The 125,307-nt window shown below is 44.5% G+C and overlaps 2 protein-coding genes across 6 annotated transcripts; one reads left to right on the top strand and one right to left on the bottom strand.

Moving 5' to 3' along the window:
• The first annotated feature begins 13,213 nt into the window (after positions 1-13,213).
• On the top strand, positions 13,214-88,267 carry NRAP (nebulin related anchoring protein). Of its 3 annotated transcripts, XM_055352175.2 has the most exons (42): positions 13,220-13,444; positions 13,809-13,903; positions 14,490-14,577; positions 19,655-19,759; positions 23,113-23,217; positions 24,200-24,304; positions 25,332-25,436; positions 26,694-26,801; positions 27,098-27,202; positions 30,060-30,164; positions 31,153-31,269; positions 34,047-34,151; positions 35,613-35,720; positions 36,752-36,856; positions 42,867-42,965; positions 43,889-43,993; positions 45,112-45,219; positions 45,470-45,571; positions 47,294-47,491; positions 48,058-48,162; positions 50,934-51,032; positions 52,154-52,258; positions 53,446-53,553; positions 54,902-55,213; positions 56,387-56,491; positions 59,548-59,646; positions 61,285-61,389; positions 62,155-62,262; positions 62,805-62,918; positions 64,670-64,867; positions 66,538-66,642; positions 68,607-68,705; positions 70,815-70,919; positions 71,228-71,335; positions 72,176-72,487; positions 79,035-79,139; positions 79,922-80,020; positions 81,365-81,469; positions 84,792-84,899; positions 86,204-86,515; positions 87,297-87,428; positions 88,015-88,267. In XM_055352175.2, exons 1-42 carry the CDS (start codon positions 13,373-13,375, stop codon positions 88,120-88,122), a joined length of 5,196 nt encoding a protein of 1,731 aa, XP_055208150.1. In that variant the 5' UTR covers positions 13,220-13,372; the 3' UTR covers positions 88,123-88,267. The 3 variants fall into 3 exon arrangements, with proteins under 3 accessions (XP_004050161.1, XP_055208150.1, XP_018890821.1); XM_004050113.4 differs by lacking the exon at positions 34,047-34,151 and having other exon boundaries at positions 13,214-13,444; positions 88,018-88,267; XM_019035276.4 differs by lacking the exon at positions 34,047-34,151.
• Positions 87,488-124,105, bottom strand: HABP2 (hyaluronan binding protein 2). Of its 3 annotated transcripts, XM_019035279.3 has the most exons (14): positions 123,963-124,105; positions 109,634-109,670; positions 102,731-102,847; positions 101,128-101,235; positions 99,864-99,980; positions 98,960-99,079; positions 98,307-98,478; positions 96,414-96,511; positions 94,973-95,228; positions 93,745-93,887; positions 92,817-92,951; positions 91,158-91,303; positions 88,726-88,891; positions 88,349-88,452 (listed from the first exon to the last, which is right to left on the bottom strand). In XM_019035279.3, exons 1-13 carry the CDS (start codon positions 124,029-124,031, stop codon positions 88,727-88,729), a joined length of 1,683 nt encoding a protein of 560 aa, XP_018890824.3. In that variant the 5' UTR covers positions 124,032-124,105; the 3' UTR covers positions 88,349-88,452; position 88,726. The 3 variants fall into 3 exon arrangements, with proteins under 3 accessions (XP_018890823.3, XP_004050163.3, XP_018890824.3); XM_019035278.3 differs by lacking the exon at positions 88,726-88,891 and having other exon boundaries at positions 87,488-88,452; positions 123,963-124,103; XM_004050115.4 differs by having other exon boundaries at positions 88,226-88,891; positions 123,963-124,104.
• Positions 124,106-125,307: the final 1,202 nt, after the last annotated feature.

The following is a 125,307-nucleotide window of genomic DNA, read 5'->3' as shown; positions in this document are numbered from 1 at the left end:
TATTCCATGGTGTATATGTGCCACATTTTCTTAATCCAGTCTATCATTGTTGGACATTTGGCTTGGTTCCAAGTCTTTGCTATTGTGAATAGTGCCGCAATAAACATACGTGTGCATGTGTCTTTATAGCAGAATGATTTATAATCCTTTGGGTATATACCCAGTAATGGGATGGCTGGGTCAAATGGTATTTCTAGTTCTAGATCTCTGAGGAATCGCCACACTGACTTCCACAATGGTTGAACTAGTTTACAGTCCCACCAACAGTGTAAAAGTGTTCCTATTTCTCCACATCCTCTCCAGCACCTGTTGTTTCCTGACTTTTTAATGATTGCCATTCTAACTGGTGTGAGATGGTATCTCATTGTGGTTTTGATTTGCATTTCTCTGATGGCCAGTGATGATGAGCATTTTTTCATGTGTCTTTTGGCTGCATAAATGTCTTCTTTTGAGAGGTGTCTGTTCATATCCTTCAGCCACTTTTTGATGGGGTTGTTTTTTTCTTGTAAATTTGTTTGAGTTCTTTGTAGATTCTGGATATTAGCCCTTTGTCAGATGAGTAGATTGCAAACATTTTCTCCCATTCTGTAGGTTGCCTGTTAACTCTGATGGTAGTTTCTTTTGCTGTGCAGAAGTTCTTTAGTTTAATTAGATCCCATTTGTCAATTTTGGCTTTTGTTGCCATTTCTTTTGGTGTTTTAGACACGAAGTCCTTGCCCATGTCTATGTCCTGAATGGTATTGCCTGGGTTTTCTTCTATGGTTTTTATGGTTTTAGGTTTAACATTTAAGTCTTTAATCCACCTTGAATTAATTTTTGTATAAGGTGTAAGGAAGGGATCCAGTTTCAGCTTTCTACATATGGCTAGCCAGTTTTCCCAGCACCATTTATTAAATAGGGAATCATTTCCCCATTTCTTGTTTTTGTCAGGTTTGTCAAAGATCAGATGGTTGTAGATATGCGGCATTATTTCTGAGGTCTCTGTTCTGTTCCATTGGTCTATATCTCTGTTTTGGTACCAGTACCATGCTGTTTTGGTTACTGTAGCCTTGTAGTATAGTTTGAAGTCAGGTAGCGTGATGCCTTCAGCTTTGTTCTTTTGGCTTAGGATTGACTTGGCAATGCGGGGTCTTTTTTGGTTCCATATGAACTTTAAAGTAGTTTTTTCCAATTCTGTGAAGAAAGTCATTGGTAGCTTGCTGGGGATGGCATTGAATCTATAAATTACCTTGGGCAGTATGGCCATTTTCACAATATTGATTCTTCCTACCCATGAGCATGGAATGTTCTTCCATTTGTTTGTATCCTCTTTTATTTGATTGAGCAGTGGTTGGCAGTTCTCCTTGAAGAGGTCCTTCACGTCCCTTGTAAGTTGGATTCCTAAGTATTTTATTCTCTTTGAAGCAATTGTGAATGGGAGTTCACTCATGATTTGGCTCTGTGTTTGTCTGTTATTGGTGTATAAGAATGCTTGTGATTTTTGCACATTGGTTTTGTATCCTGAGACTTTGCTGACATTGCCTATTAGCTTAAGGAGATTTTGGGCTGAGACGATGGGGTTTTCTAGATATACAATCATGTCATCTGCAAACAGGGACAATTTGACTTCCTCTTTTCCTAATTGAATACCCTTTATTTCCTTCTCCTGCCTGATTGCCCTGGCCAGAACTTCCAACACTGTGTTGAATAGGAGTGGTGAGAGAGGGCATCCCTGTCTTGTGCCAGTTTGCAAAGGGAATGCTTCCAGTTTTTGCCCATTCAGTATGATATTGGCTGTGGGTTTGTCATAGATAGCTCTTATAATTTTGAGATACATCCCATCAGTACCTAATTTATTGAGAGTTTTTAGCATGAAGCGTTGTTGAATTTTGTCAAAGGCCTTTTCTGCATCTATTGAAATAATCATGGTTTTTGTCATTGGTTCTGTTTATATGCTGGATTACGTTTACTGATTTGCGTATGTTGAACCAGCCTTGCATCCCAGGGATGAAGCTCACTTGATCATGGTGGATAAGCTTTTTGATGTGATGCTGGATTCAGTTTGCCAGTATTTTATTGAGGATTTTTGCATCAATATTCATCAGAGATATTGGTCTAAAATTCTCTTTTTTTGTGTGTCTCTGCCAGGCTTTGGTATCAGGATGATGCTGACCTCATAAAATGAGTTAGGGAGTATTCCCTCTTTTTCTACTGATTGGAATAGTTTCAGAAGGAATGGTACCAGTTCCTCCTTGTACCTCCGGTAGAATTCGGCTGTGAATCCGTCTGGTCCTGGACTTTTTTTGGTTGGTAAGCTGTTAATTATTGCCTCAATTTCAGAGCCTGTTATTGGTCTATTCAGAGATTCAACTTCTTCCTGGTTTAGTCTTGGGAGGGTGTATGTGTTGAGGAATTTATCCATTTCTTCTAGATTTTCTAATTTATTTGCGTAGAGGTGTTTATAGTATTCTCTGATGGTAGTTTGTATTTCTGTGGGATTGGTGGTGATACCCCCTTTATCATTTTTTATTGTGTCTATTTGATTCTTCTTTCTTTTCTTCTTTATTGGTCTTGCTAGCGGTCTATCAATTTTATTGATCTTTTCAAAAAACCAGCTCCTGGATTCATTGATTTTTTGAAGGGTTTTTTTTTGTGTCTCTATTTCCTTCAGTTCTGCTCTGATCTTAGTTATTTCTTGCCTTCTGCTAGCTTTTGAATGTGTTTGCTCTTGCTTCTCTAGTTCTTTTAATTGTGATGTTAGGGTGTCAATTTTAGATCTTTCCTGCTTTCTTTTGTGGGCATTTAGTGCTATAAATTTCCCTCTACACACTGCTTTGAATGTGTCCCAGAGATTCTGGTATGTTGTGTCTTTGTTCTCATTGGTTTCAAAGAATATCTTTATTTCTGCCTTCATTTTGTTATGTACCCAGTAGTTGTTCAGGCACAGGTTGTTCAGTTTCCATGTAGTTGAGCAGTTTTGAGTGAGTTCCTTAATCCTGAATTCTAGTTTGATTGCACTGTGGTCTGAGAGACAGTTTGTTGTAATTTCTGTTCTTTTACATTTGCTGAGGAGTGCTTTACTTCCAACTATGTGGTCAATTTTGGAATAAGTGCGGTGTGGTGCTGAGAAGAGTGTATATTCTGTTGATTTGGGGTGGAGAGTTCCGTAGCTATGTATTAGGTTCGCTTGGTGCAGAGCTGAGTTCAATTCCTGGATATCCTTGTTAACTTTCTGTCTCGTTGATCTGTCTAATATTGACAGTGGGGTGTTAAAGTCTCCCATTATTATTGTGTGGGAGTCTAAGTCTCTTTGTAGGTCTCTAAGGACTTGCTTTATGAATCTGGGTGCTCCTGTATTGGGTGCATATATATTTAGGATAGTTAGCTCCTCTAGTTGAATTGAACCCTTTACCATTATGTAATGGCCTTCTTTGTCTCTTTTGATCTTTGTTGGTTTAAAGTCTGTTTTATCAGAGACTAGGATTGCAACCCCTGCCTTTTTTTATTTTCCATTTGCTTGGTAGATCTTCCTCCATCCCTTTATTTTGAGCCTATGTGTGTCTCTGCATGTGAGATGGGTTTCCTGAATACAGCACACTGATGGGTCTTGACTCTTTGTCCAATTTGCCAGTCTGTGTCTTTTAATTGGAGCATTTAGCCCATTTACATTTAAGGTTAATATTGTTATGTGTGAATTTGATCCTGCCATTATGATGTTAGCTGGTTATTTTGCTCGTTAATTGATGTAGTTTCTTCCTAGCCTTGATGGTCTTTACAGTTTGGCATGTTTTTGCAGTGGCTGGTACCGGTTGTTCCTTTCCATGTTTAGTGCTTCCTTCAGGAGCTCTTTTAGGGCAGGCCTGGTGGTGACAAAATCTCTCAGCATTTGCTTGTCTGTAAAGGATTTTATTTCTCCTTCACTTACGAAGCTTAGTTTGGCTGGATATGAAATTCTGGGTTGAAAATTCTTTTCTTTAAGAATGTTGAATATTGGCCCCCACTCTCTTCTGGCTTGCAGAGTTTCTGCCAAGAGATCAGCTGTTAGTCTGATGGGCTTCCCTTTGTGGGTAACATGACCTTTCTCTCTGGCTGCCCTTAACATTTTTTCCTTCATTTCAACTTTGGTGAATCTGACAATTATGTGTCTTGGAGTTGCTCTTCTCAAGGAGTATCTTTGTGGCGTTCTCTGTATTTCCTGAATTTGAATGTTGGCCTGCCTTGCTAGATTGGGGAAGTTCTCCTGGATAATATCCTGCAGAGTGTTTTCCAACTTGGTTCCATTCTCCCCGTCACTTTCAGGTACACCAATCAGACATAGATTTGGTCTTTTCACATAGTCCCATATTTCTTGGAGGCTTTGTTCATTTCTTTTTATTCTTTTTTCTCTAAACTTCTCTTCTCACTTCATTTCATTCATTTGATCTTCCATCACTGATACCCTTTCTCCAGTTGATCGAATCGGCTCCTGAGGCTTGTGCATTCATCACGTAGTTCTTGTGCTGTGGTTTTCAGCTCCATCAGGTCCTTTAAGGACTTCTCTGCATTGGTTATTCCAGTTAGCCATTTGTCAAATTTTTTTTCAAGGTTTTTAACTTCTTTGCCTTGGATTCGAACTTCCTCCTTTAGCTCGGAGTAGTTTGATCGTCTGAAGCCTTCTTCTCTCAACTTGTCAAAGTCATTCTCCGTCCAGCTTTGTTCCATTGCTGGTGAGGAGCTGTGTTCCTTTGGAGAAGGAGAGGCGCTCTGATTTTTAGAGTTTCCAGTTTTTCTGTTCTGTTTCTTCCCCATCTTTGTGGTTTTATCTACCTTTGGTCTTTGATGATGGTGACATACAGATGGGGTTTTGGTGTGGATGTCCTTTCTGTTTGTTAGTTTTCCTTCTAACAGTCAGGACCCTCAGCTGCATGTCTGTTGGAGTTTGCTGGAGGTCCACTCCAGACCCTGTTTCCCTGGGTATCAGCAGCGGAGGCTGCAGAACAGCAGATATTGGTGAGCAGCAAATGTTGCTGCCTGATCGTTCCTCTGGAAGTTTTGTCTCAGAGGAGTACCCGGCCGTGTGAGTTGTCAGTCTGCCCCTACTGGGGGGTGCCTCCCAGTTAGGCTACTTGGGGGTCAGGGACCCACTTGAGGAGGCAGTCTGTCCGTTCTCAGATCTCCAGCTGTGTGCTGGGAGAACCACTACTCTATTCAAAGCTGTCAGACAGGGACATGTAAGTCTGCAGGGGATTCTGCTGTGTTTTATTTGGCTCCTCAGAAGCATGTGATTTTTGCTCTGCTTTTTGCCCCTTAAAGCATGTGACCTACTCCCTGTTCATACACCCCCTCCCCTTTTGAAATCCTTAATAAAAACTTGCTGGTTTTGTGGCTCAGGTGGGCATCACAATCCTACAAATATATGATGTCACCTCTGGCGGCCCAGCTGTAAAATTCCTCTTTGTACTCTTTCTCTTTATTTCAGACCAGCTGACACTTAGGGAAAATAGAAAGAACCTATGTTGAAATATTGGGGGTGGGTTCCCCTTATACTTATTGTGGGCTGGCACAAGAAATTCCAAAGTTACTGCTCTAAGGCTGGATTATCACAGTATCAACAAGAGGGAAATACAGAAGGGAAGAAACCATTGTGAACTTTTCCCTCTGTAATAATTGTACTGACACTTTGCATCCAAATGATGTTTTCTTCTAAATGTACCTCCTTTGTCTCTCCAGCCTTGGACCATGCCATTGTTTTATGTTTCCTTTCTATATTCACATGATTATAGCATGAACCTTCCCCCTTATTCCAGAAAAGTCCCCCAGCTTCCCCTATTGGGATGGTTTCCAAAGGGGCTCATAGGTGCTCTTGGGCCAGCCCCTCCGAATCTTCCCTCCAGCCCTCCCCTCTGGTTGCTGGTGAATTCCCCATCCACACCCTGCTGGGCATAGCACCCCTGAGGGGTGCCACCAGTGATTGCTTCTCCAATTCTCCACTAGATAGCTCAGGCCAGGCTATGACTTTATACAGGACTCCATGAAGGACATTGCAAGATTAACAGAAATGCCATTCTCACCACCCACAGGCCAAACCCAAACCCTGGCCCCTGCTGAGGTCCCAGCAGGCTTTTGCCAGGTGGAGAGAGTAGGAAGCTCAGGGCCCACGAGGAATTCCCTTCTTCCCTGGAAGAAGGAATTCATGTTGTACATGTTATTGAATGATTGCCTCACAACTTCAAATCCACCCTTTTTGTCTGTTCTGTGAAAATTGAACTGGGCCCTTTAAGTAGTTTTCCCTTGCCTGTGGCCTCATGTTAAGCTTGGTGGGTAAAGGGCATTGGAGATTCATTATAAGATGGAAAGAGTTTTGCTTCCTCGTTCTGGCATGTCTGGTGTGCTCCTTCAGAGGGCATGGCTTCTCAGCACCAGGTTCTTGGAATGTACCTGGTAGCCAGAACACACAGCAGCCGTCAGCTTCCCCTGGCACCTGCTTCAGGTGGTTTTGTAGAGAGTGCCTCTGTTACCAGTGGAGGGTCTTGACTAGGAGTTGTCCAGGGTCTTGGTGTTTTGAACAAAGAATTGGACAAAATGCATAAACAAAGGAATGAAAGAATGAAGCAACGAAAGAACAGATTTATGAAATGAAAGTATACTCCACAGAGTGGGAGCTGGCTGGAGCAAGTGGCTCAAGAGCACTGGCTACAAAATCTTCTGGGGTCTAAAGTACCCTCTAGAGGTTTCCCATTGGTTACTCAGTTACACCCTATGCACATGAAGACTTAGCCCCCAACCAGTCTGACTGGTTGCAGTAAGGACACAGATACAGAGGGAAGACCATGGGAGGATACAGAGAGAAGTGGCCATCTACAAGCAGAGAGAGGTCTCCGAAGAAATCAACCCTGCTGATATCGTGATCTTGGATTTCTAGCCCCTGGAACTGTGAGAAAATGAATTTCTGTTGTTTAAGCCACTAAGCTTGTGGCACTTTGTTATGGCAGCCCTAGCAAACTAACACATATGTTATTTGCAAGGATATCTGCTATTGCTAGAGTTTTCAGAGTTCTCTTTACTTCTTACTAGCCAACCTCTTGATGTTTCAACTCGCTGTTACAGTTTATAATTTGTTATACAGTTGAGCCTCCATATCCCCAGGTTCTGGATCTGAGGATTCAACCAACTGCAGATCAAATATACTTAAAAAAAAAAGCAAAAAATAACAATACAATAATACAAATGATATAAATAAAAAAATACAGGGAAACAGCTACTTACATATAGCATTTACATTGTATTAGGTACTTTAAGTAATCTAGAGATGATTTAATGCATATGGGAGATTATATGTAGGTTATATACAAATACTATGCCATTTTATATAAGGAACTTGAGCATGCATGGATTTTGGTATCCTCAGGGGCCCTGGAACCAATACCCCCATGGATACTGAGGGATGCCTGTGTTAATTCAGCTTACTGTATGGTTTCTCTCTCCTGAGTGGACCCGGATGGATACCACTCAAGCCTGCCTCATTTCTGATTCTGTTGCCTTCAGCAGTGTGACTATCCATTTCTTTTTCTTTTTTTTTTCTTTTTTCTTTTTTTTTGGAGATGGAGTCTTGCTCTGTCACCCAGGCTGGAGTGCAGTGGCATGATCTTGGCTCACTGCAACCTCTGCCTCCTGGGTTCCCACCATTCTCCTGCCTCGGCCTCCTGAGTAGCTGGGACTACAGGCACCTGCCACCACGCCCGGCTACTTTTTTGTATTTTTAGTAGAGACGGGGTTTCATTGTTTCAGCCGGGATGGTCTCGATCTCAATCTCCTGACCTTGTGATCCGCCCACCTCGGCCTCCCAAAGTGCTGGGATTACAGGTGTGAGCCACCATGCCCGGCCGACTACCCATTTCTTGATGCAGAGGGGAACTTCCACCCCACCCACAGAGTGTGTCATTGTCTCCTGGCCCAGGAAAAGGTAACCACAGCAGTTGAATATTATTATTCACACCTGAATAAGATTCTACTGCAATCAAAGCCCAGGCCATATAGGGCTGAACTGATTCCTAATCCTTTCCTCTGCCTTCCTCTCCACTCCCTCTCCCCAAGAGCATCAGACACGGTTGCTCCTGATGCCCTGTGATTGCCAACTACCAGCTGCAGGTCACCTGTGGTCTGTTTTTGTACAGCTCACAAGCTAAGAATGGTTTTTACATTTTTAAAGGGTCGTAAAAAAAAGAAGAATAAGAAAAAGATGATGCAACAGAGATTGACTGTATATGGCCTGCAAAGCCTAAAATATTTACAGTCTGACTTTTTACGGAAAAGTTTGTGGGTCCCTATCTTACACCAAATGACACAATCCCATCTTCAAAGCAAACAATGACTGTGATGGTTAATATTAGGTGTCAACTTGATTGAATTGATGGATGCCTAGATGGCTGATGAAGCATTGTTCCTGGATGTGTCTGTGAGGGTGCTGCCAGAGGAGACTGACATTTAAGTTGATGGTCTGAGAGAGGAAGACCCACCCTCAATGTGGGTCGGCACCATCCAATGGGCTGCCAGCTTGGCTAGAACAAAGCAGGTGGAAGAAAGGGGATAAGCTTGTCTGCTGAGTCTTCTCCCTCTTTCTCTCTTCCCATGCTTTTTAGCACACTAGGCTTCTTCTCCTCCTGCCCTTGGACATCAGACTCCAGGTTCTTCAGCCTTTGGACTCTGGGACTTGCACCAGTGACCTCCCAGGGGCTCAGACTGAGGGCTGCATTGTCAGCTTCCCTGGTTTTGGGGCTTTCAGACTTGGACTGAGCCAAGCTACTGGCTTTTCCCTTTTCCCAACTTGCGGCCTATCGTGGGACTTTGCCTTGTAATTGTGTGAAGCAATTCTCCCTAATAATCTCATATATATATATATATATATATATATATACACGTATATGTCCCCTATTGGTTCTGTCCCTCTGAAGAACCCTGACTAATATATAACTTTAAACCAGAGTGGTTTCAAGCCAGATTTAAGTTTGAGGAGATGTAGAATTTCTCTAATTTTCCTGGACAGAGTACAGTTTCTATAAACCAACAGATCACTTGCTCAACCTCTCAGAATGAAGCTTGGGCATTAGGTAACCTCACCAATATTTAGGTTTCCCTAGGGTGGTAAGAGCTCCTTGCCTAATTAAGGTCACCACCATCTAGTGCTCAGGCCTTAATGACTGCCACAAAAGAACTTCAGTCTGAGGTCGCTGACCCCCCCATCAGCCAGGGCCCTTGGGACTTTACCCCAGGAGAATACCCCCAATAACTTCTCCCAGGGCACTTGGAAGCCCCCAAGGTTGGGGTGAGGGTGGTGGGCAAGGGCAGGTCTGACCTGAGAAAGCATGAGAGCTCAAGACAAGGCCCTGCTTCCTGAATTCTCCACCCCAAGTGTGTCGACGCAGCATTGTACAGTGCAGAGGAGTGGACGGATGGAACAGGGTTGACACCATTGGCCTGAAAGAGCAGGACAGTGAGAGTTCATGGTGCATCTCATATAAGTACTTTCCCTTACCCTGTCCACTGCCAGTTTCCTTGAGTGACCCACTCTGGGGGTACCTGGTATCACATCCCCTCCGCTCACCAGTGTTATCTCCATGCACGTCACCAGGCCCTCCTTACATGCCCACAGCAGTGGCCCTCCACTTCCCTGCCTCTGGGCTTTCTTCAAACTGCCTAAGTCCATTATGCTTGTGGAGAGAGGTCTCCCCTAAAGGTATAGGGGAGTTAATGACCCTGACAGTTGCCCTCAACCAATGGGGGATGAGAGTTGAGTGGATGTGTCCCAGCCACCATCCTTCAGTGGGACCATTCTGAGGCACATTCTACACAAATCTTCAGAGTGTCCCCAGCAAGATTGTGCTCCAGCTGCCCACAGTGGTATAATATCTAGTTTAGAATATGCTCTTTATTGACTCTTCTCTTTTCCCTGGCTCATTTGCCTTAAACCCTCACTCCTGCCTCATGGGACTACCTCCCAAATAACTTCCCTGTTATTTGTTATGTCCTTGCTGAGGGGGGCAACCTAAATTAAAACAGGAACAAACCCCCAGCATGGGAGGAACACCTTCCGTCTAATCTGAGTGACAGTGACAGAATGAAGGGTCAGCAGCTGTCCCTTGATTTCACATCTCTTATCATTTTTCTGTAGTTTCAAAACCAGTCCATATGCACAGCCCTGGAGGGCCCTGGAAATGGTGCAGAGTTAGAAAGGATTACCTCATATCCTGGATGACTCAATCCAAGTCCAAAAAGACCTCAACCACCTAAAGCAAGGCGACCACCATCAACAGGATGAAATTGAAAAGAGGTAAATAAGGAGGACTACATTTAACTTTCAAAAGGAAACCACTTGCCCACATACTGAACATAAAAGTCATTAATGTGAAACAAAAAGCTCCCTATGAGTCAAGACTTAAAAAAAGCCAGAGCAATGTGGGGTGGTGTGGGCCGAAGTTCCCAGATCAAGGCTCCGCAAGGCTCTGCAAGATCAGGCTCCAGCTCACCACCACCAAGCCCAAGTCCAGGACTCTGCTGAGAGCCCAGTGCATCAGACACCTGGAAGGGCTGCTTTAGATTCACTCAGCCTCACCTTCCGTAGGGCCTTTGCCTACTTGAGCAGGCTCAGCCTCGGTAGTGGCCACTGTCTCTAGGAGGGCTCTGGCCATCTTCACGTGGGCACAACCGACAGTGTCTTTGGGCTTCTGCTGCCCTTGGTGTTTTCCTGTTGATACTGAGGTGCGAGATGCCATGGGACTCCCTGTGTACATACACAGCATGGACATTAACGGCCAATGGGGCAAACCTTTCACCAATGGGAGACAGGGCCCTTCCTTCCTCTGGTAGATGTTCCTGAGTAGCGGTTGTTTATATGGCCCCTTGGAAGATGGTCAAGCCATTCAATACACTTTATACCAGCTGGTGGCCCCCTTGAGAACAACCCTAATACCAACTGTTCCCTGCCCTGCATTTCCTGCCTTCTAACTCTTGCTCCCTGGATTATACTTTGGAATAAAGTCCTTGCATATAAGCCTTTGACACAGGTTCTGTTTTCTGGAGAACCCAGGCTAAGACTGATGTTGTCTGAACCAACTCCTAAGGCCAAAGGAATGTGGTGTGCTCACTGGCTTGGCTTGGACGGCCTGCTGTAATCCCTGCGTCAAGTGGGAGGGGCTTAGGCCAAGGAGCAGGAGGGGCTATACATAACATGAGAAGGGTGGTGTGAACCAACCAAGACTCGACTACGCAGTGAAGGCTGTGTTTGTCTTGCCCCAGAAATGAGTGTTTACTTCTAGTTCCTTAAACTATCCCATTTCTAGTTCTATGGGGTTGTTTCTCCTAGCAATTTCTGATGTCTAATAAATCAGAAGTGATGGTACAAATCCAGTTTAGCATCTTGCATTTTGTAATTCTTGTGTTCACAAATGTGACCAACCCGTTGTAACGGCTACAGATTGCAATCACAAGCTTAGGCAGAGAAGGAACGTTGCAAGCTTCTTTTTTAAGTGAAATCCTCCCGATTCCTCAGCCCTCCGGACTGGGGTACAGTTCATTTCAGTGATTATTGGAGCTTCCACCCCACCCACTAAGTAAGGCTTGAGAAGCCTGGTTCAGAGCAAAACAATCGGGGAACGCTGCAGGTCTTTGTGCTGTGCCCGTTGCTGTTCTCATTTGCAGGCTGTTGGCAGCCCTCCTGCCCAATCACGTTTCAGTGTGGGAGTCTTTGCTGAGCCTGGAGTCCCTGCTTTGAGTCCCCTCCCCATGCTGAGAGAGCCCTAGCCCCATGTGGGAAAACCTGAGACTTCATCTTCCCCTTATACTCATGTGGACTTGAACGCTACTCTTCTTCATTGGCTTTAGAACTTCTTCCTACCCCCTGGCTATCTCAGCACAACCCCAAAATACTACTGATCTTACTCCACCCTACCTGGGGACACCAACCTAACCTCAGAACATTTAGGGCCAAGGTCACAAATTGGTAACCTGCTGGCCAAATACTGCCCATGACTCTGTTATATTGTTTTATATACAAAAAGGGGAATTTCATTTGTCAATGCAGACTTCTGGTGTGCTCAGAATATTTGGAAAATATTCCAGAAAAATCAGAATATTTGGCAACCTGGAATGTTGATTCTTTCATGATGACAGTTGGCTGGGACTGAGGAGCAGTTGCCTGCTTCAGATGGGATGAGTGCTCATCTATTTGGAAAAGTTCCTACCATTATCTAGACTTCATACCTGGCCTCTATAGGCATTTTGGTGTGAGTATTAAATTTATTTCATTAATCCAATAAATCTTTATTAAGCACCTTTTATTGGCAGAACTTGTTCTAGGCATGGGGGATATAGAAGTGGCAAAAAGGACCAAAGATCCTGTTTAGATAGAACTCATATTTTGATGGGAGAGACACAATTTTTAAAAATAGAAACATTAACGTGTAATATGTCCAGCTGTGATTACCACTATGAAGACCATCAAGCAGGCTAAGAGTAATGGAAGATAATGAGATAGGAGTGGGGACAGATGAGGTGCCATTTTGTATCAGGTATTTCTATAAGGTGATAAGGTGACATTTCAGCAGAGACTGAAGGCAATGAGAGGCTTCCCAAAGCCAGGAAGAGAGATTCTGTCTTGATATCACGTCTTTTAAGGCCTGTGAGGCAAGGGAACAAGCACAAAGGCCTTCTTGGAACATTCTAGAATAAAATACAGAGGTCAAAACACCAATAGTTCTCATTTGTTTTTAGTTTTGCGTTCCAGTAGAAGCTAAACACAAACTAACACCTTATTAAGTTTTTAGTTTAACTGTTGTAAATGCTTTGGGTAGGTAAAGTTAAAATTCAAGTGTGATATTTATCCATTTAAAGGAGTGAATCAATCCTATTTTATTTTCTATATTTTTGGGAGCTGGCCTTTCTGCTTTAGTCATAGGACGCATAGAGCAAGCTTTTCTAATTTGATTGTTGGATGACGGTGTAGCATCTTCCTTTAGGTTCTTTTCTTGGGTCATGATCACAGCTAGTGCTAAACCACTCCATGCTGCCTGATCATACACCAGGATTTGGTTATCCACATAAACATGATGCTGTTGTGAGTTCATTTTTCTATTTAGAGAAGCACGTCAGCTAGAAATACTTCCACCTTATTTCCCAGACACATGCGTGCTGAGTGAGTGGCCAAAATAGCCCCTTGAGTAAGTGGCAGCTTTAAAAACCATCCAACTGCTGACTTCAAACTAGAAGGTCAGCAAAGGAAAGTGGAAGTTGGATTCTGAAAGATCGAGGTGCCCACAGGAATTTTATGGTCGTCGGATTTTGAAGACTTGAACTAGACTGGGGGTTCTCCTTGCATTTCTTGCCTGTTGCCTATCTTTGTCCTCTCTCTTCCGACTTCGAGATGAATGTGCAGCCCTGTTCTAGGTGTGGGTATGGGGTTTATCCTGCCGAGAAGATCAGCTGTATAGATCAGGTCAGTAGACATTTCTTAGCTTTTGTGAATAATAACAAACACAGGAAATTGACCTTCTCACATATGGACATAGGTAAATATGGAGATTTAATTTTCAGTTAAATTGTTTTGAACCACAAGAAAAAGTTATATTTTCTCACCTTTATTTAGTTCTACACATTTCTATTTCTTCTATGTTGTCTCAAAAAAAAAAAGTTATCCATTTATTTAACTGTGAGTGTTGTTATAGCTGTGTGTATGGATTTTAATTTTTTTTTAATCAGCATTTTATCCTCGAAGTTCATTTTTTTACCCTAAAATATATAAGAACCTTGAGTCTGGGGGGAAAAGGGTAATTGCTACATCTTCTCTATATGATCTCTAGATATGGCATAAAGCCTGTTTTCACTGTGAAGTTTGCAAGATGATGCTGTCTGTTAATAACTTTGTGAGTCACCAGAAAAAGCCGTACTGTCACGCGTAAGTGTTTGATGCTCCCACCACTACCTCTTGAGTTTTATTTGTTTTTCAACAAGGAGCCAACTAAATGTTCAAATCATGTAACCCGGGGTTAAATCCAAGAAATATCTTCTCCCAAAGTGTTTGCTTGTATCCTGTCATTAAAGAGACCTAAGGTGGGATTTTATGCAATGGACACAAAACTTCAAATTTCTTCCAAGTAAAAGATCAAATATATCCACTATAACCTCATGTCAAATTATTAAATACTGTGCAGAACAATATAATGGCCATAAATATGCATATAGAGCTTTGAAATATTTTCTTTTAAATAATTTCAGAATCTTTTTTTACTTTCTTCAGAAAGTTTTCAAGTCATCATTTCCAGTTAAATTTAGGTTTACAGTTATATATGTTGATTTTATTTGATTTGCTTCTTTTTTCTGTAAGATGCATTGCCTGGAAAATCATGAACTTAATTTTTAAGTTTTATATTTATTGATTTTTAAAAAATAACTGTTATTATTTAAAAATAATTTTAAGAATAGTCCCTCAATCATTTGGATAAAGTACATTTCTAATTTTGATTTATACCTATTTGTTGTAGCCATAACCCTAAGAACAACACCTTCACCAGCGTCTATCACACTCCATTAAACCTAAATGTGAGGACATTTCCAGAGGCCATCAGTGGGGTAAGTTATTTAATTTTCAATGGGATGCAGGGTATGGAGAATGGTTGGTTACTGGGTAGAAACATGCAAATAGATAGAAGGAATATATTCTAGCCAGGCACAGTGGCTCACACCTACAATCCCGACACTTTGGGAGGCCAAAGCGGGCAGATGGTTTGAGCTTGGGAGTTAGAGACTAGCCTGGGCAACATAGTGAGACCATGTCTTTATTTCTTAAAAAATTAAATAAATAAAAGAAGGAACATGTTGTAATGTCCTACAGCAGAGTGGGATGACCACAATTAACAACAATGTATCATATATTTCAAAATAGCTAGAATAGAAATGATAAATACTCGAGCTAATAAACACCCTAAATGCCCTGACTTGATCATTACACATTCTAATATGTAACAAAATATATGTACTCCATAAATATGTGCAAATATTATATATCGATTAACGATGCTAGGCACATGTTAAGTTTTTAAGTGTCTCTGTCTGCATGTGAACCTGCCCATTTCCTCCACATACGCATGTAAAGTGCATATGAGTAACAAATGTGACTGTTTGTTCTCCCACAATATTAGGAGCCAATATACAGGATAATCTAGATTGAATAATTGAGGTCCTTGATTTCAGTATAATCTTTGTGTCTTGACCAGCTCAAGACTGTTTCATAAAATGATGACAGTTTATAGAGTAGGCTCTGCATATACTAGGTGCTTAATACATAAAACAATGCTTACATAGTTGGAACATATTACAAGGATCTTGACTTTTCCCTGTGACATTCTGGTACATAAAATTAAAACCTTTAGTTTCACACTGTTAAGTCTCTCTGAATTCAGTCATTACTTATGATTATTGGCAGCCTGTTTTCCCCTTGGGGTGAGGATAAGTCAAAGATGTTTTCCTTTGGAAAGGAAGTTTAGTTTAGGACGTGTGGGGTTGAGATGGGGAGGTAAACATGGAGGCCACATTGCCAAATCCAACCTCTTGAAAATCTAATAGTGGAGTTTTGTCAAATAACCAGTTATTGATGGAACTCTTGCACCTATTAAAATGATGAATCATTGAGCTTCTATAACCCATGCCCACAAGAAGTTGCTCTGTGGGATGAAGTTTTAGTGGCTTTCTAAAATTAGAAAATTACCCATGAGGTGAAAGACTCTCTAGTGATCCCTCTTTACCCAAGATTCCCTTCCTAATGTTGCTCCACCTCAAACTGACTCCCTTCCCTGCCCAGCTGTCCTCCTCCCAAAAAACTGTGTGTGAGATAGAGGTAGTGACCTTGCTGTGTGGCTCTCTACACATGCTGCCAAGATACCTTATTTTCACTAAGTGCTTGGAACTAATTGTGAATTTATTATTTCTTTTATTTAACAAGCATATATAGCATTTACTGTAGAAGCACTTAATTCATTTAACATACACCACAACTCAATGAAGTTGATACTACTATTATCCCATTTTACGGTGAGGAAACAGAGGCTCAAATTGTTGCTCAGACATCATTGCTTCCTAGGGATTCACAAGTCTTATGAATTCACAAGTAATCCTAGGTTACTGAGAAGCCTAATTCTTTTAGGACTTTGTTTTCATCTCTTGGTGTCTGAGAGCAGCTACATGAAATTACAATAAATATTGAATCTAGCTCTTACTTAAACAGAGTGCTGAACACTCTGCTAAGTTCTTTATATTATCTCATGTGTTCTTGACAAGAACCTTCTGTAATATTATCGTGTTATAGTTGAGGAAACTGAAGCTCAGAGAGGTTAAGTAACCTGCCTAGTTTACCCAGCTTGTTGGGCACAAATCCAGATCTGTTTAACTTTAGGATATTTATTAGTGGCTCTCTTTCATATATACCCGAGGGTGGCAAACTCTCCAGAAGACAAAAAGCACTTGTTCATGTTTTCAAATATCCATATGTTTCTGCAGTTGTGTAGTGAGGATTTGACACATAAAACATGAGGAGATGTACTTTACCTCAGAATACTGTTTGCATTTATTACAGTGTCTACAGAAAGATCCATAATGTCTGTATTTTTCCTCTAACTGAGCCACAGCAGGCATGTCTCCACCTTATAATCACACAACAGGTCACACACTATTTTCCTTTTTTTGAGGTGGGAGTGGACTCACTTTATTTTAACTGTGTATGACAGGCCCAACCTGGAGCAAGGCTAGGATTGTTGCTGGTTCTATTTCCAGCCACAGACAGTGATGTGAGCTTCCCAGGAAGCCTGCGTGTGTGTATTTGTTTGCGTCTATGTGACAGCGTATATGTGTGTATATATATGTGTGTGTGCATCCGGAGAGTGTGTATATGTGTGTATGTAGGTGTGAATGTGTGTGCACACACATCTATATGTGTGTATGTGATGTGTGTGCATGAGTATGTGTGTGCACATGTTCATGTGTATTGTGTGCATGTATTTGGTGTGTATGTGTTTATGCATATGTATGTATATGTACATGCATGTGGGATATGTATATGCATATGTGGTATGTATATATGTGTATATAGTGAGTGTATATATGTATGTATGGTGTTTATGTATGTATGTATGTATATATGTGTATGTGGTGTGTGTGTGTGTGTGTGTGTATGTGTGTGTGTTGTCTACTGAGATCACTTTCTCCTTCTTGCCCACCAGGGACAAAGTAAAATGAACAACCATATCCCTTACAGGGCCCAGCTCTTACAACTGCCCTAGGGTGTGTTATGAATTACCTTTTCACCTCCTTGTGACCTCTGGGAGACTTTGACAATTGAATAAAAAACAAATTCATTGTGAAAGTGCTAAAATCAAAAAAGGAAAGAGATTTTTCAGAGATGGTGATGAAGGAGAAAAGTAGAGATTTTAAGCTGGCATTCAAAGCAGATTTGCAGGTTTTTGTCTCCTAAATGTCACCCTTTGAAAAATAAATAAATACTTGCAAAGACAGAATTTCCTGTTTAGTAGGTGTGAATGGAATTTTTAGAAAAATAAAACATCTAGGGTTTTCTTCTATTCAGAGAATCAAATTTAGCCCTTCATGCTTCCTTACCCCACTGGTAAGATTTATGGCATTTTTTCCTCTTTCTGTTTCCTTGGTGTAATCCTGAATCTCACGAAAGGTCCCTGGGGGAGGCAAACCCTCCCCAGTGGTAGATTTGCACTGGGGAAGGAGGACAGCAAATATAACTTTCTAGAAGTGGACAGAATATCTATTTTGGTCTTTTGGTCCTGTGTTTCTGATTCCTAAAGTACATTGTTCTCAAGGAGGGCAGTTCCCCCCAACCCCTACCTGGGGGACATTTGTTAATGTCTGGGGACATATTGATTGTCGTGACTGGTGTTGATGGGGTATTATTGCATCTGGTGGGTGGAGACCTGGGATGCTCTTAAACATCTTGCTATGCTCGAGCCAGTACTCCACAACAAATAATTAACTGGCCCAAAATATTGGTAGTATTATTTGTAGGTAAAAACAAAAAACGAACAAACAAACAAAGCCCACTTTAAGTTTATGTAATGTTCATTTAATTGTTTCTTAAAAATACAAGGAAAAAGCATGTAAAGATCTCTCAGTGTATATATTTAAAAATATACGCATCAAGTAGCGTTAAGCAGTAGCAACCCTGGAAAGTCAATATCAGAACGTGCCCTTGATAGGGAACAAGAATCCTTTGGGTTTAAACTTTTCTCTGAGCTTGTTTTCTTATTATGTTTAAAATTAAGAATTTAAACTTCAGCTTGTAAAAATTTCAGATTTCTTTCTTTCTTTTTTTTTTTTTTGAGACAGGGTCTCACTCTGTTGCCCAGGCTGGAGTGCAGTGGTGTGATGTCGGCTCACTGCAACCTCTGCCTCCTGGGTTCAAGTGATTATCATATCTCAACCTCCTGAGTAGTTGGGACTACAGACGTGCACCACCATGCTCAGCTAATTTTTTCTATTTTTAGTAGAGATGGGGTTTCACTGTGTTGGCCAGGCTGGTCTCAAACTCCTGACCTCAAGTGATCCGCCTGCCTTGGCCTCCCAAAGTGCTGGGAGTGCAGGCGTGGAGGTACTGCGCCCGGCCAAAATTGCCGATTTCTGGGCCTCACTTCCTACCTAATAAATTTTGATATCTTAGTTTGGACCTAAGACCTTCTGATGTTTTTTCTTTTATAATTAGTCCTTTTTACATTTAAGAAATCTTTGTCTACCTCAAGGTTATGAAGATGTTACTGAGAGGTCAGTTTTCCCCCGATTAATCTATACATTCAGGGCAGTCCAATTCAAAATCCTGGTTTTTTTTTTTGTGGAAATGGACAGACTGATTCTGAACGAATATAAAAACACAAAGCTTCTAAAATAGCCAAGAAATCTTGAAGAACAAATTTGAAGGACTCACCAGATTTCAAGACTTACTCTATAAAAGCAGACTTACTCTATTAACTCAGCATAGAATTGGCACAAGAAGAGAGAAATAGACCAGTGGACTCCAACACAAGGTCCAGAAATAGGGCTGCACGTATATGGTCACTTGACTTACAAGAAAGGCATCACTGCAATTTAACATAGCAAGAATGATCTTTTCATAAACAGTACTGTAGTAATTAGGTATTTATATAGAAAAAAATGAACCTTGACCCTTATCTATACATAAAAATTAACTCAAGGTGTATTATAAATCAGGATGTTAAAGGTAAAATTGTGAGGCATAAGAAGAATATCTTCATAAAATTGAGGAGCCAGCATTTTAACAAGCTCCCTGGGTGATGGTTACATGATTAAAATTAAGAACCAGTACTCTAATGCCCAATATTTTCTGAGGTTACTCTAATTTGTATTGTGTGGTAGGTTTATAAAGACTTTATCTCAGTCACTTTAATTGCACTGCTTCAAAGAGCTTCACACACAGCAGGTGCTCTATATGTGCCACCTGGTTGGAGGTGCAGGTTAAACCACAGGGAGACTGACAGCACAGTGTGCCTTGCAGCACAGTGAAGATGCTTTGCAGTTGAGACTTAGCAAAATCCCCCAGTTTTAGCTAGGAATTGTTTGTCTATGTTTTTCTCTCTTTTCTGATGGAAACATTACTGACAACATCTTCCTTGTGCAGATCCGTGACCAAGAAGATGGTGAACAGTTTAAATCAGTTTTTCATTGGGACATGAAATCCAAGGATAAGGAAGGTGCACCTAACAGGCAGCCACTGGCAAATGAGGTGAGAGACAAGTGATAAGTGGGTTTAGAAAAAGAAAGAATGACATACTATGTCAATTGAGTGTATTATTATTATTACTTCTAGAGAAAACCAAGTAGGTTTCCTTTCACCCAGTTTGTAATTCCAGCTGTCTGTGGAAGACCTCAATCAGCATGTCCTAACATCACCTGAACTCTATCTGCCCCAGACCAGGTTCATTGTCTTCCCCTTCCAACCACTGTATTTCTATCACCCATGTTTGAAACCAAGGCTACCCTGTCTTTCTCTGACACTTCACTCAGCTCCACCCTTTTCTCTCCACTCTCCCCGTTCTGATCTACATCATTTTCTGCCTGGACCTTTACGAGGCCTCCCAAGGTGGCTGCTTTCCCTCCTCTAGGCTGGCCTCTCTCCAGCCTGTTGTACTCACATGGGTCAGGAGGCTCCCAGCTTCCTAGGTGTCCCTGACTTACTCTTCCCACCTCCCCTGTCTGTTGACAGACTCATCATTTCAGAATTCCTTTGCCATTTATTTTATTTACACACATAATATACACATACGAATTTGTATTATTCTTATTATAAAAAAAAAATCCAAACAGTACAAAGCTAACCCTTTATCCACCACCTCCAATTCCAGTTTTCTTTGTAGAAGTACCCACTCTCGTCAATCTTGTGGGTAGCATCCTTCCAGACTTTTCTCTATTGATTTGCAAATAAACTATATCTTTCTAGAATTTACATTTGGACATGCTTACTACCATTTATTGAAGGATCTTAAATGAGTTATTTAACCATTCTTTACTTCAACTTTCTCATCTGTAAGGTGAACTTCAAACACTTCCTAACATAATGATATTGTGATGATCAAAAGATCTTAGAACAGTGGTAGGCACAATAAATATCAGCTAGTATTATTTGTTATTGAAAATTATATATGTATATATGTTATATAAACCCAAAAGTATCTGAGACAGGTCTCAATCCATTTCGAAAGTTTATTTTGCCAAGGTTAAGGACACACCCACGACAGCCTCAGGAGGTCCTGACAACCTGTGCCAGAGGTGGTCAGAGTACAGCTTGCTTTTATACATTTTAGGGAGACATGAGACATCAGTCAGTACATGTGAGGTGTACATTGGTTCCATCTGGAAAGGCAGGACACCTCGAAGTGGGGGCTTTCGGGTTATAGGTAGATTTAAAGTTTTTGATTGGCAATTGATTTAAAGAGTTATTAACTAAAGACCTGAAATCAGTAGAAAGAAATGTCTGGATTACAATAAGGGGTTGTGGAGACCAAAGTTTTATCATGCAGATGAAGCCTCCAAGCAGCAGGTTTCAGAGAGAATAGATTGTAAGTATTTCTTATCAGACTTAAAGTATGTGTTGGTGTTAATACTGGTCGGTAGGCTTTTCCTGAATTCCGAAAGGGAGGCGGGTATAATGAGACATGTTCGACCTCCCCCTTTCCATCATGGCCTGAACCAGTTTTGCAGGTTAACTTTCGAATGTCCTTGGCTGAGAGGAGGGATCTGTTCAGATAGTTAGGGGGCTTAGAATTTTATTTTTGGTTTACAGTATATTTCTATTAAAATGTATACTTTTTTCATGAAACAATATGCATTGTTGTGAAGTGTGTATTTTTCACTCAACAAATATCTTGGAAATATTTCTACATCAGCAGGAGCATCCTTTTAAGCTATCGTGAATGGGTGTATCATAGGTGCACCATTAAGTATGGATGTACAAGGCCAGGTGCCATGGCTCACGCCTGTAATCCTAGCACTTTGGGAGGCCAAGGTGGGTGGATCACCTGAGGTCAGGAGTTCGAGACTAGCCTGGCCAACATGGCCCATCTCTACTAAAAATATAAAAATTAGCCAGGCATGGTGGTACGTGCCTGTAATCCCAGCTTCTCGGGAGGCTGAGGCAGGAGAATTGCTTGAACCCAGGAGGCGGAGGTTGCAGTGAGCTGAGATAGTGCCACTGCACTCCATCCTAGGTGACAGAGCAAGACTCTGTCTCAAGGGAAAAGAAAAAAAAGAATGGATGTACAATACCATACTATCCTATTGATAGACAGGATTATTCCAAAATTTTTTTTCTATTGCAAAGTTGCAAGGAACACTCTTGTTCAAGACCTCTTTTGTATGCAAGTGAGTGTTTTTCTAGACTAGATAATGAAAAAACAAAGTTGCTAGATCAAAGGGTATGTCCCTTTTAAATTTTAATGGAGGCTCAAATTGCATTCTAAAATAGCTGTACATTTTATACTCCCAAAGGCAGTGTGTGAGAATGCCTGTTTCCCAACATTCTAACCAGCACTTGGTATTGTCAGATAAGTGTTTGGACAATCTGCATCTTGTTTCAATTTAGATGTCCCTGATTGCTAGTCAGGTTGAGTATAATTTCACACATGAATAATCTGTCTTTCCAGATCTCCAAAGGCTGGCTCTATCCAACCTGTCCAACTTGCCCCCCTTCAGCCCACCTGGCTCCCCATCTCTTTCCCTTGGGTCCAATCAAACCCAGCTCCTCATGGTCCTAATTACTGAGCCCATCACTGCCTTCATGCTTTTATTCATGGCAGCCTACCTTCCTGGAATTTATTCAACAAATAATTATTGAGTCTATGAGTTGCTACACACTGTTCCAAGCTTTTGGGATGCATTAGTAAACCAGACACGAAAATCCCTGCCTTCATGGAACGGACCTTCTAGAGTGGATGCCATTCTTTCTCCCTTGGCCTCTACTAATTGCCCTCAGCCCTGGAGGTACAGCTCAAATTCTATCTTCCTGCCGCATATGGGACCCATCTCTTACAGACTGCTTTTTAAAGATTCTTATTGTACTTATCACTCAGACAATACACTTAAACACATAACTGTTTTCTAATTGCTATTTATTTCATGTTAGTTTTATCTCCCAAGGTGGTAGGTCATGAGTATCTTAAAAGAGAAACTTTGCCTTTCCTTTTTTTTTTTTTTTTTTTGCTTTTATTGCCATTGTCAGTTGTCAAGCACATAACAGGTAGTAGGTTTTTGACATTTGTCTGAATAATGTTGATTAATCTCAGATTACCTGTCCACAGTGATTTCCCCTCCTCCTCACCCAATCTTGATGCAATGGTGTGCAAGAAAATGTTGTTACATTTAAAATTTTCCTGTAACATAAGTGGTTCTCAGAAAGTTCAATTATTTAGAATCTTAGGTCATTTTCTAGCCTGAAATAAATGAACATTTCAGTTAGCTGAGGCCCAGGATTTACCAATAGGAGTTTATAATGTTTAAGAATATCTTCTTTTGACAATGTATGTAAGTGTTGCTGGGAGTCTGGGGCATGTGTTTGTATCCCTTCGTGTGCTTCCTTTGTAGAGAGCCTATTGGACTGGATATGGGGAAGGGAATGCTTGGTGCCCAGGAGCTCTGCCAGACCCTGAAATTGTAAGGATGGTTGAGGCTCGAAAGTCTCTTGGTGAGGTAAGCACCCTAGAAATTGCTTTAGGAATTGGTTTAGCAATTACTTAGCAATTAGTTTGACTGTTCCTTGACTTTTACAATTGTGGTAGACAGAATGATGCTATCATCCCCAAAGATACCCATGTCCTAATCCCTGAAACCAGGAGGGTCAGAGTCAGAGGAAAGGTGATATGGCGACAGAAGCAGAGGCCAAATCCATGTAGGGCAGGAACTAGAAATGTGGGGGCCTCTAGAAGCTGGAAAAGGCAGAGAAACAGATTATGCTCTAGAACCTCCAGAAGGAACCATCTCTGATGGCCCATTTTAAAGTACTGACCTCCAAAATCGTAAGAGATCTTAGCAGGCTTTCACATAGGGAAGACAGTTTTAGCCCAGACTGTGGAAATCCTCAGTCATTTGCACAGGTTACGCTCTAGGTAACTAGGTCCCTCCTGGTTACCTCTAGGTACACTTACCCTTTGAAGAATCTATTTTGGAAAACACTGTTAGTCCTCATGACTTTTCCTTTAGAAAATGGAAAGAAAATGCTAGAAACACAAATGCTAAGGTGATAAGTCTCATTAGGAAAGCTAATCATCAGAGATATTCAAAAAGTCAGAAGGAAAGAAAAAGAGACATTTTACTTCCAATACTGTAGTACTCTTGCTAGCAGACGAGTTACAGGAAAGTCACCCACGTATTAATTAATAGCTGTGGTACCTACAGGCCTTAGAGCCAAAGGGCAGCCCTTGAGTTGTGCCAGGTCCCCATATTTTGATATGAACATTGAAGAGGAGCCGCTTTGACATGGGAAATATGAGTTCTTCAGTGCTGATGGTTTTATTCAAATGGTCAATTATAAGCCATTTTTAAATTTATTACAGGTGATTGAAATATTTCCCAAGAACTTTATGAATCTAGTTTCATTGGTTTTATTGCAGTTTTCTTAGTTGTCATTCAATATCATCTCAGTTCTCATGCTGACATTGGTTCTGACCAACAGGAATATACAGAAGACTATGAGCAACCCAGGGGCAAGGGGAGCTTTCCAGCCATGATCACACCTGCTTATCAAAGGGCCAAGAAAGCCAACCAGCTGGCCAGCCAAGTGAGTGTCTGGGTGCTTTTTCACCATTGATTATGCTAATTTTTGTCATTAATGAGCCCCCGTGATTTAGGGAAAAAACAGTAAGAGAGTGCTTTGGGGAAGTAGGTACCATTAATGTCATATTACAGAGAAAACTGTGTTCTTACTTTTCCCCGTCAAGTATTCTCTGTGCTGTGATTGGACCATGTCTATAAAATACAGAGAAGAATGTGTAGTTCACCCAAAGTCTGGACCACATGATTTCTTGAGTTTGCTTTAGCACTGAATACATTATTATTTTTCATTTTTATTTTTATTTTATTTATTTATTTTTATTTTTATTTTATTTTTATTTTTATTCTTGGCTCACTGCAACCTCCGCCTCCTGGGTTCAAGTGATTCTCCTGCCTCAGCCTCCCGAGTAGCTGGACTACAGGCACGTGCCACCACACCCAGCTAATTTTTTTGTATTTTTAGTAGTAGAGATGGGGTTTCACCATGTTGGCCAGGATGGTCTCAATCTCTTGACCTTGTGATCCACCCAACTTGGCCTCCCAAAGTGCTGGGATTACTCAGGTGAGCCACCACAGCCAGCCGAAGACACTAATTTTTAACTGGATGTCAGGTTCACCGGAAGAGTAGCAAAGTTTATTTGTTAAAAGCTCAGATTTTGGAGCCAGAATGTTGAAATTTGAATCCTGGCTCTATCCGTTAGTGCTATGTGACCATGGACAAATTACTTAATTTCTCTCTTCCTTGGCTTCTCGTTTGTAAAGTGAGGAAAACATTAGTCCTGCCAAATGTGATTGTTATGGAGATTAAGCAAGTTAATATTTGTTGGAGTGTGGCAGTCCCTGGCACACTCCTGGACTTAGCACATTGGCATAGATGCTTTTTGAGGAGGAGCCCATGAAACAAGCCACAGAAGACTTGCCACAGGTTTGCATTGAGTGTAGCCTGATGGTGCAGCTTTAGGAGAGCCACAGGGAGAGGTCACTGAGGAGGCTGTGAGGTGGGTGCGCCCTTGACTCTACTGTCTTCTCATCAGGTGGAGTATAAGAGAGGGCATGATGAACGCATCTCCAGGTTCTCCACGGTGGCGGATACTCCTGAGCTGCTACGGAGCAAGGCTGGGGCACAGCTTCAAAGTGATGTAAGAAAGGAGGGAAGCCAGTCCATCACTGATGGACATTTGGGTTGATTCCTCATCTTTGCTCTTGTGAATAGTGCTGCAATGAACATACATGTGCATGTATCTCTATAATAGAATGATAAAAAGGAACAAGATCATGTCCTTTGCAGGGACACGGATGGAGCTGGAGGCCATTATCCTCAGCAGACTAATACAGGAACAGAAAACCAAACACCCCATGTTCTTACTTATAAGTGGGAGCTGAGCAATGAGAACACATGGACACAGGGAGGGGAACAACACACACTGGGGCCCACAGTGGGGAGCTGAGGGGAGGGACAGCATCAGGATAAATAGCTAATGCATGCCGGGCTTAATACCTAGGTGATGGGCTGATACATAGAGCAAACCACCATGGCACACATTTACCTATGTAACAAACCTGCACGTCCTGCATATGTATTCTGGAACTTAAATTAAATTAAATTAATAAAAAAGAGAGAGAAATGAGGAAGGCCAAGATGTAGTGGTTTGCACTTAAGATCCCTCATTCTTTCCTTGCTTGGAGGTGGAGGGAGGGAGAATGTATGAGACATTTTAGCCCTGCATGGGTAACAAGAAGAAATTCCTGAGGTCAAGGATGGTTGGGCTTGATAAGTCAGTTAGCAGAGACCTTGCAAAAACACTTCTTTAAAGAGAAAACTTTAGATTGGATTAGTACCAAATTGGATGTATCTGAGTTATCTGAGAGAAATCTCTCTTGCCACTACAAATTACAGAACATAATTTCTAAACAACTTTTACCACTTGCCTTTACATAATCCAAATGTTCCACAGCATAATAAGATCAAGAACTTAGTGTTGTTCTGAATGGGACATTGAAGCACAAATCCAGCTTCTGCTTCATACATGGTTTCCTCTTGCCTTAGCCTCAATCTGGGGTTGAGAAGACTCTTGTGTCTCCCAAACGTGGCTGACAACTCCTTGAGGGCTGAAGACTTATTACTCTGCCCAGGCCCAGTGCCTAGCCTGCACCAGATGCTTAGCAAGCATGTGTTGAACTCCACATTGGGTGTCTCCATGTGCCGGGCACTGTGCTGGGTATTGGGAATAAGAAGATGACTAAGATGCACATGGCCCATCAAACTGTAAGCCAATTATATGCCTTGTGAGCTATGACAGGAGATGGGCAGGATGTCATGGAACCCTTAGCAGAGCATCTCACTAAGATCATCTGATAAACATGGGGCATGTGATTCACATGTTTTTTCATTTCAGGTGAGATACACAGAGGACTATGAACAACAAAGAGGGAAAGGCAGTTTCCCTGCGATGATCACACCCGCCTATCAGATAGCCAAAAGAGCCAATGAGCTGGCAAGTGATGTAAGTGTCCTTGACAATGTGGTCATGTTAGGGAGAAAGAGGAATGTGAACCTGGGTCTGAGGAGTCCAACTTCCTGTTGACTTTTGCATTTACCCTGAAGCCAGGGAGTAGTTTTCCTTCATAGTTTTAAGTCAATTTTACCAATGACAAGGACCTGGCACTTTTATGTCTGAGACATACCTACTCCCTAGATCCAAGCAGAAAAAGAACATTCCATTAAGACATTCACTTTTACTCTTTTGGCTCCTGTGCATGGGAGTCAAATTCACCGAGTTTGTCATTTGCCTTAAAACAGGTGAGGTACCATCAACAATATCAAAAAGAAATGAGGGGAATGGCTGGTCCAGCCATTGGAGCTGAGGGCATCTTGACAAGGGAATGTGCAGACCAATATGGCCAGGTATGTGACAAAATGATCTCCTGACCTGCTCTTTTCCATGTTTGGCCCATTCTAGGCTGTGACACAGCTATGACCATTTAATCAGGGGTGGGGCTGTGGTTTATCTTTACCTTATTTATGAAAGGTAGATTTTCCAAGATAGAAAGTAGTGGACAAACAATTGCACGGGGCTCAACTTGACCCACTTAGGAAAACAGATTGAGGCACTTTCTTTCTTTAAATTAATAAATGACTTATACCAATATGGTGGCTTGGCCAAGAAGAAAGCATTCCTATCTGTCCATTGAAGAACAGTCGCTACGACTAAGATTGGCTAAGCTTAGGTGGTCTCTATCATAAGCAACATAGAGATCAAAATGCATCTTGAAAAATATTGAGCATTTCACTGAGTAGTGGGGCTCATTTTCTTAGAAAGTGAATTTTTTTATCTAGGTTGGTAGATAAATCAGTATGCCAGAGAATGCAAACCCTTTTTCCAATTTCACTTCTCAGATGAACTACATCTTGACAGGGAGTAAAAAAAGATTAAGATGACAATCACAAGCTAATTATTATTTGCACATCCCTCTGTCTTTTCTGGTACTAGCCAGGTGTTGTAGGGTAGAAAGGAAGCATTATTGTTCACAGTTGCAAGTGAAGAACATTGGAAGAGCAAGTGTGTGTATTGGAAGAATACATTCCATGGGTTTAAGTGATTTTTATTCATAATTGGACAGTTGTTTGAATTATTTGTCAGTAAGCAGACTCTCTACAACATATATGATTTAGAAAACCACAATGAATTTGTTTCTCTTCTTTAGAAAGACACATTGCCATAGTTAGGCATATGCTCATGTGAGTCTTAGGATGTGTGTGAAGGTCAGTTGGGACTCCTTTGAAAATGTCTGCCAGAGCAAAAATGCTTGGTTTTGAATTTAAAAGGCCATTTAATCAAATTCTCTAAGTTAATTAAGTGGTCTTTTAGTGCTTTAAACCAGTGAAAAATGTTTTTACTGGTTTTGTATTTTAAATATATTGTTTGGAAAGCTCAGGACAACTTTTAAAAATCAGCTTAAAAAATATATGGCTTCTATATTTGGCAAAAAGTATTTTGTCCTGTATTTGGCCAATCCTATCTACCAGTAGTTATAAGACACATGTATCATTTCATATGTGTACCTAGACATGTCTGTAGGTACAGATGAAATGTAACTTCATAGTATCATAGCTGGTTCTTGATTAGTAGGACGATTTGATTGAAGTTTTCAGTCCTGAAAATAACAAATGCAAGAATCAAAGTGAGTGTTGTTTGATAGCACCTTCAGCAGCTGTTGAGAGGACTCAGTCTAGCATGGCATTTCACTGTTGTGATTTAGCATGACTCGCCAGGGCATGAGGAGGAGGGAGCGAGAGAGAAGCCAGCAGGCAGATAACTATAAATATCTGTAGTGCCTTAAATGCCAACCAATTCATTCTTCTTTTTAACAAGTAACTAGACTTGTTAAAAGGATTTTACCATGTAATTAACAGGATTAGGTGTCTTGAAAAAAGATTAACACTTACAACATACATATATATATAGAGAGAGAGAGAGAGAGAGAGAGAGAGAGAAACTAAAATAAAGTTACAAACACAAAACTATAGGGCAGAATGGACAAAGCCATAGAGCAGATTACCAAAGAATTTGAGAACCTTTTAAAAAAACTTAACCTTTTTTTACTTATTATATTTAGCCAGAACCTTCCGGCAGCCAGGCAAAAAGGAGAACTCGGGCTAAATGGTTTTCATTGTTGGATAAAGGGGAACCTGGACTTTCTAATCTGACCCAACTATTTTATTTTAGAAAATGTGTGTGCCACAGTCAAAGCCCTGGTGCTGGAGCTGGGCAGGCCCCTGGCTTGGAGGAGGCCACAGAGAGATGGAGTCGTGAGCCTAATGGGGGCACCATATGGGCTGTTTCAGATTTATGCAAAAAGTACAGTGAAAACACAGAGGACTCTGCCTGGGGCAGGTCCAGGGGTGAAGGAGGACTCAGGGACTTCTACAAGGAGACTGTCTCTAAGCTGGGTCTTAAAGTACATCTGGCTGCCAGGGAGGGGTTATCCGTCATGTGATGACAGTGTCATGAAAGAGAAGGTTTTCCTTTCTGGGAGTGGATGGATGGTGTGGGGAAGATAAAAGAAAGGATTAAGACAAAGATTATAATCCTTAGTCTGAAATATACATTTAGTCCCATTTCAGATAATCTTATGGTAATTTGAAGTTTTTCCTCCCATATTACAAACATTGTATAATACTCCTTTTCTGGTTACATGACACATACCATTGGGGACGGCAGTTCTAACCGGGGGAGACAGTACCACCGGGGGAGACAGTACCACCGGGGGAGGCAGTACCACCGGGGGAGACAGTACCACCGGGGGAGGCAGTACCACCGGGGGAGGCAGTACCACCGGGGGAGACAGTACCACAGGGGGAGGTCTCTACATAGATCTGCCACTGGATGTGAGTAAGGTAGTGTTCGAGACCTACTGGAAGACAAAGGACTTCCCTGGTTGTCAGTTAAAAAGTGAATATTTCATAACATATGGGCCTGGGAGAGTGGTAGAGTGTCTGATTTATCCAGTGGAAATAAGGATGATGATCATGATATCAGTTGCCATTATTTAGTGCTGACTATGTGCTGGGCACCAGTAAGTGGGCCTGACTCCAGGGTCTGCCATCTTAAAAGGAATGTTTAGACTACCACATGGACATCACTGAAATACCCAAGGTGGATGAACCTCTGTGAGAAGAGGCTCTATGAGTGACCATTGCTGAATCCCACCCATCTGGGGAGGGAAGCATTACTCACTGAAGTTTTTGACGCACCCGGCAGGGTTACCCGGAGGAGTATGAGGAGCACAGGGGAAAGGGCAGCTTCCCAGCTATGATCACTCCAGCATATCAGAACGCCAAGAAAGCTCACGAACTCGCTAGTGACGTAAGTACCATGTAGGTGTGACCACAGAGCCAGAGGCAGAGAAGTGAGACTTTGAAGGCTGTGCTTACTGAAACCTACACACAGATACATTTATTATAGCTGAGCCAAAGTAGAATGTTAGCCCTCAACTCCCATCCAAATTTATGATGCCTGCTTTGGCCCCATTTGTCTGCTTCCAAGGAGATGGACACGGACAACCAGCGTAGCTCGCTTGAGGCCATTGAAGCAAGTACAGAGGCTGGCCAGCCAGAGTGGGGTGTTAAGAGAGTTTTGCCAAATGGCCCAATTAGAAATTGAGTAATTTAGGGGAAGAGCTGATTAAAATAAGTCATATGATTATCAAATTGGGTGTAACCCGGTGATGAAATGATTTTTATTGGCAGAATGTTAGCCTGCTGGCAGTCCTTGAAAGGCAGGCTATAATTAAACTTGGAAAAGTGATGTGCTCACTGCAGATCTTAGCATGCCAACTGGAACTTGGTCTCATCAGAACCTAGCATTCATTTCACGCCCCTTGCCATTTTCTTTTTCTTTCCTTTTCCTTCACTATCTTTTCTTTCCTTTACCAAAGAACTATTCACCTATTACCCATTGACCCATAACAGCACCATCTTTGCCTGAGGAAGGAAGTTAAAAGACATTACTCTGCCCCTCATTAGCAGGGAAATGATGTTTAAACCAAGGGCAGAATGGGTTTGGACTGACAACTTTTGTTATGATTATTTTAAGACTTTTTTTTCCCATGCAGAATTAGAGTATGAAGTGTAAAAAGTGTGGAAAGGGCCAGGAAAATTTTAATAACAAAAAAGGACAAAGTAGTTTATAGATTTAATGAAGAGAAAAGGCCATGTGAATTTTTTTTCTTTCAGAAAATTGTATTAAGTAAATGTTGACATTAAGTCCAGGATAACTTTGGAGTAATTCCCCTCCCAGAGCATGGAAACATCAACTCCAGCCCCGTTTTGTGTGTGTGTTTTTTTTTTTTCAGATAAAATACAGGCAGGACTTCAATAAGATGAAAGGCGCTGCACATTATCACTCGCTTCCAGCTCAAGACAACTTGGTTCTCAAACGGGCTCAGAGCGTAAACAAACTCGTGAGTGAGGTGCGTATGGGGGAAGAGTCACACCCATGAGCATCACCTCTTTTATCTCCTATAGTCAGTGAATGAGGTGACCCTATAATAAAAAGCTCTGGTTAAAAGTGTGACACCCGCCAGGTGCGGTGGCTCACACCTGTGATCCCAGCACTTTGGGAGGCCGAGGCAGGCAGATCACCTGAGGTTGGGAGTTCAGATCAGCCTGACTAACATGGAGAAACCCCGTCTCTACTAAAAATACAAAATTAGCTGGGTATGGTGGCGCATGACTGTAATCCCAGTCATGGGATTACAACTCCCGAGAATTGCTTGAACTCGGGAGGCGGAGGTCGCGGTGAGCCGAGATAGTGCTATTGCACTCCAGCCTGGACAACAAAAGCGAAACTCCATCTCAAAACAAACAAACAAACAAACAAAAAGGTGACACCACCTATTCTACCCATTGGTTACTGGTTTCAAAGAACAGATATGCGGTAAAATGCAATTTACAAGAGAGCCTAGAATCAAACCAATTACATCTTTCTCTGGTGGTTCAGAAGTTACTTCCTAAATCCTCCCAGGGCTGTCAATATTCAAAAGTGCCAGGCAACAGGCTTCTAGTTGCCAGAAAGAGTACTGGAGGATCCATCTTTTTAAACAAATCAAACATCTGAAAGATGTTTCAAATGTCAAACCCCTCTCGTTCTCTTATTACTGAAGTCTGAGTTCTGAGAAGCTGTGTATTCCATGTGAATTTCCCTTACCTTACATGCTGCACTGGCTGCCTGAGGGGTGTGTTTTGTTTGGCTTGCCCACCGTTTAAGATGTTTTTATTGTGAGGACTGTTTGGCAAGGAAATATCCCCTGTAGAACCTCATATCCTTCTCACGCCCTAGTGTGTTCTTCACGGCATTTTCCCTCATTTGCATTTCTTATCTGGACTCTGAAGGCATTTGACTTGGCAGCCTCTGGCAACAGGAACAATTATGGCAATTCAAAGCATTCACATAACAAGTTATCTGCAACTCACAAACAGATATGCAAATATCCAAAAATATTTTCCGTCTCTAACCTCTAAAAGCCGGTCCTTTACCCTAAACTGTTAGTTAACCCGTGATCCTCTAACTTGGGGCTGCTCTGAGTCACCAGCAGTGATATTTTCCCAAGCCTCATCAGGAGCCTCAGATACTTTGAAGTGGTAGACGACTGTTGAGGCTTTGGAATCTGCATTTTAAACAACTGTTCCAGATGATTCTGGTACTCTAGACCAGAGGTCAACACACTACAACCTCAGTGACAAATCCAGCCCACTGCCTGCTTTTTTAATAAGTTTTATTTGAACACATTCATATCACATTTGTTTCTGGATTATCTGTGGCTGCTTTGGAGCTACAAGTGCAGAGTTGAGTATGATAATTGACAAAGAATTTGTAGCCTGCCAAACCTAAAATATTTACTGTCTGGTCATTTACAGAAAAAGTTTGCTGGCCTTTGCTCTCACTCACAGAACACTAGACCTAGATGGGACCTTTTCCACCATTAGGCTATCACTTTGTCATACGCCTGGAAAAGTAAAGTATCTAATTCTGGGTGGTAGAGACTTTTAGGGACAGAGCTGGATCCATACCACTGGGAGTGCAGTTCTACCACCCAGGAATAACACTGTTAACATTTTGGCCTTTTTAATTTTTTTTTTTTTGAGAGGGAGTTTCACTCTTGTTGGCCAGGCTGGAGTGCAATGGCGCAGTCTCAGCTCACCGCAACCTCCGCCTCCCACGTCAAGCGATTCCCCTTCCTCAGCCTCCTGAGTAGCTGGGATTACAGGCACCCACTACCATGCCCAGCTAATTTTTTGTATTTTTGGTAGAGACGGGGTTTCACCGTGCTGGCCAGGCTGGTCTTGAACTCCCATTTTAGCCTCTTTCTATATGAATATACTGTAACTGAAGGGATGAATATAAAAATGTATTTATAGAATTAGAATTAGACATACCCCCACCATATAGTTTTATAAGATATGATAACAAACTGTGGGATATTTCCTTTGGTAAAGAAGTTGCAAGGGAACCTTCCATTTCTTTATGTCCTTATGTTTAGTCAGTAAGACAAACCAGCCATCTATTGGTGGTAGTTGGCCTTAACTGCCTCATGCTAATTACCTGAGGTGACTTGGAGTCTATTTAATAAATGTAGCCTCACATCCTACATCCCGGCACCCAGGAGAGCTCAAATAGCCAACTGATTTTAAATTAGAAGATACTCTGCATCTGAGTGGTCTTATTTATTATACTGCTTATAAAGTAACTTTCCTCGTTGAATTGCATTGAAGTATACCTATAAAGATGTGCATACATCATAAATGTATAGTGGGAAGGATTTCCTTAAGTGGGACACACCTGTGTGACTAGCAATCAGATCAAGAAACAGAATACGACCAGACATCCTCCTAAGACATTTCCATTACGGGAAATATGATTTATCCCCCTAATGCATTTCCCCTCAAGAGTAACTACCTGAGTTGTAAAACCAGTTTTGCCATTTTTTGAGTTATGAAATCTTATAGTATTTGTTCTTGAAAGCGACTATATGCTTTTAATTTTCTGAATGAAACCAATTATTTGCTATTTATTATGATTCGTTTTTATAAAGGAAAATATGTCCTGCTAACTTAGCATATTCTATGCTTGATATGTTAAAATCTTGGGTTGAAAGTTTTCTAAAAATATCCTAGTCAAGTCCTGGGACATTTTCAAGAGTGACTTCGGATTTGGTTCTATTGTGTGTCTGGTGTTTTGATTTCCAAGGTGGAGTATAAGAAGGATCTGGAAAGTAGTAGAGGTCACAGTATCAACTACTGTGAAACACCTCAATTCAGGAACGTGAGCAAGATCTCAAAATTTACCAGTGATGTGAGTTGTTAACGCTAAGCTTTTGTTTGGGCACTGTTGGTGAGCTTAGTCTTTAGGTCTCCTAAGAGGGACAGTCTATGGGAATGGATCTATGTGTCTTGGAGAAGCATGGCCTTTTAGGCATAAATGACTGGGTTTTGGTTAAGGTTGCCTGCTGGGATTGGTCCTCATAGTGTTCAATTCTGTCACATCCCCAATCTTGACCCTGAGTCCTCTGGGCGGTACCTGTCCTCTCCATCCCCTTGCTTCCCTTGTGTGCAGCACAGTGCCCAGCTCGTAGTGATGAATGCTGGTGAGGGGGCCTGGCTGAGCATGTGACGTCCCCTCTCAATGTGACTTTGTGCTTCTGAGTTAATATGACCTCATTTCACCCTCAGAGTCACCTGGAGAGACAGATGTTATTTCCCTATCTTACAGATGAACAGATATGTACTAGAGGGGCATTCGCAAATTTGGAGATTCTCAGAGCAGGTCTGAAGATGTATCCTCATGGACATCAAAGACCTATACTAGATAGTATGCTTTACTTTTGCTTAGTTGCACATAATAGTAGAATTTAAAATTGCAAGGGACTGTGTAAGGCACAGTGAGGAATTTATTTTGCATAAATGTAGTGGTTTAAGAGCCAACATACCTTTTGTCACAGTTATTAATAGCAAAGTGGCCAATTTTGGGCAGTTGTTTAAGCTCCCTGAGCCACTCTGCCCAACTCTAAAATGGGGATGATAATAGTTCCTTCCCCCTCAGAGAGCACTTGTGAAGATTAACTCAGATAAGTAGAATCATGTCTGATATATAGTCATAAGTAGTATTCTGTTTAAATACTAGCAGTACCGAGAAATGCAATGGCCTCCCAGGTTAGGTGATTTTAATACCCCAAATTTCCTATTTATGACCTCTTGTCATCCTGTTTTGGTCTTCTTTTTATTTGATAAGTGGCATTTGGCACATAACATAATTATTTCACATAGTCGCACTAGTGACCAACTTTTACACCACAGAATTTGGCAAAGCTCAGGTTTTATCCTTCATATATTTAGAAATGGAGGTAATGGCATGCAGTGATTTGTACCAGCCTCAGCATGGGGCTTTGCATGTGACGTCCGCATAGTCAGTGCCTGCCACCGTCTCATGGTAAATTTTCACATTGGAAAAATCTGGTAAATTTAAAACTAAAAATGTAAAAACAAACACAGAAAGTCAAGTCTGTTTTGTGCTGTCTATGCTCATCTGATCCCATGTTTCCTTGTCTTCCTGTCTTACTCCAACTTCTTGTGCAGGGTTGAAATTTATGTTATTAAAAAAAAGTTTGCCTCATTTTTTATTCCGTGATACATTGACTATTTAAATGGGTTATATTTAATCATTTATGCCTTGGATTTAATGCATTAAGATGAGTAGTTTATCTTCAACTACTTGCGAAGGGAATGCTTTGGTTGAAAACTTTGCGTTTCCATGTAGAATAAATATAAAGAAAACTACCAGAACCACATGAGAGGCCGCTATGAAGGAGTTGGTATGGACAGACGCACTCTGCATGCTATGAAAGTTGGCAGCCTGGCAAGCAACGTGAGTCCTTTTATGCCAGGGCCTGTCGGGATGGAGTGGGGCAGGGCATGAAGAATTCAGCCAATTCTTTTTAAATTCCCCTTAAAAAAATCTGTCTTCTATTTTAAAGACTGTGTAAAGACTGACCCAAAAGGGTTTCTGAATGTTAGCGGATACAACCAAGGCTAGGCAAGATCCCTGAAAATTTTCAAAGGCTTCAATTTGTTTATCTTAGCTTTCTCTAATTTGAAGAGTACTTCAGTCTATTATAATGAATCCAGTGTGGTTAACACTTTCAATTTCTGAGAGAAAAAGAGAAATGAATAATTATGATTCTTATTCCAAATTCCCCAGGGTTCCAAAGCTTTTGTGATTTATTCGGAGTTGGTTGGTTGGTAAGCTGGTTTGTTCCTTCATTCATTTTTTTGATCATTGTATTCATTGAAAACCTACTGTGGCCTGGCACTGGTCAGGGTAGTGGGATAACAGAGTAGATCAAGTCCTTGTTTTCCCCTGTAGCATATACTCTATTAATCTCTCTTTAGCTTCGTCAATCCAGTTTATAGATTTACAAATGCCAGATTGTAAATCTTGGAGGTAAAGGACACTTAAAGGAAACTGATTTCATTATTAAAACATACAAATGTCGGATTTTCTCTGCTTAAGAATGTCAATTTGATCTTTAGAAAAAAAATTAAATACTCTGAAGACTCTTCACCTTTCCATCTATTTTCTTGGGGTTAGCCAAGCAGCTCTTCCATTGCCTATCCATGTGAAAATGCTTCTTTTCAACAAAAATGACAAGCAGCTTCATAATTAATAAGAAATATAAAGTAAATGTGCTACAGATGGAAGTTAACTAATTTTGGACTAATTAAGAGGAATTCAGATTCATTAAAGACAAAAGTGTGAACATAATTTAATTTTCCTTGAAGGTGATGAAACTGAATTCGTTTCTGGGTATTTAAAAAATATTTCTTATGGCATTCAAACAAAGCCAAAAGAAAGTAGAAATTGATTTCTCCATTCTTCTTCTTTTCTTTGTGTTTTAGGTTGCCTACAAAGCTGATTATAAACATGATATTGTCGACTACAACTACCCAGCCACTCTCACGCCTTCCTATCAAACAACAATGAAACTGGTGCCCTTGAAAGATGTAAGTTCTTTTCCAACAGCTCTTTCTGCTTCGTCACTTGTCACTTCCTTCCTGAGGAGTGATTTGTAGGTAGCAAGATGGAAAGAAACATGACACAACAGTTCATAGGAGGTTGAAGGGATTGAGGAAAGGGAAATCCTTTTCTATTTTCCACTAGGAAGTTCATTTATGCATGTTTGCACACCCTTAGATTTTCAATGTGAACTAGGGACAATTCTAGTTTTGTCTTGAAAATAACCTGAAGTTCAGTTTTTCCTCTTAGAATTCAATGAGCTTTGCCTGCTGGGCACATTTCAAATGCTTGTTCCTTAGCAAGGATGATTTGTTTTCTTTCTTTAAAAAAAGGTTTGTTATGTAGTATGTTAAGAGTTGAAGGAAGTAAAATAAAATGTCTACATACAAGTTGAGAGGAAGTGGTACTATTGACTCCATTTTTTCTCAGGAGCACATGGAAAAGTATATGTATCCCTTAATTATTACAGCAGCGATTTTATTTCTGGTTTGGCTTGTTCCAAGCAAAATGTGTACAATCAATTAAATTTCTTGTTTCCTGATTACAAGAATTTTACTACACGTTTATTATAGAAAATTTAGAAAATATGGAAAAGTGCAAAGAAAAAGATAAAAGTCACCTACTAGCTTAAAAAGTACTTAAGGTGGCTTAGAAGAAAGGTTGTATTGTGGTTGCCAGCGAAGGTTATCTCCAATCAATCAATAATTTAACAAATAATTCAGCGTATATTTATGAATGTCAAGTGCTACTTTCCTTTGCTTTCCTTTGGGATCAGTACAACTTCAGAAATTGATTGAGGTTTTGCTACTGGTAGATAAGTCTCTGAATCTGTCTCTCTCTCTCTTGCTCAGAGTTGGGGAAGTAGGATTCAGTTGGGTATCTCCAGTGTCCAACCCAGTGCCCAGACATCAGAGGACAATCATTGGCAAATGATATTTATTGAATGAAAGGGGCTTTCCAAATGTGTAATAAAACAGGAGGTAGGAAGCAGAGGAATTGATCAGGGGCCTAAACTTTGCTTCTCTTTTTCTCAGGAAGTTTGGTTGGATTGACTTGACTTACTCATTTCACAAAGTTAAACTTGACCACTACCAAAGCTGCATTTTTTTTTTTGCTATATACATTACCTGTGAAACTTGCAGATCAAAGGCACCTTATTAAAATTTGAATATGTGCTTTTGCAGTAGGATTCTATAAATCATGCCTAATAAGTAGCACAAAAAATGCAAGATGTACTTCCATTATGACATGACTTGCTACTACATTTATCTAGATAAGACTCTGAGTCAAACCAGGCACTTGGAAGCCCACCCGGGGAAGTCTGATACAGACTTAAACCAGACTGAATTAGAAATATTAATTGAGTTTAGAGGTGGGTTCACTGGCAGCCCATGAGCCACATTTGCACTACGGAAGTGCTTTTTTTGGCTACACAGTGGATTTTGTTGTTGTTGTTGTTGTTGTTTTAATTGAACCAACATGTGGAAGTTCTGATTTTAGACAAAAACTAATACGCTCACCTTTTCTTGAAAACTCTGAGACATTCTGCCCTAGTTCCTGCAAGGCAGCAATTGTCTTGGACTGGGTGGTGACTGCTCTCTGTTGCTGTACCTCCTTTAGCTTACCTTCCTGGTTCTGATGTGAATTTGAGTTTATTACCCATAATGTAGGGATTTTAGTAATCAGGAAGTTTGGAGAATCCATTTACAAGAACAATTGTGGTCTCTCTGTCTGGTAATCTTAAAGGTGGTGAAATAGCCATGAAATTAAATAAGCAAGCATGGGTTCTTAATTTGAGAGCCCATTAAAATCTATCTTAATTTAGATAGATTTTATAAACACTAATAGAATTAAAATGAGACTCTATCTTTAGCAAAAAGAAAAAAAAACCTTCAAAATGTAGACTGAAGCAATGGCCAAGCATTTGTGCTGTTGCAAAGATGTGGTTAATCATGGAGACTTTTAATTATGTCCCACAGAGTAAAGTAATTGTGCTCAGTAACATACTTAATGCAGAATTATCAGGAAGAAATATGCCATTTAAAAATATAGTTTTTGTGACATTTTATCATGCATAATTCTGAATTCTAATAGACTCTATTATGAGATAATAATTTTGCCTTCTGAATTAATGCATTAGGAAGTCACTGTACTTTAATCTAATTAATAGTTGACATTGAAATGACTTTATATTTCCTAATTTTCTCTACACACCCCATGTCCAAAACTCAGAACATGCAAAAACTTTTCTCCTTGAATCATTAACTAAAAAGCACAAAATGATTTTTTTTTTTTGAGATGGAGTTTCACTCTTGTTGCTCAAGCTGGAGTGTAATGGTGCGATCTCGGCTCATGGCAACCTCTGCCTCCTGGGTTCAAGCAATTCTCCTGCCTCAGCCTCCCACGTAGCTGGGATTACAGGCATGCGCCACCACACTGCCTAATTTTGTATTTTTAGTAGAGACGGTGTTTCTCCATGTTGGTCAGGCTGGTCTCAAACTCCTGACCTCAGGTGATCCGCCTGCCTCGGCCTCCCAAAGTGCTGGGGTTACAGGCGTGAGCCACCACACCCAGCCTAATGATGTTTTTTAATCTCCAAATCCAACAAAACACTCCACGGCCCATTGTCAGGAGCACTTCGTTATTTCTAGGTCCTGTTCTAGAAGTTCACTTGTAAGTCATTTGTTTGTTTCTGGAATGCATTTCCCTGTCTAAACAATGCTAACTCTGGCTGAGGGGAACCCCTTGCCCATCTGTAATATAACAAATAATCGCTCTAAGCACACTAGCTTTGGCAAACCAGGTTTATAGAGTATAGGTATAGAGCCACCTTGCGAGGCAGACTCCTGGGATTTGAATCATAGCTCTGATACTTACTGCCTGGATGACCTGGAGCAAGCCACTTTCAGTCTCTGTGCCTCAGTTTCTACATTGTAAGGTAGGGATAATAATAGTGCCTAACCATAGGGTGGTGGGAAGGATTAAATGAGTTAACATGCATGATGTACTTGGAATGGTGCTGGGTGCATAGTAAGTACCATGTGTTAGTCATAATTATGATAAGCTGGTGTTAGGACAGGCAAAAATGAAATGAATACAAGACCCAGACTCAGAAAGACATGGAGTATACAAGTTAGTAGCCAGTGGGCCAAAGTGGCTATTAGACCTATTTCTCTTGGGTCACTGGATTTTTTTTTTTTTTTTTTTTTTGAGATGAAGTCTTGCTCTGTCACCCAGGCTGGAGTGCAGTGGCATGATCTTGGCTCACCGCATCCTCCACCTCCCACATTTAAGTGATTCTCCTGCTTCAGCGTCCCGAGTATCTCGGGTTACAGGCGCGAGCCACCACGCCTGGCTAATTTTTGTATTTTTAGTAGAGACAAGGTTTCACTGTGTTGGTGAGGCTGGTCTTGAACTCCCTACCTCGTGATCCTCCTGCCTCGGCCTCCCAAAGTGCTGAGATTACAGGCATGAGCCACTGCCCCTGGCCCGGGTCGCTGGATTTTTAAAATATTGAGCTATTTGTTAGCATTTAAAAATTGCAAGATTTTGCATCATAATATGGATTTCTGGTTTCTTTGGAATAACTGGAAAATCTGGCTTCTGTACGCCCTATTTGTTGCATCACAACAATCTCCTAGAGCTGGGCAGCAGCTGCCTCTCTTTGCTATAGTCCTCTCGACTCCTTACTTCCCCAACAGTAAGGCCAAGCATTGGACTTGTACCCAGCTAGTGGTCTATCTGGCTCCCAGAGACATTTGTGACTTTTGGGTTGCAAAGACTCCTTGAGGTGGGCTGTCATCTCAGGGAGGTGGCCATAGGAGTTAGCAGCAGATAGGAGGAAGACAGAAGAGCAAAGACATCAGGCTGTAGTCTAGACAGACAGGAAATGATAGAACAGTACAAGAGTGGCCAAGGTGTGGGCCCTTGGAGAGGGCAGAGCCAGCTGCCAGAGGAGGCTGGCCAAGGCCATAGGTGAGGTCCAGGCAGAGATATCAGTAGATAGTGGTGACGCAGAAAAGGGGTGTTGTTCTTAGACAAAACCCAGGCCTGAAGAAGTTGCCACACTGTGTGGCATTCTGGGTGGGGCCTTTGGCCTTGGGCAAGAAAAGAGAGACATGAAGTCTGTGAATGAGGTGTTCAATGGTGATCCTGTCGCTTTGAGCCAAGCCGGGGGGAGCTCAGCTGGCAACAGGCCCAATCTGGAGCCCGTGGGCACAGAGATTCAGATGTCCAGAAGCACTGGGTCAATTTGGGATCCTGGGAGTGAGGACCCATCTGAGATATCTATGTGGGCAGGGAATGTCTGAGTTTGCTCACTCTGCAGAGTAGGAACCCCAAGACAGTTTGTTGAAGAAATAAATGGATGGGCAGGTGGATGAATGAAAGGAACCAGTGAGCATAAGGGAGGGAGAGCAGGGTTAGGGATGAGTTTACTTCTTCCTCTTTTACCTGGATTTCAGATAACCTTGGTTAAATTCTAAAAGAGGGCCAGGTGTGGTGGCTCACGCCTGTAATCCCAGCACTTTAGGAGGCTGAGGTGGGAGGATCCCTTGAGGCCAAGGGTTCCAGACCAGCCTGGCCAACACGGGGAAACCCTGTCTCTACTAAAAATACAAAAATTAGCCAGGCATAGTGGCGCACACCTGTAGTTCCAGCTACCAGGGAGGCTGAGGCACGAGAATCACCTGAACCCAGGAGGAGGAGGTTGCAGTGAGCTGAGATCGTGCCACTGCATTCCCACCTAGGTGACATAGTGAAACTCTGTCTCTAAATAACAAATAAATCAAAATAAACTGTGAAAGAGGTTATCTGCTATCCACAACCTCTCTCTCTTTTCTTTATCCTAGCTTTACTTCTACCTGCATAGGTTTCTGGGGCTCTCACTCAGCTCACCTTAGCGCCTCACCCCTTATCGCCTACTATCCAGCCTCAAACCTGTTCCTTTACTTCACTGCCCAAGTTCCCATTCCCTCTGCAGTGGATCTTGGTCAGGTGTGTTTGGAGAAAAATAAGATGATTGGATGCATATATTCTTGTGTGCAAATGGCTAATAATTCTTAATATTCGAAAGGGCAATTTGTATTTTCAAAGGGGAAAATTCCTAGTCCTTGATGTCTTGAGGTGGGAACCAGGCAGTCAATGCATCCAGCTGCACTGACGATTCTGCCTCCTCCTCTTTTGAACCTGCATCTTCTACGAAAGTGCTAAGCTTAGGGCAATGTCCTTGGGGACTCTGGCAAGGTGGAAGTGAGGGCCAGGCAGGGGCTGGTGTATGGGGTGGGGACATGTTAGGGCCACCTACAAGGAGTTGCTGATGCTCCATTGTCTCCCACTTGAAGATGCGTGTATAACTTGGTTGGACTTTTTGTTTCTCTTTCATTTTACTTTTTTTAACACCTCTTTTTTGGTGAAGTATAAGACGTATATAGGAAAGTATACTATGTGTGGATATACTGCTTTAATTATTTATAAAATGACCTCAGGCATATATTTTCATTGGGAATGAGCCCTAGGCACAGAATTGTTGGGACATAGGATATGTGTATGTGCCCAAATGCCGTACTGTTTTCCAAAGTGGTTGTACCAATCTGCACTTCTGCTAGCACCGCTGTGAGAGTTTTCATAAGTCCTCATCCTTTGCCAACACTTTGTGTTACCAGCAGTTTTAACTTTGGCTCTTCAGGTGGTGTGCAGGGGTATCTTGTGGTTTCGGTATGCCTTTCTCTCATTAATAGTGTGGCTGAGCATCTTTCTGTATGTTCACTGGCCAGTTAGTTCACCTCTTTTATGAGTTGCCTGTTAGGTGTCTCACTCTCCAATGTACTGTTTTTCTATCTATGGGCTTGGAGTGTCTGTCAGTATCCAGCTGGAATATTGGACTCTTTTTCTACGTAGCCATTTGAGAATTGCCACTTTATTGGGCTTGGGAGAGGGAGCTAAGCAAATCTTTGAGAAAAGAGCAAATGACATCTTTTTGTGCCTGTTTTTACCTAGGCCAATTATAGGCAGAGCATTGACAAGTTGAAGTACAGCTCGGTGACTGACACTCCACAGATCGTTCAAGCCAAAATCAATGCCCAGCAGCTGAGTCATGTAAGTAACTGTCCCTGCCCAGCTGGATGTGGGGGTCTTGAAATTGCTGCTTTGAGGCCTCTGGACATCTGACCTCCAAGGATTTGACTTTCATAAATTGTGACACATGTCTTATTACAGCCAGAAAATGACCCCCACTTCTTTTAAACTTTTTATTATGGAAAATTTTGAATACATGCAAAAGTAGAGAGCATAGCATAATGAATCCCTATGTACCTGTCACCCATCTTCAACAGCCATCAACTCATGGCCACCCTGCTTCATCTATATGCCTGTCCAATTCTCCTCTTCCATATTATTTTGAAGCCAATTTCAAGTATTGTATAATGTAATCTGTAAATATTTCAGTATGAATCTCTAAAAGGTAAAAAAGAAAAAACATATTTATATAATTTTAACATGTCACATCAAAAATCTAACAATAATTCTTAGTATCACCAATCATCCAAAGTTCAAGTTTAATTTCTGGTCAAGACTGCTTCTCGGATGATGCCGTATTCATCCAACAGGAGTCACATATCTGGTTGGCTGTCTTTTGTGTGTGTGATTTAAGATGGCTTTTTGTCATTGTGGGCAGGCATTTGATAATTACCCTGCCTATAACAAGATATTCAGCACTGCAGCAAATGATTTTTAAAAAGTTCAGTATTCTCAAGTGCGTGTAAGGGGAGTTGGTGAAGCAGTCACAGGGAATTCTTTTGCAAACTCACAACTTCGAGTGTGCCTTTGAGTTTCTTTAGCTTTCATTTGACACCTTCAGTTCATTAATTTAAAACATTCACAAAAAGTGCAGGCTGCCTTGTAAAATGCCTTTTCTGGAAACTCCTTCTCAACTATGGGTCTAAGGGGGAAAGAGCTATGGGTCCCTAAAGTTCTCTTTCTGCCTATATAAAAACCCTACAGATTTATTTTAAATCCAACAGGTGAATTACCGTGCTGACTATGAGAAAAATAAGTTGAATTACACATTGCCCCAGGATGTTCCTCAGCTGGTGAAGGCCAAAACCAATGCCAAACTCTTCAGTGAGGTAAGAGAGCAACGTGGGGAGACGGTGGAGGGGGCTATAGAGCGACGTGAAAACGAAGATAACAGGATGGTCCAGCAAGTGGGAAGTGTCTGTCCCTGAGAAAGGCTCATCAGAGGCATCCATCAAGTTGTAACTTTGAATTTTGCTATGTCATGGCACGTGGTAGTTTACTAGTGATAAATTGGTCATAGCCATTTATTCCCATTATATGAGCAAGTGTACAATCTATGTGTGAACACACACACACACACCCCTACATGCTCATCCTCATCACCCTAGTGAACTGGTGATTTGCTGTGTAGAGGAAATTTAAGTTTTAAGAAGATCAATCTGCATCATCAGATTCTCCCTGGAGTCACAAGTGGGCTATGAATTGGCTTCTAACTCTAGATGGAATTTTGGGGGCAGGAGAAGAAAATAAAAGGAACTAACATTGTTTAAATGCCTGTTCTATCCTGGGGCAGGCACTGTATATGTGGAATTATCATAAGTCCTAGGAGGTATTGTAGGGACACAGTTGGTGGCACGGGCTTTGGTGTCAGAGAGACCTAGGTTCAGATGTTGGCATTGCCATTTTTTAAATTTATGTAACCGTAGGTGAGCTCTTTAATTTCTCTGAGCCTCACAGGCCTAATGTGAAGATTTGTGGTTAATGAGTAGAAATCATTTAGGAAAAGGCCAATAAACAGTAGTTATTGCCAGGGCAATGTCAATACCCCACATTTATGTTACGCTTCACCAGTTTAAGATCTCTTTACATATATTCTATCCAATTTATTCTCCAGCAATCCTGAGAAAGAGAATATGATACACTCTTTGCAAATAGGAGATTGAGGCCCCAAGAGGTTATTGGCCAAGGTCACATGATCAGAAAACAACAGAGCAAGGAGCAACACATGGGGCTTCTCTTTGTCCTATTCCATTACCACTGGCCTGCACAGCTCTACAGAGAAGGAATCAATTAACTGTGTTAATAATTACTGTTATCATTTTGATAACAACAGCCGAGCCTCTGGTCTGTAAATAGAGGAAAAATCCAACTTTGCTTTAAAAAAATCTTTGACGTTTGGCAGGAATATGGGTAGCAACTCCTATTCACTTGTGGTTTTGTTTGTCAGGTTAAGTATAAAGAAGGCTGGGAGAAGACAAAGGGGAAAGGATTTGAGATGAAGCTGGATGCCATGTCTCTGCTGGCCGCCAAAGCCTCTGGGGAGCTTGCTAGCAATGTAGGTTTCCTCTCATTAACTCAGGAATGCATAAGAAATGGTTCCAATAAAATGTCAGTGGTCCTGCCGAAAAAAATAATGACTCTTAACATTGTAAATAAACATTGCAATACTTTAATCTTCTACTGGATTTGTGAAAGACTGGGAGGTGTTTTTTCAGAATTGTTCCCCTTGCACTTGTTAAAACCAGAGCCCCTTAGACGGCAAAGTTTCTCTCTCACTCACAGTAGGCCTTCTTCTTTCTCTCAAGATTAAATATAAAGAAGAATATGAAAAGACAAAAGGCAAAGCCATGGGAACAGCCGACTCTAGGCTTCTGCACTCCCTGCAGATTGCTAAGATGAGCAGTGAGGTAAACTCTTTTCTAACCCCTAGCCTCTCACTTACAGTCGTGTTATTTTAAAAGTTTTTCCTGGGCCTACTTCACCTGGGACTGTAACCTTTTTACTGACTTCTACCTGCAACTCCTTTCTTTCCTGGCTTGCATAAGAAGTTTGTTTGGTTTATTTATTTTGCCAAAGCATACTATTTTTTTTAAATAGATAAGGAGTGTGGCCCTAAGGGTGACAGCATCTGCTGATCAAGGTACAAAGGTGTTCAGTTGCATTTTTTCATGTCACAAATGTTTGCCAAGTGACTACTATGGGCAAGACACTGTACGAGACCCTGGGGCTATAAGAATGAACAGCACATAATAAGTTTCTCCCTCATGGACCAAAAGCGTCCTGCTTATTGTGGCGCTGTCCTGGTCCTGTGGTTACAACACTTATGGTATTCAAATATTTAGCAAGCCGGGGCCTCCCAGGCTCCAGCCAATCGGAATGACGATGCTTGTAAACAACTGTAATAGCTGGAGAGGAACCTTGGTAAATGTCATTTACCAAGAGGCTTTGGGAAAGGAGAGTTCTGCTAGAAGAGACAGACCCAGTTTCTAATCAAGTCTTCCCTGCTGATGCTGAATAGGGAAAAAGACACAAAAGATTGCCTGCTCCAAGCTGTGAGGCCAACTTATGCTGCTCTGATGGTACAGTTGGATGTAATTATCCAATGAGTCATTAAATAGCCATAGCTTGAATACAAAAGAGAGTTGGCATCTGGGTCGCCATTTTGGATGTGTCTACAGAACAAGCCGAATGAAGTGCATAGTCATAAGGCATAAAGAGGCATTGAGAATTTGGCTTCAGTTTAGACAGAACATATTGGTGTTTCATATTTGCAGTTGGAGCAGCTGGGGGTCAAAAAGACTGTGTCTTTCCCAAAGCCATATGGTACTCAGCAGTAGTGGTAGAGGGGTATCAAATTAGAGCCTAGAACTCTTATTACCTGGCACCACACTCCTTCTACTATAGCACACTATCTTCTCCCATCAGCACCACCATCGTCACCACTATCACCATCACCTTCACCATCACCATGGTCATCACCACCACACCATAATTACCACCACCATTGTCATCACCATCATCAATCACCATCATTGCTGCCATCATCACCATCATCACTACCATCACCACCACCACTATCACTACCATCGTCATCACCACCGAACCACCATTGTTATTGTCATGAGAATATTTATCAAGAGTTTGCTATGTGACAGTCCCTGTACTAAGCATGTTTCAGCTATTATTCATTTACTTATCACAACAGTCTCCCAGAGGGAAACAAGTCCTTAGAGAGGTGATATAACTTTCCAGAGGTCACCCTGCTGTTAGAGGGCAGATCAGGTTTGAACTCAGGCTTGTCTGGCTCTGCAGCCCAGGCTTCTTTGTTCTATCTCTTAAAGCATCTATGAGAATTGGGAATAGAGTTTTCTCCTGGAGCAGCCAGGTGAAAAGGTTTAGCATTGGCAAGAGACAGTCCTCCCAGAAACAAAGTAGTGTGGAACCTCAGCTCCCTCATGATGCTGCCTTTCAGAGCCAGGACTTGGGCCTTTCTGACAGAAGGGTGGCAGTGCCCAGAGTGCCGATTCTCCTGCTCCCAAAAGCCTGGAAATCTTTCCTGCATTTTCACATCACTCCTGCAAAGGGTGGGCTTCAACTAACAAAACAGGCCTTGTTTTGGTATATTCAAGGTTGAATATAAGAAAGGCTTTGAAGAGAGTAAGACCCGGTTTCACCTGCCCATGGATATGGTAAACATCAGGCATGCTAAGAAGGCCCAAGCTCTCGCCAGTGACCTGGACTACAGGAAGAAACTGCATGAATACACCGTGCTGCCTGAAGATATGAAGACTCAGTGGGCCAAGAAGGCCTATGGGCTCCAGAGCGAGGTGAGCCCACACAATGTCAGTTCTCTTCATGCATCTCTTGCAGTTGGACATGCTTTCAGAGTGATTGCAAACCTGTGCATGAGTCTATTACATAACTTGGAAGACTAGGAAGAACTGCAGGAAATGTAACGGGGGGCCAGAAAGGGCAGATGGGGAGGTAGAGATATAGTTGACACAATGGAGACTGGAGGGCTCACAGCTAATGCTAAAGTCAAGATGTGTTGGTGATGGGGATGAGCCAAGGAGAAGAAAATGTTTAAAATGGTAAATAAATCTTGGAAATTTAGCAGGTTGGCAAAAAAAAGGCCCTTGGTCAACAAATATGAGAAACACTCTTTTTGCTAAGGTCGCGGTGTCTCAGCAGTAAGGTAGAGCATGCTACTCTTGTTACAAGGTGGGCCCAGTGGCTGTACCTCCCAAGTGGAGATCTGCCTGACCATAAAGGAGCAGGGAGCAGTTCTTCTAGGAAGGCAAATGCAGGATCAAGATCTTCCTAACTCTCCCATCAACTTTGTCCTGTCTCTATCCATGCGCCCAGTGAGAGCTTTGTGGTTTTTCTTTTGTAGCTGCAGTACAAGGCTGACCTGGCATGGATGAAGGGAGTTGGGTGGCTGACAGAGGGGAGTCTCAACTTGGAACAAGCCAAGAAGGCTGGACAGCTGGTCAGCGAGGTAACCTGCACTGGGGCCTCTGGCCTCCAGTAGTCCTCAGCCCCTGACACATGCAGGGTGATCTTTGCCTCTAATTCCCTTTCTCTACCCTCAGATTTATTTTGGGTGTGATTCAAAGTGGGAGTACTTCATTTCACACCTGTAGCACATTCTCAGCTAACTTTCCACACCCTTAAACTTCCTGAGATGGTGTCATTAAAGAAGCCTACTGATTTACTTTAAGTAGCAGTTACATCCAAAGAATAATTTGGTTTAGAAAGGTGTAATATGTAGCACCTGGGAAAACAGCACTTCTTAGGTGAGCAGCGTGTGATTCCTTTTGAATCAGAAAGTCCAGTATTTGGAGGATACCGTTTTCATTATGCCTGTGCCTTAAATTCACTGCAGATTTCAGACAAGTCACTTAACCTTCCTGATCCTCTTTCCCTCATATAAAAATGAAGAGGTTGGCCTGTAATCCCACTACTTTAGGAGGCCTAGGTGGGCAGATCACGAGGTCAGGAGATCGAAACCATCCTGGCTAACACGGTGAAACCCCGTCTCTACTAAAAGCACAAAAAAATCAGCCAGGTGTGGTGGCACGTGCCTGTAATCCCAGCTACTCAGGAGGCTGAGGCAGGAGAATTGCTTGAACCTGGGAGGCAGAGGTTGCAGTGAACCGAGATGGTGCCACTGCACTCCAGCCTGGGCGACAGATCAATACTCTGTCTCAGAAAAAATAAATAAAATAAAATAAAAATGAAGAGGTTGGATCAGATACTCTCCCAGGTCCCTGCAGCTCTAAGCCTTTGCCTCTCTTTACACCATAGAAAGCTGGCAATGGCAGCAGGCAGAGGAGGACGTTTGAAGGACATTTCATTTGGAAGTGTCACTATTTCAGGAACTTTGTTTGGAATCTTCCAAGAGGATTCTTGTTTCACGGCCAAGAATGCTGAGTCGGCATATCTCTTGCAAATGATAATAATGGTGATAATAATAGCTGCCATTTAAGGGCTGATAATCATTATTGAATCACCACTTTGGGCGTATTATATACATACTGTCATATATAGGTTGCCACAGTCCTCTGTGATTAGATGGTATGATTAGCCTATTAATATTCCCATTTTACAGATAAAGAAAGTGAGATTTAAGTTACACTTTAAGTAAGTAGAAGAGCTGGGATCTGTACCCAGTGTGTTTGATCTGGTGCCCCAGCTCTTGACCATGAGACAGTATTATATCTCAAAAGCATATCTTGTAATTTACTCTTATATTTCCACTGTACTCACCCTCCTCTGAGACAGAGACATATTTAGGATTAGAATATAGAATGAGGTAGAGAGAAAAGCATAAACCTTTAGGGCTTTCATTATCTAGCTTCTTGGAGACCAACTAAAGTCCAGGTGGAGCAATCAGAGCCCCATCTGTCTTGGACAGGGGTGTAGAAGAGGGAAGAGAATGCAGCCAGTTGGTCCTTGAGATTCAGGAATGTCAGTTTCTATCTCATTTCCTGTATTACCTACTAATTTTTAAGCTCCTCCAAGGCCAGGAGGATATCACTTCCTTCACCTTTTTTATGTTCCTTCTGTGCTCCGTACGGAGTAGTTTCTTGACTGCTCAGGAAGTACTTGTGATTTGACCAATGCATAGTCTGGGATAACTAGGAATTTCCAACAATGGCAGGGTAATGTGACTCCCTTCAGTTATGTGGTGAAGGAGTTTTCCCATTCAACACAGTGGAACTGGGGAGGAAAATTAGAAGTCTGTTTGGAATGTTTTCTCTAGAACTTTTTTCCCCTAAAGGCAGAAAATTTGGAGTTTCCAGTGTTCCAATCACTGTGTTGGGTTCAGTTGGTTGCTATAACCCTCTTGCTGATGGCATGGGGAGTTTTGCCAGAACCAGGCTGTGAGCTCATCTCTGATCTCTCTGCCATGTGAAGCTTTTGCTTCCACATGCCATTTTCAGTGGCCACCTTTCCCAGCAGCTTTGGCAGTTTCAATGGAAAAGCCAGAGGAGCTAATCTTCAGGAAAGACAAGAAGTCCCAGAGGGGGGACAGAATTAGCACATTAAAAATTTGCCAATTAATTTGTGGCTGTGAGATGGGGACACTATGAGGACAAGACGTCAGTGATCTGGAAAATCAGAAACTGTGAAGGCGAATCTCACCTGACCGCAGGCTTCTGTCTGTGGCTCTGTGTCTCCTTCCTTAAATCTGCTGCTTTCTGGACAATCGTGATAACACCATGACAATGGCTATGTCCTAACACTGTCCCAGGGACCTGACTCACAGGTAAAACATGGTGATGAAGCCTCTGCTCCCCACTAGACTGAAGTAGCTTCTACTGTTGTCCCCATTGTACACTCCAAGCAAGGGTGGCTCAGGTTGGATTGAGTGATGTGCCGGAGGTAATGAAGCTGGAAGGATGTACAGGCAAGATTTGAACCTCAGTCTTCATCATTGTAAAGTCCAAGTTTCCTCCACCTCACCTTCCTATGTCAGGTCTATATTTATAAAATGTATACCTCCCCAGGGCACACGGTGAAATACAGGGTTACTGAGGAAGAAAATTACATTTCCCATTCAGTAATAGCAACTAAATCAAGTTCACTGGAACAGGCTGTCTCAGGGCTGTGTGGTTCTGTTCAAGCTGCAGGACCAACTAGAACATTCCTCCCAAGGAAATGCTTGGACCACAGAAAGAATGTGTGTGTGTGCGTGGGCACATGTGTAGGGTGGTAGGGGCAACCCAATCCTAATGCTGTGGGGTCCCTTTCCTTTGGAAACAGAAAAACTACCGGCAGAGGGTCGATGAGCTGAAGTTCACCAGCGTGACCGACAGCTCCCAGATGGAGCACGCCAAGAAGAGCCAGGAGCTACAGAGCGGGGTGAGTCCTGGTCTGCCCTTTCTCCACCAAGCTGCTGTGTCATGGGCCTGGGGGACCTCCAGGGACAACAGCAGGTGCCGCCCAGGCACAATCCAGAAACCAAAGAGCCTTCCCTTTAAATAGGCTGGACCCAGCTTTCCCCAGGCTTCCAGGCTGTTTCTGGAACTGGACACCAGGCCCCTTGCTTCATCCACCACCATCTCCCCCGATTTTATTAGGGATAGATGCAGGGCTGACTTTATTCCTTTTCAGCTTCCAGTATTCTCTAGTTCCTTTTTTCTTCTGACTCCTATCTCTCATCAAAGACTCTAATTCTGGAGCCAGGAGAGAATTATCTTGGGGGAAGAAAACATTTGCGTTTGGGGTGTGTGCAGGTCACACCCACATGAGCGTATTTATGGGGCCAGAACAAAGAAGCACCACACACATTACTTACAGATTAGTTCTCTACACCAAGGAGGACCATAGTTGCTGCAATCTGTCCAGGACTTTCCTAGCTTTCCTTCCTAAAGGTCCAGGTAAGATATACCTGCCAGAAAAGATACTATCAACATAACTCAGAGTCAGCAGAAAGCCACTGTCAGGAAACTCAAGTTGGGGGTGGAGGGGAAGCAAAGAGAGAAAGAGAAGAGTGATAAGTTTGCCATGGAGAAGATGTCCACGCATGCTCACTTTCCTGGTGTCAGTACCCGTGAATGGATTAAGGTTGATTATGGAGGGGCAGGAGGCAGAGCATGCTTCTTATTTTTCCCACCTGGGGAGTCTGTACTAATCTGAACCCCCTGGTGGGGTATTTTTATGGCCACAGACAGTGTAAATAGCAACAGCTTGCAGAGGTTGATACCATCCCAAAGGAAAGGTGTGAAAAAGAGAAACCTTGGAGGGGTTTTCAGGTTGGCTCCCTGCCGCATTTTTCTCCCAGCTCCTCCCCACTGCTTCTCCTTCTCTCATCATCTCTCCTTGACTGTATCCTGCCACTCAGAGTCTGATCTGGTGGGTTTTGTAATGGACTTCCTGTGCAAGTCAGAGAAGTGCCAACCAGACAGAGACACCATGAGGGATGCCACCCTGCCCACCTCGCCCTTGCCACCTGCTCCTGACTCAGTGCTCTTTCCCAACAGGTGGCCTATAAGGCAGGAAATGAGCAGTCTGTCCATCAGTATACCATCAGCAAAGACGAGCCTCTCTTCCTGCAGGCCCGAGCCAATGCTGCAAATCTCAGCGAGGTACAGAGAGAATGAGTGGGCAGCAAGAACTCTGCTCCCCTTTGTGTATAGCCACCTGGTAAACCAAGCCCACCAGCCATGGCATAGTGTCTGTATCAACTGAGGTTACATACATCTGGTTGTTGTAAAAACAGCTCACCCAGCAGATCTGGCTCCTGATCAGTGTTTTAGGGGGAGAGGAGGACAGCTTTCATAGGAATGAGCTAGTGGAGGACTTGAGCTGCTGACTGTATCCTGGGGTTGGAGGTAGGGGTTATTCTAGGTGCCAGAGTTGAAACAGCATAATCGTGGTAGAGGGGAGTAAGAGCTCAGACGTTTGCTCCAAATGGTCTGGGTTTGATCCTCGGTTGCCACTTACTAGGTGTGTGACCTTGGGCAAATTCTTTGTTTCCAGGTGTTCCATTGGTAAAATGATAACAATATTAGTCCAGTCCTTACTGGGTTGTCATGAGGTTTCAGTGAGTCTCTATACATCAAGCACTCAGAGGCAAGTGCACAGTGGTAGCTGTTAGTCATGAAAGCATCCATAGTTCCCACTTCCCCTTCTCTGTATCTTCTGGGGAAAGTGTTTTCTTGGCTCTCCCTGCTTAGCTCCCAGGTCTTTGGATTCCTCAACTGAGAAATAGATGGGGAGGAGAATTGGGAGGAGAAACAGAGGTTAAATTCATTCACATGCAGAAAGGAAAAGGAGGCTTCCAGAAGAAAGATCTTGACATTTGGAGATAGGAGCAGGAGAGAGAACAGGAGGCGCAAGGAAAAGATCCAGGTGGACTAGAGGCTGGGGGAAGGCGGGAGGAAAGAGAAAGAGGTGCAGCTGGAGCCGCTGCTGGCAGGGTGGGGTGCGTGGACAGAGATGGAGAATAGACTTTTCAGAAATGTCGCTGTGTTGTGCGATGTTATCCTGCCTTTGGCATGTTTTTGAGACTTCCAAGAAAACTCCTAGTATTTGTTAAGGCTTCTGGAGTTTAATTTCTGCTTTTTTTGATTGAAGCCCTATGTGTTAAGAGGCCTTAAGGCAGGAAGAAGGCCTGGCTGTATTCAGACTACATGGTTTCTGTGGCTCTCAGAGAAGGACGTAATAATCAGTATTGCTTTCCTAGAATCGTCATTAGAATCTAGAGAAATGCTCTCACGTGAGAACCCTCTCACATGAAAACCCATTCACCTTCTCTCCTAAATCCCCTTAGAAACTGTATAAGAGCAGCTGGGAAAACCAGAAAGCAAAAGGGTTTGAGCTGCGTCTTGACTCCTTGACCTTCCTGGCAGCCAAAGCCAAGAGGGACCTGGCTAGCGAGGTGAGTCTGTCCCCACCTTGTACAAGAGACCGCAGAATCCTGCCTTTTTATACCTGGGAGATTCTCTGAGTGTCTGGGCAGGTTCTTAATCTCTCTGAATCTCAGGATTCTTATCTGTAAAATGGAGATGATAGCAATCACCTTGCAATGAGATAATCACATCCGTGCCTATCTATTTAATAACTGCTTGCCACACACTGATTTTCAGTAAGTGATGACTTAATATTTGTAGTAGTAGCAAGAGTAAGAATCCAGATTTCTCACTTTACAGATAAATTGATGCCCAGAGACATTCCATGACTTTCTAAAGACGTTGTGGTCTGTTAATGGTTAATACAGGCTCTGGTGTCAGATAGACCTTGTACAAAATCCCACCTCTGTCATCCATTAGCATTGTTACTTCAGGCAGATTGTTTAAACCTTAAAAATTTCAGTTAATTTGCTGGTAAATTGGTAATTGCAAAATAATGACAACGAAATGGAATGAACTGACGTACATGAAGTGTTGTACAGCCTAATGCAATCTGTTAGGAGTTGGATGTGAGAGAAGGAGCTTGAGCCAGGATGTATGTCAAACTCTGCTTCCTTCATCGAGAAAGTCTTGCTTCAAAAAAAGATCAGCTGAACCAAAAACAACTGGCTTGGTGATGTGGTTGTTTTACATTCTGACATAAGCTCTTTATCTTGTTCTTAGTTGGTAACATTTTACAAATCGGCACTGGTCTGTGGACGCACTTGAGTTACACAGGCTTGTCCTGTGCTTGGTTTATACCAAGTGTTCGATAAGTGGTGGCAGATATTGATACCGTTGTTGTTGTCAGAGCTGAGAGTAGAACCGGAATCTACCACTGGCCAGAGCAATGATAATGTTGAAAATCATGCCCCACACTGGTGCCTTCTGACAGTTTTCACAGCTTTTTCATATTTATTCTTGCTTCTGGTCCTTGTTACTCTTGACCTAGTGTTATTTTTCAAACAATGTGCTCCTTTTTGCCCCTCATGCTCCCCCAAATATGTATGTACTCCAGTTATCTTTTAATTTGAGTTCCTTTCATAAGCAGCAGTTGTAGTTTGGCTATTCTGTATGCTTTTCATTTCACGGCTACTTTTATTTATAACCCTGAGTTTTCTGGCAGCTGAGGTGAAAAGGGAAATAATAGGTAATACTATTTTCTTTCACTGATGAAAGAAAATGTATCGGATGCTCAAAAAGGCAAACTTTCATATGATTCTAATTCTAATAGGATTCTGTCCAATGGCTTTGTTTTAGCTCTCATGCATGGAGTCTGAAGCCTAACAATTCCTTTAGGAGATTCTAATGTATCCCTGCTCTATTCCCCTTATTTAGGTGAAGTACAAGGAGGATTATGAGAGATCCAGAGGGAAGCTCATTGGGGCAAAAGATGTACAGGGAGATTCGCAAATGAGCCACTCACTGCAAATGTCCAAGCTGCAGAGTGAGCTGGAGTACAAGAAGGGATTTGAGGACACCAAATCCCAATGCCACGTCTCCCTGGACATGGTCCACCTCGTGCATGCCCGCAAAGCTCAGCATTTAGCCACAGACATAGGCTACAAGACAGCGGAACATCACTTTACGGCTTTGCCCACAGACATGAAGGTGGAATGGGCCAAGAAGGCTTATGGCTTACAGAGTGATGTAAGCTCTGTGTGAGTGTGTGCACTTGTGTGTGTATGTGTGTGTTGTGTGTGTGCTAGTGCAAGTGTTTCCCTAAGCCATTCAATGCAACAATTTATGCTATGGGACACCTGTTTCTGGATCCCTAAGTGGCAACACTTTACTTTGCTAGTGGTTTAACTTTTATTCAAACTAGACTGATTTTAGATTCTGTACTAACACACAGAAGAAATCATAGAGTTACTTTTTCCTTCTTGGAATTCTGGACTACATATGTTTTCCAGGTTTCTTTTTATTGCCAGGGGGGAGGTATCTTTGTGTCATTCCTAGTGGTGGCCTGCTAGGGGAGAGCATAGCTGATAACTCACCCCGACTTTGATAGTCCCCATTTTTGGAATGGGTGGGTTGCTAATTTTCAATAACCCTTTCCCTGTCCTCCTTATCCTCCCCTCCCAGTTCTACTTTCTGTCTTCAGGTAACTCTTGCACAAGAATGGGGGTGAACTGAAAAGGCAGGTCAGCTGTAGCCAGACTGTCACACAGGAAGGTTTTGTGTGTGTGTGTGTGTGTGTGTGTGTGTGTGTGTGTAGACACACCCTTCCTGGTAGAGCTGTTTCATGATAGATGGTGATATACTAGTTTTAGAGAAGTGTCCATTTAAATGACTTTCCATTAAAACTACTCATTCAATGGCAACTAAAGAAATGAGAAGAAATACACCCTGCCCCCCACTGAGGTGGCTAGGAAGGAATTGGCACTGTGGGAAGCCTCCGCTGCCTTGTGAAATTCCCTCAAATAGCGCCCGCCTGGGTTCTGTTGTGAATTCTCATTTTCTTGTCCCCCGTGTGTCATTTTAAACAAGAAAACTGGTCATGCAGACAATGAGGACGTGCTTCTTTCCGAGTAGACTCGTCCGTAATGAGGGGCAAGGTTGGTTTGGCCCCTCCTGCGTCACCCCCAATAGTGTTGGATGGGGCCTAAAGCCACTGTCCCAAGGGATGGCTCCAATTAAAGGGGAAATTAATTGACTTTTGGGAGCCCTACCTGTGACTGTGCAGAAATGCATAAGACAAAAGTGGCATCTAATTTGACTCAGCTGGCACCAAGCCTGTGTTGGGAGCCGCTAATAGCCCTTTAAATGTCTGTGCACCAACAATGGCCTGCTTTTTTTTTTTTTTTCTTTCTCCTTTGTCAGAACCAATACAGGGCAGATGTGAAGTGGATGAAAGGCACGGGCTGGGTCGCCACCGGGTCATTAAATGTGGAGCAGGCGAAGAAGGCAGGAGAACTCATTAGCGAGGTGAGATTTCCTGACAGCCTGTAACAGGCCTGGCTGCATTAGGCGTGCGGCGTCTCTGTATAAAATTAAAATAATTTCCACTCAAAAGGCAAAGAAAAAGGCAAAGCCACATGAAAGACCTCAAAACCCAGACTAGGGCTGGTAATTAGAGGGAAACCACATACGAAACACACACCAGTAGGGGCCCTGGCAAAAACAAAGTGGGTGACAAATGATATTATGAATAATAATGACAATCAAACAGAGCTCAATTGCTACCCACCAACTTACCTTTTTAATGAAGCAACACAGGAGAGATGATGAAAAGATACATTTATGGCACCCAAAAAGCCCTTTGGTGACTTTAGGCACATTTTCTTCCTCTCCCTTTCTGCCACAGAGTCAACAGTTTTTGAATATTCACGTGGTGGCCACCATGTGACATGGTTCTTTTTTGAGGGAGGGTCTCACTTCAGTTTACTCAGTTCTGCCTACTTATAGCCACCTTGGCTGGACCCTACAGCACCACTGCTTGCGAAAAGAGTCGTTTCTTCATATTTCAGGACAGTGTCAATGAGCAGCTCTTTCTGAGTTTCTCAACTTCGGCACTACTGACGTTTTGATTTTTCTTTGTCGTGGGGTTATCCTGTGCCCCGCAGGATGTTTAGCAGGACGTCCTACAAGGATGTCAGTAGTGCCCTCTGTGACAACCAAAAATGGATCGAGACATTGCCGAAAGCCCCCCAGGAAGCAGAATTGTCCCTGGTGGAGAGGCACAGGACAAGGCTCCCAGGAGGCTGGACACCATCAGACCACTCACACCCGTGCTCTTTATGTTTGCTTGCAGGGAGACTTGATCAGAAGACAAGTGAGCATTTGCCTAGTTGTCTTCAGAGTAGGCCTGGTCTTTCTGGACTTTTCTGGGTGGGGAGGGGACCATATTGGCCATAGTCCCACAGGATGTTAGCTTTGGCAATGAGCCTCCTGGATTTTTTTTTTTTTTTTTTTTTTTGAGGAGGTTTTCTTTCTGAACCTATAGTTAAAATAGAAAGATACCCTTGTTGGTTTTTCAAACACACCTGTCCAGCATTAGTATTTTCCCATGGAACGGCATTCTCACTACCTGGCACAATGCAGAGTTGACTTCAAAAAGTGGCCTTATGCTGATCAGCCTGATTTTTAGGGACCTTGGTCAACACTCAAGGCTCAGAAGACCCTGGGAACTCCATGGGGATAGCACTGCTATAATTTGTTCATTCTAGTTCAGGAGAGGCCCTCTGGGAGGATAAATGTGAAGAACTCACAGGAATAAACATTTAGGTTTGAGGATTCATGATCCCAGACTCTCAATATTGGGCTCACTCATAAAAGGAAATAAAGACTAAAGACCATATTTGCATAATTTAGACTTCAGTGCGATTTCCTTCGTGTGTCTTAATCTGGCAGCCAAGGGATCTTCAGGGGACCACGTATCACACAGTTGTTAGTTAGCCACCTCGTTTTGCATGCTTTCTCAACAAATTTGCTTATCCTCTTTGATGGGCTTGTCTCATACTAGTCCTCAAACTTTAGTAAGTAAGGCAAGACATCTTTCAGCAACTTTTCCCCCCATCTCATGTTAGGCTGTCACATTTACAAGTTACTGTCGAATTGGGCCACCTTCTTTTATTTTACTTATTTATTTTTGAGACGGAGTCTTGTTCTGTTAACCAGGCTGGAGTGCAGTGGAGTGATCTTGGCTTACTGCAACCTCCGCCTCCTGGGTTCAAGCGATTCTCCTACCTCAGCCTCTTGAGTAGCTGAGATTACAGGCACCCACCACCACACCCAGCTAATTCTTGTATTTTTAGTAGAGACGGGGTTTCACCATGTTGCCCAGGCTGGTCTCGAACTCCTGATTTCAGGTGATTCGCCCTCCTCAGCCTCCCAAAGTGCTGAGCTACAGGCGTGAGCCACTGCACTCGGCCTGGGCCACCTTCTTAATTCCAGAGAGAATGCCCGGCACTGTTGAAAGAGCCACAAATGCACACGCACACGTACGATCCAAAGCAGAGGTCAGAAGCCTTTTCTGTGAAGGACCAGATAGTAAATAGTTTTAGCTTTGTAGGTCATATGGCCTCTGTCACAACTAGCTGGAAAATGGCCATAGGCAGCACGTAAGTGAATGAGCATGGCCATGTTCCAATAAAACTTTATTTACAGAAACAGGTGGTGAGCTAGATTTAGCTGGCTATTGATCTGTATTGTCTTAAGACAACCCAGTGTACAAAAATCCAACCAGATAAAGAAGAGTGTGTTTAAGACAATTATTCTGCTTTGGAAAGCATAAACTCTATGATCTCATTGAAGTAATTATGGTTTCAGTCTCCTAAAAATGTACCTTGATTTTTAAAAAAGAAATTAATTTAAACAGATTTTCAGAATACTTCAAAATTGGGTATCTAGGTCTTTGCCAGCATTTTTGTGATTTTTTTGTTTTTTTGCTTCAGTGTCTTTCAAACTGTGTGATGACTCCTTTCAATAATAGCACCCTTTTTCCTGTTATTGTAATATTTTAAAGAATTATTTCCTATGTTAACTGAACTAGGCTCTAATGTGACTGGATGGCATACACTCGCGGGCTGCTGAATGTGAGGATTTTGACTGTGATAATGTCTGTCAGTGTTTTTTTGTGGAAGGAAAATAGAAAGCTTAAATGGATAAATGTAACTCTGAATGCTCTTTCTTGCTTAGAAGACCCAAACTAAGATATGTAAACAACTGCGACAAAGTATTTGAAGCCTATAAAAAGAATCCTTTTCTAAGTGTGTATCCTACAGTATTTTACTAGTATAACCTAATTTTGAGATGTTTTCTTTGCACCAGGTAGAAATACTTTAATGTTAATTGACATGAGGTTATTCTTAAATTGAAACAAATATTAACCTGAAGGCACCTAGGATATAAAGATGGAGGAAGCAGAATAATAATTATGTTCACAAATTCACTCTAATCTCAAGCAACCTATGATTTTCTCTTTCAAATGGCATGAAAGAGCAGCACAAAATTCACAGCTTTGATCTTTTTCTGCTCAACAGAAGAAGTACCGTCAGCATCCAGATGCTTTGAAGTTTACCAGTATTAAAGACACTCCGGAGATGGTCCAGGCCAGAATTAGTTATACCCAAGCAGTGGATGTAAGTGATAATGTATATACATTATGACTCTAAGAGTGGGCTCTTCTTTCAACACTGCGATTGAAGCGGAGGGGTTCTTGGGTTTGCTCCTTCTGTTGTCCTAAGGATGAAGGCACTCCCTGTCCTTTGCAGAGGCTCCCTTAGCGGGGGGTGCTTCCTCATTAGGATGCAAATGGGGGTGTTACTGCACTTAGAATGCCAAGTGGGGCTCCACCACCCCACTGCCCCAAGATGCTCTCCCTCCTTCCCATTTGCATGTCTCACCGATTCATTCGTGGTGAGGCTGTTTTCCCCTCTCCTTTTGTCTGAAAGTGTTGTTTTCAGAACTGGGTGAAATTCTTGGTAATTGGAATCCTGACGCTGTGCTTAGAGCTCTTTAGGACCCAAGGGCAGCAATTGTTGCTCTATGAATTTCCCAGAGACTTTGAACATGATTTGGGTCTGATTTATATACATTAGACTAACTTTCAAGCCATTTCCCATACTCCTTTATGATGCGAAACCAAGATTTGACCCTTTTCCCTCTGTGGGAAAGGTTGGCTGGGGTGCAGGGTTGCAGGGTCGGCTGGAGACTACAGTGAACGATGAGGTGCTGAAAAAAATCACTTTGTGATGTAGATTAACCCTGTTTGGCTGATTCTGCTAAGAGATACCCATGGATCTTTGTGCAGGGCAAACCTGGCTTTTAAATACCTTTAAACCATTCAACTTTCCATGGGGAAAATTTACAAACCTTGGGGGCATAGCTTTCAAAATCCTCTTCCTTGTTTCCCAATTGAGCAAATGATTCTGGTTGCGCTTTATTTGACAGGCATTCTGAAACAGCCTGAGTGCCTGTCAGAATCAGGGATGGGATGATTTACAAGCTTATAGATTTAGGAATTTATAACTTCTTCATAATCAGCCCATCAGAATCAAACTGAATTCTGAGAAACACAGATGATCAAACAAGAACTTTTGTATGAAGAAAAACAATACCTGTTTCTTCCTTACCCTAGCCAACTCTAGGGGGCACTGCTGTGATACGTAGAAACTTGGATACATCTGATAAGATTTGGGATGGAAAAGCCCTGTTTGGAAACTTTCTCTGGTGGCCGATGCCAACTGCATGTGTCATTATTGACTATCAGGGTATCCGAAGCTTGGGTCAGAGTTCTGGGTAAATAGAATCCCAGATCCACCCAGGAGACATGTCTTAGGGGAAGAATATTTGAGATGGGGGAACGGAGGAGGATTGAGATAGGGAGGAGAAAACCTCACCTGTACAAGAGCCGTCTCCTTTCTCGCCTTCTGTATCTTGATGCCATCTCATAGCTGATAGTTAATCACCAAATTATTACTAGGTGTTAAGTAAACCTCGTTTTCTCATTGGACACCCATCTCAGCAGTTTACTATGAGTGGGGCGTTCACTGAGGGGAACGCTTCAGCTTGTCATGTTCTGAGCTAGGAAGCAGAGCTTGGAAATGACATGCGTGTCACCGTGCTAGCTGTAAAATCTGGGTGGAGGCAGGGTGCCCGAAATCATGTCTCTATGAGGAGGTGGCAGCTGCAGCAGCTTGGACTCTTGAAGCGTAACCTGGCTGATGGCTGCGTGGAATGGGGTCTAGGTTTCATGCAAAACCTCCTTCCATCCACAGAGATTATACAGGGAACAAGGAGAAAACATAAAACATCATTACACACTGACTGCTGACCTCCCTGAAGTCCTGCTGGCCAAGCTGAATGCCATGAATATCAGTGAGGTGAGGCTGACCCAAGGGGCACGAGTTTTAATGACGGGAGAGCGGGGCTGGTCACGGGCAGGCACACAATGCCCTGTGCTCAGAAGCCCCTGAGCTGGTTTCATGTTCTGCCATCACGACCTTGAAATATGTGATATTTCTGAACAAGGGGCCCCACATTTTCATCTGCACTAGGCCCTGCACATTATGTAGCTGGTCCTGCAGAAGAGTCCAGCTCATTTGAAAGAATGATCTGGGGACATTCTCTGCCTAGTTCAAAGAGCATTGGTTTGGAGGAGCTGGAAAGTGGGAACATCAGAATATAGCTGAGTATATCCAGTGGCTATACCAAGGGAAGACTTGGGGCTTAACTCCTCCTCTCCAAAATCTGTCAGCTCCCCTGCCCACCATTTCTGTTCTTTGATAGAGACATCTGACTTTTCTCTATCTGACATAAAGCACTATGCATATGCAATCTCATGCCTTCTTCCAATCAAATTGCTGCTTAGAAAAACTGTGTCTGTTTGACTCTAAAGCCTTTGCTTCCTCTCCCCTCTATGCCTCAACCCATCCCCTGCAACCCCATCCCCTGCCCACCTCCAAAGAGGTGGGCACGAGGCAGGATCCAACTCACGTGGGTTTAGCTAAGCCACCATGATCTATAACTCCAACTGGCCAGGGGAGGGAGGGGACCCACCACAAACCAGATTGCCAATTTGGTAAGCCAGAATTTAGGAAACCACCAGGTCACTTAAAGGTCTTTCCTTGTGCACATCTTCCCGACAGACGCGTTATAAGGAATCCTGGAGCAAACTTCGAGACGGTGGCTATAAACTGAGGTTGGATGCCCTTCCATTCCAAGCAGCAAAGGCTTCTGGTGAAATCATAAGTGATGTGAGCATTCACCCCCATTCCTGTGACAATGTTCAACACTAACCGGTTTTCACTCCTTTTGCCCGTAACTCCTGCCTTCTTTTGCCTGTGGATAATTCCCTGTCCTCTCCGAACTGACTGTGTCAGGGCAATCAGATAATGACCAGTGAGAAAGAACATATCTTGCAACAAAAAATTCCCCAGCCTGGGATACAAAGCCAAATGCTGGGCTGTAAACATAGACCCTAGGCAGATGAAATGCACCCTCCACCAAGGTGTTCATAAAGAGAGTCCATGTGAAGAGATGGCTAACAATGCACCCACCTTCCTCCAGCGCGGGGCCGCCCACGTGCTAATGCATCCTGCCATTTCACAGCCGAGCCCTTTAGTCATTGGGAGTCTTGCATATGAAAGAATAGCCCTTTTGACGACTCCCGCGCATTTTCTTTTAACTCACCCAGTTACTGTCAAAAGAACAAAACATTTTCACCCAATGCCCACCTCTTCCATTCTGTGTCCCTTATCCCTGAGCTGTTCCTCTCTCCCGCTCTCTTTCCCTTTAGTACAAATACAAAGAGGCATTTGAGAAAATGAAAGGACAGATGCTTGGTTCCCGGAGCTTGGAAGATGATATCAGCCTTGCACATTCAGTGTATGCGACCTCACTGCAGAGTGATGTAAGTGGGGGGAGAGGCATCAGCGGTTGCGGGCCCCCCACCTGACAACGCTCACTGCACAGCAACCTAACCTCATTTGTCCTTCTGGACGTGGGTATTGGTTCTGTTGCTAACTTGCTACGTGACATTGTTAAATCACTTGTCCCCTCTGGGCTACACCTTCCTCCTCTGTAAAAATGAGGTGCCGGACTGGTTGACCCCTTAGTTCCCTTCTGGGCTGGGCGTTCTATAATTTTCACCAGTGGACACGGGCCACTGGTCTGGATTTGACCCTGGGCTTGATTTGGCCTCCAGGGGTGTTTCATTTCATCTGCAGAGTGGATTAATTGCAAATTTTTAAAAATGGAAAATTTTATATAAAAGTGTTAAGCTTCTGGCCAGAAGCTGGACCTGGATTCCTTAAGGCTACAGTTGGTCGAAGTGGCTTCCTGACCAACAGCTCCATTTAGAAGGGATCCATGCAGTGGGCCAGGCAGCCACCCTCCTCTTCACTTCCTGCTTTACTCCTTTATGCTACCTGCCTGGCCCCTGTAGGTGTCTGAGTTTGCAATGACCCTGTCATTGTTGGTTGTGACCCTCTGGAGGCTGGCAAATGTGTGTAGGCGCTGTCTCCTTGCACATATGTGAGTTGGCTAACATTGGTGATGAAATCTGTATCCAGCATGTTACAGAGGCTAAACGCTTTTATATACAGTGTCTCAGTTAACTGTCAGACTATCTCTAGGAACTGCATCTTGTTATTCTTCCTTATTTTCTCATAGGGAAGTAGAAACTCTGAGTGATTCAGTCTCTTGTCCAAGGTCAGCTAGATAGGGGCAGAGCCAGGCCGTGGAGCCAGCTCTGCCTCTCATCATCTTTCCACAGCTTCACGTGTTCTCTGCCATTTTGTATTCTGCCTCAGTTTCCCCATTCATAACTTTTTTTTTTTCCTTTCCATCTTGAGTTGCTGACCTAAGAATATGAGGTTGGATATGAACTGTCCTTGGCATTATGCTAGGGTGAGGACAGAATGAATGGAAGTGGGGATAGGAGGTCAGGGAGGGGTGGCCAGAGCAATGAAAGACAATGGAAGGACAAAGGAGGATGAGGAAGAGGTGGTGATTCTGCATCTGATTATTTGCAGAGTTTCCCAGACCTTTAAACACAGCTCCTCCAAGGACTATAGTCGAATCTATGGTCTGGAATGGGTCTTCCCCTCCCTCTCCCAGGGTGTGTGTTGGGTTTTGGGGAATGCCTATCCCTGAGGCTTGACTCTCCAAGCATCCTCCCCACTGCTCCTGGCCCCCACGTTGACTAGGAAAATCATTGAATGCTTTGAAGAAACTCTTCCTAAGCTAGTGTGAGAGGAGAATCCCTCGTGTCTGAACTTGAGTGGGTGATGGGAAAAAATATGGTGGGCAGGGAGCGATGCATCTTCTTGCCTCTGAAAAATAGAAAGATCTAAAGATTTGAGCAAGGGAATCACTGACATTATTTACTGTTCCTTGAACTTTTGTATGTTCCTCAAATGAGGGAACCATGGGCCTTCTTCATCCAGATCAATGACCTCCAGGAGCTGGGGGTGGTAAGTGTCAGGGCCTAGAGACAAGCCCTGGTTATTAGGCCAGTCTCTGCAAGAAAGGAGCACTGGCCCTGCCAAGAACTTCCCCTGGGCTTACCTCCAGACAACTGCATTGCAGTTGCCCTCCCTGATGGTCCTGTTGCAAATAGTGGCTTTGAAATAGCCGCTGTTGCTCTGTCTGCCCCTCTAGGTGAATTACAAGAAAGGCTTTGAGCACTCAAAAGCGCAGTTCCATCTGCCGTTGGACATGGCCGCCCTGGTGCATGCCAAGAAGGCTCAGACCCTGGCCAGCGACCAGGACTACAAACATCCACTGCCCCAGTACACTTCCTTGGCAGAAGACCTGAGGCTGAGCTGTGCCAAGAAAGCTCACAAATTGCAGAGCGAGGTAAGGAGACCTGGCTTCTTTCTCGGGGGCCCTTCTTCTCTTAGGACCTCAGGGTGGTGGCCTCCAAGCTCCTGTTGGCTCAGTGAAATCTCTGGAAGTGAGAAATCCTAAACCCAAGTCTTATTTTGAAACCCAGTCTGAGAGTTCCTGCACAGCCCTTAAGCACAGTTACACAAATCTAATCATAACCACCATTTATTATTTTTTGCTGCACTCTAAGCATTGTTTTATGCATTATCTCACAATCAGCCCATATCATCAGTTTATCCTCATTTTACAGAGAAATTACAGTGAAATGCAGAGAAGTTAAATATCTTGTCCAAGATCACACACCTATAGTTAGAAAGGGAGGGCTGGGATTTGAACTTGAGGTTCGAATGACAAAGATGTCCTCAAGGTTCATGGTTGTGCATGTTTAAGATTTGCCAATGATATTGCCTCTGGCCTCAAGTCTCAGGAAGGATTCCTCTTGGTGCTTCATGCATTCCTGTGCCACCCGCCTTCTGAGGAGGGCTAAGATCTGTTGGGAGAGGCTGTTCAGAACCTGTCAGGACTGACGCACTTCAGGGAGTAGAGAGGGAAATCAGGGCCCTGGAGACCCTCCTTGGGTCCCTTTGAGGAGTCTTTGTACTCCTCTGACATGCATTTCTCACTCGTGATCCCGATTTCTGAAGCAGACAGGCCCAGGAGGGTCAGGAAGCATTGGAGACTTCCTCACTCCCAAGGAGAGCCAGAGTGTTCTTCCCAACAGGCATCCACATCCTATTCACTACTCACCTTATTTCCCAGCTTGCTAGGTTTCCGTGCTATGAGATTTGCAGGTAATGGGCCCGCTTAGGAAAAGAAAACTCCGCACAAAACCTCTTTCCTGGTTTGGCAGTGCCTGCGATCTGAGCGGCACTCAGATCTGGATGTCTGTCGTCTGTTTGGATTTTACGCCTGTGTACAGTGTTTACTGAATGACATAAACTGTCAGGAACCTGAGAGCAGCTGTAGGAACGAGGGAGCTGCCACGCTTATCTCGGGGGCCCGTTTGTCACTTGAGCGGAGCACTCGCTTGCCCTGCCTCTGGTTGTGATAGCGATTGGAAGGCAGCACGCCCAGGGGGCGCCTCACTGGCTGAAGGGGAGTGAATGTGGGGACTCTTTAAACTGTCAGCCCAAATCACTCAGGTACACAGACTGGCCCCCACCCACACGAACTCAGGTAGGCCTTTGCCAGATTCTTTTGGATTAATTTATTAGTTCTTTCTTAACCCATGATTAATTAATGCCACCCACTGCTGCTGAGTTTTGTTTTAGAAGACCGGTTAGACCGTTTCCACATTTGCCCTAAGACAACTGACTTTCTAACCACAATCCACTTCAGTGTTTATTTTTTGATAGCCCACATTAAAATAAAAATCTGTCTCGCTTCTGTGGAACAGCTACTCTGAGACAAGTGACAGCAGAATTATTTTCTTCTGACCTACATTCCTTCCCCCCTAGTGAGCATTTACCAAGAAGTGTTTGTGTGTTGGCTGAGTTTAATATATCCGGAGGGACGGGTTCAGCCTTGAGTTCTAATTATGACGGTGTCAGATGCTGTGTCATGAGACCTCTGGTTTTGCTTTGCTTCCCTGTTCTGAGAGCTTGGCTTTTCTGATTCTTTGTATTTATTATTTCTTCTAGAATTTGTACCGGTCAGACCTGAACTTTATGCGAGGTGTTGCCTGTGTCATTCCAGGCACGTTAGAGATTGAAGGGAGGAAGAAAGCATCGGAACTCATCAGTGAGGTAACTGCAGATGCTGGTGTTGAGTGTCCAGGACATTTCCACAGCAGAGGATAATCAGTTTGTTTCTTTTTTCTTTCTTCCTTTTTTTTTTTTTTTTAATTTGAGATGGAGTCTCGCTCTGTCACCCAGGCTGGAGTACAGTGGCGCGATCTCTGCCCACTGCAACCTCCGTCTCCTGGGTTCAAGTGATTCTCCTGCCTCAGCCTCCTAGGTAGCTGAGATTACAGGTGAGTGCCACCATGCCTGGCTAATTTTTATATTTTTAGTAGAGACGGAGTTTCACCATGTTGGCCAGGCTGGTCTCGAACTCCTGACCTCAAGTGATCTGCCTGTCGTGGCCTCCCAAAGTTTTGGGATTACAGGCGTGAGCCACTGCGCCCAGCCAATCAGTTTCTTTCTTACCACTAAAGCCAGTTGGATGTTAAACTCTTAGCAGCAGTGACTCAGTGCCTAACCCCCGGGCTGGACTTCTTTTTTTTTTTTTTTCTTACTGGATTCTCCGTTCGGACTGCATGCCATTTAAGACAGCTTTGAGGATATGGAGTCAGTTCCTCTATTAACATATAAGGATTATTCACTGGCCCATGAGATATTCTTTCCGTGTCCCTTTGAAGAGTGGCCCTGTGGTACAATGCAAACAAAGCAGCCTTTGAAGACCAACAGAGAGAGATTGACATTCCAGGCCAGCACTGATTTGCTGTGTGACCTCAAGCCAGTGACCTACACCTCTCTGAGCCTCCACTTCTTAATTAGTCAAATGGGTATACTCAGACCCCTCTATTTTAATTTTTGTGAGGATTAGCACTAATCTAAGCACTGTGCTTTTCTGGCAGCTGTATATGAAATGGTTACTATAAGCTTGAAATGGTGATAATTTCTTGGTAAAAATACAGAAGTCTTAGAATTCTAAGCTTTTTGATTTCCTGGGGAATCTTGCTCACCCCTGGGAGGGTGACAGGACTTTAATTCATGGTAGATGCAGGGACAAGAGGGGATAATGGAAGGTACTGGAAGTAATAGGTGTTCAGCAGTCAGCCTGAGTGCTCAGATAAGCTTATGTTTTGCCTACTAGGGGAGTTTAGATTTAACCTCATGCTTTGCTTTTCCAGAGAAATCTCTAAAGCAAGTGGTCTCTGTACCTCATGGTGCATCAGAACCTTAAAAAACCTTAAGAAATGCAGAGGCCTGGGCCCCACTGACTAATTTACTGAATCCCAGTCTCTCAGGGTGGGGTGTAGGCACACCTATTTTAAAGTTTTATTTGTTTTTATTTATTTATTTATTTTTATTTTAGTTTATTTATTTATTTATTTTGAGACAGTCTCACTCTATCACCCAGGCTGGAGTGCAATGGTGTGATCTCAGCCCACTGCGACCTCCGCCTCCCGGGTTCAAGTGATTCTCCTGCCTCAGCCTCCCAAGTAGCTGGAATTACAGATGTGCACCACCATGCTCAGCTAATTTTTGTATTTTTTAGTAGAGACAGGGTTTCGCCATGTTGGCCAGGATGGTCTCGAACTCCTGACCTTAGGGGATCCCACCGCCTTGGCCTCCTAAAGTGCTGGGATTACAGGCATGAGCCACTATGCCTGGCATGTCTGTTTTTTTAAAGCTGCAGTTTGTGATGTGCCATCAAGGTAGAGGAGCACTGGTTCTCTGTCCAGCAAAGATCTGGAACAAACCACAAATTTAAATAGTCATGTTCACATTCATGGCAAAGGACTAAATCTCCCTTTCCCATTTAGAAGGTTCTGATTCAGTCCATCCTATCCTCCTCTCTGCTTCCTCATCCCAGTGAGTTTTGGGGTCACAAAGGCAGGTGACAATCTGGATTCTGGAGTGATAGACTTGCAGCCTTTGCAAAACGAGGCTTTATTTTATGGCTAATACTTAAAGAACTGGTTCTGCTTCTGGTTTTTATCCCTTATGGAGTCGTCTTCTTCCCTTCTTGTGTGTGAATTCAGAGTAAATATCGGCAACATCCCCACTCATTCAAGTACACAGCTGTGACAGACACTCCCAACCTCCTTCATGCGAAATTCAGCAACCAGATAACGAATGAGGTAAAATCTCCTGATGGCTTTGGAATGGTCTTTTTAAAAACTGCTCGATTGTTAAAAATACACGTGAATGTGTATGGGGTGAGAAAGAGCATGGGTGTTTATGTGGAGGTTTGGAAAGAAAAGAATGTCATTATATGGAACCTAAACATTTTCCAGAGGAAATGAAAGCCCAGTTGGGAATCTGGGATTGTCTGTAGTCTCGCTTTCCAAGTGCAATCCCAGACCAGCTACATTAGCATTGCCTGGGAGCATACTGGCAAGGCACAACCTCAGATCTACTGACTCCAAATGGTCATTTGACAGGATCATAAGATGATTCTTTGGCACATGAAGGTCTGAGACGTACTGGTCTATAATTCATTTGTTCTATCTAGGCAAATATTGGCTAACCAATTTTACATTGTCAATCTGATGTGGGAGGATTTGTGGTTATCCAAGGACAGTTAAATTGTAAGATGTTTGTCAGGCTTCTCAATTCTCTACCTTCTCCTCTTCTCACTCACCATTTACCCAATTTACACTTTCATGTATCCAGCAGAGGACAGGTGCAAGGTAAGGAATCTCATTCTGTAAAATTATCATTCCAGCCTCATTGATTCTACTTCTTCTTAGTGGCTCTCTTACAGGTTCAAAACAGGTGAGCTTGGCAGAGAATTACATTTTGAACCACCTTTAGGTTTTAGGATTCTCCTTCTGACTCTATCTTTAGTTTTTAAGATTCTCCTTCTGACTCTAACTTATAGAAATCAGCTGAGATTTGGTTATTTACCCTATTAGTTCCACTTGCTCCAACTGAAAAGCAAGAAATGGCAGCTTAGGCTAAAGGATGGAATTCATGATCTTTTAGAGTGATAGTATCACTTTTAAATTCCTATTTCATCTTTTCTGCTTACTTTATGAGCTTTGTGCTGTGGGATAACAGTGCCTTCTCTGATGGCCTCTGGCGTTAGCCAACTCAGCAACCATAGACCCATTTCTTTTTTTCTTTTCTTCTCTTTTTTTTTTGACAGTTTCGCTCTTTCACCCAGGCTGGAGTGCAGTGGTGCTATCTCAGCTCACTGGAACCTCCGCCTTCCAGGTTCAAGCGATTTTCCTGTCTCAGCCTCCTGAGTACCTGGGGTTACAGGCACCTGCCACCATGCCCGGCTAATTTTTTTTTGTTTTTTGTTTTTGTTTGTTTGTTTGTTTGTTTGAGACAGAGTCACCCTCTCTCGCCCAGGCTGGAGTGCAGTGGCGTGATCTTCACTCACTGCAACCTCTGCCTCCTGGGTTCAAGCAATTCTCCTGCCTCAGACTCCCAAGTAGCTGGGATTACAGATGCCTGCCACCATGCCAGGCTAATTTCATATTTTAGTAGAGATGGGGTTTCTCCATCTTGGTCAGGCTGGTCTCAAACTCCCGACCTCAGATGATCCGTCCACCTCAGCCTCCTACAGTGCTGGGATTACAGGCATGAACCACCATGCCTGGCCCTAAGTTTTGTATTTTTAGTAGAGACGAGGTTTCACCATGTTGGCCAGGCTGGTCTCGAACTCCTGACCTCGTGATCCACTGGCCTCATCCACCCAAAGTGCTGAGATTATAGGCATCAGCCACCACGCCTGGCTCACAGACCCATTTCTAATCACAAGAATGGATGTTTTTGTACAAGATGAGGCCATCCAGGGCAGCACTGGTGTGATTCACCTGTGGAAAGGATCCTGGGGCTTTAGTAAAGGGTACAGGCCTAGGTTTGGAGATGTCCCTTCCACCTCCCTTCTCCTAAATTTCCCAGGTCTTTGTATGATCTTTATGCTCTGTCCTCAAGGACAAAGTCTACAATATAAGGAACCTCAGGAGTATTCTTAAATTTATTTTTCTTTCCCTGGCCTATTATTCAGCAAAGCACATTGCTATTCCTTACATATTCCTTTTACATCACTCGATTTGACTCATGAATGATTGTCTTTATTGAAATAAACATCTTCCCCAAGACTGGAGATGTATCCCTGACACAATGAACGGTTTTTTGCTATTGTGTTTCCTCAACTGCCGTTGAGGGACTTCCAGCACTGCAGAAATGCACAGCACTTATCTCTTGCATTATTATTATTATTTTTTTTGGCCCAGCGCCTCTATAAAGCAGCTGGAGAGGATGCAAGACACCAGTATACAATGACCCTGGGTCTGCCCGAGTTCATACGAGCAAAAACGAATGCAGCCAACCTGAGTGACGTAAGCCCTTTTGTTACTTAAGTTCAAGCATGCTCCAAAGCCATGTATGTCTACATCTGTGAAGTAACCCAACACTGACCTTTCCGGCCTTCACAGAAGCTTTTTAAAATGTGTAGCTTAGATGCTCATGTTAAATACACCTTCTCACAAATATGAGTCCATGAGTGTACCCAGGGTGTGTACTAATGAGATTTGCTGCACAAAACAGAAATTGATTCTGGAACACTGTGCTATAAATGAAAGGGGTGGCCTTTGCTCGTTGATTCATGTAATTTTTTAAAAAAGATTTACATGTGTTCCCACTTTAGGCAAAATACAAAGAGTCCTGGCGTAATCTTCGTGCTCAAGGCTACAAGCTGACAATAGAAGCGCTCCCCTTCCAGGCTGCCCGGGCCTCTGGAGATATAGCCAGTGATGTGAGTTGAATGATATGACCTTCCATCTTGCCTAATTTCTGTTAACTTCATGTAAAACAATGTCTACGGCTGATTTTCCTGAATTAAAGCAAATCTATAACCATGTGAGACAGGATGTCACCTGCAGAATATATTAGTTATGAATGAGATTCTTTGAGGGGGGAAAAGAAAGGCTGTTAATCAGAAGCTAAATTCAGGCAAAGGTCTCTAGCAGGAAGGAGATGATGATTTATTTCTAATTGCAACTTCTAGGCGACGGTCCGCTTGTAATGCATGAACTGCCTGTCTTCTAACTCCACCCAGATTTAGAACGAGAACTCTCAATAGAAATTGCAATACAGCCGGAACACATCTCCCTCTTGGCTCTCTGTAGTTTCACGCATTGGTGTTAGGATTTGATGGCTGTGTTTCAGCCACTCTGTTGATAACGTCCATAGCTTTGGGACATGAAGGTGACTTTCTCTTTCCCACAAACAAATCACAGAAAAATGTGGACTTCAAATAAATGGATCCTGTCTTTTGGGTTTAATGTTTTGCCAAGTGCGAACGGATAAAGCACAAGTTTCTCTTTTCCCCTTTTTGATAAATTCCTTTTGGCCATAGGACATGTAAGGGGAGTAAAGCCCTTCCTTTGGTTTGGAGGATCTGATTTTAATTAGATAGGAAGAATGGAGCGACGTTTTAATTGTTCATCCCCCAGGGAGGAAGGCACACTCTCAGGCCAACCCCACTGTGGTTTTTCTTATAATCATCACCTCCTAGTGTAAGAACAAGTGATTTTTCTAGAGTCTGCAATGAAAATGCACAGATAGAATTTGACCGGCCGGCCCTTTCTTGCAGTTTCTCTACAGACATGACTTTGTGAAGGAGCGAGGGAAACTCATAGGGCCCCAGAGTGTAAGAGACGACCCCCGGATCCAGCACTGCCGGCGCATGGGCCAGCTGCAGAGCGAGCTTCAGTACAGGAGGAGGGCGACCAGCAGCCAAGCTCAGTTCCATCTGCCCATGGACATGGTGCACCTGGTCCATGCCAAGAATGCCCAGGCTCTGGCCAGCGACCACGACTACAGGACACAGTACCACAAGTTCACAGCACTGCCCGAGGACCTGAAGATGGCCTGGGCCAAGAAAGCCCATGCCCTGCAGAGTGAGGTAGGGGTGGCCTTGTGGAATGCAAACCAGCCCACAGCCTTTCTCCTTTCACCAAACCCGGGTGTCAACCTCTGCTTCTTCCTTAGTCTTTTGGGCTCTCCTGCCCCTATCTGACTTCCCCAAACAATGATTTGCTGGGTCTATATCATTTAGGTTGGAATCATTCATCGAATCATTCAACTAATCTTTATTGAGGGCTAGCACAGTGGCTCACACCTGTAATCCCAACACTTTGGGAGGCTGAGCTGGGCAGATCACGAGGTCAGGAGTTTGAGACTAGCCTGACCAACATGGCGAAACCCCGTCTCTATTAAAAATACAAAAATTAGCCAGGCATGGTGGCATGCACCTGTAGTCCCAGCTATTTGGGAGGCTGAGGCAGGAGAATCGCTTGAACCCGGGAGGCAGAGGTTGCTGTGAGCCGAGATCGCGCCACTGCACTCCAGCCTGGGTGACAGCACAAGACTTCATCTCAGAAAAAAAAAATCTTTATTGAGCACCTTCTGTATACTAGCCACCATTCTAAGCCCTGAGAGTGCAGCAGTTAACAAAAGAGTCAAAAAATTCCTGTGCTCAGGAAACTCCTGTTATACTAGAGGGAGATAAGCCATGGTGAATACATGAAATATGTAATATGTCAATGGTTGTACATGCTATGGAGACATATAGAGCAGGGAAGTGGGGCAGGAGGTGTGAGTGTGCGTGTGTGTGTGTGTGTGTGTGTGCGTGCACATACACATGTGCCATTTAAAATAGGGCATTAGGGTAGTTCTCATTGAAAAGCTGATATTTGAGCAAGAGCCTTAAGGAAAAGACAGAAGGGGATAGGGAACTCCAGGCAAACTGAATAGCAAGTTCAAAGGCCAAGGACTTGAGTAGGAGCAGCCTTGACCTGTTTGAGGCTGAAGTGAAGGAGCAGCCTTGGCCTGTTTGAGGCCGAGTGAGTGGGGATGGAATCACAGGGTCTGAGCAGGGCCTAGGCTCTGCGGAGTAAGGACGAGGGTGGTGATGTGATAAGACTGTAACCACCGCCGACTCTCACTGACTGCTTGCCTTTGCTTTTAAACTTGCGAAAGCAGTCTGACGTGGGGACAGCTGTTACTCCTGTTTTAGGGATGAGGTCATGTGGGAAGTGCCTAGGGAGGGTGGGCTCCAGAACCCATTCTTAACCATCCTGCTCTCTTTGGGGGAGCTCAGAGCAGGGAGCCATGCCCCTCACAGCACAGGCATAGACCCTGAGGCTACCTCAGGGAGGTCCTTCCCTGAGCAGGGGCACCAAGCAGGCTGGTGGAGAGCGCTGGCCCCTCCCACATCATGGTGCAAGATTCTGGAGTCAGACTTCTGAGATTCCAACCATAGCTCCCCCACTACTGGCTGGGTGACCTTGGACAAGTTCATGTCCTCTCCAAGCCGCAGGCATGGTAACGATGGCATGGGACATGATGATAATGACAATGGGACTGCGTTGCACAGTGTGGCAGGCACTGCGTCTCACATCCTCTCTCTAGGCCCACAGCATCCCTAGGAAGAAGGTGCTCTCATTTTAGAACATAACCAGCCATCTGTGTCAGGGTTTCTCAACGTCTGCACCTTTGACATTTTTGCAGGCTAATTGTTTGTTTTAGGGGCCTGTCCCGTGCATTTCAGGATATTTAGTAACATCCGTGGTCTTTATCCTCTAGGTGTCCATAGCACCCCACCACCCAGTGTGACAACAAATGCCCCTAAATCTTGCCAAACAAATGTCCCTGAGAGACGAAGTTATCCCCCGTTGAGAATCTGGTTCTCAGTGGAGAACTGGTCTATATGAAACAGCATGATACCTGATCCATAGAAACACTAGAATAAGTATTAGCTGTTTGAATACGTTCCTTGCACCAAGCCCCTCAATTCTGGTTGCCTTCAGGGCAATGACTACTGCTAGATTAATTGTAGATAGCAACAAGTGGGGTATTCTAAACACATAATCAATTATTATTAATTGCAGTAATGATTTTGTTAATTTAATTATCATTGCATTATTAATCACAGTTTGCTGGAACTGCAATATCATGTCATTCACCATCAAGCAGAGTGTAGAGTAGGGTGCCTTCATCTGGGTCCCACATAGGGGATTTAGTTACTAAAGTGCCAGGCCAAGTTCCACTTACAAAGTCCTTCCATTTGCTAAGCAATCCTGAGGGCCCCCAAAACAGCTCATAGCATGACTCTCTGGTGCCCAACCAGGGACCCTCTTGTCAATGGCCTATTTCTTGGGAGAACAGAAACCTTCTGGGACAGAACAGGCCCCCGAGGAAGGTAGACAGGCCACCTGGGAGAGGTATGGGAGGTGGAGCTGGAAGTCAGAGGATGTGTGTGGGAAGCCCAGCTCTGTCACTGTGTGTCCATGAGCAGTCACTTCCCTTTCTAGGCCTCCATCTCTCCATCAGAAAAGCAAAAAGGGGCCGGGTGTGGTGGCTCACACTTGTAATTCCAGCACCTTGGGAGGCCAGGATAAATGAATTGCTTGAGTTCAGAAGTTCGAGACCAGCCTGGGCAACATGATGAAACCCTGTCTCTACAAAAAATTAGCTGGGTGTGGTGGTGCACACCTATAGTCCCAGCTACTTGGGAGGCTGAGGTGGGAGGATGGCTTGAGCCCAGGAGGCAGAGGTTGCAGTGAGCCACGATTGTGCTACTGCACTTCAGCCTGGGTGACAGAAAACCAGAGACCCTGTCTCAAAAAAATAAAAAGAAAGTAAAAGAAAAGCAAAGAGGTTCGATTTGATCCACGATCTTAGACTTTGGGATTGTTGGGAAAATGGCTTTTAAATGGTGGGATCCACATAATGCCAAATTTTTTTTACTAACTGAGGAAGAAGGAAAAAAACAAACACTACCTTAAGCTACCATGTATGTCACTGTTATTTCTGAAAAGAAAGTACATTTTCACACTAAAAAAAGCAAGTAGAGAGAACATAATCTAAAAAGGAGAATCCCTCCCATGAAATTGTAGTTGGCAATCTTATGCTGACATTTTAAAGGCAGGATATGTATTACATTTTTAAATGCTAAGAAGTGATTGCTTAAATTTTAAATGACCATATTATGCTGTACGCATTGCTTTTAAGCTGCAAATTGGTTAATGAGAGAGTCTGGATTCGAAGAAGCTGTGAACAGGAGTCCCTGAAATGTTCAGCTGGTTCTGAGGCTTCAGCTTGATAGCAGCCATTATCAAAACTCCCATTTCACGTGGTTCTATTATGCAAAAAAGGAAACAAGTGCTAAATAGGCATTATGTCAAGGGAGCAGCCCCAGCCTTCAGCTGCTTCTCCTGACCTTGCCCTCCCCAGGCCAGAGAGAAAGCTCTGGGTAGGGCCAGAGGGGGCCCAGAGATGCTGAGCTTCTCGTAGCTGTGGTTCATTCCCATGTCTTGCCCAGTACGGACCAGCCCGGCCCAGTCTTGCTTGACTCAGAAATTCACCTGAGATGCATGCCTGGTCCAGGCAAGCTGCATCATGGGCAGGTGCTGATTCCATCATCTCTTCTGTGCTTCTCAAGTCGGCTGTTGCCTGCTCCCTCCGTGGTCTCAGATCAGGCCGCCGGGAGTCTGGAAAGGTACGTGCAGGAAATGTCACGGAGACAGTCCCAGCCTCTCTGCTTACAGCTGTGTGACCTAAGGTAGACTCCTTAAGCTCTCGGGACTCAGTTTCTCCCTCAGAAATAACAACAGCAATAACTAAAATGTATGGAATGCTTACCCTGGGCTAGGCATTGGCATAAGTATTTTGTGTAAACTATCTCATTTAATATCTAGGTGGGTACCAGTATGACTCCTCTCTTTACAGGATGCGGCGATAAGGCACCAGTAATCTAAGTAGCTTGCCCAAGGCCACAGCTGGTAGGGAAATGACTTGCTCAAGACTGTACAGCTAGTACAAGGCACAGCGAGGCTTCTAGCTCTTGCCTCTTAACTCCTGGTTCAGTCTCTTTGGCTTCCCCAGGTGGCTGGATTCTGAACCCAGGTGCTCTGTGTCTGTCCTCTTAACCACTACCTGGTGTGGCTTACCCACAGTATGGCAGCTGATGGCTCTGCTGAGAGTCTGAACAATCATTTGAAAACCAAAATTGTTCTGTGAATGGGAATAACTGTTCCTTAGGCTGGGCATGGTGGCTCACACCTGTAATCCCACATTTTGGGAAGCTGAGACAGGAAGATTACTTGAGCCCAGGAGTTAGAGAACAGCTTGGGCAACATAGGGAGACTCCATCTCTACAAAAATAGAAAATAAAAAAAATTAGCCAGTTGTGGTGGTGCACACCTGTGGTCCCAGCTACTCTGAGAGGCTGAGGTGGGAGGATCACTTGAGCCTGGGAGATCAAGACTGCAGTGAACCATGATCACACCACTGCACTCCAGCCTGGGTAACAAGAGAGACCCCATCTCCAGAGAGAGACAGAGAGAGGGAGACAGAGAGAGAGAGAGAATATAACCCCTTCTTTGCAGGATGGTGTGAGGACTGAATGAAATAACGGGTCTAAAACAAACCCCACTCTACACAAGGTCTTGATTGTAATGTTTCTTATTAATATGACAAAGATATACGTTACCTCAGGCACTTGCTGGGCACAATGGTTTACATCATTCCTTCTGCATTAGAACTCAGGGACTGAAAGCTGCAGCTTGAGCATTTGCAACACAGTGCTCCAAAGTGGGGGTGCCTGGTAACCCCATGTGTGAATCCGAAGAGGTCTTCTAGACCTTAGTATGTAAGAGGGGAAAAAAAGTGAGGCTGCCATTTGGGGAAGCCAGATTCAGCTGTGCAGCTTTGAAAGGTCTCTCATTATCTTATAATCCTTCTTCGAAACCATCTTTGGGTAGCAGATTCTTCTTGACTCCCCTCCCCTGGCCCCCTCTTTTATCATGAAGTCTGGGGCAAGTGTGTTGTTTTTAGGGTCTGCGTGAATAGTCAAAGCTGGGCTGGGAGCTGAGATATCAATAGACAATCCATTTATAAGAGAGTTGGAGGCATAGTCAGATCTTTGGGGAACCTGCATCTTGCTTTCTGACTTACCTGGGATCGTACTGTTCAGCTCAACAAAAGGCAAGTTGAAAGAGCGCTCCCCACTTCATCTCGCTTATGAAAGGAGCAAGGCCCGGCTGTGAAGAGGCCCTGTAGGATTATTCTCTCCAACTTAGAAATTTATCCAATTTTCTCTGTTCTTTATCAGAGTGCAAGGCAAAAGCTTTGCCGGTGTAGACTGAAAGATCGTGGTATAAAAAGCAATCTTACTGACATGGGGTTTTGAAACCTGCTCCTGAGCCTGAGTGATGTCTCCCTTCACCAGTTGGAAGGCACAGTCGAATTTGCACAGGGGCATTAACCAGCAGACAGTAGATCAGAAACGGACCCGCTTTGAGGCCAGCTGTGAGGAACGCTGTGAATCCTGAAATGAAAGAGAACTAAAAAGGCCAAGAGGCTGATTTCTGGAGTGATATTTTGCGTTACAGCAGAGCTTATATCTAAATTAGAGAAATGCCATCAACTTCGTTTAGATCCAAATTTTAGATTTTCTTAGAGAAGCTTTTTCCACCTTTAAAAAATGCCTAATTTCCATAAAGAGAAGAAGAGAAGCATTCAGGCGACTGTCTCATTGTAGGTAATGGAGGGCAGATCAAGGAATAGTAATGAGATTCAACATTTGGGAAGGCTACCAGTCAGACCCACTGTCTTAAAGCACCATTTATTATTTTCTCCCAGGACCGATGCCATAGCCTAACCTTCTGAGCTCTTAAAATGAGGAAAGAAAATAAGGCTTAGCCTATTTTTGGAATATAAACAAATCATCATGAGTAACAGTGGGAGGAGGTGGTAAACTGAGGCATGAAGCAGTCAAAATGGTTTACTCACTATTAGCTGGTGGCATCTAAATTTGTTTCCGTTTTTAAAGTCATGCTATAATTGACTTCTTTCCCCCTCCACTACCACTATCACAAGAACAAAAAATCTAACTTAAAGGTGGCTCTTAGCCCTGAGTACTAGCAGGTGTTTTTATGAGAACAGAGGGGTTGTTATGAACTTCGAGTATCACAGAGAGAAACTGAGTCACATTTTGGTTAAAGTGATTTGCTCCCAGTCATAGCAGGTTGAACCCAGAGTTCAAAGCCTGAACAGTGTGCAGAATGTTTCTATTTAGGCAGGCGGGTAATGGCCTCACTGGCAGATTGAAACAAAATAATCCCAGCTGGTGCTTAGATATGAGCATATATCTCAGCTCTTTCTTTATGCGATCGTCCACATAGGTTGTTACTCTCTGCTTTAAATCCTGCCAATTCACTGGTGGGACCTTCTTGTATCTCGTATGTGATGCATTAATTAATTCCTGGCAGAATGTACAAATTCAAACAGTTTGACTTGACGACATGCAGAATGTACTCCCAGTGAAGATGTTGAAATGTTGTGATGAAGCATTATTATAAATGCTATTACAAATCAAGGATCTTCTTGAAATGCTGTAGTAGTCTTAGGCACTCTCCTGATAAAGCCCATGATTTTTTTCCCTGCAGTTGCGCTACAAGTCAGACCTGATCGGCATGAAGGGCATAGGATGGCTGGCGCTGAGATCCCCACAGATAGAGAGTGCAAAGAAGGCTGGAGAACTCATCAGTGAGGTACCATCAACCTGTCCCCACCACAAGTGACAAGGGCAAGCTAGCATTTCCTTTTGAAGAGGGAATCTGTTTATGGAGTGGAGAACCCAAAGGGCCTCATGGCCACTGGACTCCCAGTATTTTTGGAGGGCCATGTGCAACCAAATCCCAAGACAGAATGAGGTTTCCCTCCAAATGAATTCACTGCTGAGGAACTGAAGGCATGATTTATTAGAAAGTTCTCAACAAATACATTTCGTACAATCGTTATCTAAACTGGCCCATTCTTTGTATGGAGAAGAGGAGGAATTTGCCATCCATCTACTGAGTTGACTCTGTCCAGAGGTTTTCTGATTTCTGATAGTGTTTAAATTTGCACAGGAATAGTTACATTAACTGAACTCCTTACCATACTAACAGCCTGGGGATCCCTGCCCTGGAATTCCCTGGAAGGTGACACTGCCTTCTTCAGTTTCTTAATAACAGAATGTATTTGGACAGGATCCAAGCAGGGCCACATTGATGCTGAATACTGCCCTCTACTGAATTCCTTTATTGTGGGGAGCCATAGTATTTTGTGGCCTCTCTCTTCAAGAGAGTAAATACCTGTAAAATGTTCCCTATCACAGAAGCAGCTGAATCTTTTTATACTCTTGATTGTTAGGTACCTACCAAGAAGAAAGGCTTGTTTTCCAACAATATGATTGGCATGTTAGGTACTGAGAAGGTGGAGTGAAGCTGTGCCCTGAAAAATGCATGATGTTTGACTGTGTTTCATGAGAATCTTTGTCTTTATCTTATAGACCAAGTACCGTAAAAAACCAGACAGTATCAAGTTCACCACAGTGGTTGACTCCCCAGACCTGGTTCATGCCAAGAACAGCTATATGCACTGCAATGAGGTGGGTCCTTTCTTGTCATTCATCCCGGGCATGCAGTGTAGCACTGCTGCTCAGTGGTCCGGGTTTAAGAACACAGGCTCTGGACAGATGGGGGTGCAAACCTTCTTTCTACTACCTGGATGATCTGGACAGATGGGTGTGCAAACCTTTCTATGAGCTGGATGGTCTTGGGCCAGTTACTGAATCCCTTCTAACCTTGGTTCCTTTATTTGAAGGAGGTTGGGGTTGCGGGGAGCAACCATTTCATAAGATTAAATGAATTAAATGAGGATTAAATAAAGGCTCAGAAAGCTTTTAGCAAGTACATAGAACACAGTAAGTTCTCAATAAGTGCTCCTTATCATGGTTTGATTCATAATCACAATGACAATAATACCAAGTATTATTGATGATCCCTTGCCAAACGCTAGGTCAGATACATGTTGCTTGTTGATAGATGGCAGTGGAATTAAAAGCTTAATATAACCCAGTTAAGAAAAAAATAGGAACAGCTGTATTTAAAGCTTCTTTCTGATTTTACTCTCTGTATAATTTAGCCCTATTTCCTCATTCCTGTCTTTATTTCAAGGAATAGGAAGTTAATGTTTTTCCCCTGAAATTAAGGGATTCAGTTCTACATGCACAGTGACAGAGCTGCTCCATTTCACAGACAGCCCGACTACTGTACTGACTGGTTCATATTTGTAAAGCCTCAGTTAAATTGGGAATTGATCAGAATATTACAGTTTCACCTCTAAAAGTACATAAGACTCAAACACTTCCTAAAATTGTTTGTAATTCTTAAATCACTGCTTTAAAAATAGAAACCAGATAAATCTTCGAGTTTTAAAATTGTGTCTTCCTGTGATCCAGGTGGGCTATGAAAATACTAATTTCTTGAACATGTATTAAGATGTTTCATAACAAAAAGAACTTATTAACTATGCATATTATAATTATCACCATTAATGTTAAACAACAAAGGCATTGAGGCTGTATCTTGTTACTAGTAAAAAGCACGTCCAATGCTCAATTGCAAAGATTCTCTGAAATATCTACACATCTACTGTGTAAAACACCCAGGTATGGCCAACCATGATGTTGGTTTGTGGCCTATTTGGAGCAGATCTTGATGAATATTTTTAACAGTCTATTTAAAACCAGCTGCCCCATCTGACCCTGGCTATAAAGGCATCTTCCATCAAATTGTGGGTTCTGGAGGGACACTGTCCATGGGCAGGACTGGGTTCTGTTCTATGCGGTGGGCACTCAGGTGGGAGGGGCAGGAAAGGGAGTCAGTTGCTATTCCCCTGTGGTTTCAGCCCACACAGTTCTCTATTTACCATGAGCCCATCTTATCTACAGCGCATGTATAGATCTGGAGATGCAGAATCCCTGCACAGATACACCCTGATCCCCGACCATCCTGATTTCACCCGAGCTCGCCTCAATGCGCTGCATCTGAGTGACGTAAGTGAACTGGTGGTTCATGGAACGTGTGCCTACTTTTGTAAAATGATCTGTGCCCAATGTGGATTTTGTTTTTTTAAAAAAAAGTTCTAGGAAGGAGGACTTGGAACAGAAAGGACACTGAACTGAGAAACTGTTTGTGTGACTTTCAGTCACTTTCCTCAGTGGTCCTCGTTTTTGTTTTTTTAATCTGCAAAATGGTAATGGGGCTGAGCTAAACTGAGATTCTTTCCAGCTCTAAAATTCTGACTTGGGTATGGCTCCAAAGATCTCAGTGATGTGCTGGGTAACCATGAGGGGAGTGGTCCCCTGGCCCTAGCGGGTGTAGACACCTGCTCTTTTTGTTTCCTGGACCCCTCTCTGTAGTCATTCAGAGTAGTGTCACTGGAGATAGAGTGGCTCTATCTCACCCCACAGTTTGGAAAGATGCTGCAATGGTAGCCCATCCCGTCCAAATGCAGCTCGCTCCTTTGTGCATGGGACTGTGGCCTCCAACACTTTCGTTTCCCTTGGACATGTGCCCTTTGCGTGCATAACCAAGCTACTGTTTCCTAAACCCAGGCTTCTTGTTAGCAGGGGTTGGAGGCCCCTGGTTGTAATAGAATAGGCGGCCGCTCGGCCAGCAAAGCTGTGATCCTTGGATAACAGGTAGAGAGACGGCAGAATCAAAAGACACTGTCAGATCAGAATAACACAGGCTGAGTGTGTTGGCCTGGGGCAGCGTAGGGCCTCCCAGAGTCCGGCCATTCTTCCCTCCCTGGCCTGCCCATTGTGTCCTGGGGCTCCGTGCAGATCAACAGCTGCTACTGTTCACCCCAGAGGTGGCTGCCTTGCAGGGGTTGGCGAGAGGCGCCTTCTAGTTAGCGTGTGTATTAGTTTGTTGCGTTTGTAAAGCCCTGTGGGATCCCATGCAGTGAATGCGATGGTGCTTTGTAAATATGAGTTATTATGACCATTTGATGCTTTTGAGGGATGTGCAAGGGATAATTTTAGAACAGCAGCTCTGGTGGGCTGACCTCCATCTGGGGAAGCAGGACCTCCCCCTCAGCAGAGCCTGCACAAAACATCTATCTCATTAATGCTTCAAGGATGGGGGAAGGCAAGGCCTCCATTTGAGGAACGATTGGAGACCCATCGCTGTAGAAAGTGGGATAAAGCTGCCCGTGCATTTGGGGCCCGGCTTGAGGAGGAGAGCCACCCCAGGCTGGTGATAGAAGCATCTTCCCTCTCACAAGGGATGCCGGTCTGCAGAGTCCTGGAGCTGAAATTAGCCACCAGGGTATGCGGATATGGATAACTCATGAACCTCTTTTGAAAGAGCAGTTCTTCGGGGGCGTGTAGAATACGCACAATTGGATCAAGTGCTCTGTGAGGAAGATGTGGAGGGAAAGTGACCTTCCTGGGCAAAGAAAGCCATTGAGATGTGTAAGGCAGCCGAAATAACTAAAAATCAAATGACTCTAATGTGTGAGGATGAGGACAAAACTGTGCCCACTGTGATAAAGAAGAGGAACGCCCAGGATTCCAAATCAAAGCGCCTACGGAATCTAAAGACTCCCAGTGGCAAGGCAAAAACCTCAACAGAATAAAAAAACTCAGGGAGGAAGTGATCACAACCAAGCAAACAGTACACAGGCAGAAGTCACCCAGAGAAAGGGGGCCTGCACACTCGGGAGACCCCCGATCTGGGCCATGCTTTCTAGTTGACCCCGAGTTACAGAGACTCAGAAGCTGGGGTGCATTGGACACCAAAGTGGGGTGACATTGGACTTCGATGTTGCATCAAGTTTGGTGTCAATAACCAGCCCAGATCTGGTGCGGGCATTCTTATTAGGAAGGCATGGTGTGCCCCTTAGAGAGAGTGATGAGGGTTTTGACTCTATTTGCTACTCTAACCTTTGTGGGGCCACACAAACAGAAAGCAGAATGCTACAGAGGATCATCAGTCTGTCATAATCTGAACATTCCTACATGTCTTTCAGTCCTAACTGCTAAACTCAATGATGACCCAGTAAATCTAATCATTTTGGCTCTGTGATTCATCAGTTAGGTGATTATCCCAGGAACGAACGGTTCTGCATTTCCAGGGCCTAGAACACAGTAGACATTTGGCTCAGGGTTTACGGCATCGGGTGTTGGAGTCAGAGGCAAGGATGGAGGTGAAGGTGGTGTGATCTGCAGTACAGAGAAATGATGAGATCTGCCATGCTTGGCCCAAGCACTTTGTGGTCCTCTCTAGTTCCAGGCCCAGTTGTGGGATGGGGTGGGGCACTTTGCTTTTCATCTGCCACTCCTCCTTTGCTTAATCCCCCCAATCCCCCGTAGAACAGAGCGCCAGCCTTGACCTCCATTTCCAGGAGACAAAAGGACGGTTCTTAAGGGCCCCCTGACCTGCTGTAGCTCGTGGAACGAGTGAGCAACCGACACGGTCTGGGGCTGTCACTTTGTCATCTGTTGGTGATGCGCCTCTCCTGCTGTCTCCCTTCTCTGTGGCTGAATAAAGAACAGCCCTCCACTGGGATCTCCAGATGCCTCCTTTTATAGAGCCATTCCCTTATCTTGAAAAAAAAATATTAGCTACATGAAGGCACAGAAGATTTTGATGCCTCTATCGGTGATGTGGGTCTACCTGAGGACTAAGAGGATATGATTACAGACTCCCAGAGGGCGTGTGAGAACAACTTGAAAAGGGAAAAAATGAAAGAGGAAGATATGAAACACATGGGTCAGGTACTCGGTCAGGTGCTTGACAATAAATTTAATTCAGGTGAAGGCTCTTCCCTTCGTGCAGGCACCAGGGGTGTATATGAGATGCAGCATGCCTCATAGTGATGGTGCAGGGCATGGCATCAAAGCCAGGCTGAGGCCCCTCCAGATGTCAGTGGAGCTAACAAACACGTGAGTGCCAAGGCCCAAGGAACAGCACTTTCAGCATGTGGGAAGAAACTGGATTCTGGAAGCTTGAATTCTGGCACCTAGAAGCTGCAAACCCGAAGCACTGAAAGTGAATGCAAAGACAGGAAGGAGTGGGGTGGAGGCTTCTGATACCAAGTGGGTGTCGCAAATGAGCCATACCCGAAGATCACAAGCCCCACAGGAGCAGGGCCTAATGGGTGGGCGGGTTGGGGGCTTAGAGCTGAAGCCTTTTACGGCCAACCCCACCAATCCCAGTGCTAGGGAGTCCCCAAGGTGGACATGGGGCTATAGGCTCTGCCGTCCTAGGAACCAACAAAGGTTAGGAACCACTCCTGCTGAGTACCAGCAACATGGAAGACAGTGGAGTGACTGCCTGCTTACTCATGCTTTTGTTTTTCCAATCTAGAAAGTCTACAGAAACTCCTGGGAGCAGACCCGGGCTGGCAGTTATGACTTCAGGCTGGACGCCATCCCCTTCCAGACTGCCCGGGCATCCAGGGAGATTGCCAGTGATGTAAGACCCCATGTTCTCTCCTGCAGTCACTGATGAGTTTTTCTCTGGTTTTCCCAGTTCTGTTGAAAGGCAAACCACCAGGACCTGTCAAGATTATCTCTCTCTCTGCACCAAAACTGAACATGTACTGTATTTTAAATGAAAGAAAAAAAAAAAGGGCTTTACTTTCTAGCATCTTAGGCAGAAATTGTGGTCAAGGAGGGCTGTATTTCCGTTCTCTTTTTAGAGAGGCACTCTTAAAAGATGATGGACGAGTACCAAGAGGTTCATGAATATGAGCTTGGGTTGTTGATTTGCAATAAAAGGTTTTCTTTTAGCTGAAGTTCAGTGCGGTAGAGTAGAAAGAGATAGGGCTTTTGCCCTAGATGGACAAGTATAAATCCTGGCTCAGTCACTTAGGAAATTTGGCTGTTTGTCTTGGGCAAGTTGCTCAAATTCTCTGAACTTGATTTTCTACATCTATGAAATAGGGATCTTATCTCCCAGATTAATGTAGGAATGAAAACAAAATCGTATATGGTGTCAGGAACATAGCAGGTATTCTGCAAGAGAGGGCACCACTGACTAGACAAGTGTCCACAGTGCTAGACGGAGGCGCACCTGGGAACAGTTTCCTGCTGGTCCACAATTGGATAAGTACAGAAATTAAGAGCATGGGATTTTTGAAATATTTTTTAGCAATTAGACATTGTAACATCCAAGCATGTGATCACTGGACTCATCTCATTGAAAAGGGTGAAGGCCAGGTTGGGTGTTACCAGATACAAGTGGTACTGCTACATACTAGCCACATGCAATAGGACCATACATGGGTCTTTGATGCATTGGAAATGTAAAAAGCAAATCAAAATGGGACTGGCCCTTCACTGTAGATGGTTTGAGGAGCACTGGACTAGGTCCCTAAAAGCTGGAAAGAATCAAAGGCAGAGTGGCCTATGTGAGAATGGGCACATTTATCTTCCTGTTGGAGTATTAATTACGATAGTGACAATACCAGTAGCCACCACTCAGCGGGCCAGAGCTGATGACAGACATGAAGCTCAGTCCTTATCTGGTTGAATCCTCGCAACCTCCTGTGGGGTGTAGATCATTCTCCAATTTTATCAGATGGGGAAACTGAGGCTCATGGAGAAACTCAGTAACAGGCCCATGGCCACACAGATAGGTCTACTTGAATCCAAAGCCTGTGCCTCTAACCCACTCTTGAGCCTCCTGCTGAGAATGCCCTGGGATGGCCCCATATGTGAGGCTGGTCCTGGGGGAGGTAGGCACCCATGACCCGCCTCTGCTCCTCTGACTTGCAGTTCCGGTACAAAGAGGCTTTCCTGCGGGACCGAGGCCTGCAGATCGGGTACCGCAGTGTCGACGATGACCCAAGGATGAAGCATTTCCTCAACGTTGGCAGGCTCCAGAGTGACAATGAGTACAAGAAGGACTTTGCCAAGAGTCGGTCCCAGTTTCACAGCAGCACGGACCAGCCCGGCCTCCTTCAGGCCAAGAGGAGCCAGCAGCTGGCCAGTGATGTGCACTACAGGCAGCCCCTGCCCCAGCCCACCTGCGACCCGGAGCAGCTGGGCCTCAGGCACGCTCAGAAGGCCCACCAGCTGCAGAGTGATGTGAGCCACCTCCACCCCCTCCCTTGAGGCCCTTCCCCTGGTGCCTCTTCCTAAGAGATGGCCATAATGCCACGTTCCATTGTTAGCTTCTGGGGGAGCTGGGCTGAGAGAGAATCCAAGACACCTAACGCTTTAGTGCCAGAAAGAATAACAATAATAACCACCACTTCTCGAGTGTCTCCTGTGGGCCAGGCTCTGTGTCAAATGCTTTCCAAGCCTCGTGCCATTGACACTTATGCCAACCCCAGGGCTGCTTCATTTTACAGATGAGGAACTTGAGGCTCAGAGAGGTTCAGTGACTTACTCAAGATCCCATAACAAATAAGTGGCAGACCTGGGATACCAACCCCCTTTTGGTTTGCTGTGAGGGCCCAAGCTCTCGATGGCTATGCTAAACTGTTTCCAAGGGATCTTAGCTATTAACCCGGCCTTTGCACTTTCCCTGGGAAGAAACTGAAGCCCAGAGAAGGGAAGTGGCTTCCCTAAGGCCACAGAGTGTGTGGAGCAGGTGTCACTGCCCCACCCACTCCCAACTGTAACTTTTGTCACTTGAATGGGAAGATGCAAGAGACAGCAACATGCCGGCTGGACTCACAGCACATTGGGGCCCCTGTGCCAGGGAGATGCTGCTTATGATAAATTTGTTCCCCTTGTTCTGGCTTTACTGATGACAGACAACATAGTCTCATATTGTGGCTGCCTTTTTAATCTTCTTTACTTAATGGTCAAACCGCTCCAAACCCTGCTGACATATTCCTCTTGCTTCCCTCTTACCCTCAAGGTCAAGTATAAATCAGACTTGAACCTGACCAGAGGTGTTGGCTGGACCCCTCCTGGCTCCTACAAAGTGGAAATGGCTCGGCGGGCTGCGGAACTGGCCAACGCAAGGGGCCTGGGTCTCCAGGGAGCTTACGTGAGTAGCAAGCTGCAAAGCCACCCTGGCTTGCAAGGCCATGGGGAAAGACAAACTCATTGTTTCTTTTCAAAGTTTATTTTTGGCCAAAGGTCAGCTAGCTCTAAAGAAGTGTGAAACGCAGCTCAAACAAGGCGCCTAATTTCATGGGTCTGAGATGACCAGGCAGATGACACGCAGGTTAAACTTCCTGCAGGGCTTTCTCTGAAGTCACAGCCATTAGTTCTGCAGAGGCAAACCTACCGGGGCTACATCAATCCCGGGCCAGGGCAGCCCAGGCTGTGCTGACTGCTTGCTCGTTACATTCGCAGAAAGGGTCAGGGACTCGCTGGATATGACAGTCTGCATTTTGAACCCTACTTTGTTCAGAAGAAAGAAGCCAGGTCTAAATGAGAGATTGGCTTTGCTTCTTTCTCATTCTTGCCTTGAGGGCCCTTTTTCTTGGGGAGGGTAGAAGAGGGGAAAAGGAAGGGGAGGGTGAGCCTGTTAAATGCTCCCTGCGCTTCTTAGCGTGTCCTGTGGGAACCGGGGCCGGAGGGTGGGGGTGGGGGAGCTTCATTTTAACTTGGGGTATGTTTGATTTCAGCAGCGGGGGGCAGAAGCAGTGGAGGCTGGAGAGCATCAGAGTAGGGAGGTGAACCCAGATGCCACTGAGATTCTGCACGTCAAAAGGAAGAAGGCCCTGCTGTTGTGAGCCATGTCCACCCTGATTCCTGAGAGGCCAGAGAGGAAGTCTGTTCACCAGAGACAGGCTTCAGATGGCTTTGATTTCGGCAAGCTGGAAAAATGGCCCACCAGCCCATCCAAGATCTTCCTTTATTAAAATAACTCTGAAAGCAGATGGAGAATGTTGTATTTGTGGTCCTCTCTGATACCTAGACGTGGATGGCTGATTCCGTTGAGTGCCTCGAGTGTCTGGGCTGAGGAATAAAGATGTGATGGTGGTTCCCGCTGATGCTGGGGATTCTGGAGTCTGCATTTGCAGATGTCTGTGGTGGAGGCAGTCTCTGTGAACACTGATTTTCTAGAAGGTACAATTGGGTAAGGAAAGCAAACATACTATGTTGTATTGATTCCATCATTCCTTGGGTTACCAAGGGAGGCAGAAGAAGCCTGGTGATATTGTGCAAATGCTGGTCTGGGAAGGCTCAGGCTGGGTGGCAGTTGTCTCTGCTTAGAGTAGGGATAGTCTACTGCATGGTCCCCTGGAGGCTCTGGGGGTGTCCATTGTTGGCCATGAGGCCTCCCAGTGTCAGGGTGCCAAGGAGAGTGGGCTCTGAGGTCCAGAAGACAGTACCTTAGAAGCCACTTTCACTTTTGATGGTGGCTTTGATCCAATTCAGGAATTTGGTAACTTGGGTGTAGACCCCTGGCCTCTTCCCACACTCCAGGCCCCAGCTCACTATCCCATAGACGTAGTAGGTGCCATCCTTCTCACAGGTCAGGGGGCCTCCAGAGTCACCCTAAGGGAAACAGAGGCATAAGCTCATCCTCGTGAACCAGAGACATCTGGAGATGCCCCCACCTCTCTCCAGGGGGTGTCAGGGAGGGATGGGGTGGAGTCCCTTGCCAGCCTCCGTGGGCTTCTCTGGAAAGCAGTGACAAGGCTCTCCCCACATCTCACATGATACAAGACTCTAAGGGAGAGAAGATAACAGTGTCCTCCGTCCCTGAGTCCACGCGGGCTTAACAGAGGAGCCGTACAGCTGCACTTCCCAACTCTTAGTGATGCAGATGTTATGACTGTGAGTTCTCGGGGGCCCTCAGCACACACAGGGGAGGAGGATGGGGACTCCAAGGCAGCGTGGCCTAGGTGCTCAGCATGGTCTATGGGGTTAGATCTCCTGGGTTTTAAGCCAGGCCCTACCACCTGCCAGGCATGTGACCTTGGGCCTCAGTTTCTCACACTGTAAACCATAGCTAGCAATAGATCCCCATCCCCCAGGGTTCTTGTGAAGATTGTAAAGTATATAGAACAGTGCCTGGTTCATATTAAACCCTCACGGAAGGTGGCGAGGATGATGATGGTGAGGAGAAGAAGACATTGAGGGTGATAGCTCTCAAAAACTTAATACAGCTTAAACACTACAACTGACAGGTTTTTAAAAAATGAATTCTCTCTTTTAAACTTAGCCACGACCTTGTGATCTTATAGATAGATTTCCATTTTATAGTTTAGGCATCTGAGATTGAAGAATTCCTTTCATCACTGATAAAAGCCATACAGTAAGAGACAGAAACAGGTTTCAAATTCACAACTATTTGTTTCCAAAGCCTGCAAGTGAAATCCTTCAATTATCTAGGGAATTGAATGAGTTTTTTGTTTGTTTGTTTGTTTGTTTTTGTTTTTTTGAGACAGGGTCTCGCTTTGTTGCCCAGGCTGGAGTGCAGTGGCACCCTCTTGGCTCACTGCAACCTCCCTCTCCCGGGTCCAAGCGATTCTCCTGCCTCAGCCCCAGTAGCTGGGACTACAGGCATGTGCCACCACGTCCACCTAATTTTTGTATTTTTCTTTTAGAAGAGAGGGTTTCACCATGTTGGCTAGGCTGATCTTGAACTCCTGACCTCAGGTGATCTGCCCACCTCAGCCTCCCAAAGTGCTGGGATTACAGGCTTGAGCCACCATGCCCAGCCTGAATGAGCTGTTTTCTTAACCATCTTCTGGGAAGGAGTTTAGGGCAAATTGCACCCATCTGCCCCTCCTCTGAGTAGGTGAACATCCTTGGCTCATTGGGAAGAGACAGAGAGTCACAGGAGAGCCACAAACCCTGGAGAGAGGAACCTTGATGTCCCATCCCAAAGTGAGTTCAAGGCCAGCAAATCATTGTGGGTTCCTTTGTACGGGGAGGCTCCCTCAAGGAGTTGGGATTTGAATGTTGGCATGCTGTTTTCCAGGACATTTAGAAGGCTTATGGGGACAACAGTCAGAAAATTCTAAATGGAGGTGTTCCTGGGATTCTAGAAAGGACCCTGTGTGATGTGATCCCTACAGATAAAGGGACTATGGGGAATGGGCTTTGACTTGGGGCAGGGCCTGAAGTCACTTTAGCATTGGTTGATGGAGCCACCACCTTCTCCCTCTGCAACAGTGTCTTTGAGTCACAAGCCTCAGCAACTTGGGGTTCTGAAAGGCCCTAGGCTACAGATATACTTAGTTTTCTAGGGCTAAAACAACCCCCACCCCCCCCCCCCGCCTCCACACACACGCACACATGAGTCCTAATGATGAGTTAATATTACTGTGAAATCTCTAGCTCTAGGCCTTCTTCTTTCTCCTTCTAGCCACTGGTCTTCTGGACAGTTCCCTGTTTACTGGGATTCTCAGAAAGGCTGCCCAACACTGAGGCCACAAGCCCCTTTGGTGTCCTGCAGACTGTATTGTTCAAATCCCAGCCCTGCCACTGGCCACCCAATTGCTATAGGCCAAGATAACTTCTCTAAGCATCTGTAAAATGGTGATCATGACATCACCTTCACCAGTGTGTTGTGAGAGTTAAATTAGACAGTGCAGGCAACGTGACCTCTGTGGTCATTATGCTGAGTCATCCTAGGTTGATGCGGATGCAGATGCACCAGGGGGCCAGGGGGCAGACACAGCTCACCTGTGTCTTAGCTTTACCACAGGTGGACCTCTGAACCTAGCTCTCAGCCCAGGGCTCTAAGGGTCCTCTGCCTAGTGAAACATCCTGCTAGCCTCTCCTACCACAAGCATCACTTGGAGTCTCTGACCTGGCAGGTGTCTTGCCCAGGTTTCTGAAGGTTTCCCGCACAGATCATACTGTCATCAATCATGTGGTCATAGAGTTGGCGGGAGTTGCACAAAGTGTTGGCAATCAGCTTGACTTTGGCATCCAGGAGCTGGCGGGACCCTTTTCCTGTGGGGAAGGTGCAGAGAAAAGAGTCACTACTGTGGGGACCAGGGTGGCACCAACCCCACCAGAAACCAGATTGTCAGGGAGAAGCCCACCAACTCTCAGCTCAGAAGGGAAGGGTTTTTCCAGGATATGGGCAGAAAAGCCTCATCTTTAGCCTTCACCATGCCAGTGCAGACCTGCAATCCTGTGCTGGTCATGATACATGGACCAGATAGTATATTCCCTCCTCTCTTTCCCCAGGTAGGCCATGAGCTTCAGGGGGAAATAGATGCTCTCTTAACCATTTTAAAATTCCCAAGGCCTAACAAAAGGGCTGGCACAATTCTTAGTGAATGAATGGATGGATGGATGGATGAAGTGCCCTGCGCAGTAGGCTACCTGCTTCCTAGAGCAGGCATTTTCCCCTGTAAAGATAATGACATCAATCAAAACATGTTTTGAACATAAAGTCTTAGAGAACATAAAGGCTTTGAACATAAAGTCTTAGAGGCCTGTTTATGAAAAGCAAAATAATTCTAACCTGAGGCTCCAAAAGATTCCCATCTGAGACATCACCATGCTGACCAGACCGTACTGAGCAGAATAGAGGTTGACAAGTTCAGATGGACTACAATGAAAATGGCTGTAAAATGAGTTTACTGGCTGACCCTAAATCCAATTAGTCAGACATCTTTCTCAAAAGACTCAAAGTTGTATATTACAGTTCACTTTGTTCAGATATGTGGAATTTCTGCAGACTTATTTATCGTGATTCTCGCTATTCATTATTAAGGACAGGATTTGGGAAGGAAGAGAAATATATTTTGAGTATTTGGGAAAGACATGGAATACCCTTCTGAATTTTTTTTTTTGTAGTAGAGGGTATAATGTTGCCAGTACTGTGAGGAAAGTAATCCTTTGGTTACTTTTAAAAATTAGACCAAATCCTAAAGACAAATCAACAGCTGGATTTAACACAATTTTATAGAATGTCTACTGTGTGGAGAACCCCGAGCAAAGTACTGTGAGACAGACAGAGATGAATGGGACCTGACCCCCATCTTCTAAGGGCTGACTTAATGAATGTCTCTGTAGAATTCTATCATCCCCTGTGATCATGCTTGCAAACCTAGGAAGTAAGCATGATTATTGAGAAACTAAAACTCAGTTGTTCAAGTGACAAAGTCAAGAACTGAATACCAGTCTGTCTGACTCAAAAATCCGTGATCTTTCCTCTTTCCAATCTACCGAGGAAGGGAGCAAGAGCTCCATAAATGCAGGGTCAATGCTTGGTAAAATTCAAGTATTTAGGGGTAGGGCCAGGGACAGATATGGAGATCAGAGAAACTCAGGGAAGGCTCCTTGCAGGTGGAGGAATTTAACCAGAGCTTGATCAATGAGGCAGATGCTTTCTTTGGTTGATGCATTTTGAATATGACACTCATTTCAACTTCAAAAGGGCAGTTGAGTTTGGCCTTTCTTCTCTGGTTGATGTAGTTCACCTAAGTCATGGGAGAGTGCATGGCCGACTCACCTGTTTCTGTAACACCCCAGCCAGAGATGTGGCACTCACTCCCAGAGGGAAAGGACCCATCAGGCAAGCACACAGTCTTCACGTATTTGGATTCTAGAGCACAGTGACCATCCACTGGCTTTAACTTGAGCAATGCTAGGTGGAGAGAGAGGTAGAAAATGGATGTGATGTCACCTCTTTGTCAGAGAGGCACCAGCTCCAACTTGCTCATGAAGGTGGCCACAGCAAAGCCCCACCTGCCCCCAACGTGCCTGAAAATCTTCTTCCGTGGTCATTTCATATTTTGAACTTCCACCCGGGAAGGAGTAGCACTTCAGGGTGAGAGTCATGTCAAGAAATGATAATTGACTTTGAAATCATTTCTAATCCATTTTTTAAGAAACAGGCCATTAGAGGGGAAAAAAGCTATTGAGGAAGGAGAGAGAGGTTGGGGGGGGGGTGTCTCATGAAAAGGGAAACGGGATACAGAACTGAGCAGCTGGTAGCTAGGAACGTCATTGCATTTGCACTGGAGCACCTGCCAGGGGCTAGGGGCCAGGCATGCCTGCAAGCACATTGTGTCTCCTGACACATAGGAAGCTGAGAGTTGTGCATCAGTGTTTCCATTTCACAGAAGAGAAAAGAGGGCTCAGGAGGTGAGCTGGCTCCTGGTGATAAAGTTGGGAAGCTGGGATTCCAGGCCAAGCCCATTCCATAGCACAATGTTCCTAGCATTGCTTCCCCTCAGTTTAAGAGCATATGCCCATTTATCTACATTTACACATACCCTCAAAAACTAAAAATCCCTGGAATACATTCCCTACCGCACAGAGTCCACAGGGACCAAAAACAATCAAGAGCACCTTCTAGAACCAAACTTCAGCTTTCTGGTCATAGAGAAATCCACCCAGGACAAGACCCTCAGGAAAGCCATGAAAGAGGAACTTGCCAATATCATTGTGGGGAATCTCATCTCTTTCATTGTAGTGGCTGTACTTGAATATCTTCTCCACCCTAAAGCTCTGCTCATGAAATTCTTCTTTCTTCAGGTCCTGGTCCCCTAGCACCACCTTTAGATGTCTGGTTTTTATGCTGCAAGGGAAAATGAGATGGTCAGGAAGGCACTGTTTCTGCTCAGCTGTGTGGCCTTTGGCAAATCTGACCTTCTGCAGACTCAGCCTCCTCATTTGTAACCCTCATCTCACTCACAGAACTCTGCTGTGGTAGGGTCCAAATAAGATTATGAAAGGGAAGTGCTTTATTAACAGAAGCAAGCTCCAAATATAAGCTGTAACTTTTACCCACTTCTCATGGGAGACCTCCCATTCTCCCTAGGCCTTCCAAAGAAACAGCCATTGCTATCTTGAACCAATGGTCTAAAATCCATTGGCAGGTGCTAATGTTTGCCTGCTTGACCTCTCTTGAGGAGCACCTCCTAGAATCCCAGAGAAATCATTTACTATAAGGTGAACTGGAAGACCTTCATGGCCACCTCCAAAACCCAGACTTTGTTGGACCAGCCTTGACCATGAGCACAGGGAGCTCAGAAGAGGGGGTGACTCTTCAGCTCCCCAGAAGTTACTTGCTTCTCTAAGGCACACAGGAGGCATGGATGAAGACACCTGACTCAGAAGGGTCATTGGTGATGGCGTCAGACAAAGGAGCATGCTTTCCTCTATTCAGGGCAGGACGAAAGAAGTCAAAGAAGCAGATAGAATGGGGTTTCCATCTTACTTGTCCACTTAACTTTCCATATGACTTCAGGCAAGGTAAAGGAAGAATCCCGGGATTCAAGATCCTCAGTTACAAAAAGGGAATAACAATAAACTCTTTTCCTCCACAAATATTTACTCAGCACTTGCTATGTACAAAGTCGTGCTCAAGACACTGGAGATCCTACAATTAATAAAACAGATAAAAATCCCTGACCTTCCTCAGCTTGTCTTCCAGCAGACAGCTTTAAGGATTAAATGTCATATAATAAATGCAGTGCCCATGGTAAACATTCCAGACATGGTAGCTATTTTCCCTCTGGCTTTCAGGAGCCCTTCTTTTGCCCTTGAACAGATCAGACCCCCTAATCCTGACAGAGCTACAAAGATGCTGCTCAGAGGGGAAGGGGAGAGCACCCCCAGGCACTCAAGCCACCCTGGTCCCTGCTCCCAGCCGGCACCTACTCGGTGCAGTGGGCAGCAGTGAGCACCCAGCAGGGGTGGATCAGCGCCCCACCACAGAAGTGGCCCTGGGGCATGGAGACGGTCAGAGGCAGCGAGGACTGGAGGGACGCCTGCCATGGGTGCTTGCCCGCCGTGCTCTTAAAGCCTCCATAGATTCTCTTGATCTTCCTCTCTGCTATCTCAGTCTTTCCACAGGAGTCAAACCCCAGAAGCTTGGTTGATGGCTCAGTGGGGCTTTCCTCCGGGTAGGCAACGTCTGTGGGACACAAGAAAGATAAATTGTGCTATTCAGCCTCCCTCCAGTTCCTCAGCAGGGCTCAGGCAGAGGTATGACTCTGAGCCCAACAGCTGAGCAGGGGTACAGAGCTGAGAGACTGCACTGGTGCAGACAGGGTGGGCATGCAGTAGGTGCACAGTTGATATTTGTTGAATACATTGCGTAACATAAAGCAAGTCTATAGAATTAACAATGTAGATTTTTTTTTCGTCCATTTCAAAGTGTGTGACTCCTAAGATTGACACGTACACACACACATTATGTTTATGTAAATATACAAATCCATCACTGGGTATGTACTTTACCTTGACAAAGCCCCCACAATTATAAATGTGCATCATCAATGCACCTTTCATTATTAGTGCACACTTACAATTGTGGAGGCTTTTTCAGGGTAGAGGGGAGGATATTCAGATGAACTAGAATAGGTGAGATAAGACATTTGCACAGATGACTGTGACACAAAAGGAGAGAGCAGTAAATGTTATATAGGTGGTGCCTTGTCCTGTTCCTTAGGGTTTGTAAGGAGGCAGAGATAACATTTTACTTGAGAAATCATGGAGGACTTCCTGGAGGAGAGGATATTTGAGTTGGTTTTCAAAGAATAGTTGTAGATGGACAAGAACAGATATGGGATGGTGTGTTGTAGACAGAAGTAACCATAAGATCAAAGGCACATATGTGAAACTGCTCAGGGAAGGAATCCAACTGGTCAGGGTGGAAGGGCACATCATTCTAGATGCGGGCACAGGGCGGGGCCAGGACAGATGGCCAGGAAGACTGTGAGGCTGGAATTTGAATGCTTTGCATCCTAAGAGGCTATGGGAGCCCAGCCAGTTTGATCACCATTGCACACCCAGGGCCCAGCATAGTGGCTGGCAAACAGCAAGAGATGGGTAAATATCTGTTGAGGGCACTGTTTTGGAGTCAGAAACCATGAGTTTAGAGTTGGACTACCTGACCTAAACCCACAAAGGTATCCAGACCTGCTTGGCATCCTGGTGGGTGCAGACAGTTGGGCAGTTGGGCTGGCACTGGGATGGGAATTGGTAAAGCAGGTGTGGAGGAAGAACGGGGTGAGGGAGGGACCAGGTGCCAGGGACATCTCCCTACAAATCTCCATCCCCCCCACCCCCTGGGCTTCTGAACAGCCATAGCCTTTACCCTGGGCTGAGCAGGCTGAGACATCACAGTATTCCCATTTCACCTTGTCATTGGTAACTCTAATAAAGCACCAGGGCTTTTCGTCCGCATCTGGGTTTCTAAAATACAAAACAAAACAACTCAGAGTCAAGGCCTGATGAACACACTGGATCTTATTAAAGAACCTTTGGATAAGAAGGTGCCAGACTCTTGTGCTTCCCCTGGGACCACATTTCTTTGAATCCTCCATCAGGTTACAAAACCTTAGAACAGAAGGGTGTTTATAGTATTTTTTTTTTGGCAAAATCTTGTCTTCTAGAGGAAAATCTCAAGGACAAGAAAGCGGTCCCAAGTGTCATGCCAGATCCACAGGACATACCAAATTATTTGTAGGAAAAGAAATGAGATCCCTGATGAAGACCTTTCTATATCAGGAGAGTAAAATCATCACATAAACATGGTCAGAGTTGGGTTCCTCTGCCTGAGGCTTTGAATTCTATGCATGGGAATCCTCTGAGAAAGGCTGCCAAGAGGCCCCCCCTCCCCCCTGCCCCCGAAGACAGCTCCACAAAGGGAACAGCTCAAGGTGAGTGCAAGCGGAAAGTACTAGTGTTTTGTGGAAAAAAAAAATCTTCATGGCCGGGTGTAGTGGCTCACGCCTGTAATCCCAGCACTTTGGGAGGCCAAGGCAGGTGGATCATGAGGTCAAGAGTTCGAGACCAGGCTGGCCAAGATGGTGAAACCCATCTCTACTAAAAATACAAAAATTAGCCGGGTGTGGTGGTGCGCACCTGTAATCCCAGCTACTTGGAAGGCTGAGGCAGGAGAATTGCTTGAACCTGAGAGGCAGAGGTTGCAGTGAGCTGAGATGGTGCCACTGCACTCTAGCCTGGGTGACAGAGTGAGACTCCATCTCAAAAAAACAAAAACAAAAACAAACAAACAAAAAAAAACAAGAAAAAATCCTCATTTGTGAAGCCAGTTCAAAGCCATACAAAGACCCCCCTCACCTGCAACTCATCTGACTCATTGGCCTTGGCCAGACAAAGGGTAGTGGCAGGAAGCCAACAGAGTGGCCTGGAGGCAGCAGAAAAGGAAGAAGGAAACTAGATCACCACCAGGGAGGGTGGTGGCATTACCCTCACATGGGAAAGCCTGAACATCCTTGGGCTAGAGACCATCACCTTCAACAGACATTCCACTTGCTCTTCTCCATCTCTGCCTAGAAGTTACGTGGGCTCATGTGATTATTTCTGACCAACAAAGTATGTGTGGGAAGAGGATGTGTCCCTTCTAGGTTGAGGTAGAGAAAAACTCATGCTTCATTTCCCAGTCTCTTCTTGCCGATCCTGAATATTTGAGTAAGCCTGTGGAGCTGAATCCCCTGCCATCATCACCACCAACCCACATGACATATGGAACATTAGTAAGAAATAGACATTTTTTCTTTTCTTTTTTCTTTTTTTGAGACAGGGTCTCACTCTGTCACCCAGGCTGGAGTGCAGTGGCTCACTACAGCCTCGACCTCCTGGGTTCAGATGATCCTCCCATCTCAGCCTCCTGATTAGCTGGGGCTACAGGTGCTTACCACCACATTCAGCTATTTTTTTTTTTTTTTGGTAGAGACGGGGTTTTGCCATTTTGCTCAGGCTGGCCTCAAACTCCTGGGCTCAAGCAATCTGCCTGCGTCAGCCTCTGAAAGTGCTAGGATTACAGGCATGAACCACAGCAACTGGCCCAGAAATAGACTTTGATGTATTTGAGCCACTGAGATTTGGCAGTTGGTTACTACAGCAGCATAACATTGCCTTGCTGAGTAAGAAAATCTTCCTAGAAAGGAGGCTGATGAATTTCAATGATCTGTTTTAAAATAAGTGACCAAAATCAACTGAGCATAAATAAGGTAAATGTTACCTGCAGAAATTGTGCTCCCCAATCCCATGGGTTTCAGCATCCTCCATAAACATGTTGTAATTCTCCTGCAAGAGGAGGTGTGAGTTCCAGTAAAGGCACGCGTGCTGGTTGACTGTCCTATTCATTTTCCCTCGGTAAGAGTAGCCATCGCCAACATAGCAGTCATCAGAACCTCCGAGAGAGCAGGTAGCAATGTGAGAACCAACAGCCATTGGCATGCCGCTCCCAAAAAGGGCTTGGTGGGTATGTGACGTGGTGAGAGAACTGGACCTGCATATTTATTGCCCTGAGATTTCACCACGAATTTCAGAAAAAAAAGTGTTGAATGTCCCACATTTAATCCTGCTTAAAACATGAAATATAGTGGTTGTAGGGTGTGGGAGCTTAGTTCTTTAATTCTGGCTCACACAAGAACTGATGGAAGGTGGGCTAAGGCCTAGGGATGCCCAGGTGGTTTGACTTGCCTGCACTACACCCCAGTTTATTACTTTCTTTACAGGAAGCCAGACACGCCCTATCCCCTTAGGTGAGAAGCCTGAGGCAATAGTAGAGTTTGGGAAACTTGATTTGAACCACATTCTGGCAACAAAACCCAGAGAGGAAAGGGTTCCAGAGGCCTCACTTGTGGCCCTGATGGTGGCAGAGACCCATACCTATTTCACAGAATTTCCCCTTGAACTGGTCAGGACAGGCACAGGTGAACTTGGATCTCCGCTTATGCCGGGAGCAGGTAGCCCCATTCTGGCAGGGGTTTGGCCTGCATACAGGAACCACTGTGAACACAGGAATGGGGCCAGGAAGGCTCTTCAGAAGGAGTTGCAGCCCATGTCTGAGATGACAAGGAGACATTGGTGGCATTCTACTGGTGTCCATCCTTTCACGAAAGATGGGTCACCAGATGGGAAAGACAGATCCACTGACACTCTAGTAAGTGCAGATCCACTGACACTCTAGTAAGTGTACACAGAAGCCTTAAGAACATAAGCAAATGTGGATGAAGCAATCTGGCTGGAGGCCATGCCTAAGTGCATAAGTAGATGGGTCACTCAGTAAGGAAACAAAGAAGCATGGACGCAGCAGGAGTGCTGGGCTCCATCTGAGCTAGGTAGAGCTCTGCCTGCTGATACCCATGTGGCCATGAGCAAATGAGTTAACCTGTCTACATTTCAGGTTCTTCATCTGTAAAGCTCTTCCTTGAGGAGTCTTTGCAGAAAGCAAAAGAGAACATAAATTTCCTGAGACAATGCCTTCCTCACAGCAGGGACTCGATATGTATTCATTCCCAACTTGGTCCCTCTCAGGAATAGATCAGGGTCTACTTCCTGGAAGAAGTGAGTTTCAAGATGATTCTTTTTGGGTGGGAAGGGACACAGACCAGTCAATTCCCACTGGGTGGAGTCAATCCAGGGATAATGAATCTTTAGAAAGCCTAGGGAAAAGGACCACCTTGGGTGCCTGCCACAAAAACATCGGATGCATCTGGCCTTCCACGCAGAAGGGTGCAGGTACAAGATAGGGCACAGAAAGTCTAGCGTCGAAGGGGCCTCCACCACTTACCTCGGGAGCAGCTGGGACCTGTGTAAGGGTGTTTACAGACACAGCGGTAGTAGGGAGGACTCTGGGTAATGAGACATTGGCCCCGGCCACATGGGTTGTCCTTGCACGTATTTTGCACTGTAGGAGATCCATAACATAAGACATTATTTGGGGCACATTTTTGTTAGAGGGATACATGTATAAAACAATGTTTGAGAGTGGGGTGACTGACAGTGTCTGTAGCCTTGTCCGTGGTCCTGAAACACCAGGCTATGCCAGGACAAGGCTTCTGTCTAATTTTTGGGTCATGGAGGATTGTCTCCCACATTGCTTCCCATGCCCATAGTCTTAATTTTTATATCTTAATAAAAAAACTTTGATAATTGTTACACCTTCACCAAACAGAGCTGCAATTTTAGTCTCTCCATTTTCTAGCTAACTTCAGAATGCATTTACAGTTTTGTCACTTTTCTGAGAAGTTGAGGAGTGAGCCCAGACACTGTGTTTATACTCGATATTCTCAACCATCCTGAAAAATTTACTGAAGAAATTGCAGGATTGAAAATGAAAAGAATAAGTGAAGAGGGCACCGAGGGAAGAAGTCAACCACAAAGCCATACATGTACCTAAGGCCCCACTTCCCTCCACGAAGTAAGATGGTTGCTAGAGCAGCCCGAATCCAGGTTTTCTCTACGGGTAAAATTAGCCCCTAGGAGTCCTATTCCTGATGCTTTATTCCACTGCCTCATGTTATGCCCACAAGAGTTCACTGGCAGCAGACACAGTGAGGATGGTAGAATGAATGAGCATGGGCCAGAAGTCAGGCACGAGGGCTCTAATTTCTGCTCTACACCTAGCTAGCTGTGTGATCTTGATCAAATTCCCCCACTCTCTGGGTTCCCTTTCTCTAACTGGGTTGGGTCTCATGTGCCCTGAGATCCTCCCTGCTCTCCCATTTGAGGACAACATGGCTTTGTTGCAGTTAGACTAAACACTCTAAGCACAAAGTCCTGAGTTTGGGTTATATCTTGGTTAGATTCCAGCCCTTATCCCCTCTCAGCCTCAATCTTCCCATCTGGAGAATGGATGTACTAGTTCCATCTCACAGTGCAGGGGTGAGGATCCAGTGAGAGGCTGCCTGGGACCCTGCAGAGGAATACACTATGCATGATACAGTATTGCAGTTATAATCCTTTCCATGGCATCACGCAGTGCTTTCTCACACAGAAAGGACTGCCTCTTGTTTAACTCAGAGGGAAGAGTGGACTAGTGATGATGGACTCACCTTTCTGACACTTATTCCCAGAGAAAGGAGCCAGGCAGCTGCATGTGAAGGTGCTCCCATGGACGAGGCAGTCCCCACCGTGTTCACAGGGGTTGGGCTGGCATGGATCTAAGACACACAGGAAGAAGGCAATGTTGGTAAGGAAAGGCAGGTGAGAAGCGCCCCCCTCCCCGCAACTTTTTCATCAAATTTCAGTTTCCTGCCCCAAATGAGAGAGTAACTACTGAGCCAGAAACTGGGGAAAGGAGGAAAACATATGTTGTCCTTAAACAGCAAGGAAAACTGCAGTCATCTGACCAGAGAGAGGGATTCAGGTTAATGAGAGGAGAGGCGAGAAGGAACCACGACTGTCTCCCCTCGGCCTGGCTTTGGACAGGGCCTTTCTCATTGAGAAACTCCCCTTTTCCCTCATCAGTGTTTTTCTCCTCCCAGTCTTGCTGGGAGTGCCACAGGGTCTGTCTCTGATGCTGAAGGTATTTCACAAGCCTGAAGACCTCCCCTACTTCCAGTGCCCAGGGGTGGAGGTCAGGAGTGGGGAAAGAAAACCCACCCCTAATGAAACGCAAGCTTTCTGAACATCAGGAGAGAAGACCAAAGGCAAGAGGGTGACAGAAGAATTGGCGGCGAGGAGGAAATGACCCAGTGGCCTTCATCTTTCTTCAACTACTTGTTCAGTTAGATTTTGTCATATTTCATCTGTGCCTGTGGCTTTTCATGGTTGTCTGAATGGATCTTCCCTTGGGGAATTCTTTATCCTTCTGTTCACACACATTGTTCTTTGGTTCAGGAACTAGGATCCCTGGGCCCTGCTCTTGTTTTGATGGTCCCTTCTGATGTTCCCCCATGCCCTGTATCTTGGCCCTGCCTTCCAGGCCACTTTGCACAGTTACACAGCTTTTATTCCAGCTGCTAAGTGCTTTCCATTCCTTCTCCTGGTTTAGTCACATGGCATTGCTTGGACCCAGCTTCTTATTTTCTTTTCTGTCCCACTGCTTGGGTTAAGAAGCCACAAAAACAAAAACAAGTGTGGTAGGAGCACATGTGTGTGAATACACACACACACATATGCACACACACACAATCTAACAATTGTGGAAAGCTTCTAAAGAGTGAAGGGAGAAAGAAAAAGGTGAAAGGGAAGGAAAAGTCCTGGCAAAGGCATGAGGGAAGGAAAGTCCCAAAGCTGAATATGTACATGCTACAGTCTGATACTCAAGGCTGACATGGACTTCCTGCATCCTTAGGGTCTGACCTGTAATCTAATCTATGGGAGTGATTTTGAACACAGCTGCTATTCACAGCATCAGGAAACCTGGACAATGCTGCAATAACTTGCTGCATGACCTTGGCCAAGTCAGCTCCTGTCTTAGCCTCACTTACCTCATCTGTCATTTGAGGGTAGGGGAGATGGTCTCTGAGAACTTCCCCAGTCCTCATAGCATATGAATCTAACAGAAAAAAAAGCCAGTCCAAATAATTTCTTCCATAGCTATTTCACAATACTAGCCAGAGAGGAGGAGAGAGAGGCCCTTGCATGTGGTCCCACATACACTCCGCTCTGACCTTCTCCCAGGAGAGTCCCTGAAAGAGATTTGGTACCTACCGGCTTGGTCCTCAGTGTAGTACCAGTCAGGATTCTCAGGGTGGGTAAGTGTGCTACTGGTGTTCTCTTCCTGATTATAATCCTCGTAGCTGTAATCATACTGGTTAGGGGTCCAGTCTGCAGGGGTGGTAACAGGACAGAAGAAATCCTAATCATTACACTCAAATAGGCCAGCATTTTATTTAGTTGGACACCTTTTCCCCAAAGAATTCAAAGTCCTGCAGGAGGAATCATGTGTCTCTCCAGCTCTGCACAGTGAGGGGAGTGGAAAGGAGGGCTCAGGCTTTGCATCTTTTCACTTGGGGGATGCTATGACCCGGCAAGGTAGTGTTGACATTTAGCAGGGTCATGAGCACCTGATTGGAAGTGAAGAGACGAAGCGAAGTCCAGCTTTCTACTCCCTTGAACTTAGGTAAGCCAACTGTATTATCAAGTCTTGATTTTCTCATCTTTGAACAGCAGGAAGAGGACTGGGACCTAGCACATCTACAGGATCCTACATGGGGTCTGCCCGGGGTCAGATCACACTATACTTGAGTGCCTGGTTGCCTTATCCTGTGGATAATATTTCTTGATGGGACTTCATTAGTCACCAAGCTGAATGAAATCAAAGAAAACTCATCATTTTTCTTTTGGTCATGGTCAAGCATTATCTACAGAGTCATTTTAACAGATAACATTTTTTGAGCCTTTATTATGTACCATGCCCTGTGCTAAGCACTTTACATGCACCATCTAACTTCATCTTCATAAAAATCTAGGAGGTGTATTGTTCACTCTAAGTTGAGAAACCTGAGGCTGACAGAGATTGAGTAACTTGGCCAAGGTCACATAGCTACTAAAGGGCAGGATATGAACTATGGCAGTTTGTCTCCATACAACCCCTAAATCTCACTAGCTCAACTGTAGCACTCAATTGTTTCAACTGGGGTCTTACATTGCCTTGGATACTCCCACACTTACCCTTGGGAAAATGTGTCCCACCATCCCCATTGACTATCCAGCCTGCTCATTAGGAATTTCCCAAGGATAACCTTATAAAAGTTCATGGATCTTGCCTACAGTTGTAAACCTCACACTAGACTGGTCATTGGGAAAAAAAACAGGTATGTGTAAGGTTGGCTGGACTCAAGCTCTTTGCTCTCTGGGGCCTTGGCGGGGAGATATTGGTAGCTCTGTGGCTGGTAGGTCTGTGGAAGTTTGGGATTTGAAGAAAGTCAGGTTGACTTTGCTCTCTCCAGCCGGCGGGAGTACGGCAAGTCGGCAAGTTGAAGCTGCAAGGAAGCTGTCCAGAGATGCATATGATAATAAGGCGTGAGCAAATGCAGATAGCTGACTTGAAAAGGCATTCCTACGGAGCCAGCTGATGGCTTGGAGGATGGCACTTTACCTAAGCCTGATTATCAACCACATTATCTTACTCATCTCTCAGTCATTCTGTTAGAGTCTTTATCTCTCTGGCTTTTGAAAAATCGACTTTTGCACAATGGCTGTTTTATATTTCCCATTAAAATGGAACTAGCTTTTTATTTCTTTTTTGAATACGCCAACTCTGGTTTCTTGCCAAAGCTTCACCTCATTTATCACAGTGTCAAGTCAAGACTCCCTTGGCTTGCTCATTATTTCTCCCGAAGTGCTTTTCCCCACTATGAAAATGCTCCCGGGGGAGGCCACCTTTTTAGGGCTGAGGATCCAGGTTGAAGATAAGGCCATTGTCTTCCTGGAGCAAATAAAGTTTTCCTCCATCTAGCATGATAAAGCAGAGAAAGAGAGGGAGAAAGTGAGGAAAAAAATATTTTTCTGAGTTTGACATGAAAGATTTCAAACTGACATTTAGGGGAGACAATGGGGTTTGATAAGGAGCTGATTGCATTGCTTAGCTATTTCTTTTTCTTTGAAGAATTTATTTTTGTTTTTCCAACAGGTGTTTATAGATAAATGCCCTTCAGGTTGCTTCTGTAATTTCTCCCATCTCTCCCACAGGTTGGCAGTCAGACTAGCTAATCTTGGCAAGGCCATTAAGAATTACTTCTTTTGCAGATATTTAGAAATGGGGAAGATTCTGATGTAGATGGTATGGTGTGACTTTTCCAGGTGACGAGGGATGAATGAAATGTCTGTTAGAGGATTTTGACTTGAATCCAGACCTATTAACAAGGTCTGCTTACCTCTCAGTGAAGCCAAAGAAGAAATAAAATACATTGGCTTTGAATCATATTCCTGCTAAGAAAGGCTTCCTATTCTCTAGGGCCCATGGGCCTCAGTCAAGATGGATAGAACGAGCAAAGCTCAGTTGCCCCAGGTAGCCAGGGTGGAAGAAGCCATCCAGCTGGTGGCTATGCAAGGAAAGTCACAAAGATCCTTTCCATTTGGGATGGGCTGCCATGTGATTTGAAGGTGCTTTACAGGAGCATCATCTGGGAGGGTTTCTCCACTTCCAGGATTAAACCTTATTTTGTCTTTCCCATTATGTTGGCACTTAATCCTATTGTCTGCGTATGTAACTCGTCTTGTGAACCTACAATGGACCAAGTGTTATGCCAGGTGCAGGATGGCATTGGGAATGGTGCAGAGTTATACAAATAAGAGTAGGATGTGGCCTTGTCCTCAAGGAAGCCTCCAGCCAAGGTTGGGTAGGGGATGAAAGCCAGCTAAGGAAGGAGATTAAAGAGTAGTGAAGAGGTGAGGGAGCTAGAAGTGACCAAGTCTAGGCCTGGCGCCCTCAAGTTCCACAGTGAAACTCTGCTTCAGTATGAGCCAATCTGATGACAAAAATAGCCCTTGATTCTCCACCCCTCCCTGCACCCACACCCTTTGCAATGTGACTTTTCAGTTTCTCCCACCAAGAGATGGAGTCAGTTTCCCTGACCCTTGGTTCTGGGTTGGCCTTAGGACATGCTTTGGCCAATAGCACGTGTGATGGAAGGATGATGTGCCAGCTCAGAGCCTGGGCCTCAGGAAGTCTTGTTCTCTCTCGACTCTGTATCTCTCCCACTACTGGACCCACATGACTGCCATGTGAACAGTTTGGCCTATTCTGCAAGAGCATATGAGAACATGTGGACAACGGCTGGCCTAGTGGTCCTAGCTGAGGCCTCAGACATGTAAGAAAGCCCAGCCAATATTCAGCAAGATAAGAGGCCAGCCAATCTGCCAGCTTCTGCAGACACATGAGCAAGCCCAGTCAAGATCAACTGAGCCCGATGCAGCCCAGAAGAACTGCCCAGCTGAACCCAGCCAAAATTGTCAACCCAAAGAATTGTGACCTAAATACATGGTCAGTGGTTTAAGCTACTAAGTTTGGGGTAGCGTATTATGTAATAATAACAAACCGACACACAGGGCTTGATTGATATTAGATTGCTAATGGGATAAGAATTTTAGTTACAAGAGCATTCCTCTGTGGCCCAGTTGGCTGGAGAGTTTTAAGTGTCATAGCTAGATCTCAGATGGCACCTCTCTTGGGTATTTGGTCTATCTTATTTGTTTCCTCCAACTTGATAGTTAGTTTCTTAAGAGGAAGGCCCATTTCCATTCCTCTTTTAACCCCAGAGTGCCCAGCACAAAGCCCTACCTGTAGTTAATGTATGTGATTGACAGATTTATTTTTCCCTTAGTGGCTAAGCCTTTCTGCTTTCTGATTGGCCTGCATGCAGCTTTGCTGGCTAAAAAAATGGTGTCTGCTTAAAGCAGAGCAAATAGGGAATTTCAGTAAGAAACTGTGTAAGAAATGGGTCAAAGGTACTTGGCAAAGAAAATACCTGATGAGCTCTGTAGAGATCTAGAAAATTGTCCACATATTTTCCTGGGTAGAGAGGCACAGCAGCCTGACATAAATTTTGGCTCCACCGGTAGATTGTAGAAAAACAGTCCAGGTTTAAACATAGATTATTTGTGACTTTCTCTAGGCTATAGAAAAGGGAGGAGCTTTGGGAAAGAAAGGGACAGCTGTTCAAGAATTTTCTATCAGGAATAAAAAGAAATTCTTGTGAGTTTGTCTAGTTTTCAGTCTGTTTCTAGAAATTATCAGGAAGGATCATGAGGGTATCCTGAGTTAAGCCAAATTATCCTAATAATAGGTTATAATGTGTTGAGTATTTTCTATGTATCAGACACTAAACTAAACAAATGTGGTTGCCCACAATCTTACTTCACCTTAAAGCAACCCTATGGCATAGGTATTATTATTCCTATTTTGCAGATAAGGAAAAATGAAGGCCAAATGAGATGACATCATAACCCAGGTCTACCTAACTCCAAGTTTTATTTGCCTTTTTACGATCCTGGAATCTCTTATAGGTTTGGGTTTCATGAAACTCCTTGGGTTTTAGCTTTCAGGAAGTAGCATGCATTGGGAAACCTTCTTAAGCATATGCTTCAGGTCCCTTGACCAGGATTAACTCAGTCCGTGTTTGGGGTCTCTCAGAAAATGCTCAGAGTTCCTGCGATGGGAGCTTTGCAGCTGCTCTGGTTAAGGAGCTTGCCAGATGTGTGGAACAGAATCAAAATCCCCGGAATGTCGTCCCTGTTGGTGTCATCCATCACTGTGGCACAGACGGCTCCTCTGAGGGCCTCCTCCAAACCCCAGCCCTGTCGGCCTGCATTTGACGCTTCCAATCTGGCTGGCTGGGCAAGCCCAGCAGAGACTCTTCGCTGGCAGGCAGTAGGACAGCTGATGGATGGGCTCAGCCTGCATTGCTGGGCAGAGCCAAGCCAGCTTTGAAGAGGCATTTCCACAGGCCTGCTGGCTGTCGTGGCACCTGCTTTGAGGAGATTGGCAGACTCTGTCCTGTTTGCTGGCTACCTCCTCCACCACCCATTGGGGACTGTGGAATGGGCACCTTCTGCTCCAGCAAGGCCCTCACCGTGCGCTGTCTCCAGCAAGACCAACCAAAGAAGCAACTTGCCCACGGGCACGAGCACGGGGTCTCTTTCGCCATGCTGTTGTCAAGAGCCAGCAGGGAGCTGACAAATATCATCAAAGCACAACCCCCGTGAGAGGTTAAGTCGGACACTGAACAGGGATGTTTTTAAACTGAATCTACTCTTTGCAAAAAGGCCCAATCTCTACATCTCAGCCCACTCCCTGGAGGCTGTGACACCTCGAGATGGACTCTGGATCCCAGGAGAAGTCTGCTTCAGGGTCCCTTCATTTATATACCAAACTGTCTGAAGGTAGTTTCTTGAGGGTTAAATTAAATACTCTTCACTCCCTATAAGAGGTTTTTCAGCCTGTGCTTAAAAAGCCTCCAGTGATGGGAAACTCATTACCTCCTGAGAGCCCAGTGGCCCATTCAGATTTTTGGACAACTCTGATAGTGAGAAATTTCTTCCTGTTTGCAGATCAAATCTGACCCTGTAGCTCCCAGTCTGTTTGATTAAAGCTATAAATCTATGGGCATATAGGCTAACTCCACTCCCTTTCCATGGTCTCTGTTCAGTAGGGCCACTGCTTACAGTTGCTCAAGTTGTTCACTGCACAATTCCAGGGTGTCATGAACTCACTGTAGATGTCTCTTACAACTTTCTGGCAGCTGGCAGTAAAGTCAAGGGCCCTTGAGTCTTCCGCACTTCTTTTTCTTCCACTGTGTCACCCCATAGCTCCCACAGCCCTGTATCTCTGAAAATCAGACCCAGGGATCCCCTTCAGCAGTGCCTGAGCAATTTGTGCTCAAGGCTGGGGAAGAGGCCACCCTTCCAGCCCCCTGGTCTTGGCTCCTCCCTGGACTCCACGTGTGGGTGGTGGTGTGGCCATCAGCTAGGGGATAACTCTCTGAAATACGCGCCTTCAGAGGAACTGAACTATGTGTCATTGAATATCCTTCATGTTGGGGAAAGACACGGATTTCCTCAAAACCCCACACACCATGCCAATATACATTTCTCTTCAACTCCACAAACATCCTCTGAGCACCTGGGACAGAATGAAGACCTGGCCTCATCTTTCTGCCCATCCAGGGTTTGCTGCTGGACAATATTGACTGTCAAACTGAATTTGGCCCAGTTACTGCCATCTTTGTGCCAAATAAATCCTTGATTCAAGGTTCAGATGTGGCCGCAGTCTCCATGTGTTGTCTGCCTGGCTATGGCGCTCTGTGGGTGACCAGCATAGATCTCTACCAGTGGGGTTGTTGGCCTCTGGCCAGATGGAGTGGCGAGCAGAATTTTCTCCACTGTGGCTCAGAGCTGCAAAGGGAGACTCGAACCCAGAGCCAAAGGACTAGGAGTGCATGATGTAGAAGGGGTGGCCCTGCTTAGCTTGCGCACGCTGTGGGCACAAGGCCGAGGACACAGGAAAAGGAGACAATAAGAGAGCGAGTCTGTGAGACAGAGAGCCTTTGTGAAGATACAGGATCCACCGGTTGGTAGACGCGTCGAGCCTGAGGAAGCAAACCATTTGGGCAGAGAAGACAATGGCAGAGGTGCTGGTGGGAGGGTATCACCAGGGCAGGTCAGCCCGGAGGCTGCCCTCGCACAGAAAGAGGTGGAGCGGATGAGTGTGGTACAGGGCTGGCCTGCCTGGAGCCAGGCATTTTTCATCTCGCCCTCACTTTGCCTCAGCCTTTCACCTCATTTCAGCCTCCAATTCACTGTGTGGCCAGGAGTAAATTGCTTCCCCCTCTAGGCCTCAGTTCTTTATAAAATCAAGGGTTTTAACTACGTAGGCAGTATTTCCCTTGGTATCCTGAGCCTGGGCTCAGCGGTGTCCACAGGAAACTCAAAATTGTGTAAAGCATTGTGGGTTCACAAATTTTGAGGGCAAGTTCTCAAAGGTGCCTGTGACAACCTGGAACCAGTTGAACCCTGAGGTCCCTCCAACACTTCCATACTTAGGACTCCTTTTCACCAGCCCAGAACCAGCCTGGGATTGGTGGGAAGCCCCAGGGAGATCAGCACACTTACCTGGGTCCAGGCTTTCCAATAAAGACATCAGGGAGAACTGAAAAACAAAACAACACAGCAGATCAGCGTTGAGATGGAGCTCTGCCGGGCGCGCTCCTTAGCTGTCAGCCAGAGGAGAGCGTATGGGGTGCAGGTGCACTGCGTGCTTTCTGATGGTTGTGGCTGGGATGGAGGTTGAAGGGAGGGGCGATGGGGTCTATTTGAAGATATACCCCCTCCACCACCACCACCTGTGCCCGCTGAGCACTGAAGCATTGTCCTTCTCCACAGCAGGGGTTCGTGTCAGTTGTCTGCACCTGTCCTTGCTTTGGAACACGGCTGCCCAGGTGCTGGTGTGCTCGTCAGTTGCAGTGAGTTTCATCTACTCCCTGCCTGATCACACATTGCTGCATTTCATACTTATAACAGCCCTATGAAGAGGCTTGCATCAGCCTTGTTTACAGATGAGAAAATTTGGACTTGGAGGTCACATAGCTGTGATAGGATTCGGAATTCATGCTGAAATCTAGGTGATTTCTTCAGGTGACAGTTCCTGGGGATTGGGGATGGACAGATGCTTAAAACCCTTCAGTGGCTTCTGGTTGTTCTTAGAATAAAATGCAAACACCTGCCATGACCTACAAATCTCCTCCCATACTCCTCCCTCCCATTGCCCCTTACTAAGCTTCAGCCACACCTGGCTTCAAAATGGCGCAAGATAAATTCCTTCCACCTCAGGGCCTTGGCAATTATTGTTGCCTCTGCCTGGAAGCCCCCCCTCTATGACCTTCGCTAGGTCTCAGTTTAAGTGTCATCTTCCCTGAAATATCCCATCAATATGACATTTCCCTATCCCCACTGTTTTGTCACTGCACCCGCTTATTCCCTCCATGATCCTTATTGCAGTGCATAGATTTACATTTGTTTATTTGCATGTCACCTGTCTCTCACATCAGACTCTGTCCTCCAGAAAGGCAGGGATTTTGTCTGTTTTGTCATTGATGTATTACCCAATACCTAGCATAGAGCTTGGCACATGGCATTCCTCAAAAAGATTTGCTAAATAAATAAATAATGACATAAATATTTCCTTTAATATGCAGTACTCAACCCGAAAAAGAAAGTATTACTCATTTAATAACTGGAGTATGCTCTCTTCCACTTTAATCAGGGGTCAGCAAATAAGGGCCCTTGGGCCAAGCCTAGCAGTTGTGTTTTTGTAAATAAAGTTTTATTGGAAAACAACCATGCCTGTTTGTTTATGGCTGCTTTTGTAGAGAGAAAGTATAACCCCAAATATTTACTATCTGACATTTTACAAAGTTTGCTGAACCCTGATTTAAAGAAATGAGAGTTCTACCACTAGACAGCTTTCCCTTTGGGTCTTGGCCGCCAGAAAGCTGAGATCAATGAGATACATCAAGCTAGGCAGTTTGGTATATTTGCTGCTTCTACCCTCTGCAGAATTTCTAATTTTCTGTTTTACTGTAGGCTTCCTTACATGATTTTGGGAATTAGGTAGATGATAAATTAGGAAAGAAAAATAAAAAGAAATAATGCATCCTGATATGCTGTACTGAGGATGTAAAATATCAACAGATAGTACTCTTGGCAAAAATAGTTACCCTGAATTTACTCATGAGGAACATGACAGATTCAAATTGTGAGATTCAAATTGCAGGGCATTCTACAAAACCCCTAGCCTAGCCTCCAGAAAAACATCAACACCATAAAAGACAAAAAAAGATGGGAGGACTGTATTTTTAGTAAAGGACATGGCAACGAAATGCAGTGTGTGACTCTTAATTGGATCCCGCATTTAAAAACAATGGCAAAAAGGACATTGAGTGCTGTGGTTTGTGCTGACTTGGATATTTGTCCTCTCCAAACCTCATGCTGAAATTTGATCCCCAATGTTGGAGGTGGGGCCTCAATGTTGGGGCATAGGGGTGGATCCATTACGAATGGATTAGTGCTCTCCCTCAGGGTAAGCAAGCTTTCACTCTATTAGTTCCTAGGAGAGCTGGTTGTTAAAAAGAGCCTGGCACCTCCATCCCTCCCTCCTGCTTCCCCTCTTGCCATGTGATCTCTGTACACTGGCTCCCCCTTCCTTTCTGCCACGAGTGGAGGCAGCTTGAGGCCCTTGCCAAAAGCAGCTGCCCAATCCTGGACTTTCCAGTCCTCAGAAATCCAAGCCAAATAAACCTCTTTTTTAAAAAAATACATCACCCAGCCTCAGGTATTCCTTTGTAGCAACACAAAATGGACTAAGACACTGAAACAAGTGGGAAATTTGAATATAGACATATTAGACAATATTATTGTGTCAATGTTGACTTTCTTGAGAGTAAACAATGGTATTGTAGTTCTGTAGGAAAATGTACTTATTCTTAAGAGACGCTGGCTGGGCGTGGTGGCTCACGCCTGTAATCCCAACACTTTGGGAGGCCGAGGTGGGTGGATCACAAGGTCAGGAGATCAAGACCATCCTGGCTAACAGTGAAACCCCGTCTCCACTAAAAGTACAAAAAATTAGCTGGATGTGGCGGTGGGCGCCTGTAGTCCCAGCTACTCGGGAGGCTGAGGCAGGAGAATGGGGTGAGCCCAGGAGGCAGAGCTTGCAGCGAACCAAGATTGTGCCACTGCACTCCAGCCTGAGCTACAGAGCGAGACTCCATCTAAGAAAAAAAAAAAAAGAGAGAGACGCTTGGTGAAGTATTTAGAGTGATGTCTACAATTTACTTGCAAATGATTCAGCAAACAAACAAACAAAACAACTATACACACAGGAGAATGAGAGACACAGCAACTATAACAACATGTTAACAATTGTGGCATCTATCTGGATGAAGAATATTCATTGCATTATTCTTCCCACTTTTCTGTAGGTTTAAAAAATTACAAAATAACATGTTGGTGAGGGGAAAGGAACGCAAAAAAAGGAAGAGAGGCCATTTGTTATCTGGGACTGTGCCTCTGTCTAATGACTTCCTGGCTAACCACCTCCCCCACACCCTGTTTCTGCAGGCAGTGAGATGGGACAGGTGTTCTGTTTGGGGCTGAGGGTGGGGGTTGGTAGTGGGGAGGCCTGGCAGAGGAAGGGCAGCTTAGGCCTTAGGGGTGCTCCTGGGCTTAGGGTGAAGGATTGCCAGAAATGGGTACCTCTGGGGTTGAGTGCCAGAGAGGTGCCATGAGGGGACCCTAATATGGTTTGGCTGTGTCCCTACCCAAATCTCATCTTGAATTGTAGCTCCCATAATTCCCATGTGTCATAGGAGGGACCATGTGGGAGGTAATTGAATCACGGGGGTGTGTTTTTCCTGTGCTGTTCTCATGATAGTGATTAAGTCTCAGGAGATCTGATGGTTTTATAATGCGCAGTTCCCCTGCACACACTCTTTTGCCTGCCACTATGTAAGACGTGTCTTTCACCTTCTGCCATGATTGTGAGGCCTCCCCAGCCATGTGGAACTGTGAGTCTATTAAACCTCTTTTTCTTTATAAATTACCCAGTCTCGGGTATGTCTTTATCAGCAGCATGAGAATGGACTAGTACACTAAGACTTCAAGGACAAAGGTTACCCCTTCTTCAATCTCGCCCTCATCACCCCTAGTCATCTGGGCCTTGGTCCTGGTCTTTGCTCCCTGCCTTGCCTTTCTCAGGGCAGGGCCTGTCTGTCTAGACCTGTCTCCACCAAGTCCTGAGGAGATTCCCTACGAATTCCTCTCTTTGAGCCGAACAGGATGGGCCATGTCCTAAGAAGTGGGCAGAAGACTTTGAGGGACATCCTTCCTCGGGGTCCAGCACGGAAGGGCCCTCCAGGACCTGCACCTGGGCCAGCATTGCGCATCCTGGCTCCAGCTGGAGCCTGAGGGACAGCCGGGTGCCATGCTGCCTACAGCCAGCAGGTGGCAGACGTTCCCTTCCTAGGAGCTGACGCTCGGAGGGAAACCAAACAAAAAGAAAGCCGAGACTTCCTCGGCTGGGCTCTCGGGGAGCCTGAAGCCGATGTGCAGCTTGGGCTGCCTGTCAGGGGGTCGCCGGAATCTGAAGCAAGTCACTCATTTTGTGACTCACAGTGTCCACCCACAGAGAGGGGCCGTGGTGCAATGTGGAAACTGGTAGCCCGAACACCTGGCTGGATATTTAGGGACCGTATGGGAAAGTCCAGGCTGATAGTCAATTACTTATGCCTATATCCGGATCCCTGAAACTAACCTGGATGATGGTAGGTGGGAAGGGTGGACAAAGTATTTGCCTCATTTCATTCCATCATTCCATTATCTCTTCTCCCAGAGACAAGAAAATGATAGAAGAGCCCTTACTCCTGAGACTTGCACATTCAAAGAGAAAGATCGATGGAAGAGTAGGAGGAAGAGATAACTAAGGAGAAAACTGTTATCTCAGTTCACATTCCTTTAGAGCTGACAATGTGCCATCAACTGTGCTAAATATTTTACGGGCATTTTGTCTTGTTTGTTGCACACAATACTTCATAATTTAGGTATTATGATTATATCCAATTTAGAGGTGAGAAAACTGAGGTTTTCAGATATTAAGTTGTCTAAAATAACTTAACTAGGAAATGCTGGAGCCAGAACAGGAGAGTGTCAGTCTCACATCAGAGTCCTTGCTCTTAGTCACCATTGTGAGAGACCAGGAAGCTGCCGCGTGTACACAGTAATAAAGCAAGGATGGAGGAGAAAGAAACAGAAAAGCTCATTAACCTTGAGAGGCAGGTGTTGAGCTAGGTTCAAAATCAGGGGCACTGTTCTTGGAATGCTTTATAAAAAGGCTTATATGTGGGCCGGGCGCGGTGGCTCACGCCTGTAATCCCAACACTTTGGGAGGCCGAGGTGGGCAGATCACTTGAGGCCAGGAGTTGGAGACCAGCTTGGCCAACATGGCAAAACCCCAACTCTACTAAAAATACAAAAATTAGCCAGGCGTGATGGCAGGAGCCTGTAGTGCCAGCTACTCGGGTGGCTGAGGCACACAATCGCTTGAACCTGAGAAGTGGAGGCTGCAGTGAGCAGAGATCGTGCCACTGCACTCCAGCCTGGGTGAGAGAGTGAGACTCTGTCTTAAAAAAAAAAAAAAAAGCTTATCCAATCTGGCCTAGGCCTGGCAGGCCACAGAGAGGGCCTACTTGGCCCCAGTGACAGCTGGAGAAAGTACAAAAGTCAGATTGAGCCTCGGCCAGCCTACTGCAGTAAACACATCTTAACAAACATCTTCACCCAGATCAAAAGGCATGTAAGCCACTGCCCACTTCTCCCACCACATCCATTCCTAGTTTCAACAGGGCTAAAATAGCACGTGGGCCCAGCTGAGCCATCTTCTCTTAAAGGGTGGACGCTGCTGCTTCTGCACATGGTAAGGTAGCTGCTTTGTAGTATATTTAGCAAGACCATTCTAGATCCAACTACTGTTTATTCTACTCCACACTTGGGCTTTCTCAATGGATCCCTGGCTCAGGACACTGACTTCAAGGTTAGGAGCAGGCCCTTAGCAATGTTAAACTCCCTAAGCCACCAGAGTCTCAAAGTCTGGTGTCCTCCCAGGTTAAGGCTGGTTAGTGAGGAAGGCAGGGAGAGGAGGATCCCGTGTCTCTGAGTCTTACTGATTTACAGTGTAATCTCCTTGTGGGTGGGGTGCACATACATCAAGTCTATTTTGTCCTATCTTTAATCCAGTGATTATTTCAACTAAGATTCTTCCTCTGCCTTCCAGAATTCCAAAACTTCTGGAAGACAAAACAAAAAGCCTAACAGTCTGAGTTGATGTATTCCAGAAATTCGTTGGTAGAAAATGTTCTCAGAGGGATTAGGAGGCAGTGATGGGGGAGATAGGGCCAGATTTGTCTTTTGGGGACAGAGACTCAGCTCAGAATGAACTAAGAGCAGAGAAATCTTCTGCTTGCTGGATAAAAGGTTGGGACTCTAATCACACCATCTCTTCCTCCTTGCATGTTCTACCCTATGCCTGGTGGTAGGCCACATGTTGCCAACCACCAGGGAGGCGTTACTCCCAAGGGCAGCTGGGGAGGAGAGACCTCTGTACCATGGCCATGGTTGAGGCTGCAACCTCTGGACTGGAAGGTGGACAGGGACAAGTGTGCACAGTTCAGCAGGGCCAGTCCCCTTGCTGGGCAAAGAGCTCAAGGCCAGAGCGAGTAGTGGAGGTGGCAGAGGGCAGTGGCTGCCAGTGCCCAGGCCAAATCCTCCCTCATGTTGTTCTTCTCTGGCTCCTGCTACAAAGATAAGCGATGTCATTTCAGCCTGAGTTGAAATCATCACTGGATTAAAGATAGGACAAAATAGACTAGACGTATACACTCCCCACCCCCAAGAAGATTACACTGTAAATCAGTAGGATTCAGAGACACGGGCTCCTTCTCTCTCTGCCCCTCCTTGACTTTCTGTCTAACCAACTTTATCCTAGAAGACACCAAGATGAGCAGTTGTGCCAAGCCACTCAGTCCTTTTATTTGAAAATTGTGGTAACATATACAGAACATCACATTTATCGTTTTGACCATTTGTAAGTGTACCATTCAGTGATACTAATTACATTCACAATGCTGTGTGCCCGTCACCACTCTCTAATCCCGAAACTTTTTCGTCATCCCCAGCATGGACTGTACTCGTTGAACAGAAACGCCTCCTTCTTATTCTCCCTCAGCCCTGCTAATCTCTAGCCTACTTTCTGTCTCTGTGCATTTGGCAATTCTAAGTATCTCATGGAATCGGAATCCTACAATATTTGTCCTTCTGGGACTGCCTTTATTTCACTGTGCATCATGTTTCCAAGGTCTTCTAGGTAGCATGTATCAAACTTTCCTTCCTTTTTACAGCTAAATAGTATTCCATTGTCTCTATCTAATCACATGTTGTTTATGCACTCATCTCTTGATGGACATGGGTCATTTACACCTTTTGGCTATTGTGAATAATGCTGCTATGAACATTGGTGTACAGATTTCTGTTCAAGTCTCTGCTTTCAGTTCTTTCAGATATGTACTTAGATGTGGAATTGCTGGGTCCTAGGGTAGTTCTACGATTAACTTTGTCAGGTACCGCCATACTGTTTTCCACAGTGGCTGCACCATTTTACATACCTACCAGCGAGGCCTGAGGGTTCCAATTACTCCACATTCTCACCCACACTTGTTATTCCCCATTCTCGAAAATGATAGCCATCCTAATAGGTATGAAGTGAGCCATCCTAATAGGTGTGAAGTGGTGCAACTCCATCCCTTCGTAGGCACAGGAATCTTGCCCTTCTTGCTTTTGCACACATTGCTCAATGCCGTCTCAAGACTGGCAGGTTCACTGCAGCTTTGCTTTCACCTGAAGCTCAGGGGAAGGGGGCAAAACTCTCACGGGAGAATGTGGAAGCCAAAGGTGAAGGTGCTGGCCAGCAGTGCCTGTGGGTGGTTTCCTTCCTGGACACCTGGGTGAAGCTGTTCACCAGACCACAGTGATGAGCCAGGAGCCACTGTAGAGAGGAACTGACTCAGACCCTTCATCTGCAGAGGAGGAAGATGAGGCCCAGCATGGTGAAGTGACTTGTGTAAGGACATGGAAGCATTGGGGCAGGGGAGGGACTCAGGCTCAGGTCTCCTGGCTCTGACACTGATCACCTATGCCTGGCTCAGAGGGATTCTGTGCAGCTTCCCTGCTATAAAGCCCAGAGCTGGCCACTCAGACCCTTCCCAGCTAAGGGCTGAGCTGCAGCTTCCTGTGACAGTGGCAGGCAGAGATGGGACAGGGGCAATGGGCAGAAAGAGAAGAGTCCCATTTGTACATCCGGAGAATTTCCATTTTAAAGACATGGGTTCTTAAACCTCAATGTGCATAAGAATTATCTGGGGAACTTGATAAAAATACAGATCCCTGGGGCCCACCCGCAGAGGTTGGGCGTCCATGGGTCTGAGTGGGCTGGGAACACAACACACATCTTCCTCCAGTGCCCAGGCAACTCTGCCCTTGGCCACGCTTTGGTTATACCAAGCTCTGTTGGGTGTGAAGCTTCTGGCTGAGGAGACTCAGGGCCTATCTTTGCTCCTGTGCAAGTTGTTGAGTTGCTGTGTGCCTCAGTTTCCCCAATTATAAAAGTAAGAATTCCCTTTCCCAATTCCAATGTTTTATTCAAAGAACTTTGGCTGCTCAGGAAGAATATGGCATTTGCAATGATTACTCTGCAGGTGAGACTTGGTGAGAAATATCTGTTCAAATGGCTCATCCCAGGGACTTGGTGCAAACAGATGGTGGTGGAGGGGAGCTTTGAAGGTTAGGGAGTGAGGCCATCCAAGACAAGGAGACTGGGTAAAAATTCTGCATATGATAATGCTCTTGGAAGCCCTTTTAAAAGGCAAGCGAAGGCTGGGCACGGTGGCTCACGCCTGTAATCCCAGCACTTTGGGAGGCCAGGGCGGGTGGATCACTTAAGGTCAGGAGTTTGACACCAGCCTGGCCAGGATGGTGAAACCCTGTCTCTGCTAAGAATACAAAAATTAGCTGGGCGTGGTGGCAGTTGCCTGTAATCCCAGCTACTCAGGAGGCTGAGTCAGGAGAATCGCTTTAACCTGGCAGGCAGAGGTTGCATTGAGCCAAGATTGTGCCATTGCACTCCAGCCTGGGCAACAGAGTGAGACTCCGTCTAAGAAAAAAAAAAAATTAAGACAAGCAAGTGGACAAAACCAAAGCGCAGCTGAGCGTGGGGCTGCCTCATAAGCACAAGCCCCCACGTTTCCCTTTTTGGTCAGTCAGCCCCAGCAAATAGCCCAGGGCTTCAGGAAGGTAACTCCCCCGCTAGGCATCAGCACCACCTCTGCTGAAGCTGTGCTCACTCCTGCACTTTCTGTGGCATCAGACGTGAGCCACTGCGGGTATCTGAGTTGATTGAGGTGGTGCCTAGCCAGGACGTGAAATAACAGCATTAGAATAAAACAGAAAACACAGCGTGAGAAAGTCTTTCTTTTCTCAGGTTGACTGTCAAGCCTTCCAATCCCACCGGGGGAAGGACTGGGGGGTGCTGGTGTCTCTATCCTCTGCCTCCTGCTGATCTTTCCTCTGAGGAGGATAAAGCCGCTTCAGGCTCAGAGCTTTAGCATGTCAACAGCAGCCAGCTAGAATTCAATGACATCACTTCGCTTTCTTTGTAGTAATGACAATTTCCTTTAGAACTAAATCAATTTAGGTAGAGAAAAGGTGAGTCTTTAACAAAAGTATTAAGAAACTAATTTGGGCTTTGGCAGAATTTCTGAAGATGGCTTCATTCATGACTGAAGTTTTGAAAACACTGAACGAACTGGTTTGCTAGCCGGCAAGACTCGATCCTTGTGGTGTCGGAAAGCAAAGGGAAAGCAAAGCTTCGGGGCTATTGAGGGAACGTCCAGATGGGAGCGACTTTGTCTCCTGCTGGAAGCTGGAGTCTCAGGCTGCTGCCCATTTTGACGCCTTTGATACCACACAAAACGGTCTTGTTTGTCTTTGGGCAGTGCCAGGCATGATGATCTCAACCACAGTGCTTGTGAGCATAGAACTAGGCGTTGGGCAGACCTTGAATCCCAGAGCTGTAACCTCCCAGAGGTGCCATCTTGAGTAGATGATTTAACTGCTCTATGCTTAGTTGCTTGTCTGTAAAATGAGAATGACATTGGTCCCTACCTCATAGGGTTTGAGAGAAGCTTAAATGAGATAATAAACATAAAGCATGCCACATCTGGCAAATGTAAAGACTCCATACGTGGTTGCTGCTACTATTAATTATTACGATTACTCTTACTACTCCTATTATTAATAGCCACTGTTGTCAGTGAGTTTGTTTTGTTTTCTCAGAATGCCGGAAGAGCCGACTAGGGAGAACTTACTCAGCATCAACTTTTCCTGGAACTTGTTTGCGGGTCACAGGCATGGCGCACCAACCCCCTCACCCCCAACCATTTTTCCTGGGATCGTTGCCAAGTCCTAAGCCAGGAAACCTTGTTATATTAATTATGAAGAAAAAGCATGTTTTATTTAAAATCCCGGCTGCCAAATATTCTGCCATGCTGTTTCTCTGTGACAGCAGAATTGCTCTTGCATTTAGGAAACTAATGAATTTAAAATATAAATATACCTGTGCCTGTATACGCATGTGATTTCCTGTGACCTGATTTCCCTAAATACCAGTGTACGCCGCTAAAGGTAATGAATTGGATTTGTGCTTCAGATCAGTTAAAAAAAAATCTATGAGAATTTGCCATGAAAATCAGTCCCTCCCCTTTCCCTAAGACCATGTAGATGGCAGTAAGAGGGAGGAATGCCTCTTCAGTCGCTCCTAGGCCTGAAAGAGACTCTGGCATTCTGGAGGCTTTGAAAAGAGTGGCTCCCATCTTCCTGTCCAAGACCTTGTTTGGTCCTGGAGCCCATGCAGGTGTGGATGCTTGAATTAATCGGATGCTGAGCCTGGTCACTTGCCCATCCCAAACTGGCTCCGATAAGTCAATATCCACAGCATTTCTGAGCAATAACCAGAGAAGTGCACTAAGGCAGAACCAGGCAGACAATGCACATTGGTCAAGAGGAAGAGTTCTAGATAGTATGGGGGCCAGGCATGATGCTTCACACCTGTCATCTTAGCACTTTGAGAGGCCAAGGCTAGAGGATCACTTAAGGTCAGGAGTTCAATACCAGCTTTGTGGAAAATAGCAAAAACCAGTCTCTACAAAAAAAAAAAAAAGAATAAAAGAATCAAAGAGAGAGAGAGGAGCAGGATCTGGGAAACTCAAGCTTCTTTTTTCTTTCTTTCTTTCTTTTTTTTTTTTTTAAACTTTTTTTGAGATGGAGTCTTGCTCTGTTGCCAAAGCAGGATGCAATGGCACCTTCTCTGCTCATTGCAATCTCTACCTCCTGGGTCAAGCGACGCTTCTGCCTCAGCCTCCCAAGTAGCTGAGACTACAGACATGTACCACCACACCCGCTTAATTTAAAAAAAATTTTTTTTTGATAGAGACAGGGTCTTGCTATGTTGCTAGTCTCAAACTCCTGGCCTCAAGCAATCCTCCCACCTTCGACTCCCAAAGTGCTGGGATTACAGGCATGAGCTACCATGCCTGGCCTCAAACTTCATCTAATAACAGCAGCAGTGGCTAACCCTCTCCATGGTGCCAGCCAAGAATGTGAACCCAGTGCTACTCAAATGTCTGATTTTCAAGAAAAGCTGGGAATCTGTATCTTTAATGGGAAATGATCTGTGTTCCAATTTTCAAATGTGGCCAAGCAATTAAAATAAAACTAAAATACTCTTGGAGTCAATCTTCTATCCACCAAGTTAAACTTGAGCTGTGAGCAGAGTGTATTCCAAGCTGCCAATTTGCAACTTCTGACCTATGCAAACTTTTTTGTGGCTCTATACCTGGGAAGATTCTAGAGTTCTAGGGTTTTAAAAGCCCAGAAATGTAAACATTGTTTTAATTGAAAGCACCTCCTTTGCAGGGGAGAGGAGAAGCCTTTGTCTTTCTTCTTTCTAGGGATGGGTTGAGATAATCAGGCAAGCCTGACAAACATTGTCTTCTGGTTTCTGGGCTTGGAGAGGCCAAATTCCATTATGGCTGAGCCCAGCTGGGCCCCAAATCACTCTAAGAATCCTAGCAAGAAGAGATTTCTAAGACAGTCCATGCCTTATTTACAGTTAAGCAGGCCTCCTGTGATGAATGTGGAGTCAGACAGACCTGGCCCCAATCCTGGCCAGAAAGTCATTTTAACATCTCTGGGTTTGTATCTCATCCATAAAACAGGGATAATGATATGAGATTGTGCTGGACAGGTGCTCAAAAATGATATGTTAGAAAAACCAAACCTCGAGTAGAACAGCAAGGCACAATGAATGATGCCCTGGAGTTCACAGCAATGATTTTTGACCCATATCTCTTGGGCTAGTGGATATCAGAATAAAAATCTCCATGACAGATGATCCCAAAGAACAGTCCTCATTTGCTACATGATCTGAATTCACGGGAGAGTACCTGGGTGTCTTTCCAATGAATAGTGACCACAGATCCTATAGCTGCCTTTCTTTGGAGTTTTAGACACGTGGAGTCCATTACGCTCCACCCAGCAAACATGTGCCTGGTCTAAGAGCCTCCTTTCCCTACAGGAAAAGCCATGTCCCTGAAGCTGTATGAACCAAAGAAATCTCATCCTCACCCAGGGACCCAGACAGGAGACTGGCTACACGGAAACCAGTCTGTAATCCAGAGCTCAGCTCTGCCACTCATCAGCTGTATGACTTGGGACGGGCCCAGTTTTCCAGCTTCGTTTCTGTAAAATGGGAGCATAGTAGGAATTACTTCTTGGGGTCCTTCCAGAGATGAACCAATTCATGGAAGGTTCAGGGGCTAGCACTCAGGACTTCTCATTAAATGGTAGCTGTTAGTTATGACTTTTAGCTGTGTGGGGCTGGAGAGGCCACCCAGCCCAGCTGGCTATGTGGCTTCTTTACCCCCATGACACCCCAAACTCTCCAAAGCATCTGAACGACTTGGCCACTTTCCCCTGATGTCTGTATGCTGGCCTGTGGAACACAAGCCGCCTTCCCGACCACCTGTCTGGCACACATCTGGGGTAAGAAAGCATTCCAAAGCCCCGAATCCTCTCTTTGGAATTGACTAAGCTCATTGCCTGAAGGCTAACTCTCATATTTTCTCTTTTATCCATTATTGACTTATAATTTCATTGCTAACCCTAAAAATTCACTAGGGTTTGCAAAAAAGGGATTTTTCGGGACCATTATCCTTTTGTGAACTTCAAACAGACTGTGTCAACGCTTCTCCTTGCCCGCAAAGTTTAGGATCTAATTCTTTCTGACTGGTACATTCTCTGGGCCCCGCATGGGCCTCCGATGATTTCTCCTGCCTTTCTCTAGACCTGTGGTATTTCTGCTGTGTCTCGGCCTCAGACACCAACAAACCATCAAACGATGTAGGGGCTTGACAACAATTTGTAATTACAGCCACCACACACACACAAGTCATGATTTGAAAAGAAAACCCTTTCAGAAGTGAGTCACTTGGCAACTTAATACAGAGCTAAGATAGGTGTCTGAGCACAGTTGACGGAAAAGAAAGGAGAAGCTATTGTTTTAAAAACATGCTAATCAGAAAACTGTAACTTAATCTGCTTAATTCAGGAAATGCTCTATGGAGTGAAATGGGGAACAAAATGCAAAGGTACTTAATAAGATAGAGAGGTTATGACTGTTATTTTAGTTCTCATCCTTTGCCCACTTTCTACCACCCCTCCCAAACAAGGCGGAGTATTCTCTGATTTTTATGGAGAAGTTGTGTTCATTCTTGACATTTTAAGGGAGTAGAGCTCACATTTATTTGCAAGCCACATACATGACCTCGTTTACTTGTGGCCCTCCCCAAATCTATGAGAGGTTAGTACTTGATTTGCAGAAGACAACACTGAGGCCCAGAGAGATTATGTTCCTTGCCCAACATTCCACAGCTAGAATGTGGCAAAGCTGAGATTCGAACCCTGGCTCCAAAGCCCACATTCATGCCTCAGACCACAACCAGCACGGAACTCCAAGGAGACTCTATTTCTGTGCAAGGTCCTCTTTCCATGCCCACAGAGATCCATCTGACACTCTGGGACCATGGCACACAGAAGGAACTAACATCTTGACAAGTCATGTGCTCCGGAAGGTCCTGAGTCCCCCTTTCAAGACTCTCTGATGGGACTTCCCTTCCCTGCGCACTGCAACCTCCCTTGGGCCCCTGCTCACCCTCTCTGCCTCATCTGCTGCTGTCACGGGGAAAAGGAGACAAAGTACTAAACACAAAGCTTCTCCCCAAATCCAAACTATTTATGCAGACCCACTGCCAGGATCTTTTGCAGTCAGCAGGCTTCCCCTCTAAGGCCATAGCACATTGCTTCTTACCCTAGTGTCAGCCACAAATCGCTGGAAAACTGTGTGTGTCAGCACCAATAGATAGGTATATTTTCCTGGGGAGAGAGTTTATAGCTTTCCATGGCTTCTCAAAGGGGTCTATGAGATCCATGACAGATTACAATCCATGCCCTGGGGCACATTTTCTTGCCCCAGTCTCCTTTGCTGGAATGCATTCATGGAGGCTCCACTCCAAGATGGCTCAAGTCAGACACCTGTTCCCATGGGAGTGGCTGCTCAAAAGAAACCAAGCCACAGGCCTGCATTGGTTCTTGTAGTTAGAACATCTCCAACTTGGCAACTCCAGCCTTTCACTCTAAAGTTTCTCATCACTCCCAGCCTAGCTTGGTCCTCCTAGTAAACTTCAGAGTCTCTCAACTACAAATATTAGAAAAGAACACTTACCCCACAGGCTGTCTTTCCCACCAGAGCCATTAACAGCAGAACATGGAGATCAGACATCCTGGCAAACATCTTTGCAGTTTAAGGACTTGTGTTTTGCTCTCAATAAAATTTCTTTTCTTGTCTATGCCTTTAGGGGGGAAAAATGTCAGTCTCCAAGGATTCAGGAACAAATGAAGAGGATGCAAATTATTAACTAGGCATCAAATACTGTTTAATGTTTAATGTTTTGCAAACTAACTATCTTGATTAAACAAATGGCAACTTTGGGGCTGGGCTGAGTTATGAAGTGGTTTCTCTTCTGGGGAGAAACTCTCCAAAGAAAGTAGCTGACATAGCCCCCTGGCTCCACGGTGCACATGGCAGCTGCTGGGTGTTCCGAGCAGTAAGCCTGACAGCGTAACTAGCATCCCAGCCTCAGGATAAAAGATCAGGTGAAGCCTGTGCCACAGGCCTCTGCCAGTGCTGATTTGTACAGAATGTTAATAGACTTCTGGTTCATCAAATCTCAGACAGAATTAAGGCATGGATGGGCTCCTAATAACATCACACTTTATGTTCATGAGACATAAATTAAAGGATGCAAAACTGCTATTGACAAACATTGATTCTGGACCCTTTGAAGTGTTGCCCACAGTTGCTTGTTGGCTTCAAAAGTTTTCTTTTAAACCTCATTACGTAAGGCTTTTACTTTTTAATTAATTTTTCCCCTTTCGCTGGAGTCTTTCTTTGATCAAGCGGAGGAAAAAAAACGTGGTGTTCATATTTCAAGACAATTGTTTCCTATGTTCCTTACTTAGCTATGCTGGTTGCAGGTAAAGTTCTGTCATGCAGCAATTACCTATTAAATGTGGGTTCTTGTGGACACAATTGATCTCTTTAATAGGCATGATCTTAATCTCCTGTAAACAACTGACTGCCCACAGAAATCTATGCCTGGGTTCCAGGAATCCTCCTGACTTGAGTCATAAATCCAGGTTTTGAAATGCTGCTGCCAGCGGAGGCATGTGCTCACCTGTGCCCCCCTGCCCAGCCCTGCCCCTACCTGCCATCCCTGTTTGGCACGCGGACTGCATCAGTGGCTGCATCTACTTCTGAAAGCCAAGTTGCTAGCCGGGGAGGGCCCCACAGATCCCAGCCCAAAAGAATGCCCCAGTCACCAGATGAGCCTTGAAGGACTAGCCAAGTCCTGGTCCTGCCATTTTACCTCCTAAATAACTTCCACATTATTTTCTTTTATCCACATATTTTTGTCTCCATCCTATTTTAGGCAGCCATCAACTCCCCCCACCCCGCCCCCTACACCATCAACATCCACCTGATCACCATAATACAAGCCCATGTTAGT

This window comes from Gorilla gorilla, chromosome 8, assembly GCF_029281585.2.
Source record: "Gorilla gorilla gorilla isolate KB3781 chromosome 8, NHGRI_mGorGor1-v2.1_pri, whole genome shotgun sequence".
NCBI lineage: Eukaryota > Metazoa > Chordata > Mammalia > Primates > Hominidae > Gorilla > Gorilla gorilla.
Note: the sequence above shows the minus strand (reverse complement) of the source record. Positions and strands in the feature narration are given on the sequence as shown.

Bases quoted from the DNA above. Each gene is read 5' to 3' on its own strand.
- NRAP (XM_055352175.2), top strand. From the start codon at position 13,373: ATGAATGTGCAGCCCTGTTCTAGGTGTGGGTATGGGGTTTATCCTGCC. The intron at 47,492-48,057 runs GTGAGCCCACAC...TTTCTTTTGTAG, and splicing joins CCTATGGGCTCCAGAGCGAG to CTGCAGTACAAGGCTGACCT. The intron at 51,033-52,153 runs GTGAGTCCTGGT...CTTTCCCAACAG, and splicing joins GCCAGGAGCTACAGAGCGGG to GTGGCCTATAAGGCAGGAAA.
- HABP2 (XM_019035278.3), bottom strand. From the start codon at position 124,031: ATGTTTGCCAGGATGTCTGATCTCCATGTTCTGCTGTTAATGGCTCTG. The intron at 102,848-109,633 runs GTAAGTGTGCTG...CCACCCCTGCAG, and splicing joins ATTGGAAAGCCTGGACCCAG to ACTGGACCCCTAACCAGTAT. The intron at 99,981-101,127 runs GTGAGTCCATCA...GATCTCCTACAG, and splicing joins TGGGAATAAGTGTCAGAAAG to TGCAAAATACGTGCAAGGAC.